The sequence below is a fragment of the Limanda limanda genome, chromosome 14, assembly GCF_963576545.1.
Source record: "Limanda limanda chromosome 14, fLimLim1.1, whole genome shotgun sequence".
Taxonomy (NCBI): domain Eukaryota; kingdom Metazoa; phylum Chordata; class Actinopteri; order Pleuronectiformes; family Pleuronectidae; genus Limanda; species Limanda limanda.
This window is the reverse complement of record NC_083649.1, coordinates 6,918,028-7,059,919: the sequence shown is the minus strand read 5'-3', so window position 1 is coordinate 7,059,919 and position 141,892 is coordinate 6,918,028. Positions and strand designations below refer to the sequence as shown.

At 44.5% G+C, this 141,892-nt stretch overlaps 1 protein-coding gene across 1 annotated transcript; it reads right to left on the bottom strand.

The window, feature by feature from the left end:
• Positions 1-24,146: 24,146 nt before the first annotated feature.
• dchs1b (dachsous cadherin-related 1b) lies at positions 24,147-116,700 on the bottom strand. The gene is made up of 29 exons (XM_061086539.1): positions 116,643-116,700; positions 99,357-100,193; positions 99,044-99,241; positions 98,176-98,949; positions 45,380-45,571; positions 43,383-43,614; positions 43,050-43,286; positions 41,393-42,451; positions 41,081-41,268; positions 40,824-40,920; positions 40,552-40,709; positions 37,962-38,399; positions 37,551-37,846; positions 36,984-37,099; positions 34,747-34,986; positions 34,051-34,176; positions 33,734-33,943; positions 32,619-32,875; positions 32,310-32,516; positions 31,824-32,220; positions 31,593-31,706; positions 31,274-31,485; positions 31,024-31,175; positions 30,499-30,629; positions 30,061-30,347; positions 29,321-29,462; positions 28,742-28,913; positions 28,241-28,650; positions 24,147-28,120 (listed from the first exon to the last, which is right to left on the bottom strand). The coding sequence occupies exons 2-29, from the start codon at positions 100,173-100,175 to the stop codon at positions 26,070-26,072; spliced, it is 9,912 nt and encodes a 3,303-aa protein (XP_060942522.1). The 5' UTR covers positions 100,176-100,193; positions 116,643-116,700; the 3' UTR covers positions 24,147-26,069.
• Between the last annotated feature and the right edge of the window lie 25,192 nt (positions 116,701-141,892).

Sequence of the window (141,892 nt, the reverse complement as noted above, 5' to 3'; positions counted from 1 at the left end):
GTTTCCTGAACTTGTGTTTCGATGCTTGTGATCAGTATCGACTCTGCTTCTCCCTTTGTTACCTTGGGTTCCTGCTGTTCTGCTTTGATCACATCACCTGCACACTGGCTCCTCATCCACTCATCAACAAGCACCGAGCAGAATTAAAACCTCAGATGTTCACTCATGTTACACTACGCTACGGCCAAGACCTGTGTCCTGCCTCAGCCAGCTCCTCGTCTGAGATCCAGTTCCCAGCCGGCCTTCGGTCCAACCTTGTGTTTCCTCCGTACCTGCTCTGCTTTGTCCACACATCGCTCCAGGAACGTCGGCCGAGTCCTGGCCGAGGTCCCTGCTCCGCTGCCCCCCCCACCCTGCTCTCCAGGAACCGCAGCCTCAGCCCGAAGCCTCTCTCTTTAAACTCAGATTTCATTACGTTGCTCATCTGTCGCTGACTCAGAATCAACAACTGAGTTCAAACACAAGATTTGTGCAATGTAAGAGCTTGTCATCATACGCAGAATTTAATCTGATGATTCACAGGCGGCCGGGAACTGTTTAAAGACGAATTACAGCGGATAGCAAAAGATACTGAGGGGGAAAAAGGGAGAATAAGGGCAACGCTGACTTTTTCTCATTGATTATGGTTTAAGTTAAGATTAAGATTAAGATACATTTATTTATTTGTCCTAAACACATGCACAGACATGCACAAGCACACTCATGCAAGGAGGGAAATTTAACCTCTGCTTTTAACCCATCTGGTGCAGGACACACAGAGCAGTGGGCAGCCATGTACGGCGCCCGGGGAGCAGATGTTAGGGGAGTAAGGTGCCTTGCTCAGGGGCACTAGAAGATACGCTTTTATTAATCCCACACACATGCACAAACATGCAAAGACACACTCATGCATTGGGGAAATTAGTCCTCTGCATTTCACCCATCTGGTGCAGGACACACTGCAGAGCAGAGCAGTGGGCTGCCAGGTACGGCGCCCGGGGAGCAGATGTTGGGGGAGTAAGGTGCCTTGCTCAGGGGCACTAGACAGGGTAGGGAGAAGAGTCTTTTTGAACTTTGGACAGGTCCAGGTTCGTTCCAGGCAAGTTTCCGCCGAAACTCTGAGGAGACGAACCGTGGAGTAGGAACAGGGTAGGGAGAATCCTCTTGGATTTTTGGACAGATCAATCCAGGTTCGTCTTTTTGTTGTTTCTCCGTGGAGTCGAACCAGAGACGAACCACAGACCTTTTCTGCCCATAGTCCAAGTTTCTGCCACTAGTCCACCGCCTCTCACGTTAATGTGGATTATTCATTTATTTGATTCACAAAGAGCTGCTCATTTGTTTATTCAAAGCTCGATGAACCCTGGAGCTAGAGAATCCGTTGTTGTTGTGTTGATCAGTCCCAGCCGGCGCTGCTACACAGAGCCTGGGCCGACTGTTTATCCACAGTTTATTAATTCTTAACATATTGCGTCACCGAACTCAACACTGCCCTTCCAATACTCATGCAAAGTGTGACGCCGATGAGATAAACAGTTTTCGAGACGTTCCACATACTGACAGACAAACATCTATCCAACTCTCCAGTCACTCATCAGGTCCTAATGGTCTTTCTGCTCCGAGGAGACAGCTCATGTGATCGGAAACGTCAGGTGTGCGACGCCTGCTCCGGTGTTTGGTTTAAAAAACAAGGAAGATATGCGTGGCAGTATTTCTTCTTCTCAGTCAAGCTGTTTTCGTAACTTCAAGGCGATTGATGCCCCTTTTTCTCTTTTTTTCACTCTTCACATTTCTACTTGAATTAGTTCCAAGGGGGCATTGGGTTTCTGCTTTAGTTTGTTTTCTTTTCTCTCGTGGTCAATCACTCTGGAAACCTCTCTCACCCCTCTTAAGCGCTTTGGATTGTGACCTTCGACCTCTCTATCCACATCACCCAGATCCTGAGCTCCGGGGATTTAGCCAGGACCCAGACAGAAATGTCAGAAACACAGGAATGAACTGTTCAATGGAACAAGTGGAACCAAAAAGGAGCCAAACAAATCTGTCATGTTTGTACTTTGCTGTTAATCATTGATTCATTTTAACCATTGCCCGCCCAAGGAGGTTATGTTGTTACCAGCATCCAAGGGAGTAGGTTTGATTTGGACATTGGTGGGGTCCGTGGGATATGAAAGTGCTTCCTAAAGTTGATAGGTTTTTTTTGTATTCGCAATGATAATTGAAAAAAAAATCAATAAATCGGCTTAATTAACATGTTTATAATGCATATCTGAATATCAAAAGAGAATATGCATTCTGTAATGTTATAGGTTAAAGCAACTAATGAAAGAAAATGAGTCAACTTAGAAGAGTTTTCAACTTTACTCTGGTGCAACTGTAAACAACATCAACAACATTGTAAATAAATATTTTTGAAATAATACAACAACAGGTGTATCACTAAATGTACAGGTCAGTATAATTTCCTGCTGGGCATTTCTTCCTCCAGTGCCCATGAGCCAGCTGCAGGGTCATCAGCCAGGAATCGCTAATACTAACATATACACAGATTAGTGTCCATTGTGCTCTTCCTATTTGAAAGAACCAAACACATGCCTACGTCTTTCTGTAACAGAAATGAACTGCTGATAGATTTCTTTAAGGTCAATGTTGTCCAGTGTCTCCTGATGGACATGGCACACTGCAAGATTGTTCAATCTGACTTGAGTCATGGTGGTTCTCAGCCATGTTTTAAGCCTCCTGAGAGCACTGAAACTTCTTTCAGCCTCAGCTGATGCAACTGGTATGACTAAAAGCAGCCTGATAAGGGACTCAACCTGATCAAACAGACCTCTCACTTCAACTGTCAATCCTCTCATTATTTCTGCCACTTCAACACTAGATTTGACAGTGTATTTGGACCTAAACATGGCTAGTTGGACCTTTAGTATGTCCCTGTTCAGCTATGGGTACTGATCTACAATGTCATTCACTTATATTCAGTATTGTTATGGCTCTAAAATATATAACCTTTTAATTAACTTACACGTTGACTTCTAAAGAAGTCTCTTATGTCCAGTTTTCGTTTCTTCGACATCCTACACACACACACACACACGCACACTTGCACGCACAGCGCGCGCACGCACAAGCATAAAACACACACAAATATAAGTGTTACTGCAAATGACATCACTGATATTAAAATCCGTCTCGCTGACGTGACCGAAGGCAGAACTTACACTCGCAGATGCAGATATTAGCTATGCACCGAGGCGTCCTGTTGCTCCTCCTGTCTGGGACTAGCAAGTTGCCGGTAGCTTTTTTTTTTTTTAACAAGCAGATGGAGTGACAGCGGGGACGGCCAATCAAAGCGCGATAGTTGTTTAGAGGCGGGACTTCTAGCAGAGACTGATTTTTAACCCTTTGTGTACTATAATTATTGCCTAAACAATACGGACAGCGGGTGTATTATTGGTAGGGACTACACAGTAGAGGCTGGATTTTGGTAGGGTCGGGACCCTACCGTCCCTATATAATCCTACGCCCTTGCCAGCATCCATTTGTTAGGTTTAGCAAGATTTCTTAAAACTACAGATTTCTATGAAACATGGAGGAATGATGGGGAATGAGTCATTTACTTTCACTATCTTTGACATTTCTACCAATTTCCCAGGGAATAATTCATGAATCTTGATGAAAGACTTATTTGGAGGACTGATATATATAGGATCTACTCAGTGCCATTCTAGTTTGTCACTTCATTCATACGTGTCTCTGTGTTTCGGCTTATCTTTTTGATTCCGACTCATCTTGGCCACATCTAGACTCACTGAAGCCAACTGAGAACCCCTCAGAGAAATCCTCCTCCCTCACGCCGGGCAAACACACAAACAAGCCAATCAATAGATGAATAAATTGCCCTCTTCACCACAAGAGACAAGAGGACCCCAAGGACGAATAGAGGGAATAGAGGAGAAAGGGCGAGAGTGCATCTCTGGCTAGAGAGACTCTCCTGAAGCAAAGAGGCTCCGGCTATTCTTTTTCACCTTTAATGAAGAAAAGATCTCGAGCTGAATTTAAAAAGCAAGTGGCAAAGTGGGAAGACAGGGGAACGGTAACGAGGAAGAGGATCGACTCAGACAAAAAGATGTCATGACTTATTCATGCGGCCTGTGTGCGCTGGTTGGAGTCCCACGGGAGGATTTAGAGACGGGAGGCGGTGAATCCAGTCTGTCGATTCCTCCACCAGGACGGTGAGGTCATCTGTGACCCAGCATGTGGGTAGAAGCTCTCTGAAGGCAGTCTGCCCTCCACTGACCTGTGATACCAACCCCGAGACAGCCTGTTCGACTCCACATCAGTAAACACAATTACATCCCCATAAATAAACAGTCAGCGTCTCTTCTGGGACTCGCGGTCGGCCACAGCCTCGTCGTCATCCCTTTGTTCAGCAGACGCCGCTCTCGCTCTGCGTGGGGACTTAAAGAGCGCCTTCGTTCATTTTATGGATTCTTCTTGTGGACGAGGGAGTCTTTGTTGGGTGCCCGAAGATTCCAGAACCCTCCCTGTGGTGTACGTTTGAAACTCAAACAAACCGAACATCAAAAAAAAAACGAGCGGTGTTTGTTTAGACAAACACAAACATGGCCTCCGTCGGCTCCGGGCTGCAGCGCATGGCGGCCCGGCAGTGATTGCATTGGCTGCAGAGTGTGACAATCCAAACCGGGTCCCGGAGAGGGAGCGGCGAGGGAAGGGCGGCACGCTGGGATGACGTCAGCAGATGAACACACTTGAGCGTGCAGCAGCTGCCTCGGTCCGGGTTGAACACACAGACACTTAAACATGGATCCAAGCGGCTCTTGGTCGACGTCCAGCTGCAACTATAGAGCTGCAGTGTGTGTGTTGTTTCTTTTATATCTCAGCGAGAGTTTAATGGGACTCAAAAGTTCAATCAATCAATCAATCAAATTTTATTTGTATAGCCCACATTCACAAATAACAATTGGTCTCATAGGGCGTTAACATTGTGTGACATCCTCTGTCCTTAACCCTCAACAAGAGTAAGGAAAAACTACTAAAAACCCTTTTAACAGGTAAAAATACGTAGAAACCTCAGAGAGCCACATGTGAGGATCCGTCTCCCAAGACGGACAGAAGTGCAATAGATGTCAAGTGTAGGAAAACATCATCGGGATTAAAATTTTTTAGCAGCATCGATGAGGGTAAACATTTTTGAAGGATAACTTCAATACTATATGTCAAGCAGTCCTGCTGCAATCATAGTCTCTGGTCAACAGCCAGCAAGATCACGATCCAGCATCAAGTTGTGGTGTTGACTCAAGCCGAATTGCATGGGATTCCTGCTGCAGCCATTCATTATGGCAGGACCCTGTACACTCAACTATTCTGTCTGATGGATTGATTTGAATATTTAATGCTGCTGTGTTACACCGGGTTTGTTTGCGCTGCTGGGAAGAGCGAACACGTGTTGAACAGACAATTATCTCTATAACAACCTCCGAATCCGGGAAGAGGATGAAATCAAACAATGCTCTTAAAGAAGGCACTTAAAGAAGGGAGTTAAAAAGTATTTTGTCATGGAAAATATATTTGCTTTGTTTCCATTTGACTCAGATATCAAAAACAAAAAGGACAAAGCAGTTGTGCTTTTGGCATCTGTCTGTTACTGGATCTCTTTATTGCTCCCTTTCTTCCTCCTTGTCCCATTAATCAACTACATGCACACAGTAGATCTCATGTCAAGGCCCAATAGTAAATTCAATCAAGCTGCAGCAAGTTGCACATGACTCACAGATAGCAGTCTTCTAAATGTGCCCAATAACTGTTTGCGTAATCTTGCTTAGAAACAAACAAACATTCATACAAACGGACAGTGGTGAAAACATAACCTCCTTTTTCTGCTATTTCCAATCCATCAATAATTGTTTTGTGGGAAGAGACAAGTTGCCAAGATGTAAACTGAACACAGATTTATGCAGTTTTGATAAATGACTTTGATAAATGTTGCCTGCGACTAATTATAAACTTGTTTTCACAGTGAGATCTGCAACAATCAAGTTCTGTTTAATTGGGAAAGGATGAATAAAGAAAAGGAGAAACAGACGCTGGTCATCAGAAATCTTCCCATAACAGCAAAAAGGCAAAGACAACATTTGAGATGAGACCGAGGTAACAATCCTCCTGGTGCACACGTTAAAAACAAACCCAAGTGTTGCACATGAGGAGGATCAGAGCCGGCCTTTACTGGGGGGGGACACTTTAACTCGTAACACCACGGGACCGTTTTCATTTCTCACATTCAAGTCGACTCTCTCAAGCCGAAGCAAAGCGAGACTAAAGAAAAATCTTTTCCTGGGATGTTGAAACAGTGAAAAGAGCAGGATGGGAACGAAGGATGGATGGAGAGAGAAGTGCAATAAAAGTGTTCAGGAGGGATCTTTATTTAGTTTAGGACTCAGACTCTAAAGTGAAAGCAGATGGGACTTCCAGTCTGGAATAGTTTCCACTTGAAGTTTTCTCCGCTGGCCGTTCCCTGAGCCCGGTCCAGTTTTCTTCAACCTGTGTTTCTGGGCCTTCGACAGGAGGTTTCTCTAACCACACACAGGAACAGACACTCAAATCCTGCTTATGAATGTGGACATGCACACTTGCACACGGAGCACAACGCCTTCGTGAGCACGGCGACTGCGTGAGGTCAGCAGAGCGGTGTGTGAGAGAGAGAGAGAGAGGGCGCCGTGACAGGGCGAGCGTGAGAGAAACGCCAGCAGCACCGAACACAATAAGACAGATCTGGCTGAGCGCTGCGGCGGAACAATGCTGTGTGAGGTTCATTAGAGGTCAGTTGACAGTTGCTGATGTAGCACACAATAACTTACACTTACAGCTCACAATGGTGATGCATATGCCCCCCCCCCACCTCCTCCTCCTCCTCCTCATCCGGTAGATGACAAGAATGATGTTTGCAGCACAAACATCTGAAATGTGACCCTGAGAAAAAGAAAAAGTCAAGCAAATAACCGGCCATCGGATTTATCTTCGTGTAGATGCACGATGTGTTTTGGGGTCGCGGTGCAGAAAGTGCACGAGCAGATCATCACGTGCACGATCTCTGCTCGATGTCGTCCATCTGACAGGAAACCACAGCCTGAGAGTGGAGAGTGGACCTCGATATACAGTTATTGGAGACAAGCCACTGCATAGAAGTCAAACACAGGTTACAAAGTTCATTGTGTTGAGGACATTTTAATCTGTTGGGGGCAAATCGGGCAATTTTTTAAACACAAAATACTGTTTTTAATTTCTAGCAGTGGTGGAGGAAGTACTAAAACATTTTATGGAAGTAAAAGTATGGATAAATAGACAAAAAATCCACTCAAGTAAAAGTACCTCATTAACTATTCTACTTCATTAAAATAAGTAAGTACTTGCTATTCCCTGATGCAACAATCTACTTCATCTACAACTGTCCCTACTGTATATTCTGTTTACTACAACTATAATACAGATACAGGTATAATCAATCTGCAGATGATGCCAATACACACATTTGCAGTTTCAGCATTGGCCTCTTCCAAATCTATTTTAGGTAACGCATAGTAAAAACAGAAAGTAAAGATATTTGCTGACATATTTAGTGGAGAAAAAGTGAAGAAATATACATGAAAAATGTACTTGAGTACTACCGGATATACAGTTATTGGAGACAAGCCACTGCATGGAATAAACTTTTTTTTATTTCACAGATTCTTCACGGATTCTTCTCATTTCAAAAAGAAATTCAACGGACCTTTTTCAAACACAGGTTATAAGGTTCATTGTCTTCTTGAGTAAATTCGTATCTGTTGGAGGCAAATCTGGAAAATTGTTAGAGACTTAGCAGTGGTGGAGGAAGTACTTAAACGTTTTATTGAAGTATGAATAAATAGACATAATTGCACTCTGATTAATAATAATTCAATATACTTTCAGGATCAAAAGTAAAAGTACTTGACAAGCATATTCCCTGATGCAACGATCTACTACATCTACAACTGTCCCTACTGTATATTGTGTTTACTACAATGATAATAACCAGTCATAATAAATCAGCAGATAATGCTACGACAAACATTTTCAGTTTCAGAGTTGGCCTCTTCCAAATCTATTTTAGGTAACGCATAGCAAAAACAGAAAGTAAAGATATTTGCTGACATATTTAGTGGAGAAAAAGTGAAGAAATATACATGAAAAATGTACTTGAGTACAGCAATGGAGTAAAGTACTTTCCTACGTCCCACCACTGATTTCTCACCTGTGTAAAACTGCACATGACAAATCTTAGTCTAACAATATGATGCACAGTTGCACACTAGTGGGAATCATTGCATTTTTCTCACTTGTATATATTTCACTGTGCTATGAGAGGTTTGGGAGATCCTGACTGTAAAAGATCTTAATATGTATTTACAGCCAACTGTAAATTAAGATGCAATCAGCGCCTCTTGGCTTCTCCAAACATCATAAGTTATAGTGCTGCAGTTTGGCTCACATTTACATTTATTGTAAAGCCATATGCACACACACAGGCAGACACACACACACACACACACACACACACACACACACACACACACACACACACACACACACACACACACACACACACACACAGTATTGAGTTGTTTCAAACCTCTCTAGCTGTGCTCTCCAGAGAGTCTCTGTGTTGGTCACCTTCTCCATCACTTAAAGCTGCACGTGAGATTTATTTTTAGCCGGCGACTCGCGGCAGCAGAAACTCTTCTGTGAGCATTCTGCTGCAGCTTCATTATCCAGAGGAAAAACAAAAGCACAAAGATGAACTGATGCAGCGGCTCAGTGTCACACGTCATACATCTCACAAGGTCGATGGACCACAGGGAAGAATCTGGACCTTTATATCAGATACATTTCAGATCACCTGTCTGTCCACCTCCAGCTCACCTCGTCTTTGGGAGGAAGCTGGGATTCCATTCAGGAACCATCTTGCTATGAGGTGCTAACCACTGCACCACTGCGCCCTAACCTAAATACAAAAATCTGAAAACTGTATAAAAACTAAGTCCTAATACTACATTTGAACTATTCTTAGATTTTTGCTGCCGTACATGATTTGTTTTGTGCGATTTAGATAAAGAGGTAGAGATTTAAGGGTTAATTAAATCCGTGGACCTGTGTATGACATTTCTGATACAGTACATGAACACGAAGTTTATGGAAATCCAATGTATTTTTAGAACAATGGACCCACTGTACTGTACATCATAACTTAACCCTGCCATAACTTATCTGTTGGCCCGTTGGTGGAGTTGAAACAAGCTGTGAAACTCAGACTGACCCTTGACTGTTATCAGTGATATAGGGAACAGAACAAATGGTTCCCTATTAACACAATCAGCATTAAAGAGAAATATTGTAAACGTATATATGAAGAATAAAAGTAAATATGATTATAATTACATTTAACAGCTGATGGACACCTTCAGGTTTACAGTAAATCTTAAAAGTGAAATCACTTGTGCAAAAACGAAATATATAAAAACCTGGTTCACCCTGACTGGCTTCTGTAATGAAATGGAATTCTCACCTCATCCGTCTTATTCCCACACACAATCTCCAGGGTTAAATATCCCCGCCCCCCCTCTCACTGTTCCTCCGAGTGTCATGCCACGCTGCCAGGAATTCCGTTCATCTGAGCTATGCACGACCACAAAGCGTATCCCTTACAACCTGGTGGACTGGCTCAGCGGGGGCCATGGGAAACGAGTGGAGGAGGCAGATGGAGGAAAAAAAAAAACCTGAGGAGAAACTTGCCTCCTGTCAAAAAATCAGCTCCCTCCTGTAGTTCTCCTGAAATGTGAGGGGATACGGTGTTTTGTGTTTCGTAATATACCTACAAATGGCAACCGCATGTGAGTGCTGGTATTCAGCCTGCTACTTTAAAGAGGGAGCTGGAAAGAATATATAACAAAAGCTGCTGGAGGAACCTGAACGTTCCTGGGAACTCCACATGCTACAGAAGACTAATGCTGCCCCGGCTCTGGTGAGACAGTTAATCTTCACGATGGTGGTGCGACTTCACTCGGCTGCGGATTAAAGGGCAGGTCGCCGCCGAGGTGTCGGTCAAACCCAATCTTGTAGTTCACAGGGAGAATCCAAACTTTGACCTCACAACTCAGCAGCAGATCCGGTTCTGTTCATAATCGCCTCCTTTCCCGTCAGATGCTGTTTCTCACAAATTCGTCTGGACAATCCCGACCATGAGCCAAGACGTTCCCCAAACGGAAATCAGACAATTTCAATCTGTCAATTTGTAATCTGTCTTTTTTTATTGTCTGTCGGGTGTTTAAGGAGACACATGGTACGTTTCAGCCCTTCCTTCCTCTAGTGCAGAGGTCTTCAAAATGGGGTCCGCGGAGGTACGTCACGGGGGTCGCCAAATGTTTGGTTGATTAGACTTTTTTTATTTATTTTTTTATAATTTATTTTCCAACCAATTTTTTTCCCACAAATTTAAATGTCTTTCAATACACATTAACATGCATCCAACATATTGTGAGGCTGATTTAACCCTCTGCCTGACAACCTCCATCCGTCCAAGATTAGACAAGTTGTGTGCTACCCATCAGGGTCCAACATCTCACTAATGTGGGAGAAAGTGTGCCTTCCACAGATAGCTTGAGGATTCACTGTCTCTTCTACATGTTTAAAATAAAAACATGAATCTGTGAATTACTTAAATAGCTCAGTGTTGTATGTAAGATGTATGTTTATAAATGTCAGTGGCATGGCCTCCCTGTACCTTGCACATGTTTAAATTACAAACATGAATATATGAACCCGTTTAATATTTGAATAACTTAGTATTGAATGCACAATAACAGGGTAGCTATGTTTATACATGGCACTAGGCCCAGTTTAATATAAAACACAATTTTATACAATATATATAGTAGGGGGTCCCTGCTCCATCTCTCCACAGGTTTGGGGGTCCTTGGCCTGAAAAACGTTGAAGACCCCTGCTCTAGTGTGTTGTATATGTGTTTTGTCCTGCACCCTAAGAGGAAAGTGGTGATTTCTCAACATTAGGGCGTGTTATCTTTTTAAAGTTATAACAACAATGTAATTATGAACCTGAATATAAGCAGAAAAATGTCCTCTTTAATTATTTTTAAATCGTGACAACAGGGATTAACCTTTGAATTAAAAAACGAGATGGGAACTTCGAGGAAAATGGCTTTGGATTGTTTTTCTCCTGCAGGTCAGGGTGAAGTTGTCACAGTGTAAACGTTGATATCCTTCCAGCTTTCCCTCCGTGTCAGCACGACCTACACAATGTTCTAATTGAGTGTAAAACAGATTGATCTACTCCATGCTTTGTGTATCTGCTCCTTTTGGCACTGTCACCTTTATGCTTTACTGTTAATGACTTCGCCAACAGAGCCCACATCCAAAATCTCCCTCTGTCTTTCCAGGAGCAAGAGTAACTGTGCGGCCATCTTTCATCCTGACATCACTGGAACACAAACCCGTGAAGCCTTGAGCCGGCACCATGCATCATCCAGGAGACGACTGACAATATAAAATACGGGTGAGAAGAAGCAAAGCCATGATAACGGCTTCACTGACAAGTGACTTGCATAAACAGCATCGCGTTTATCGTCACATTCTTTCCAGACTCGGCCGGCGCTTGTTTTCGTTCGAGCTTGTGTTTTTCCACAGCAGATATAATTCATGGAGACGAAGCAGGCGTGAGTATGATGGAAAGGATCTTTGAAGAGGTGCAGTGCACTGATGCATCCATCTAAATCTCTGGTCGGGTTTGGGGGAGAGAGGAGAGGTGAAGGGAGTTAGCGGGAGAGGAGGAGCTCGGTGCAGGAGGTGACGCTGATGAACGTGAATTCTGGAGTCTGCATCCTGGACGTGACAGGAAATGAGGGAGCCGTGGTCAGAGATATCCACGGCGCCCCCATAAACCTTCGTCACTCACACCTCCCCGCCTGATATCTTTGTTATGTGGTCCTCCGCTGTCATCGGTTAAGAAGCCAAAGCGATATTTCTAGAGTCCAGTCATTCATTATGAGAGGAAAATAAAAAACCCACCTCACTGAAACACGACTCGGGACAATCTGTTCAGAACCTCTGACCTCTCAGTGACAGAAATGGCTCCGTGCAAAGATCAACACTGTTATAAATCACTGAAAGGTTTTTTTATCGGCCTGAAAAAACGACATTTTCTGGAAGCGGCAACATTCCAGATCCTGTTAATTTAAATGATTTCGTGTCCCTGCAGTGACGCGATCCCGCCCTCGCTCGCTCCCTTCCGTGCAAGCCAGAAGAAATGTGGTTTCATTAGTCATGCCGGCCAAAACAGATTGTCGTTTTTTTCCCCCCCTCTTGTTTTCTCCACAGAAAAACCGCCTGTGAGAGACACTGTGGGAGACGTGGAGCCCGGAGACACTCGCTTCTAATCAAACACAGGAGCCACAGTGTCCTGACTCAGCTGCTCTCACTACGACTACTGGCAGCTGCAGTGACTCAGTCGTTTCAAAGGAACTCCGAGCTGTCATTTACAGTAATGATTTACCGTGTAATGAGCCAGAACCAACATTTCCCTGATGACTTTACGAGAGGCGGTGCCACATTTCAGGTCTGTAGTCGTACCTGCAACAACACCACGATGACATCAAAACTGTGTGTTCAACAACTGTGTAATTTGAGAGTATTAAAAACCTTGTCTGGATTGTGTCCAGTGACTAAACCTATTTACTGGATTGTGGACCAGCCTTTGGTGGCATGGTGGTGCAGCGGTTAGCACTGTTAACTGGCCCCATACCATGAAGGTTGAGGGTTTGAGTCCGTCTGTCTCTTTGTGTGTAATTTGCGTGTTCTCCCTCTTCCCTGGGAACTCCAGCTTCCTCCCACAGTCTAAAAACATGTAGCCTTGGTTAACTGGTGATTCTAAATTGTACAAGGGTTTTAAGGCCGATATATGCTTCTCCGTTTTGACTGACACGGACAGAAACGGACAGACAAACACCCACTCCGAGCGCCTCGGAGAGCTTTTCGTGCACCTCTGATTTTCCAAATTTTCCGTGGGCATTTCTGAGAGCCTAGGGACAGTCCTTGGCTGTGATTGGTTCGCTAACGACAGCATTTCGGAATGACATCATTTCCGGACCTCAAACTTCCTGTTTCATTCCCTATTTCACAATAAACCCAAACACAACTATGATTCTACGATTAATGTGACAAGTGTGTTAAGCCAGCGGAGTGGTCCGGCTGACGGTGGCTGGTTAGAGCACTGAAGGCATGTGTGCACGGTCACATACGGTTATAACGAAATTTCATAACGGCGCTAGCGTGCTAGCCACCATGCTAACTGCGGTGGTAACAGCGCAAAAAAACCCTGCTGTCACGACATTAATTCCACGGCTATCATGCCACTTTTTCTCAAACACCATCATGTTAGAAGCAAACACTTAGTAGTAGTTAGTATCGGGAGTCCCTGCTGACTGTGTTTGGAAGCTGGAGGGAAGCCAGCTGCCTCTGTGTAGCTTCAAGCCGTGGAATTAGCACCAACGTTCGGAAACAAGACCTGGGAACCGTCCATCCGTCCGTAACGAATTAACAGGTAGCATACTGGAGCCTTAAGAGTGAATGTGAATGGTTGTTTGTCTTTGTACGTTGGCCCCTGCAATACGCTGGTGACTCCGCCCCTCACCCAGTGTTGGCTGGGATTGGCTCCAGCCGCCCTGTGACCCTCAAAAGACTTTGGACCATCCTTCCAATTGGCAGAAATGGCTAATCGGACAATCAGTACCTCCACTGAATGTCTCAGAAAATCGTCTGTATGTAAGAATGAAAATGTCAAAGTCAGTTGCTCTGGAACTTTTCATTCGAGGCCCTAACTTAAAATGTCTGGAAATTGACCAACTGAGCTCAAGTGAGATAATAGTAGGAAAATGACTGGAAAATGGACAGTTAGCGGGCTGGGGTCTTGATGATATTTCAAAAATGTGACACACTGGAGACTGAAAAAAACAAAGAGAATACAAACATCTCCGGATGAACAAGAGGTGCCAAACACACAGAAGACCACATGGTTTAATGCTCATTTGTAGGTGCTGTTAAAAAAATCAAACCAGATTTCTACAGTGGAAATTACACGTTATGTTCTGGCGCTGTCTGACACCTGCTACTTGGAAAATTGAATTCAAACATTTTTCCGTTCAGGTCTGAAAACGGCTGATGTCTATGATTGGTTAAACAAAGATCAATCAACTGGGGAGCAATTAATGACAGTAAATCATAATACCAAATGTTACTGATAGGAATCACATGAGTATTTCCATTTGCTTTTGTGCTGTATGTCGTGTTTTCGAAATATATATTACGTAGATATGCCGTTGCTGCAATTATAACTGATGTAGGTTTGAAAAGAGTAGAATCCTCCCAAAAACCAAATAGATATTAATGTAATCTTTGACCCACAGGAAAGAAATTAAAACTTTCCTTGCTGGATCATAATTTAAATGTATGGTGCCAGTCGTCTCACAGTCGTCAGCTCAGTGCCAGTCCCTCAGTCGCTCTGCGGAGGAGCACGATGCTCGAACGAGCGTCTGTCACAGGAATCACCAGAAGACGAGTGAATTTATGAAAATGAGAATAGCGTGGATGTAAGCCTACACTACTTAGCAATACTTTTTCCTTCCAACTTAATCTAAACAGAGTGTTGAGCAAAAAACTTCAGTGCCCAGAGTACTTAAGCAGTCCAACGCTTTAAGCTGAAACGACAAGCAGTTGGCTTGTTTCAATGATAAGCCTGATCCACGTCTCCTCCCGGCCAAAAAGCGCTGCACACAACCGATCTCCCTCTTACTGTAAATACTCCCTAATTCCCTGTTCTACCTCTCCACTCCGGGCAGCCGCATCTGGAGCAGAGACTCGTCTGTCTGCACCGACGACAGAACGATTGTTAGGATCACGGAGCTCTGAAGAAACGCAGAGTGAAAGTTTGGAGACACATATTTTGATCTGAGTCAAAATACTCGTTTCTCACTGATGTGGGAGAGAAAGATGTTGAATTTCCACATGTTTCAAACAATAGGAGGTAAACTACATAACCAGCTATTGAAAATGTGTGTTCAGGACGTATGATCTCTTTAAATACATTTGATGGGACTTTGTTTTATTTACTGCTAAAGTCAGAATCAAGTAATGTAGGTTATCACACTGTATAAATGAAAACCTTTCCAGAGAATATACAGTCACTGGTGAGCAGTGACACTAATTCTTCATATGTAGAACTCAAAGTGCCATTCTGGGTTTTTATATTCATCAAAGATAAAAGTTCAGAACAAAAGACAGATTAGTTGATTGTAAATATTCAATAATCTAGTGCAGTGAGTTGCCTTGAAATCGTTTTCTTTCCCAGTGTCTTGCATGTGATTACAGTACGTCCGCTCTACTTCTAACATCCAGTTTTAATGCAGCCATGAATAACTGCTGTAGAGTAGCTGCACATACGAGTTCAGTGATTCAGGAAACATGTTTTTGAGAAACATGTTTGAGAAAACATCAGTTCTGATGACCGGAACCAACCAAGCTTGAATTTTACAGTTAAATCCAAATGCAAATCACTGTAAACAAGCAATAGTTTCAAATATAAGATGCATGTTGTTTGATTTCTGTGATGCAGTCATTGGTCTGTTTGTGAAGGATTGAAACATCCAAGTTAATAAAAGCAATGAACAACACATTGCACATTGCTCCACAGCTGTATTAAGACAGCAGCCGGCTATACCCACTATGGTCTGTTATCAGGGAATACTTATGACTCTTGTGAATTATGATGATTACAGTGTGAACTGCTGGCTGAGTCTCGAGCGTTTAACTGCTTCTGTATCTCAGCACTTTGCACTTTTGTTAGAAACCATAAAGCAGCTGCACTGCTCACGACCTCCTGGACAGACAGGGGGAGAGGCGGTGGACTAGTGGCAGAAACTTGGACTACTGGCAGAAAAAGGTCTCTGGTTCGATGCTGGTTCTACTCCACGGTTCGACTCCACAGAGTTTCAACAAAAAAAACTTACCTGGATAGAATAACAACATAAAGACGAACCTGGATCTGTCCAAAAGATCAAAAGACTATTCTCCCTACCCTATCCAGTGCCCCTGAGCAAGGCACCTTACTCCAACATCTGCTCCCCGGCCGCCGTACATTACTGCCCACTGCTCTGTGTGTCTGTCCAAAGATCACACCAGATGGGATAAATGCATAGGACTAATTTCCCCATTGCATGAGTGTGTCTCTGCATGATTGTGCATGTGTGTGGGATAAATAAAGTGTATCTTCTTCTTCTCCTGCCTTCAGCCTGACGGGCAGAGAATTTAAATAGAGACAGAAGCTGTTTGAGAAAATCCCAGTGAACAAGACCAGTTCAATAAGAGAAGGATCATAACAGACGTGAGCTGACAAAAGTTTCCATCAAACCATTCTGCGAGCTGGTTCACCGTCCGGAAACAAATTATTCACGGCCCGACTTTTTCTCTGAATAAATTCTTGTCAGATAACATGAGAGATGAGAATAAAGTGGGAAAACAGAACTCTGCCACTTTGAAATACAGCTCTTCTCCAGCACTGTTTTCAGTGCGTATCGGCAGAATGCAGAAACAATAAGTGGACGCTCTGAGATCGGATGTCTCCGCTGATTTGTTCTGCTCTTATTGAATCCATTACGCAGGTTTACATGCGTGAGATTCTGCTCAGGAGCGAGCAGCAGACAAATAATCCGGCTGGAATGCCACTCGCAGCCCCACCGGTAAAGCTCACAGTTATTGTTTTTATTTGAAAAATCTGCAGCGGATGAGGCCGAACGTTTCCTTGACAGTGGAGGGGTCAGCGACCTGCACCTGGGACACACCGGGGGGGAACACGTCCACACAGGATCCGCTGAGGAGCCACGGGAAACAAACGGGCAACTGTGGGGTTTTAAAAGGCTGAAAATGCTTGGCTGCCGCGTTGTAGATCTAATTTTTCCATTTGAGGGGAACGGCTTGACTCACAGTCTATCAATCTATCAATCATAAATCAGCATAATGGCTCGTAATAAGAAACATATTCCACGTCCACCACAGTCCCAATCTTTCCCTTTTAAAGGCTCGACGCAGCCCAGTTGGGAGAAGTGGTTTTTGTTGTCCTGTTGCTTTTGCCTTCATTGCCCGTGGTGTTGGTTTAACCTTCCTGACTGAGGGCCTGCAGTGTTTTCTTAAGTTCGGTATCTGTGTCGGAGCTTTGGCTCCCATCGTGGGCACAGAGAGCAGAAGAGGGAGAGAACAAGAGAAGAGGGGGATGGTTGTTGTGACAGTGGGGCGGATGGAGAAATGGTGAGGTTTCATAATTGAAGACAAAAATGAGATTGGAAAAAGACAAAAATGTGAACTTAGACTAAGCTGTGGTTCTGAGAATCCTCACCGACTAAAGCAGTTTACAAACATGAACCTTGGATAATGACCTGAAACTCTGGTCTGTCAGATATGAAGAAGGCAGCAGGAGACTGTCCAGGTCAGATACATGACAGGAAGATCTCCAGAGCCTTCAGGTGAGGGCCGGTGCCTGTAGAGCAGCAGGAGGCCGGATGTGACAATCCCCGGGGGAAATTGTGTGTTTTTGTTTGCGGCACATCGACACCAGTGTCGGCCCTTATCATCATAATCTCTCGAAATATCGTATTTCCAAGTTAACACCTTCTTCTCTATCTTCCTCATGTATCACTCCTCTTTTTCATCCTGCTGTATTTGTGTTCTTCTTTGCTTTTTTTCAGTTTGGCATCTTACACGTGTTAGAAATGTCCTTTAAATACCCATTCGCTCACAGTGAATGTTCCGTACAATATCCTGCTTTGTTCTCACAGTGCGTGTGTGAAGCAGCTGATCAGGCACAAGGTCCAGCGACAGGATCTCGCTGCAGTTGCTTTTCCTACTGTGTGTAAGTGCACTGGGAGAGAGAGAGAGAGAAACAGAAGAGAGTGAAGGAAGTGAAGACGTCAGAGAGAGAAAGGTTTGGAGTCCATTAGGATTTCTGCAGAACAGGGAAGATTGAATAACCTTGGCACGAACTAACTCAGCATCCCTCCCTTTCCCTCTGTACCTTCCAGCCTGGGTGCCATCCACGTGACCTTTGAACCCCCGTCTCAGTTACTGTGGCCTGTAACTTCATGCAAATAATGAATTAATAACTCGTGAGGCACCCCACCCAGAATTGTGTTGGCCGGCGGCACCACAACCTGCGCTGGGCTGAATGGTCCATTCAGGCTCGGAGCATGAGATCATGAATAAACGAGTCTCAGCTTCATTCTTCACAATCAGTGAAGGTGGCTGGCGGCGACTGGACAGAATTATGATGTCAAATGTTTAATCTGGTCGGAGTTCTGCTGTCTGACGTCACACATCGAGTGGAAAACCTGTTGGAATCTGCTAATTCAATATTTATTAGATTCAGCGGTAAATAAATACACTTTTGTCAACAAACAACAAGCACAAGACATTTCATTTAAATTGCTACAGATAAAGTAAACTACTACAAATCAGATTATTATCTTATTAGTTTACATTTGATAGAGATGGTGCTTTTTGATAAACCACCAGAGTCATTTTAGACTCCTCCATTAACATAACTCCATGACTTTGGACTGATGGGGGAAGCCGGAGTGAGAAAACATGCAAACTCCACCAAGGAGAACAGAACCCAGGCAACAGTAACATCATATAAAAGTAAATAATGATCACAACAACTAATGAGGCCGTGTTAAACAGTGATGTCACAGCTCCAGATGCTGAACACGGCTCCACAGTTTTTTGTGCAGAGCTCTTGGAGCAGTTGGTAAAAAACCTTGTACTTCATGTTTTGCCCGAGGAGCTCTGGAGCTTCTCAAAGCAACAGATGGATTGACTGACCGTCCACTGAGATGTTTGGTTCCTCACAAGGACATTGCGTTTTTAATTCATTTTACACTTTTGTTTGCTGACTTATTGCTCTGCACTGCCATCCAGAGAACAATTTATTGTTCTAGCAATTAAAAACCTGATTAATGGCTCTGTTTTCAAACAATAAACAGCTTTAAACACAGTTTGGAAGGATTCCCTTCAATTCTTTTTTCATTTCATTCAATTAACACTGAAACACTGACCTGTGATTTTTCATAACTCTGAGTGTGATTTCAATTTTTCACTCTACTTCAGCTGTAAGTAAGCTACAGTTTGTTTTTCCTGACATTATCCTCCCTCCTCCTCCCTCCTCCCTCCTCCCTCCTCCCTCCTCCCTCCTCCCTCCTCCCTCCTCCCTCCTCCCTTCTCTTCCCTCCTGCAGCCTGAAGTGTGAGTGACACTAGTGAAGGAGTCCTGTAACACAAGGTCAGCACAAATGAGAACCAGGCCCACACTGACTCAGCTGCCTTCTCTCTCTCCTGTCATTTTTATTTTTTTTTCTCAGCTTGATGCCGCAGAAAAAAAACAGAAGAAGTGAAAACTCCCTATAAATAGCAATTGAAAGGCCACAAGCCTGAGGAGCCCCAGTTTCTCCTCCACGAATCCTGTGAGTCACGCACAATGTCACAGCCCTAAATGAATTACCTCTGGTTTACTTTTGATTTTGGTTAATTTACAGTTTGTGAGTGAATTCTGCAACATCTCAACAACTCTCTTGGAAAATCTGTTGGATCGAGGTGATGAAATGCAGAAAAGCTGATATTTGGAACTGAACTGCTTGACAGTTAACATCTCACTGCCTCAGCACACAGTTCTACAACAAACCCCAAAATGGAAAAACAGCGAGAAGCTTTTCCTTTGCCAGCAGAGATAACGACTGATAAACAGAACTGGATGTTGGCACCGGTGTCGGGCTTGTACTGTATATGTTCACGATATCGTGATTGTTTCCTGATGGTTGGGGATACCAGAGAGCGGGTGGGGTGGGGGGGGCAGATTCACTGCAGCACGGCTGACCTTGAAACAGAAGTCGCTGCAGCCAACTTCCACAGGTCTTGTTTGTGGTTCTGGGAATCTGCTCAAAAGAGATTTGAAGGTGAATCGCGGACGCAGTGAATTGAGATATTCTGAATCTTATATTACAGAACCCCTGTTGTTGACTCGAGGAAATTGAGACCAAATTGCACACTCTCATAAGTATCAGTCCCCTAAAATTATTCTCTGAGATATCAATGAAAATGTTACAGGAATTGTAACAAAAAAACATCACATCCCTGGACCAAGTCTGGTGGTGAATCCATCCAGTAGTTTTTGCGAATTCCTGCAAAATAACAAACATGGACATTGCATAGCCAATAAATAAATACGTGTTCCTACTGGTTATGTCCTTATGCAAGTCAAATCTATTCAACTTTTACTTTTATAGGATGTTGCATTTGTACTCTGGCTTCTTCCTTCAGTCCAAAGACTTATTGGAGACTAAAATTGTTCGTATTAACATCTGCAGATGTGACCTGTCCTGGATGGACCCAACTCAACTCCAGCTCTCTGGCGTCCCTCAAATGATAAGCAGTATAAATAATGGATGAATTTATGGTTTATACTTATGACTTAATATTAATAATCTTCACGTATAAGAAAGCAGACACACATCCTGTGATCATTGCACTTCACCATCATCCTAATTAACTTCTCTCATCTTTTCCCGATAGAAATACTTCAAGCTTTAACAAACTTGACCAGTCGTCCTCGATAAGTTCGAGTCGCCTTCAAAGGAAATCAGACTCCAATTTAAAGTTGAGTTTCATCGCTATTTCATCAGAATTAATTAAACCCAAGCATTACATTTTCATCTTCCTCTGAAATGTGCAGGTTTTTTTAAACAACAACAAATAGCACTTGAAACACACACTTTACATTTGCGTCTTGTTTCGACAACTTTTTCTTTTATTAAGGATTTGATTCCTCCGACAAACATTTGAAGAAAATCTCTGCAGCACCTCAGCCTCAATTAAAAGTTTAAACAAGAGTTTTATTACTTCCAGTGCATCTCCTGTTTTACTCTCTCTCTCTCTCTCTGTGCACTGACCTACATTCAACGAACGCTGCAACCGGTGCACTGCAGCATCATTTCCCTCTACTACACAGCACCTCGCACAATACTTCATACTCCACAGCTGCGTGCGTATTTTAAAGAAGCTGTGCGTTTCTGTGTGTGTAACGATTCATCATTAAGAGCTCGTGGAACTGATCAAAGTCAGAGCGGAGCAGCACCTGGATGCTAACCACAGCGTGAGGCCGCTTTAATGTGATGTTTACAGGCTTGATTCCCAGAGAGCGTGCAGGGGCGGATCAGCTCAGACCCACAGGAAAGAAAACACATCGTCCCTAACGCTGACGTTTCCGCAGAATAAGATCAAAGTGTTTAACCGTGTTTCTCCAGCGGCTTCACTTCTCTTCCAAACTCTGGAGATCCTGGCAGTGGGAATTAAACAAATTCCAAGAGCTGTCAGTGAAAGTGAGGATTTCTCCACAATTTCAACTTATATAAATCTTCATTTGTATTTCACTGACAAAGTGAAACTAAAAGTGAGCTGTTGCCAGAGCAAAGCTATTTGTGCAATGAACCCTCCCTAAGATTGATGATATCGTTTTTTAGTTTTACTTTCATGTGTTGAATCTCATGTCATGTGAAGTTAAATGAGGAGGAATTGCCTGTACGTGCCAAATAAAACTACATCTGAATGTATCTAGCTCTGAATTCAGATATTTCAAAGTGAACTCAGTTATCAACAGGCTCGTAAAAGAAGAAGATGAGTAGAGTTCATCCACAACTTGGTTTTAAGTCATAAGCATTTCTCACAGACTGTATATACACATGGACATACATGATGGCTTCCCAAAATTTAAGCCAAATCATCTCCAATACCCCCTGGTGGCTGGCTGAAGGATAGGACATAAACCCTGCCTCCTCCATGTTAGTACATTGGAAATGGATCAGATCAAAAAGTAACATTTCTTCAAAATGCAGTCAAAAGCCATATCCAGGATCTTAAGCTTAATTTCTTTTTAAACAGAAAAAAGAAACTGGAGACTCGTCATCTATCTTTGTAAACTCTGTTTTTAAAAAGTGCTATATAAATACAGCTTATTATTATTTTTATACAAAATCACAAATACAATAATGGTAAAGTTTTGTGGTCTGTTAGCGCCTCATCACTCAGAGTTAGGGAATATTTGGAAAATAAATTTCCCAGGGTTTTTAAGGATTTTAAAAAGCAAATAATCTAGAAGAGTCAGGCAGAGGTTGAAGTGAACATACTGGGTCAATATTTGTCTCGATAACCTAATCCATAATCCATTTATAACATTATGGTATGTCACAACACCAAACACACACACAAATATCACAGTTCCAAATTTTATATTTGGCTTCCATCTAGTCGAAGTCTTCAAGGGACTTCAGACCAATAACTTTCTCCTAGATTTGCAACTTTAAAAAAAAAACCTGGTGAATATTGTGTGTGCCTGCAGGAGCTGGATCTGGGCCAGAATCAGCTGGGGAGTTTGTTGTGGGCCATGTGTGTCACTGTGTAGCCTCATTTAGGTGTGTGTGTGTGCGTGTGTGTGTGTGTGTGTGTGTGTGTGATTATTTGTGTGGGGTTCGTGAAAGAGCAAATTGTAAACACAGCTGTGTTGAGGTGCTCGTGTAAATGAAGCAATCAGGTTATTTTTTTCTCTTGCCCCCTGCAGGCAGCACTATAGGATAGTTAACATGTGCTGCAGTCACACAGACTGAATGTATGTCCGTGCTGTAACTTGTACACTTGCACCTGAGCTGTCTACGAATGCAGGAACTTTCACTATATAAATTACACAATCATTTGAAAACGGGCAATTCATCATTACCCCTCTTTCCACGAGAACTCATGCACGTCTCAGCTGGACCACGACGGCTTCTGTCTCTGGCTCTTTCTCTTGCACCTCGTCAGAACCGGCGTTCGGCTCCTTCTGTACAAAACAATAACAGAGAAACACTGAGCCGGCCTGTGTGTGATGACCAAATGAGGCAGAAATCCGCCGGCAGCTACGCAAACATGCCTGTGCTCCATATGAAATAAACATTTTGTAATTATTCAGCTACATCAACATCATATGCCTTCATGTGAGCAGGAGGAACGAAATCCACCGTTGAATGGATCTTGGCTCGATCTCAGGTTTCTGGTTTCTGCGATGTACGACTCAAATCCGACCTTCACCGTGTATCCTAATGGAAAAATACTTCTCTCAGAATCAGAATTCAGAATTCATTGGTTTATTAGTTAATCTGTGACATAGTGCACTGATAATCTCAAGTCTCTTGGTGTTTATCTGTTATGTACAACTCTTTTTGGCCTTTCTACTTCTTCTTATTCTAATCAAAAATATCAGAATTAATGTGCGGATCAAGACGGGCAGGTTTGTATTTGCTGCCATAGTCTGTTTGTGTATGCGCATGGTTTGTTTTTCATAACAGCACGAGACAAATCTTTGAGAAAATTGGTGCATGGTCATTTACCTAAAAGTATTAATACTTAAAACATGAAAAGTGTATCATGGGGTTTTCCACAGGCCGATGTTGTTGTTGTTGTTGTTGTTCATCATAATCCTGCAACATGTGATTCCAGTAATTACCAACGCAGACAAAATGTGAATCCGCAAAAATACATTTCCCCATATTAAAGTACAAAAAAGGAAATACTTTACACTGACCCAGGTCATATTTCAATATATTAATATATATATATACATGTTATAAAAGGGACAGAACTGAAACGAAATCAAAAGAACCAATATGAAAACAAAAGTAGGGCACTACATAGCTCTAGCTTCATAAGGGGACTGTTGGGTCTTTTGGGGAGTTGTTTGTTTGTTCTAATATTTTGAATATAACCAATTTTACTGTACACAACAATGTGCGACTGTTCAGTTATACCTCCACTGGACATACGTCTCTGTCTCGTTAAAGTCAAAGTCTTCTCATGAATGTCTAGAATAAACCACAGAGCTTCAAAGTTCCCCCTCACAGCACAGACAACCATTTTTAAACTTTAATAACTTCTCTACTCTTCCCTTAAAATTCTTGATTTGAATTATGTAAAAAAGACAAAGTCAAACTCCAGTTTGTCAAAAGAGATCAGTAGGAATTTTTATTATTTGCCTCAAACACATGTACAGCTCTTTTTTTTTCTGCCATTGCTCCACTGATCAGTCGCTGGCGTTCATCTCAAGCTGAGCTCCAAATGGACGTCCTCCAAAACAGAAATGTGTCCGTCACAGCGTGACTAGGAGTCGAGGACATGTTGTGCTAGAGTCAGGCTCGCGGCATGTGCAGCTCTTGGATGAACCAGTGTCAGTTTGCACGAGACAATTTGTCGGGTTACATGTTGAACAAAGAACAGAGTAGAAGCCATCTTTTTTTGAAAAATGAGAAGACGTCCAATCTGCAGAGATTAAAAACAGGCGAGAATGAAAGATACACATGGAAGAATGAAAAAGAACATTCACGGAGTCTTTTGCCTCGAGCAGCGAAGGCAGGCGGCTAAAACTCGATCTGAACGCAGAGAGCAAAGAGAGAAGGTGCGGCTGATGAGTCGAACACATGGCGGGTGAAAACACCTCATCATCTCATTGACAATCTTGATGTGTGACTAACGGAAATGAAATGTACAGAACAGAGGGTTAGCATGGAAATAAATACTGCACTGGTTGCAAAACCCTTGTACATTCATCAGGGTTCATGGATTCAGGCTCCTGCTTCCCATTCGTTCGGCTCGTGTGCTACATGTTGTCCAGGTTGTGTCACTTCTCCGCTGCATGTTACTGCTGCCGTGCTAAGATGAACAACTTCACAGTAAAATGTATTTACGACTGATGTTTTTGACTGTAGGAAGCACTTTCATTTTTCAAAGACACAGAGGTGATCAGTACATGAAGCCGTCCCTGGAGAAACAGAGTTTGTGTGTGTGTGGCATTTCTGGAGAAGCAGGCATTTAGATTGATTTGCATCAAGCTGCAGTTTTGGATGTGGAGAGATCTACAATCTGACAAAAAAAAAGGAAGAACCCTTCAGAGCACAGCAGAGTGTGAAGCTGTTCAGGTTCCTGCTGTTGAAATGGAGCGACAAAGTCTTTTCATATAAATAATGATAAAAACACAACAGTCTCCCGCTCACTCACAACAGAAATGTCACAAGAGTCTCTAAAAAACCTAGGAGACACATACAGTACATAATGTAGTCCGCATACAAATATACATATATGCAATTACACACAAATCAATAACCCCCTCCGTGTGGAATAATGGCATTTCTGGAAATCTGAAATCATAATTTCATATAAAAATATATAAAAATCAAAAAAAATCAAAATCAAAAGACATGTCATCCGTCTCCATTGGTCAATCTCCTGTGTGATGCATTGGCGAGTCAGTGAATCGGCGTCCTGGTCGACGCAACCGTTTTTTTGTCCGTCGGATTCACAAACATGTGCAGCAGCCATTTTGAAAGCAGCCACTCGATGAGTTTAATACTGGAGAGTAAAAATTGTCCGTGGACACAAAGAGAGGAACAAGGCCCTTCACTCTCTGGCCAGCCAGCGAGGTAACACGAAAACTACACATTTATCTATCTACACACTAAGGGATCTCTGACTGCAGGGCGTGGTGAGAGAGAGAGGTCCGTGAACCTCCTCAGCCCGATCAGTTCATGGAGACCTGCGTCACTGTGGAAGGGGGGGGCTGGTCCTGTCAACCCAGGCACATGTTCCACTTCCGTGTGTTCCTGTAACACTGTCGACCGAGGGAAGGACTTCAAGACAAATATTCTAACAGAGGAAGGTTACGTATGCTTTTTTGTGGGTGTGTTTATTGTCCAGAGCTGAAAACTGGACATCTGTGGAACCCTCATTCAAAACAAAGGTTTCCGAGCACAACAGTACAACTGACACCCAAGTTCGAAGAGCAACAGCCAGAGGGATGCTCTGTCATGCTTTGCTCCATTTGTCTGTATTGAAAGTTCTTCCTTAAATAGTTTTCTAATTTTTACATCATATTCTCATCTCTCGATCTGGACTCTGGTCCAGCGAGGGCTCTCTGGTGCTGATCATGGACGCTGAGGGCCCCTGGTTGACTCCAAAGGGAGAAACAGCTGGGGACCGAGCGGCCAGAGGGGACAGAGAGGGGGAGAAGCTGGGGGACATCGCTGCAGATGAGATGGAGCCCTCGTGACTGATGGGGGACCTGCGGAGTGAGGCCAGATGGGGGAATGTCCGTCCAATCACGGGAACCTTGGGTGGGACTGACATGGCCCCTGGGTGGGCCACTGATGTGATGAGGGGTGGAGGATCAATTCGAGGTTTGGGGTCCATTTTGGGCTTGGGCTGGAAAGGTTGGCGGGGGTTCTGGCTCTGCTGGGCGGTTTCGTCCTTCAACCTGGCAATCTCTGTGAAGACATTAGCAAGAGGCTGGAACTGCGGGCACCAGTTAAGCAGGTAATCCCAGTTATAGCTTCCACGGAGCTCCTCGTCACTGGCAACGATGGCTGTGAGGGAACCATCCACTGAAGGTTTACCGTCCTCAGGGAAGGGATAATCCTTGGGTAAAGAGATGTTGAGGCCACGGCCTACTCCCAGGTACCCACCTCCCTCATCCCTGTACACTGGGAGCTGGCCAGACAGCATAGTCCCACTGAGACTGCCTCCCAGTTTCTTTCCTTTGAACCAAGTGCTACCCTCCAAAGCTGCAGGTTCACAGGAGATGTCTGAGAGCTGGTCAGCGTCCTGCTGAATCCCAGAGTCTGGTCCCCGGGCCGAGATGTGCTCCTGCATGGACGAGGTGATGGAGGCAACACGGGGATACTCGTTTATCATCCTGATTTCATCATCGTCCGCCGCTTCAGCCGATCCTCTTCCACTCGAGTGAGAGGGATCGAGAGAGCCCCCCCGGGTGTAGGGACCACCACCGGCTCCACCCTGATCTCCAGCATAGCCTGGCAGGGCCTGGTGGTAGATTCTCTCAGCTCCAGATCCCGAGTTGCACTCATCCAGTTTCTGCAGAGCAGTTCCTGAGGCTGCAGTTCTGATTCCTGTATCCTGTGCTTTCTTTTTCCTTCGCGACTTGACCAGGAACACCACCACGGCCATGACCACAAGCAAGATGATGAAACCAAGGGACACAGCAACGATGCTAATCAGCAGAATGTTCACGTCAGTAGCCAGGCCAAAGTTAGTGTTTGTGACGTCGATGGAGACCTGGGAACTCGTGGTGCGAGATGTATCCAGGGGACTGTGAGCTCTCACGTCTAGAGTCATCAGCCTGGTGTCCCTCTTGGACCGGCCCGAGCCACTGCTGCTGCTGCTACTGCCTGAACTGTCCAGCTTGAGGAAAATTGCCCCGGTGGTTTTGTTTACGTCAAAGTATGGAGAGCTGGTGGGGAGAGAATAGAGAACAATACCATCCACACCTCCATCCTCATCATTTGCTTGGACCTGGCCGATGCTCTGGCCTTTCTTGGCTCCCTCTGGGACTTCAAAAGTGAAATCAGAAGACGTGAAGGCAGGGTCATACTCATCCTCGCCCGAGACAAACACCTGAACAGTCACAGTGGCTGTGTGGTTTCCTGAATCCACAGCGACTGCTACAAAGTTGAAGGCGTTGACCTTCTCGAAGTCAAAGGAAATTTTGCTTCTGATTTCTCCTGAGTTTTGGTCCACACTGAAACTGTCTTTTCCCGTCCTGGACCGTTCCACCATGTAGTACTTCAACTGTCCGAAAACCCCGGTGTCATGGTCGATAGCGTGGAGAACAGTCACTGCTGAGTTGGCTGGTTGGTTTTCTCTGATACTCGCTGTCAGGACTTCCACGGGGAAGAATGGATGATTATCATTGATGTCTTTGACGTCGACAACCACTGGAGCCAGCGTGAAGTGTCCCTGTCCGTCTGTGGCCTGGATGATGACGACATGCGTGGACTGGTGCTCACGATCCAGTGCCTGCTGAAGCCGCAGAGCTCCGGTCCACTGGTCCACGGAAAATAGGTTCACCTCATTACCAGAGCTGATGGTGTACTGGACCTCAGCATTTGGAGTTGAGTCAGGGTCTGGAAAAAAAACAGACAAGAAAACAGAGTACAATTAGCTAACTGAGCCATAAAGTAAGGAAGGAACAATGACACAGGAAGAGAAAATGAGATACCCAGAAAATAAAGACTATCCCTCACCTGTAGCAGTGAGTCGAATGATCTCTGTCCCGGCAGCAGCTCCCTCACTCAGGGACACGGTGTATTCGGCACTGCTGAACACTGGAGGGTTATCATTCACATCACCGATGGTAATCACTGCAGCCACACTCGAGCTCCTCTGGGGGACGCCACGGTCCGATACCACCACTGTGAGGTTGTACAGTGGCTTGGTTTCGAAGTCCAGCCCCTCGGCCAACAGCAGAGTCCCAACAGTTTGAAAGCCCCGCCCCTCCAGGAAGCGCACGCTGCTTTCAATCTGGAACGCGTTTCCCTCATTCCCGCTGGCGATGGCGAAGTCGAACCCACAGTTTTCTCTCGAGAGGTCGCTGTCGAAGGCCTCGAAGGTCAAGACTGTCGACCCTGGAATGGTGTCCTCTGCAACTGTAGCCCTGCAAACAGAGGAATGTTACATATGTAAGAACAGCTAATGAGTTTACAGCATAAATCATCCAGCTCCTAATGTAATGAATGCAGACTGACCTGTAATCAGATTGATGGAACACAGGAGCGTTGTCATTGACGTCAGAGATCTGAACCTGGACCGTGGTCAGGGACGAGAGCGACGGCGAGCCGCCATCACGAGCTTCAATGACGACACTGACTGACGGACGCTCAGGGTCGAACTCGGCTCTGTGACTAATGAACAGCGTGCCTGGATACAGAGAGCAACACGAGTGAGTCAGACAATGTGCTTTCACTTAACTTTCAAAGCTTAATGAATTTCATATAACTGAACTTTCGATTAAAATTCTTTGAAACCATTTTGACATGAACCCTGGATAATTTCCAAATAACTTGGTCTGGACATTTTTTGGAATTTGACTTTGGAAAAATCACAGCGGGAGATTGATTGGGTCACATACGTTCACAACCTTATGAAAAGTCGAAGAGTTGAGGCTCGAAACTCGTATTTCCTCTAGTGAACAACACCTCTTTTTCACGAGGAGATATTTGTATTTGTATAGATTTGAGTCTGGTCTTCAGTGCATCTCTCGTCTGAAAGCAGCTTTAGTGAGATAAAAGAATATCAGGACAGAAACTTAAAGGTTGTTTGTTCACCATTGTTGGGGTCAACGTAGAATCCCTCCTGGGTTGACGACGTCACGCTGTAGGTGATCTTCCCGTTGTCGCCAGAGTCCCTGTCAGTTGCCGTTACCGTGACAACCGCACTTCCCGGCGGCGTGTGCTCCGGCAGAGTTACCTGGGGCGCAGAAAGATCACAAACAAAAGCTGAGCATCTGTGTGAAAAATAAAAAATAACAGCTCCCATAAACACTGCAGTAAACTTCCCTCACCTCATGGGAAGGAGGTCAACAAGCACTAAACTGAGCATTTTATACTGTAGTTCCTGTTTTTCCTGAACTCACGCTCACGTTGAGGTCATTTCCTGCAAACCAGTAGTAAATATTATACAGGCTCATCTCTGCAGCCTTTCCCCAGTGAATATTAGGTAGTTAACTTTTATCACCCACACTGTGTGCACGTTGGGAATGTACTGTTTTTTTACAGTGTGCATACATGCCTACATATGCAGTTTTCCCCTCGTCGATGAAGTAGCTTGTTTCTGAAGTGAATTAAATTCCCTATCAAACTTTATTAGCCGAGAAGACATGGGAAACTTGAATCAAATTCCTTTCTACGCCGTATTTATGATGTGCATTAAACCTAAGTACAGCGTCAAAACAATTCCTAAGGATAAACATGAATGTTCAGCATTTTTTATGTGCACGTATGAATTTGCGGGAAACAGATTTGCACAGCACACGCAGAACATGAGCTTGATTAATAAGTCGTCCTACCTGGTAGAGATCGTGGGTGAACACGGGTGCATTGTCGTTAACATCCTCCACCAGTATTGTGATGTTAGCCTCCGCCTGGTGCTGGCTGTCTGTGGCCCGGACAGTGACGGTGTACCACGTCTTCTCCTCAAAGTCAAGAGGGGCGGTGAGCGACACGCCGCCGCTGTAACGGTGAATCCCAAACTTGCCGGACGCCGTTGGATCCAGCTGCAAAGTGTAGGAGAGGGCGGGACTGGAGTCCACGTCATTGCCCGTCACAAGAGTGATCTCTGTGCCGATCAACATGTCTGACGGAGGGTGAAAGAAATCAAACAAAAAGGGTTTAATTGAATTTACATACATCCAGCGTATGACCTGTACAGAGTTTGCATTGTGACAAAATTTGTTTGGTACTTGCACCATCATACAATACAGAATCAAAAAGCATAAAATACTTACTCTCTGGGATGCGGACTTCTTTTGGTAACGGAATAGTGGGACTGTTGTCGTTCTGATCAATGATGATCACTGTCAACGTGGCTGAACCAGCCAATCTTGGACTTCCTCTATCGGTGGCTGTAACCACGAGTCTGTGGGTCGGCAAAGAAAAAGTCTCTGTTATTACATTTAGATCTTACAAATTAAATTTGAATGATAATCAACTTGATTTCACATTTTTACCTTCAGCTACACAGTCTTATATTTTTCTAAAACACACACACACACACACACACACGCACATCTGGCTTGCAGATATCTGTGTGTAATGGTGCTTCTGTCTTCACCGGACTATGTCAGCTTCCTCACTGGCTATCGAAACACAAACTAGCTGAGTGAGTATGATTCATGATGTGCTGTGTCTAATTTCTTCCTTCTCCTGTCCACCACCATGAAGTTATCACAGGTAAAACATATATCCTTCCTCAAAATGTGCTCATTGAGAAGATCTGGCTGAGGTTTATTTAACCGAAGGTCTGTTCTCACTTGGTCTGGGTAAAGATTTCACGGTCCATGATGGCGGCTGTGGTGATGCTTCCTGTCATCGGGTCAATCTTGAACAGGCCGCTCATACCCGATGACTGAATGGAGTAGGTCACCTGACCGTTCTGGCCCTGGTCCACATCCTCGGCAACCACCTGGGAAAAAGGTGGAGGAGGATGAAGTAGGAAGAAGTCCAGCAGACCAATAACCAGTAATACAACGTCTTATTTCTTTGTTTTACATGTATTAGTACCTGTATGATCGGCATTTCATATCCCTGTGCTTCTCTCATGTAAGCTACATAGTTCTGCAGTTGAAAGCGCGGAAGGTTGTCGTTGACATCCTGCAGGATCAGGTTGATGGCCATGAAAGAGGTGGAGGAAATGGTTTCAGCCTTCACGACGAGCCGGAGTTTGGGGGCGTTCTCAAAGTCCAGGCCCCTGGATTTCTCCACCCAGATTTCACCTGGAGAAAGAAATTCGAAAAAATTGGTGTCAGGAGGTCATTTGGCTTGAACATCCTATTTGCAATCTGTAGTCTGTTACTTGAAATACTTTTATTGGGAGTTTTACCTGATGAGGAGCTGATGCTGAATGCATGCATCTTGTTCCCACTGAAGAGGCTGTAGCTGATACCCTTCCGTGTGCCGTCCGGGTGTTGGGCCTGAGCCTGAGCCACGGTTGTGCCTACATTTAGGAAAAAGAACAGAGAAATGATTCCTTAACCGTGACAGCAGGGAGATCATTACATGGTATAACAGCACAAATGAATGGATGCCTGATAAGAATGTATTGTCTTCAAACCATTTGCGGTGTTCTCCTGTATGCTGACGTCTCTGGCATTCCTGGAGAAGCGAATGCCACTGTACTGCACCTCCTTCACGTAGATCACCACCACACCCTGTGCGGACTGAGCGGGGGTGCCCTGGTCCATGGCCTCCACGATCAACGTCCTCTGAGCCTGAGTCAGATCTCCCAACGGCTGAGTGGCCTGGATCTCCCCAGTCAGGGAGTTGATGCTGAAACCCTGCACCGGCATCGCGAAACGGTAGAACACAGAACCGTTGGCCCCGAAGTCCTTGTCCTCTGCCTTCATCGTGGCGAGAACCCGCTGAGAGTGTCGGCTGGACACTTCAATGACAAGTGGATCCTGGATGAAGAAGGGGGTGTTGTCGTTGACGTCCAGGATGGTGACTGTCACCTAGAGGGAGGAGTTCACAAAGTGCAAATTTAACAAAAAAATACTCAAAAAGGCAACTGAACACCTCCTCAACATCGGACCTCCTTTACCTGAGCAGACGTGTTCCTGGGTGCAGCAGGTGAAAGGTCAACGGCGAACACCTGGAAGCTGTACGATGCCAGTTTCTCCCGGTCCAGAGGTGCAGCCGTGGTGATGCGACCGGTGTTCTCGTCCACAGTAAACGCTCCGTGCGTCTCCCGGCTCAGGAAGTACAGAACATTCCCATTCAGCTCCTCATCAGCGTCTGTGGCCGTCACCTGGAAATACACAAATAAACGTGTGTGTTGTAGTTTACTGTTGGTAGGGAGGCCTGCAAGTTTTCTGATCCTCTTATCATCTTCATTTTCATCTCTGCCCACCTCCAGAACATGTGTGCCCTCTGCAGCATCCTCGGACACTTCCACAGAGTAGCTGTTTCTGTCGAAGACCGGGCTGTTGTCATTGACGTCCATCACTTTGACCTCCACCGTGGCGGTCGTGCTGAGGGCGGGGCTTCCTCGGTCCGTGGCCACCACCTCAAGATTATATACCGCCTTGGTCTCCCGGTCTAGGCCTCGGGACGTAGACAAGGCTCCGGTGCTGACGTGGAGTTGGAAATCTCCTTGAGGGTCTCCGGCTGAAGAAAGTCATGTGACAGATGAAGAATCTTTAATACAGGGTTTCTGCTGGTTTCAACAAGTTCAAGACATTTCAAAACCATAATGAATGGAATATAGGACCAGATATGACATTATAGTCTCAGATTTATACACTTCAACAAACTATAGAGACAGCAGTAGGTATCTATAATCTTTCCTACAGCCAAGTATCCATTCCATGTTGTTCTTGTTTATAGTTTTATTACAGCTAGTAATATCTGTACAGTTGAGAAAGAACTACAACATGTGGAGACAATACAAACTTTGCAAGTCGCTAAACCATTTCTCTTTCAAATCCTTAACTTTTAAAGCATGAAGGAAGTTAACATTAACATAAATAAGACCTAATAATAATGTATTTAAGACTTTCAGTGCCCTAAAATTCAGGTTATTGAATTTTAGACTCTTTAAGACCCTGCAAGAACACCGATTGAGAGGTTTCTATAGATCGGTCGGGCAAGGCTCTGCCAACTTTGCACTTAAGTCAAAGTTTGAATGTGATCCAGACAGATATATGGGATGCACCATCGTTGAAATATGAATAATAACAGGGGTGAGGCGAGGTAAACTGTATGAAGATCTGATCTTTCATAAGGAAGGAATAGCCCAGTCACCTCAGTCCAAATGCTGCATGCATCCCATCCTTACAAGTCCTACACACATTTCCAGTTCAACAAAATGGTCCAAGTAAGAGTCAACTTGATAATATGATAAATATGATGAAGACAAAACATTCAGTTTTTCATCAAATGTTATTATATTCTCAACAATCACATCTTGAAGCTGCAATTAAGATAATTGTGGTAAAGTGAGTAAAGACAGACTCTGCTCCTCACCGGTGATCCTGTACACCAGCTGTCCACCGGGACCTGAGTCCGGGTCTGTAGCTTTGAGGAAGCAGAGCTCCACCGGGGCCTGGTTCTCTGGCACCTCCACCTGGTACCACGGCTTGGAGAACACCGGAGCGTTGTCGTTCACGTCCTGCACCTCCACGCGGACCACGGCCTTGGCGAAGTTGGGAGGCAGCCCCCCGTCCCTGGCATACACTGATAGAAAACATGGAGATTGTTAAGCTAATGAGATGCTGGATCCCAAACAACGGCTTTAAACCAGGAGGTGCTCTGTGGACATAGATGAGTTGTAGCTGTTGTACCAGTGAGAGTGAAGTGATCCTGTAGCTCCGCGTCCAGCTCCTTTGTGGTGGTGATGACCCCCGTCACAGGGTTGATGACGAAGCCTTCCTCCGTCACACCTCCGTATGTCACTTGGCCATTGGACCCTGCGTTCAAACACAAGAAAGTAAAAAATAACTCACACACTGGGCGCTGTTGCAAACAAGCCATAAAGAAAATGGGCTACGTTTAATGTAATAAGTTAATGATTTGATGACTCCAGAGCTGCCCAGCGCCTGGAGGAAATCCTAATGAAAGCTCCAGCAGCACCAGGCTCTGGACAATGACTGCGACCACACATTTTCATTAGCAGGAGCTTGTGGTTTGTTTTATAATCATGTGGGTTTTTTATGTCTCCCTCTTGTTTAGTTCTCCAGCCTTATTCCTACTGGAGGCGTCAGCCGAGACTTTCTTAAGTCATTCTTTCCGCACGGAATTTGTGAGCCATATACTACACAGCTCCATCTTTGAAAATGTAAAAAGAAACAATGTGTTCCTGTAATTTCAGACTTATATTCTATACATATTATACTTTATGGAATTATAAAGTCGAAAAATCTGATTCCAGTTTGTTTTTCCTGAGTTAAAATGTCCTTGTTTGATAAAATAAGACGTGTTTGTATCTCCACGTATTCTCATGTGGTGCGTTTGTCCGTCATTTTACAATTTGAACAAACCTTGATCCCTGTCAGTGGCAGTTACTGTCAACACCGTTGTCCCTGGTCCTTGGTTTTCCATCACCTGGGTCTCGAACTCGGCTCGCTGGAACACCGGAGCCTCGTCGTTCACGTCGATCACCTGCACGCACAGCACCTGGGACGTGGAGAGCTGAGGGATCCCATGATCCTCAGCGACAATGGTCAGATTGAAGTCTTCCTGTTCTTCCCGGTCCAAGGCTTTCAGGATGGAGAGGGAGCCTGCAAAAGATGGAAAGAATATTAAGGAAACAGTGAAGAAGTTTCCTTTGTTTGTTTGTGAACATATGATTTTCTGTACCTGTGAGGGACAGTATATTTAAACCTTGAGGAGCATTAAAAGAACTTTACAGCTTTGCTTTATGGGCAGTTTCCACACTACCCAAATCACCACAGTGACTTTGTGCCAGATATTCACTTCTGGCTTTTTGAACAGGCATTCATGTCTTCGCTCTATCAGTTCACTTGTGTGATTTTTGCAAAGTACAAAACCTGGAACTACATATTTTCCAACTCAAATCAACCTTTGACCTTCCCCTTGTTATTTTCCATTTCTCTGACGACATTACCACACGTCAGCCTTTAAGTTTCTAAGACATTACTTTGTGTGTATTTTGGGTAAATTACGTTGAGATAGAGACTGAATTAGACATCTACTGTTTAGACTGTGGGTTCAGTTACTCTCCCAACTTTGTGTGTGTCTGTACCCCACACACCTGTCATCACCCCGGCTATGACAAGAGGGTCAGCCAAACGCGAAGGGAAATATGAAACGTGTGTGTGTGTGTCTGTGTGTAGTTCAGAGCAGTGTAAAAGTGTAGCTGGCATGCCGCGTCTGAGAATGTGTGTAATGTGTTAATGTCCCACTGTGTCAGACGCACACAGCACATGGTGAGTTCTGTGAGGTTATAACTCGAATGTTTCTGTGAAGTTCTGTTTCCTCCCGTGTTTAACCCACAAAACTGAGACGGGTCCAAAACACGGACGGCATTATTTCATCCTCTCTGTTCTCTGTACTTTTACTTTTACTTTTTTAAGATCTTAAAGTTTCCAAAAATACAAAATATCTCAAACTGGATCTCAGCTTAATATGGATTTAATCAGGTCTGCATCTCTAACTAGGAGGAAGCTTGGAGAGTGAGTAACTCCACCAAGACTTTCATTTATCCAAGTTTCTTTCCTGGGTCCTGTCGCATCCCTCCTCAAAATATCATGAAAGTGGGTTCAGACGGTTTTTTTCCATCGCTGAAGTTATGATTTTGTATAGAAATTTAGTGTTTCACCTTTATAAGTCTGACAAGAGCTTTAACGAAACCAAGACGATATAGAAGCCTGAATCAAATATGAGGCGACTAGAAAGAGACGTACAGAAAACAATATCTTTCAAGTGGTCCGTAACACCACCAGGACAGCAGCTGGTATGTGAGACAACAGAAATCTAATATTGCCCGAGCAGACATGTCATTTATAAGCAGTAATCAGGCTAATGATACCCCCCCGCATCAGCCAGGCAGTTTGGTGAATGTCTCCGCAGTGCAAAGCTAATCTGCTATTACAGCTACTCTCAACCATGAGCTTAAGCCATAACCACACAGTCTGAGACACAGAGCAGGAGTGAAATCCACCCCTGCTAACGCACCAGACACTTGACAGTAATGAAGTAAAGACTTTCTTCCATCTGGAAGCTCCATTAAACGTCCGCCTCCTGGTTCCTAATCCCATCCCCCCCCCCGCCCGAGTGGAGCACACCCACACCGCCCAGCACAGGCGATGAGGAGATTACACATACACGTATATATAGGATATCAAAGGCCGTCCACGTCCGCAGACCAAATAAAGATCCGTTCCCATGAAGGAAGCCGTCAAGAAAAGAGCACCAGAGCATTATTCAACGGAAATATTGCACTGTGCGGCAGTGAAAGATCATCTAGTAAAGCGGGTTATGGGTGTTATGAGTGTTTCAGCAGTCGAGACCCTGTGCACGCAGAAGTTCACTGGATAATTATGATGTTCTGGAAACTTCTGTTCATTCCGGGGGCGTCCAGGGGTTGGATGATGATTATCTATCAATCACAGTCCTGCAGTGCTAAATCATTCAGAAACAGGATTGACTTTTTCTCCCATCATCCCTTGATGGAGTGTGAACTGGATACTCATAGGAAACTCCCAGTCTCCTGTTATTTTTAGATGATGTGTCCTCAGCATTAAAATAATCGTACCGGTGTTGGGGTTCAGACTGAAGCGACCAGCGCTGTTTCCCGTCTGGATCCTGTAGGACACGCGGCCATTTTCTCCCTCATCGTCATCTCGAGCCATCACGTACAAAATCACAAACCTGCAAGTGAAGATACAGAGGAACTGTCACATGATGGCAAACATGAACATCTGCTGGTTTCTAAGCTTTCAGCCATAACAGTTACAGAAGAGTATTAGGCCCATATGAAGAAAAAGAAAATGAAATTCTGAGATTTAGAGAATAATGTCCTGATATAATGGGAATAAAGTTATAATGTAATGTTAATAAATTAATAATAATATTACAAGTCTTAAGCCGTAATTTAACATGAAAAATATTAACGAGTTAACGAGAAATTACTCTTCCAACTCTTAATTAAAACGCATCTTAATATGAGCCTATTATTTAAGAAATCTAAAAGAATTAAACCTATAAAAGTAAAATATTGTTTCAAAGGCGTCTTTCACATTCTTCCTTTGTAGTGAGATGAGTGAAGACAGTCAAAGTTAGACGTGCATGTAGGCTACAGGCTGTTCATTCCGCCCCTCACCCCACAGGCTGGTCCTCCATGATGCTGACCGCAGACGGAGAGCTGAAGACCGGAGCGTTGTCGTTCTCGTCCGTCACGAAGACCCGAGCGGTGACCGAGCCCCAGCGCCTCTGAGACGGATCCGACGCCTGGTCCGTGGCCCGCACCACGAGGAAGAGGGAGGGCGTGGCCTCACGGTCCAGCTGCTGCCCAAAGGTCAGGACTCCGCTGAAGGGGTCGACGGTCAGGAAGTCAGGCGTGTCCGGCCAGTAGTGCTCGATGGAGTAACGTAGCTCACTGTTGGGTCCACTGCCGTCCTGTGAGAACACACGAACGCACAAGTGGAAGGAGAAATTAAAACTCTGAGATTTGCAAATAGTTTATTTCTGTGCATGACATTTGCTTTCCGTGTGATTCATTTCCGTTTCCCACCTGATCCACGGCCTGGAAGGTGTATATCGACGCCCCTGGCTCCATGTTCTCTGGGATCACGATGGTCACCGGGTCCTCGGTGAACTTGGGGGCGTGGTCGTTGCTGTCCTGCACGTGGATATCCAGCTGCACCAGGTGGCTGCTGGGAAACGCCTGAGAGAAGTCGGACACCTCCACTTGCAGCATGTACTTGGAGCCCTTCTCGTAGTCCAGCTCGCGCACCAGGTACACGTCGCCCTTCAAGCGGTCCACCATGAAGGTGCCGTCGCGGTCTGTCCCCCCCACCACGAGGTAGGTGACCTGGCCCTCCAGCATGGAGTCGGGCTTGTCGTGCGGGCGGAGGGAGCCGACGACGGAGCCCGGGGGGACGCCTTCCACGATGTTCAGGGTCATGGAGAGCATGTTGGGCTTGGGGTTGGACCTGGTGGAGCTGAGAACCTGTAAGACAAACAAGTAGAATAAAGTGAAATCTATACTAAATGCAATTTTAGAATAGAGCAGTTTGAGACCCTCCCCACACATGGCCTTGGGCTGCAGTCTGTGTCTGTTTCGTTGTTATTTCCATAATAACCCTCACAGGCATTTCTCATTTTAAACGAAGACATTATGTTTCGATTCTTCCAGGAAATTTCTTGACACTGCGGCATCTTGGCTTCGAGATGAGAGTTCACAGGATTTGTGATCTGTGACAATATAATGACGGGGGTGCGTATGTGGAGGGAAAAAATGTAAATATGCCGCGGCTCCATATGCAGCAGTCTGGTCAGATGGGGAACAAATACATGCCAGGGGCCTTTCACTGCTCCGAGCAACGGTTTCAGGGTTTTGATTTTGTTCTGAGGCCGATGAAAGAATTCTGAAGACAGCAAACATAAGCAGATTTTTACAAGCTCTGGTTACAACATGAAAAAGATCCACACACACACAATCTTCACTTGCTTCACCAAAGTCTATTGCAATGAATTGAAGCCTTTTGGTTTCTTTATTGGGTCATAAATACATGTGGGTAATGTGCATAATTCAACCGCATGTGCTGACTAAGAAAAAACAATCTATGTGCAGACATTTGCAGTCAACCATCTATCGATCTAAGAAAGGAAATAGAACAAGGTTATACCTTCTTTCATACGTGTTTCACTGTAGTGATGCAGGAAACCTGTCACAGTCCATGAGAAAACACAGGACATTGATTTTGAAATTGAAATGTATCTGTATGTGCCTCGCATATTCCCATAACTGTTGTTTAGGGTCCAAGGAAGTGTAGTTTAAATAAACAGGAGACTTGTGCTTTGTAGAAGCGTTGGTTGGGACTCAACGTTCTGGGTTCTATGTAATAAACCGAGTCTCACTGAACTTTGAATAAACAGGTGAACGGCTCTTTGTGCAGCAGCGGGGGTGCAGCACAAGGGTTCAGGGTTCTGTGGACTGATTTCCTTCAGCTGGTCTTTACCTGCTGCTGCTCAGTTCCTGCAGGTCGCTTTTACAGTTTAAGATAGAAAAGGAGAAACCAGCATCACCACAGGCCAAACTAACAGCCCATTACAAACAGGCAGGATCTCACCAGTCACTGCACTATTCTTTATAAATACAGATAATTTACCATTTAAATGCATCACTGTTTTTCAGTTATCTCTAATGTGATGCTTTAGCCGGAAACGGTCCTGTACGGTTCTGGTCTCTATCTCCACTGCCTTCTCCTACACAAGCTACTTAGCATGGGCCCTCTAGTATTTGTGGTGTACGACAACATCCTTGTGTCTGTTTTCACCCACAGCTATTTGAAATGTTATCTCAAAATCGTTACATGGAAACGTTACCTCATGAGAGCGCTTGAATGTGCCGTGTGCACGTACGTCTGCCTGCTACCGTACGGTGGTGTATTCCCTTTCTCTTCTTTGTGCCATTCGATGCAGCTGGCTCTCATCAGATCTCATCTGGGACCATTTGATTCCAAGGTGCCTGTTTCCCCTCAGTCTAATCAAAGTGTCGCACAAGCAGGCAAAATCTAAGGCGAGCCCTCGTGCTGTAATTAACATCCCTTTCCTTTCTGAAATCACATCACACAGAAAACACACAGAGCTCTAAAGCTCCACAGTCAAAGCAGAACCTCCTCCACCCTCCCCTGGCTACATGCCTCCGTGGCAGACCCCCTTCTTTCCTGCTGCTGAACTCCTGATAGTGTGTGTTGATACGCAGGATTGACCCTCCTGCAGAAAGTTCAGAACAATAACTCAGTCGGGTCCGGCTCCCTCCTGCAGCACGGGGTTTCTCACCTTGGGTTTTGATTACCCTCCGAACCCTCGGAGCAGGAAACGCACGCTAGATTGGATAGATGATTTTGTTTGTATGGGCCCGGGCTCAGTTTCTCTCCTTCTCATATTTACCTCCTTTTCCAATTCCTTTGACAGTTGTACTGTTCTTTCTGTGCACAGTTTGAGGAAATTACTCTCAGCAAGGAATGCAGAAGGGCTGAGGTAATGTGGAGATATGAGCTGGTGTTTGGCCCGGTCGCCAGATTGGCCCTTTGTTTCAAAATCGTCCAGAGCCTCAGAAAGTTTTGAGAAGGAACAAATGCACAGATTAGGTTTACCTGTATCCGTATCTGGCAGGTGGAGCTCAGGCCCGGTGTTCCGTGGTCAGCAGCCGTCACATCGAAGGTGTACTCGGCTCGCTCCGCCCACCTCAGAGGGGCGGAGGTCCTCAGCTCGCCGCTGGTCGGGTTGAGGGAGAAGCGCTCGGCTCTGGAGCCTTTGGAGGATACGACAGATGTTATAGAGCAGCTCAAAGTAAAACTATTGATGAGGAAATATTGTGATTTAAGTGAATAAAGTGTGGAAATATAAACGTGTTTACAACACTGACCTGATAAAGAGTAGTACACAGTCCCATTCTCGCCCTCATCTGAGTCTTTAGCTGTCAGGGTCCCTAAGACTGTCCCAGATGGAAGACCCTCCATCACCTGCAATCCAGAAGGATCTTTGTTAATGAATTCACATTCATGACTTTCTCCAACATTCCATGTATTGTCAACACTGTTTGCATTTTGCTGCAGTCACATGAAATCCTCACTGGGATAGCATTTCCAGGCAACTGATCCGATCTATCAAACTCATGCTCACCTGAAGGAGCAGCTCCCTGTCCGGCCTGGCATGAGTGAAACTGGGGGCGTGGTCGTTTTCATCCAGCACAGTGATGTGAGCGGTGCCGGTGGCGCTGCGGGGGGGCGTCCCGCCGTCCTGGACGACCACAACCAGCTGGTAACTGGACTGCTGCTCTCGGTCCAGGGCGAGGCGGGTGCTGATCTCACCTGGAGAAAAAGAGGATGATGAAATTAACTTACAAATCATTCATTCTTCATGGAGTATTTTTAACGACATTAATTTCATTTAACACATTAAGTGAAAAAGCAAAGTCATGGTCATAATCTTCACCTGTTTGTGAGTTGATCTGAAAGTGTCGGTCAGCATGCAGGAGCCTGTAGGTGAGTCGAGCGTTTAGTCCTGCATCCCTGTCCGTAGCAGACACTCGTCCAAAGCCGCTCCCGGCCAGCAGGTTCTCTCTCACAGCCAGGAACACCCTCTCCTGGCTCAGTCTGGGGGAGTTGTCGTTCTCGTCAGTCACCGACACCCTGACTGTGGCACTTCCAGTTCTGCCCGTCCCTCCTGGGCCTAAAGAGGCCAGGACGGTCAACAGGTACATGTCTTTGACCTCTCGGTCCAGAGAGCTACGGACAAAGAGCCAGCCACTGTCGGGCATGATGCCAAAACCAGCAGCGTCACCATCAGGCCGGAGGCGGTAGGAAATAGAGGAGGAAGAAGATGAGGAGGAGCTTCCACCATTCCCAGAAGCCTCTCTGTTGAGTGCTCGGACCTGGAGGAAACGCGTGTTGAGCGGCGTGTTTTCCCGTAACTCCACACGGTAGGTCAGGGTGTCAAAGTTGGGGCCTTGAGCATCTTCTGCCTGGATGTGGACCACGAGGGTGAAGGTGGAGCTAAGCTGAGGCGCTCCGCCATCCTTGGCAACCACCTGAAGGTCATAGCGTGGGACAGTGTCATAAGACAGACCCCCAATCAGACGCACCTCCCCACTCCCCCGGTCAACACCAAACGTCCTCTGGCCGGTGCTGCCTGCAGCTCCGGCAGAGACCAGGTCGAAGCTGAGCTGACCGTTATGACCCGAGTCCTTGTCAGTGGCCTGAATGCGGTAGATAACAGTCCCCATTTTGGTGACCTCGGGTAAGAGGAGGGACTCGGAGGAGGAGGGCAGGAAGGTGGGGGCGTTGTCGTTCACATCAGAGATGGTTATTCGTACCCGGCTGGTTCCGTACGCGGGAGGAGAGCCGGAGCGCGCCTGGATTTCCAGGTCAAGACTGGAGCAGGTCTCATGGTCCAGAGGAAGAGCTGAACGGATGGTACCAGAAGCACTGTCCACCTTGAAGTAACCCTCAGGGTCTCCGGAAGAGATGGAGTAGAAGATGTCCTTAGAGGCAGCTGGAGGACAAAAAAAGAAACATATCTCAACATCTGAACCAGCAAATAGTTTGAGTTTGAGAAGCAAAGGTCATTACGTTACACCACTAAAAAAGGACTGAAAGACTTCATGAAGGACTGGGTTCACTCAGAGAGGAAGCACGTTCACTGAGAGCCTTGTACAGATCAGGGCAGATGTGAGTATGCTCCTCTGTGAACTCCACAACCGAGAACACTTCATTCTGACTCCCACTCAGAATTATAAACCCATTCAAATCCATTCCTCCATCATTAATAGAGAGAGAACATAAAAATTCTAGATGTAAAGTAAGAATTCCCATGTAAAGTGTGTGCTGTGTGATGGATGTGATCTCTTAATGGAGTCTCTGCTCTCGTTGCATATTTGTTCAACTGCTGCAGAGTAAGAGCTCCGGCCCATTAGTGCATTTCTGTGCTGCTACTTGTCAGGAAGATGGAAACAGGTGAGTCACGTAAAGCTGGCTGCTGCTGCTGAGGTATGTGAAGAGATTAGATAAAAGAAATCCTGAAAGGACTAAAGCTCGAGGAGTGAAGGGAAACGATATAAATCTAAAGGTCATGATTGAGCCGGTGACCTCACCTGTCTTGGCAGCGGCCCGGACCACTCCCACCGCCGTCCCCCTGAGGACGTCCTCGGACACGGTGAAGAAGTACTGCGCCTGCTCAAACGTGGGCGACGCCACCGAGCCGCCGACCACGCTCACGTTCACCCGAGCGTTGACTGGAGCCGTCAGACCACCGCCGTCATCGGCCGATATCACGATGGAGATAACTGTGTTGGCTTTGCCGTGGAGCGAGCGGGAGAGAGAGATGACCCCTGCAGGGAAAGAAGGATAAATATAACACAACGCTCATTGATTTTGTCCAAAGTGCACCCTGCGTTACAAAGAAACACACACACACACAGACATACCTGTGTCCTTGTTGAGGGTAAAGAATGTGGAGCCCCCTCCAGGCACTGTGCGGTAGGTCACCCTGCCGTTCTCCCCAGCATCGGGGTCATTGGCTGTTACCTTGACGACAGAAGTCCCCGGGGCGCTGTGGGCGCTGAGGCTGACCGTGTAGACCACCGGGTAGAAGGTGGGCCGGTTGTCGTTGATGTCCGCCACTGAAACCTGCACACGGGCCACTGAGCTCAGACCTCCCTGGGAAACAAAAAGTAAGTTGTTTCAATTAGGTTTTTATTAAAAAATATTTTCTTAACTCTATTGAATCACAGGATATACAGTTAAATACCGTCCTCCCTCCCTTGCGGCAGATAATATCCCCAAAGACAACACTGGATTAGTTTTCCGTCCCTCGGTGAAAGTGACGGTGACAGCTCGGGGGTTTATTAAAAAACTTTATGAAACTGCGACAGTAGATTTACGTCACGCTGTAAAGATGAAGCAGCTGTGAATGAAGACAGATGAGCTCCCTGTGGAAGATCCCTGACATATGGACTCAACCATCCGCTGCAGAGATTGTCAGCAAGAAGAAGAAAAGTTTGAACTCATTACACTGTGACTCCTGGCTTTAGTTTTACAAGAACATTAACAAAGACATTCGAGAAACCAACTGGTTCAAACTGGGAATGTGCTGGGGTTGCGCGGAATAATTAGAATCGTTAATTACCTGAGCAGGGGTAGAAAAAATACGCACGATAAGAATAATACTACGATGCATTGCAATGGCTGTGTATCTATTTCTTTATATAACCCAACTCTACACGTAGGAGAACATGTTTTATTGCATCTCATGTAGTCCCAGTGTTGTTAAAGTGCACCCATTGTGATTAATTGATGCTTTAAATGTGCACGGGTCTACTGGCACGATCCCAGAGCAACAACAGTGTGTGGTCAGGTAGAGCAGTTTCACTGAGATGGCATCATTCTCTGGTAAAAGGTCATTTAAATTGGGTTTGTTCTCGTACTTTTTTCCTACTCCTGTTTTCCTATGATTGCTTTGCCATGCTGCTGCGGTTCCCTTGATTATTTTTTTTTTGTGACGACACTGGGTCCCGTCCTCTTCAAACATATCTTCAATGCATCTTTGATCAGATGTTTTTTTACCAGCAGCTGTACACAACTTTAGTTTGCTGTCCGCCTGAAGCTTTGATCGGATGAGACACTGCAGTACTATGTGGGCGACGAGTTCATGAAGCAACTCAAAGAACGAATCCTTTGACTTCGGTCTAGTTCAGGGGTGGGAAAACTTTTTGACTCGCGGGCCACAATGGGTTCTAAAATTTGACAGAGGGGCCGGGCCAGGAACAGATTGATGGAGTGTTTTTGTGAACTAATATAAATGACATGGAAAAATCATTACATGAAAGGATTTGGCCTTTACCAAGTAGCAAAGCACTTATTTGCAAGGCCATTTAACAAAAACTCGCCTTCAGAGAAAGGCTTGCTAGCCTTTGCTATTTCGAATGCCCCCAAAAAAACATGCCATGGTAGATGACTCTTCAATCGCAGTTTGTCTGTGAAAAAAAATGTTGCTGAGTCTGTAAATTAGTCGCCAACCTCTGAGCTGCAGCCACCCGTTCTTGCGTTGACTGCTTGCTAGCGTAGTTAGCATGCTTCGTTGCAAAGTGACGGCTGATGTTGTACTCCATGAAAACTGCGACAGTTTCTCGGCATATCAGGCATACAGCCTTCGATTGGACTTCAGTGAAAAAGTATTTTGTTGTCGACTCCGTGTTAAACACTCGGCACTCATTGTCCACTTTTCGTGTCCTTGATCCTCTCATTTTACAGAAGGGCTCACTGGGCAAAGGGAAAAAGTGAAGGGAGATCATGCGCCTTATCGAGCCCTATACATCACACTCCCGGTGTCTGGTCTAGTTTAAACTCATTTCTGATAATTCTTTTAGTGTGGGAAAAAGGAGAAGTAACACAGCTTAGAACTTATGATTATAACTTTTCTTACTCCATCCGTTGCAGTAACAGTCAAGTCAAACTTGTCCAGCCCCTCATCCCGGTCCAGAGCCGTGCTGGTGCACAACTGGCCCGTCTCCTTGTCCAGGGTGAACTGCGTCGGTACCAGGCCGCCCGCCGAGCCCGAGCCCAGCCGGTAGGAGATGGCGCCGAAGGAACCGCGATCTTCATCTGTGGCCGACACCTGAGGGGAAACACACGTGAGGTAAAAGGGTGAGTCACGGACGGTCCAGAGGCGTCAAACGGCCCGTGAGGCATGAGGATCACATAAACTCACAGAGCAGGTCCCAGAACCTGCGTGAAAGCAAACCTACATGTGTCATAATTATTATATACGAGCAAAGGGCCTTTCTGTTATCACAATAATACCCCATAACACCAGCCCATACATCTGCACTTGTCCAAACATCACACACCATAGCACCATTTGTTATGATTTCCAGAGTGCTCCAGAGCATCTGTCGGAGTAATTCATTTTTTTAAAGATCATTTATAAGAACCCGATCTCCCCAGTGGTGTGTTTGAAAACCAGGCCAGGGAACACGTGATGCGGTGTAACCATGGTTACAGAGGGAGGGAGCTGACAGGTAACCTTTAGCAGAGGAGAGGAGAGTGTTGAGAGTTTGGGGTCAGAGGTCAACGGAGGCACTAACTGGTTTTCAACTGTCGGTAAAATAAGATGCAGACGGACCGGACGACACCTTGATCCCTGAGCTGTTTCATCTCATCTAACATCCTTCGTCCTACTACACACACACCCACACACACACACACACACACACACACACACACACACAAACACACACACACAAATATACACTGAACGCTCCACTAAACCACAAAAACAATCCCCTAATACAACAAAGATTTCCTTGCAAAGAAAAAACGAAAGGGAAATATCCCCTGCATGCGCTCCGGGGTCCTGTCTCTGGCCGGAGTTTTACACGGGTCTATAACATTGTTTGGTGGCGTTTATGGAGCCGGTTGAAAGTAGCACTCTGCCTCAGATCTCGCAGCCTTGAAGGCGAGCCAAGATCCAGGAGGAGGCCTCGTGATATCGGCCCTCCTCTGGATTACAGTCTCTTCTCATTCAGCCGCAGTGAGATATCTGACGGGTTTGATTTTAGTGGATTTAACGTTTTGGGACTAAGGAAGGATGTTGTTCTGCGACTGAAAGAAATCATGTGATTAGCCTGAGAGACAGCACAAGGTGTAATGTTCAAATATCCGTTTAATTTGAAAGATGGATAAAGAAACAAAGATAAAGTTGGAAGTTAATGGAATTATATCAATATTCATACACTTTTCTTTTCATACATCTAATTTCATCGACATCTAATTTCATAGACTGTATGTACGAGATGAGATCCCGAAAAGTGAAACCAAGGCATCTTGATCAGCCCCTGGTGATAAAACTCACCTCCTCCGCGTTAGCAGATGGGACCAAACTAAAAAGTAAATGTACATGTCAAATATATTTTTCTCAAAGATGGCTTCTGTCATGTAAGGTAGTTTGCTAACCTCCAAGCGCTAATTCCCATTCTCTGGCCCCAAAATAATGTCTTCAGTGTTTGTATCCGATAGTTTGGCTTCACTTCTGGATAGTGGGGGGGGGGGGGGGGGGGGGAGTAGAGACACGTCTTCTCTCTTTATATACAGTCTATGTCCAATTTACACACTAAAGACACAGGGTCCGGTGCCTTGACCCAGGACACTTTGCCCATGTGACACGGAGGAGCAAGGGATCCCCGCCCCCCCTCCTCCCCCCCGATGTTCCAATTAGTGGACGACCTTCGGAGCCACAGCTGCGAGTGTGTGTCATGCCATGAAAATAAAGTGGCTTTATTTCAGGAATCAAGCAGTAGAATAAAAAATGAAACAAGTCTTTATGGATAATATGGAATATATTTCTTAGGACTTTTTAAGTGTGAGATTTTTCGTAATAGGATTATTTAAACTAGTCTCCTCTCTTTTTAACAGCAGTCTCAGTTTAAAGTGTTTATTCTTCTATAGATGCTCATCCCCTGGAGTTGTCAAATGTGTTCCACCCTAATTAAGTTCTCAAAGAAAAAGGTTCAATTTGAAACAGACATAAGAGACAGCTTTCTGACGTCTGCGCTTTGGGCGTAATGATTTCATCATACGCCTGAAACCTATTTTCTGAACCCGCCCTGGCCCTGAACCCTGCAGAGCACGGGACCACCGCGGCAGCAGACATCCGGCAGCGACCTTCCTTCTGTCCCCCCCGACACCTGTCTTCGTCATTACACTTAACTCTACTGGCTACAGACGGAAAGACAGACACACACACGGGACAGGACTAATACCAGCTTCCCTCCCACTGCTGCTCCTATAGGAGATTTAAACGTGGAAATATTAGAACAGAACCTTCTGGGTTTCAGTCATAGTGTAACCGTGGCGGCTCGGTTGTGGTTTCTGTGCGGCTCGGTCCGAACCTCGTCCTTTGGTCGGCCTTTGCCGCCGGGGGGGGGGGTTCATATCATTACTGAGACTTCCTATAGAGTACAGTGTTGAGACTGGCGCTATCTTTAGGATCTAGGATCATGTCTGGGTGTTCCTAGTGTCTTTGTGGCTGTCTGTGATGGATTAGCCACCTGTGGTGATGAGAACTCATTGAACACACACACACACACACACACACACACACACACACACACACACACACACACACACACACACACACACAGACACACACACACATGTATGATGACCCCATCCTTTCCACTAATCTAATTAAAGAGGTTTTAACATCCATGACTGCCCACCTGGTCATAGGGTGACCTCATGGACACAAATGTCCGTCCCAAACAAAGACAAGTCAAAGGTTGTCATGGATACGAGGGAGACAAGGCTGCATTTGCTGTTTCTTTAGGTTTATATAAAATACAGGCAGGATTAAAGTGCACGTGAATACACGTGAAGAGCAGGACATTGATTCTCCGCACAGTTAAATTTAAAAACCAGTATGGTATGGATTCTTCATGCTGGAGGGGGGGGGGAAGTGCAACGCAAAAAAACACAAGGACGTAGTAGAGCAAGAAAAGGTCTATTTAAGCACGCTTTCATGGAAACCTTGGGAGCTATAAAATAAAAGATGTAAGGATCTGGGGGTTTTCTCTGCAGCAACACACACAGAACCGCGGTTATGTGGTTCCAGAGCTGAAAGGCTGAGTTAAAACATGGGATAAAAATGGACAGGGACAGAACAGGGACAAGACTTCAAGACAGAAATAAACGATTGGTTTTGTCCAAGCACAAAAAGTTTGAGAAGAAAGAGATGGAGAGGAGCTTCTTAGAATCGGATTTCATCGTTTCGCTTCCCTCCTGTAAATCCGTCTGACAGCAGCGGCAGGTTGGGTCAAACTGCCGGATTGATTGACTCTCAGTTTGTTTCCTAATTCTGCATTTTTAGTGCCTGATGTTTCGAAGCCAACAAGATAAACTAGTAAACACGTAGACTCAACATGACTTCTTAAATCAAGAGGTCTGCTCGGCCAGACCAGGGTGTTTGTTTGCCAGGGAGGAATTTCTCCCACGCCTGATCCTGATCTGTCATCCACGACCTCAACACAAGTATTCCTCGTCCTATCCCTCTGTGACGAACACACAACTACACAGAAACGCAAACGTAAGCAGCAACTCGTACTTCAAGATCTAAATCTCTCTGGCGGTCACAATGCAATGCGGACCTTCCAGAGTCACAGTGACTTTTGGATGAAGGAGTTCTGTTGGAAGTGAGGTGAACCGGGTTCAGACAAAAGAAAGAAAGACTTTAGGGTTAAATCCCGTTTGCAGGGCACTATTTTTTATGCTACATTTGCCGGTAATCGGGGGAAAGATCAGTCTCGGGTCGGGTCGGGTTCAGACACACAAAACGAAGATTTGGGTTCAGTTTTCGGTCTCCAGTTGGCAGATTTGTTCTTTGGCTGAAAGTTCAAAAGTTGCTCTAGAGCGGCTGTGGATGATCCAGGGTTTACATTTACCACCAGACGACCGAAAGGTTTTATCATTTGTGGTCAAACATTAAATTAAAGACTATAATTGTGGTTTTGTTAGTTGATTTCCATTTATCATTGGAATGACCTGAGACTAATGGCTGCCTGGAAGGTGGCAAACGCCTGGAGTAAGGTTTACTTTGGAAAAGGAGTTCTGCAGTAATTAATAAGTGTTCACAATTTATAGTTAATGGGGTAAAACTTTTCCAAAAAAACCCTCTAGTGTGGTTCTCTTCTCTGTGGGAGAGCTTGATATCTCACCTGGCGCCAGTAAATTTAAAAGTGTGTGGAAAAAAAAAACATTTGGCAAACGTGACGCGGAGCCGAGCCGGGGAAACAAAGAGATTAAGGTCAGTAAAAAGTTTAATTCTCCCGAGTACGATCAAGTGAGGTCATAATAAGTAATGTAGGCGGTGACGTTGTAAGTTGCAGTAAAAGAACATCAACATCATCCACTGCATCTGCCAGACATCTGAACTGACAGTACCACGATCCCTGATTTGCACACAGCAGCGTATTGACCAACTTCTATAAATACAATCTCACACAGCACACGTCAGGCCGTTAAGACTTTGTGAGAAACAGTCAGGAAGAGCGTGCCGAGTATCGGATTCAGCCAGGACTCGGGCCTGGAGGCTTTTCTCTTTTCTTTTGTCCACAGAGAGTCATTCATCCCTGGCTGCGGCAGAAGAGGAGCAATCACTCACTGGAGCATTAGCAGAGATCCAGACGCCATCACTCAGCTGCCTGAAACGACACCCTCTCTTTCTGTCTCTCTCTGTCTCTTTGTCTTTCTACCTTTCCACTTAACTCCTCTCTGTTCCCACTGTCGCTCTCAGATAGAGCCGCTGTCCCTCCGAGGGTTTTCACTCAGATTGCAGACACTCACGTTACCCTTCCTATCCACAACTCAACGTCCACGCCCATCTGTCGGTGGAAGTGAACGCTGCAAGGAAGGAGCGGCCTCCTGCCTGTGATGCAAAGCAGATTAACAGCTATTGTCTAATGATACCAGCAGGCCAGCGGTTATCGCACAGCAAACATCTGGCACACCTGCAACTCTTGAGCTGGTCAGCTTCTATTCCTTTTCATACTAAACATGTTTTCTTGTTTGTCCCATTTCTACTCTTCTCTTTTCACCATATTCATGGTTCTATGCTCCTCTGTGCTCTTTTATTGTATTACACCTCCGCTATTTATTCCTCTCATCTACGCTTGTCCTCTCCAGATGTGGGCGCTGGTCCAGATGGACCCTGCTCCTCTCTGCAGTTTGTCTCTGTAAAACATCAGTTAGTGTCAGAGGGGGTTTGCGTTCGGTTTCCCGAGAGGCGGCCGCCGCTCTGCTGCAGTTCAGGACTTTTATGGCCTCTCATGAAAGAGAGGGAGGGAGATTTTCTATAGGCTTTCACAGTGAAAACCTGTAAAACACAGAGAGTTATACCGACCTAATCCACTTCTTCCTTCTGACTGTTGCCAGGCCCGAATGTTTATGAAGCAATCATCATCTCTGAGGTCGACCGGGCCAAGAATAAGCTTATATCACTGCAAATATAGCTCCACCACAGGTTTACAACCTTCTTTTGTCAATTTTGCAATAACTTCTATTAGTTATGACACCGTGCTCACCAAAGACATTTTGGAAGTAGGGCTATATATATTGTTTTTAAAAATAGCATTAAAGGCTTAATCTGAATTAGTCTTGAGCCATTTTAAGACATGAAAGAATTCAGTAGGAGATTGTCAAGGTCCGGGGAGATTTTAAGAAATTTACAGCACATCGGAGGAAACAAAAGATCTCGAATCCTGTTGCCTACTGATTTCAACATCGTCTGCAGAGTCTTCATGTTTGGCACCTTTTATAATTGTGAGATATTTTTATTGTTTTGTTTTTTCTCTTTTTTGTTACCTCCACCGTCACGGAGGTTATCTTTTCACCTCGGTCTGTTTCTTTGTTGTTTGTCTGCACAATTACGCAAAAACTACAGAACAGGTTTCAACAAAATTGGTGGAAAGATGGAACATGGACAAAGGAGATGGAAACAGAAAATACAAATTACAAAAAATCTGGCATATTTTCACGCAGCCGATCTGTTTGAGTTTGTGTTATTTGGTGCAGCTTGATTGAATTTAAGAGGAATTAAACGTCATTCTAGTTTATCTGTTTTTTCCCTTTCTCCTTTTTTAGTTGGAAATTTTGGCAAATCTGTTTGAATAAACACTGTTGAGGATTGTTTTTATGACTGCTTGTGTTTCTTTCGGACTTATTTTTAGGGATGTCACTGCAATCCCGCATCTCAGAAATCAACTAGATGAGCACAATTCTTCTTATTACTGCATGAATAATGGCAGAAACTACGAAAACTAGGAGATTTTCAGAAGTTTACAGCACATTGGAGGAAACAAAAAATCTAGAATCCCGTTGTCTACTGATGTCGACATAGTCTGCAGAGTCTTCATGTTTGGCACCTTTTTTTATCCTGAGATATTTGTATTGTTTTGTATTTTTCTCTTTTTGTTACATGCACCATCACAGAGGTTATTTTTTCACCTCGGTCTGTTTCTTTGTTGTTTGTCTGCACAATTACACAAAAACAACAGAACAGGTTTCAACAAAATTGGTGGACAGTTAAGGAGCCGATCTGTTTGAGTTTGTGTAATTTGGTGCAGCTTGATTGAATTTAAGAGGAATTAAACGTCATTCTAGTTTATCTGTTTTTTCCCCTTCTCCTTCTTTTTTATTTGGAAATTTGACTGCTTGTGTTTCTCTCTGACTTATTTTTAGGGATGTCACTGCAATCCCATATCTCGGAAATCAACTAGATGAGCACAATTCTTCTCATGACCGATGTGAATAATGGCAGAAACTCTGAAAACTAGATCCAAACGCTGATAAACGTGAATGATCCTTCAAAGCAGCAGCAGTGACCATAAAAGAGCAGGAGAGACCTGCAGCTCGTGAAGCCAATGCATCATCGTTGGGATAATTGCACACATGCTGACGTTATTTACAAGAAACTGAAATTGGAGAAGTGATAACTATTGTTGGTCTGTTGTGTGGAGCTCAAACATCCACTTTATTTCCCTGCGTTTTTTCCACTGACACATTCCTCCACCCTCCATTCCTCATATCAGACATTCTCTAGCTCCCAAATCAATTTGTGCCTCACCGTTGCAGATGAGTTGAGGCACTACTTGCACAATGAAGATGTATGGCAGGAAGGGGGAGACGGGGGGGAGGGAGGTAAGAGAGGGAATGAATTTGGTTGGAGAAGGAACAAAAGGCCGAGCTAATGATAACACAAGATCATGAAATGAGGAGGAACATCTCGCTTTCCATTCGATCTCCATTCCTCCCTTGACCTCCGCTTTCTCTCCTATAGCGTCTCCCCTCTTTCCTAAATCCTCTCCCTCCTCGCTCGGTCCTTCCTCACCCTATTATGGCAAGTGGTTGTTGTCTTTCATGTGGAGTTCACGGCTGGAAATGATTATGAACATCAAACCACAGAGGGGAAGAGAAGGAGAGGGAGGTGAAGGACACGGAGCGGGAGAGACTGACTTCTATATTTGGAAGAAAGAATGCTAATATTATTAATGAACATAATAAAGGATGATGGCCTCTAGAACTTTCTCTTTCTCTTACCGAATAGTTTCTGACACACACATACAAACACACACACACACACACACACTGAGACAAACACACACACATAGGGCAGGTTTCTGCACACTGAAATCTAAACAGTCCTTTACACCGTAGAGTAACTGCTGTAGCCCGTGGGGTTTGTAGCATGAAGACATGTGGTGTGTGTTAGGACGTTTATCTCTGGGCTGCATCACATGGTAAAGACAACAGCAGACACAGTTTACCCACGTTGGCTCAACAACATGTTGTCACCCCCCCGTGCCTGCTTCTACTCCAGGCAACAAACAAAAGATGGAGCTCGGCAGCAACGGGACACTTTGATCGCACACGACTGCAGGTTGGATTGCTGAAATGAAACCCAATTAAGAATGGGACCAATCAAAAAAGGAAAATGTATGATTCAGAGATGATAAATGTGTTATTTGAAACTTGTAAACGGAATTATAAGACTGATTGTCTTAGAATGAAACACATTTAATATCACATTTGTTACCAAAACTATGAATGAACATGAACATGGCTCATAACCTAGTGTTTAAAACCGTCTTGCAGGACTGATGCTTACGTAGAGTGTCTCTACATCAAAAAATGTCTCACTACATATATAAGAGCTGTAACAGGCTCAAGTCAACGGTGGGAATTTGGAAAACTGCACTGGTTTCAAATATATGCTAAAACTAAACCCCTAATCTACCACATTGGGACGTCCCTCATCCTCTAGGGCTCCAAAAGGTCCTCAGACATGACTGCTTCAGCTCCAACTTGTCATATGAACAAGACGCCAAGACCAGGACCGCCTGTACCAGTGGTTCAAATGGTTCAGGACATCAAGAAACTCCAGAAATGAGAAGCCTCTACTTCATATGACAAGTGTGTTTGCTGCTACTGGAGTTGTCGCTCATAGATCGTAATGAAATGAAATGTAAAAACAATCTAGATAACTCAACTTTAATCAGCTAATTGGTTTGTCTTACGTGCAGACACGCACGTGTTACTGGAAAAGGAAACCATTAGAGATGAAGAAGTTTCCGGCACCACACCCATAGCTGTTCGTACCGAGGTGGTCGCCAATTCACGCCCAGTCGTCTCCCAGTCGAATAACAAGTAGAGAAAGAGAGGAGATGGAGGAGTGAGAGGTCGGAGGGAGATGAAGAGATCTTCACCTTCCTGGACTCAGAGGAGTGACACAGGATTTAGATTCGAGCGATCCTATCTTCTAGCCGTGCAATATGGCAGCTCTTAACCCCGGTGTGTGTGTGTGTGTGTGTGTGTGTGTGTGTGTGTGTGTGTGTGTGTGTGTCTGTGTGTGTGTGTGTGTCTGTGTGTGTGCCTCCCTGCCCCCTCCCCCACTTCATAGATTCCTTTCAAAGGGAATCCTGTGGGCTCTGACTGACAGCTGGTCTAATCAGGTTGGAAGTCAGCCCTATTTTTTACTTATTGTTAAATATTTATAGCCATTTAAACCCTCTCTCTCTCTCTCTCTCTCTCTCTCTCTCTCTCTCTCTCTCTCTCTCTCTCTCTCTCTCTCTCTCTATCTGCGAGCAGCGGATCTGCATATCTGTGAAATGCCAGAGATTTTTTTTACTGCCGCTATCTCGCCACCAGCAAAGCTAATGAGGAGCTCGGGGTGAAGTGTCAGAGCTAAAGGGTAAGTGTGCACGTTCACCCCCCCCCCCCCACGGAGAGAGTCAATCTATACTCACAGTTGTGATATCGTGGCCTCAGGCGCAGCAACGTGCTTCACAATCTTCCACAATCAGCTCAGGGACCGGGTTGTTTTCTTTCAGCATAATTAGGTGAATTAACATTGGAAGTGATCCTCGGTCAGTAATCAAACTCAGATACTTGTGAGCTTAATGAGGCTCAACGCCGCTCCACTGGTGATCAAGAGCAGCGGAACTGTTCTGCTTCGTGTGTTTGAAGGTAGAAATACAGAGTTTGGAAGCAGGAATTCCTTTGTTAGCCTCACATGAATATTATTGTCAGGTAGCATAACTTTCACTTTGCTTCATAAAGGCTTTTTCCCTCTTTTCATTGCAAGAAGTTACGTTTACTCAACAGGAATACATGTGTATAAGCTACTGGATGATCTAAATTTCCCTCGGGATTAATAAAGTATCTATCTATCTATCTATCTATCTATCTATCTATCTATCTCTCTATCTATCTATCTATCTATCTATCTATCTATCTATCTATCTATCTATCTATCTATCTATCTATCTATCTATCTATCTATCTATCTATCCATCCATCCATCCATCCATCCATCCATCCATCCATCCTTCCATCCATCCATCCATCCATCCATCCATCATTCTATCTATCTATCTATCTATCTATCTATCTATCTATCTATCTATCTATCTATCTATCTATCTATCTATCTATCTATCTATCTATCTATCTATCTATCTATCTATCTATCTATCTATCCATCCATCCATCCATCCATCCATCCATCCATCCATCCATCCATCCTTCCATCCATCCATCCATCCATCCATCATTCTATCTATCTATCTATCTATCTATCTATCTATCTATCTATCTATCTATCTATCTATCTATCTATCTATCTATCTATCTATCTATCTATCTATCTATCTATCTATCTATCTATCTATCTATCTATCTATCTATCTATCCATCCATCCATCCATCCATCCATCCATCCATCCATCCATCCATCCTTCCATCCATCCATCCATCCATCCATCATTCTATCTATCTATCTATCTATCTATCTATCTATCTATCTATCTATCTATCTATCTATCTATCTATCTATCTATCTATCTATCTATCTATCTATCTATCTATCTATCTATCTATCTATCTATCTATCTATCTATCTATCTATCTATCTATCTATCTATCTATCTATCTACCCACCCATCCATCCATCCATCCATCCATCCATCCATCCATCCATCCATCCATCCATCCATCCATCCATCCATCCATCCATCCATCCATCCATCCATCCATCCATCATCTATATCACTGATCCTACGAGAGGAAAGCTGAAGTTCGGAGTTCACTGGGTGAGAGGGGGGGCGGGAGTACAACCATTCATCCTGCTTGTCTCTGAAATGTGGGAGGAATCAATAAATCAATCAATTCAATTTTATTTCTAAAGCCCATTTCCGCAAAAAGGCTTAACAAGGTGCAACTTCTCCTGCAGTGATTGTAACTGTTAGCTGACTTAACCATAGTATTTATTGAATCGTCAAAAATGATTGTTTATGACCTTTTCCCTTGTATTACTGTATATATATATATATATATATATATATATATATATATATATATATGCATATTTATTGAATTCTTATTTATTCTATTTTTTTTCTTTCAATGAACTAACTCTTCATTGTACCCTCGGCACCATTGTAAATGAGGGTCTTATTCCTCAATGTGTTTACCGAGGCTTGAATAAATAATCAATCAATCAACCGAGCTTAACCCTCGGCAAGAGTGAGGAAATTTACTAACCTAACCCTTTTGACAGGGAAGAATATTGTAGAAACTTCAGAGAGGAAGGGACCCCTGTCAGTGGGGGGATACAAAAGCTGCTACAAAAGAGAGAGAGAGCAAACATGAGTGCATGAGAGAGAAGTTCTCCCTAAGCTCTCATCTCTGCTCTACACCGTGAGGTCTGTAATGTAGAGCGCGATGATTACCACTCATTGTCTTCCAGCTGTAATTTAGCGTCGGAGATGAAGAGAAAACAGTAATTAAGGAGTGAGAGGCAGCACAGAGGAGGACTGGAGCTGGACCTCAGACTGGGGGGGTGGGGGGGACGGCGGTCTGGGACTGTCTGAGGCTGGCGTTGGGTTTTTGGGATGAACAAGGAAGAATGATTGAGAGCCAGTGGTCCACGGTTGCCGCTCTGGGTAATTTTGAAATCCTCTAACTGTCTGAACCATCAGTGTGTGCTCGGCAGGATCTCTCTCAAATGGGAGCAGACATGTGTGTGTGTATAAATATAAATTTGGGGCATTTTAGTGGTTTATCCAATAAAAACATGACAAAGAGATGGAGCGAGTGCAGTGGATTCTGTTTTGTTGTTGTGTCTTTCTTCCTCCTCCGGGTCACCGCATGATTTTTATTTCCTCTCTGATGAGTGTGTCGGATTTTTTTTGAGCATTTCATTGGGAGTGGGCACTTGGAATTTGAGGTTTAGCGTCTTGTTTACAGTTATTGTTTTCAATTTGTATTTTTTAATGTTGAACGCATGTGTGCATGGAGAAATTTGAGGAAGAGAGAATATGGGAAAGTAGGAAATGTTGTTTTTTCGATGCCTGATATGTCTGTCTGTTGTTTGTGTGTGTGTGTGTGTGTGTGTGTGTGTGTGTGTGTGTGTGTGTGTGTGTGTGTGTGTGTATCTGTGTGTGTGTGTTGTGAAGAGAAACCAGTAGCAGCTCTGATTATGGATATCGATTAGTCCAACTGTAGAAAACTGGAGATCAACAGGTTTGAATCCAACAATCTATCATGGAGACAGCAGCTCAGAGCTAAACTATTCTAAATAATCACATCACATCATCAGTAGGAATTCATTTCTTATCAGAAGCGAGGATGAAATGTCCGTTTTAATCTCTGAACTGCTTTCAAATCAGATGAGCGCTGCTGAGAAAGCGTCTGTTATCTGTATGTTTACATTCTGCGGACGAGTTTTTCCTGATAACGCTGATGTTTTACAGTTTTAAAGTAAACACTATTACCACCGTCTCTATATTATGTCTGAACTGTTTAGACAAGCCTCTTTAATCTGAGGCCAAAGGGTGGGGGGGGGGGAACTCCTGCCCTCCCAATAATATGGTTCAAGCTGATACACAAATAGAGACACACGTATATTCTAAACATGTTACTCAGAGGTTTCGGGCTTATCCCCTTTTGATTGCATAGCTTCGTTCCCTCTGAACCAAAATAGTGTCTGTAAGCCTTTGGAGCCCCCCCGCCCGCTTGGCTCTGCTTCCTGGACGGGACCCCCGAGGCCGTGGAGCGGTTTCATCACGGCCTCCTGCGTCACTGAGTCAACACGGAGCTCTGACACCCAAAGAAATGAGGGCAAATTAATTAACACCAGACTCCAGGCCAAATAAAGCACATCTGTGGTTATGACTGGGGTTGTTTCTCCACCGGTCACAATGGAGGGTCACTAAAAACAACTAAAAGGATAATAAGTGATATCTCATTGTGTTGATATGTTCTTATTGTTTTATGTCTGTTGAGAAGTCAGTTTCATTAAAAGCCTATGAGAAAATGTCTCTACTTCTCACTTGATTCACTTGGTCAGTAAACATTTTCTATCTCTAGTTTCTTCAGTACAGTATGGTGTTCATTTTATAAATCATGATCCCATTTAGAGTCAAATGGTTGATAAAGCACAGAATGCATTGGGGCGTGGACACTGTCTGATTGACAGCTGGCAGTGTCCTCGAGCTCCGCCCACCATTTTTCCATATATAGCTACTTCTGGTTTCAAAAAACTAGAATGTTTGCAAAATGCCAAATTCGAGGCTTTTAAAATAAGCCGTAATAAAGAATTAAATTAAATTAGCTACAGGAGCTTTGGATTTAGTCTTAAACATCGAAAGAGTTTTGTTTGATCTGCAAAATAAAAAGATTTCCCACAGTACTCCTCAGCCCTTGAAACTAAACCCTTTTAAAAAATGCAAGTGTTTGATAAAACGTCAAAGCAGCTTGGGATTTCTTTGTGTATCAATCGACTGCGGCCACTTAAAACGAAATTCTCTTATTTTCCATGATGTGTTTATTTCTCAATCTCTAGTTTCCAGTCTTCTTCAATACAGCATGATGTTCATTTCATAAACCATGGTCCCATTTAGAGTCAAATGGTTGATAAAGCACAGAATGCATTGGGGCATGGATACTTCCTGATTGACAGCTAGCATTGTCCTCAAGCTCCGCCCGCCATTTTTCCATATATGGCTACTTCTGGTTTAAAAAATCTAGAATAGTTGCAGAGCTCAAGGCTTCAACTCAACGATTAAAACAATCCGGAATAAAGAATACAATTAAATTAGCTACTGGAGCTTTTGATTTAGTCTTACACATCGAAAGAGTTTTGTTTCATCTGCAAAAGAGAAAGATTTCCCACCGTACTCGTCAGCCCTTGAAACTAAACCCTTTTCAATAATGCAAGTGTTTGATAAAACGTCAAAGCAGCTTGGGATTTCTTTGTGTATCAATCGACTGCGGCCACTTAAAACGAAATTCTCTTATTTTCCATGATGTGCAAACTGGTTTGAAGGGAGAACCCAATCTGACTCATTGAAAAAACCCACAGTTTTTCCACAGATTAAAAAAAAATGTCAGAACTCAAAGGAGCGCAGAGGTAAAAAGTCATCAGTCACTGCCACAGTGATTCCTTCTATCTGACGCCCACGGCCTCGGTCCGGGCATTGTGGTGCGATGCCAGATGGAAGCCTTTAACTCAAAGACTTATTACATTATTTATCTATTATTATCTATGCCCAGGGGCTGAGAATATAATAAATCTAGCCAAACTTGAGTTAAAGGATTACGCCCTGACATGTTTCCAATTCAAACTAAATCAAGGGTTTACAAAGTGAATCTGATTGAAACCACGACCCGCTCCACGTGGTTTCTTTGAGTTGCTCTCAGGCTTCCACACCAGCTGACTTTCTCCAGATAAACATTTATGTTTCAGTGTCATTCTATTTCCTAATTTGTAAACCAACACACCGCGGCTCAGTGGGAGGTTCGCACCAATCAAGCAGAGTGTGTTTATGGTTCTGAGGGAACTCGGCTCTACTGGGGACAGACTAAACCTCCGGCTGCCGTCGAGAAGTGGACGCACAAAGAGCCAATAGTCGTCTGACAATATTAGTTCCTGAGATACAAACTGTGCGTCTGTGTGTGGTATGTGTATGACCTAATCATTGAGTTAAAGAGGTCAAAGGTGAACCAAACATCCAGCTGTGACCCCCTTCCTGACCCCCAACGATACAGAATCTATTATACGTTTATCTATATTTTGGGAGAAATGGCAGATCAGCACACACGACACATTTAACCAGCTGTGTGTGTTGTGTGTCCTCATGTCTGTCCCTACTTTCTCCGTGTTGCTCTCCCTTTCCCCCGACTCCTCTTAGGGTCGGGTCAGCCCACGACCTCCACCTCGGGGGGGTGATAATACTCAAAGATAGCAGGAGCGACCCCTGAGCCACGAGCTTACATCTGGTGTTGGGTTACTCTGAGAGATGTTGACCTCAGCAGAGAGGTGCGGTCAACACCCACCGATCCACACCATCAAATCCCTGTGTGTGTCTGTGTGTGTGTGTGTGTGTGTGTGTGCTTGAGACTTCACACTTGGAAAAGGAGAGTATAACAGTGTGAGTCTGAAGAGCTGTTAAGCATTGCTCTGTGTGGATATACACTGTTATTTTATGTATTGTTTTTTATTGTTTTTCTTATGTTTGTTGTATTTATTGTGTTTTTATGTTGTTATGTTCATTGTATGCACCTATAACCTGAGCAAATTCCAGGTGAACCTACTTGGCAATAAATAATTTCTGTTTCTGATTTCTGATTCTGATTCTGAGCCCGACCGATTAAAACACAATACATTACTGTACATGTCCTTAACTCTGCAGTCATGCTTGGGATAAGGGTCAAACTACAACGGCTGCTATTATTAGATCGAAGACTGACAATGGAGCTAAGTTGATTGTGCAGTTAGGAGAAGCCATGATAACTGAATTACCCTCTGACTGACCCGGGTCCGACCCTCAGCCTGAGTCAGGCCCGGGTCACCCAGTGCACGGACACATAGAGAGGTCCTTTTGTGTGTGTTTGCCTTAATGTTCATTATAGCTCCAGGGTCAACGGCAAGATTAAACCTAACACAATTAGCGAGTTTAATGTTGAGAAGGTTAAACTATTTGGGTCCCGCTCGAGACGCCGCGGGTCACGAACCAGCGGCTGCAGGATGAGCGTGGACGAGTTAAAGAGCGACAGGTACAGTTAGGACACGTTACCCTCATTAGAGCAAACTGTAGGCTCCTCCCAGTGTCACACAAAGTGCTGAGTGGTCCGCTCCAAGCCAAAGCTATTACATCTTAATGAACACTATTGATTAACCTGTTTCTGCTGAAGATACAGGAGCCGAACCCTCGTCTTCTCCACCCACACACACACACACACACGCACACACACTTAATTGACCCATGGAGACACAAGAAGCCTCAATAGGCATGTGTGTGTGTGTGTGTGTGTGTGTGTGTGTGTGTGTGTGTGTGTGGAGGGATATTAGACAGTGCGATTCCATATTCGCACACAGCCTGAGGGGGTGAAAAACTAGCTTATCCTTGTTAAATGAATTTCCTGAGTCTGCACATGTGAGTACAAGGAAGCGGTGAAGAAACACGTCTCTGATTCCCGAAGCACCTGTGAAGTAAAAGTTCACGCAGGACCAAAGATGATCCCCAGAAAAAAAAATTCTCGCCGACCGACCACGCTCAGAAGAGGAAGCCAAGTTATTCTCAGGATAAACTGTTCTGTCTGAAGCTAAACACGGCTGCTTTAAATCATCTTCGTCTTTACCTCTACTCGCTCCTCGTGCTTTTCATGTGCTCTCATCGGTTTCTCTGGAGAGGATCAGTGGTGGAGGAAGTACTGAAGTTTAGTACTTAAGTAAAAGTACAAGTACCCAGGAAAATATATACTTAAGTAAAAGTGCGTATGTGTGTGTGTCACCCAGATGCGGAGCTGACGAGTGGGCACCCTCCGTCGGCCCGGCGCTAAACAGAGTAGCTGATGGTTAGATAGTGATCAACTACGAACTTTAACAGGAAGAGTGGAAATGTTTGTTGGCGTGTGTGTGGCTGCGTGTGCGTGTGTGTGACTGTGTGTGCTTGTGTGTGACTGTGTGTGCGTGTGTGTGGCTGCGTGTGCGTGTGTGTGACTGTGTGTGCTTGTGTGTGACTGTGTGTGCTTGTGTGTGACTGTGTGTGCGTGTGTGTGACTGTGTGTGTGTGTGTGGAGCGCTGGCGGAGCCGCTCTGTCACAGCAACATTTTGGCAAAACTGTGTTCATAAAATGTAACGAGTAACGACACATATTGTAGAAATGTAACGGCGTAAAAGTATAGATAATAGCTGCAAAATGTAACGGAGTAAAAGTAAAAAGTATGCACTATTATTTTTACTTAAGTAAAGTACAGATACGTAAAAATGTACTTAAGTACAGTAACGAAGTAAAAATACTTTGTTACATTCCACCACCAGTTCCAGTCCCTTTGGGGTTCTTCTTCTTCTGGGCTCATTTGTTTCCCTGTCCCTCGGAGGCCTCATAACAAACCCAAACCCACTTGATCAACCGGGTTGTCAGTGATGAAGTGCATCCATCGAAGACACGTCCATGTGTGCAGAGGTATACAAGCATGTGCACCCTCTACCCGCCCCCCCGCACTATCATCCCATCCTCCACGGTTAGCTCAGCCAGATGGAATTTCCAAGAAAAACAGGTTGGCTATGCATGATGCAGCCCCCGGGGTCAGAGAGGAGGGCCAAACTCCTGCAGGGAGCGAATCAGGCAGGGAGGAAGAGAAGGGGGGGTGGGGGAAAGAGAGAGGGAGAGAGAGGGAGTGGGAGGGGTTGGCATTGCACACCTACAGGAGTGTTGAGAGAAGTCTTAAATCAGCCGCACGTCCGCACTTCATCAGTCAGTTCAGCGGGAAATGACTTCTTCACACAGAGACTCACTGGGAGCCTGGTGCAGCACAGTAGTGTGTGTGTGTGTGTGTGTGTGTGTGTGTGTGTGTGTGTGTGTGTGTGTGTGTGTGTGTGTGTGTGTGTGTGTGTGTGTCTGTGTGTGTGTGTTAGTGACTTCAAACACTAACACTGCAGCAAGAAACCGGGCAGATGGGACACGAGACATAGATTACTTCATTGTCTCCTGTAGAAAAAATAACTTCTGCCGCTTTTCTAAAAAAAAAATGATGAATACTTCGACAGTCGCTTTATCTGGACGTCGGGAAACCGAAAATCTTAATTGCTCGAACAGAGGCGAAGATAAACGGGAGGAAGATTCAGCTGAATAGTCTCAAAGAGTCTTCGGCTTCAAAAGAAAGAATTAATGAGAATGTGACTGATTAATTGAGGGTTTTTTCTATCTTCATTACTCCATCTTTGCCGCTATCGCTTCTTCGTATCTCCGCTGCTTCCATTCACTTTGCTGAGTCATTACCACGGCGACGCTGAAGTGATTACAAACAAGCGCGTCGCTGATTATCTCACGTCTCATGCAGAAAGTTTGGGCTAATTTATGTTTTGCAGGGAAATAGAAAAGATGTCGTCAGGCTCCAGGAGAATGCAGCAACTCGACTGGTTTTTAACCTAAATTCTCTCACAATACTCCTCTCCTCCGCTCCCTTCACTGGCTACCAGTGGCCGCCAGGATCCGCTTCAAAACATTACATTACATGTCATTTAGCTGACGCTTTTGTCCAAAGCGACTTACATTTTTAGTACACTCAACATTTATGAGGGGCCATTTAGGGGTTCATCATCTTGCCAAGGACACTTCGGCACACAGATGGGGAAGAGTGGGGATTGAACCGGCCAAACATTGGTACTTGCGTACCGTGCTGTGAAAGGATCCGGTCCAGTCTACATCCAGGACATGGTCAAACTTTACACCCCAGCCCGTTCACTCTGCTCTGCTTCGGCCAATCGGCTCGTTGCTCCTTCACTGCTAAACACTCATCAAAATCACGACTGTTGGCTGTTCTGGCTCCTAAACGGTGGAATAACCTCCCAATCGACATCCGGACATCAGAAAGTTTACACATCTTCCGCCGCAAACTAAAAACACACCTCTTCAGACTATACCTTGAATTAAAAAAAATTACTAACAATTTTTGAAACTAACAATTTAGTAGCACTTAAATGGCACTTACTTATAGCATTTTGTAGTTGCTTTATTTTTGAAGAAATTGTACTTTCTTGATTCTTGTTGTTCTTGGTTTGTACCCTCGGGGTTGATGCACTTATTGTAAGTCGCTTTGGAAAAAAGCGTCATCAGCTAAATGAAATGTACTGTAATGTAATGTAATGTAATGAGAGAAGTGGAGACTGGTGAAAGTTGACTTTACGATGTCTTTGGAGGAAAACTCGTGCAACGGAGACGCGGCTCCGAGTCCACGTCTCCACGGACTCTATCATCTGCTGCGTCGATCCCGATGCACCTGTCCTCTCCATCCCACGGAGCGAGGAGGAAGGAGGTGTGAACAGAAGTCAGGAGTTAAGGGGGATGAGAGAGAGAGATTACACTAATGGGTCTGATACTGAGGGATGGGCTGGTGATGAGCAGTGAGAGAGTGTCGGGAAGGAGTGGAAAGTGTGAAGGATCAGAGGTGTGCATGAGGGAAGGTGCTTATAAGGGAGGGAGAGAGGGAGCTGAACTAATGTGGTGTTTGGGACAAGTGGAAAAAGAGCGAGAGGGGGGGGGGCGGATAGACGGATATAACCGAAGGGAAAAGAGGGGAACTAACGCTTCACCCAATAGAGACGTTGACAGAACAGCAGGTGATTTACTTTCTTCTTTTAATGTCAGTTTCCTATTTTGGCAGCGTATTCCTCTCAGAACCAAGGGAGAGACAGGCCGTAAGGGTGGGGGGGTTTAGCGGGGGGGGATTAGCAGGAAGTCACGGGGTAAACAGACCTCCAGGATCGAGGTAGGGGGGGCGCTTAGCGAGTAATGGGAAACGATCGGGTCCCAGCGATCACATGGCCGGTCACACCGCGGCCGGGGCGGGGGGGGGGGGGTGGCGTAGATTAATTCCCAGATCAAAGCTGCGTTTGAGTGGATTTGGGTTTCAGGAACAGGGGGTGGGGGGGGTGGGGGGGGAGGGCATGAAGGGAGGGAGGTTGCAGATCTAAAGACACGGATACTAAAGTTCAGACGTCTTAAAGAAGTCGTTCTTCTGTAACTACACAACTAAACACACACAGGTCTCTCCGTTTGCTTTCATCACGCACCTGCTGTGACAGATTTGCATCCCCCCCCTCCATCTCCTCTTTCCCCCCCAACCCCCACTTCAGTGCACGACTGCCAAAATCAGCTCCTGCCCCCCCCATGCATCCTGTCTGTTTGCTTTACCCTCTAATGCAGTTACTTGACCTCCAGGAGGCGTCCACTCCACTCCGCCATGTTTTTCTCATCCCAATAAACTACACCGCCCCCCCCAATCACTGGGGTCACATTCAGCTCAGCTCAGCACTCACAGGATGAGGAGAATAACAGAGGGACAACTGATACACCTGCAAGATGCAAGAGAGGGAGAAACAGAGAGAGAGGGATGGGATGAAACGACTTGGGAGGAGGGAGAGGAAAAGGAAGGTCCCTTGTTGTCTTTTACTTCCAGTTGGTTTTCTCTTCCATTGCGGAAACTGACCAACACACACACACACACACACACACACACACACACACACACACACACACACACACACACACACACAACAAAACCGATCCACACTGAAACATGCAGGAGGGTACAGCTACATCTGTACTTTAGTGTCTTTTACACAGATGTTATGATACTAACAGCAGCAACGGAAAAGCTTCAAATACTGCAGGAAACACCAGGTGATATCTATGAGCTGATCCAATGCCACCACTTAAGGACGAATTATAGTTCTGACCACGCAGCTGCATCGACAGACTCGTTTTGGTTTATGCTTCTTTAACGTGTTGCGCGTGTTGCAAAGCAATTCCCCTCCAGAACACTAGGCGGAGTAATGTTTTTTGTCGAAGTCGGCTCTTCTTCGTGTGTGGCACGAAGAAGAGCCGTTTATTTACATCGCCACGGCGGCTCCTCAGAGCCTTTTTCTGGCGGACAAAGCCGCCGGTCAGTGACGGGTTATACTCGTGGTCATAGTTTCGGATCTCTTCTGCCAAGTGCTCTTCTATTTGGTCCATATTCGTTCTTCTAAATCTTCCGTGGTTTCCGCCGGTTCCGGGCATGAAACCGGAAATGCGACTCCGGAAATGATGTAGTTAGCCGACCAATCACAAGCCTTGCGGGCTGCGTGAGGCTCGTGTCGCTTTGTCGTATAGTTAGAAAAATTGGCGGACGCACGCAATCCGCAAGAGGGGCGTGTTGCGAGTCTTGCGTGCTTGCGTAAAATCCGACTATAAATCGGCCTTTGGATGAATCTGCAATTTACTCTTCTGGAAATCCCTTCTTATTTGTTGCTTTAAAAATAAGCAGTTGCATTGTTCTGCCGCTTGCAAATACTGTTCATAGAGAAGTGAAAGCGAGAAGTCTTTTACAGCTGTGCAGCTAAAACTGATCCATAACTTGCACTGGTGTGTCCCACGAGTAAAAAGACGACGTGCACCAAAAGCAAGACTTCAGTTTCGAAGGGCAGACCTGGTGTTGCCAATTACAACAGTATAGCAATCTCATAAAGCATTTGAAGAACAATCAAAGAAAGGTCAAAAAGCAAAGGACAAACTTACTTACTGACATATTATGCCCATTTTACCACAGTCGATATGGTTCAGTGGGATCTTAATGAAATATCTGAAACATATTTTGGTAAAAATACCACAAGGATCATTTAAAACAGCCCCCCTTTTTACCCTGTCTAAAGCAGCCCTCCTCAGATTTACCTGTTTTGAGTGGGGGGTCACCGTTGAGATGATGGTCACCGGCTCCGGTGAGATGATGGCGATGGCGGTCCAAGGCCATGTAGCGAGACTCCCTACATGGGTATATTGTGACTATGACGTATTTACGGCTCGTAATCCCATTCGACACCATCTAGCGTATCGTTTCTGACAGAGAGGAACCACAACAAATCGCGGGAGTTGTTTTTTTCCAGAGTTTTTGGGGCGGTAGACACGCCAGATACCCACATTTAAGTGAGAGAGACCTCTTTCAACTGGAATCAGAGCAGTGCTTCTTATTTGCAGTTACACAAACACCAGGTATCAGAATCAATATCTAAAGGAAACATGTCATCAGATCATCGCTTTTCTTTAATCTCTAGAGGCAAAACACAACAGGAAGTAGCTCCTGGTTCCAGCAGCAGAACATGGATATACAAACCCAAAGCTCCAGTCTGCAGGGGTTTGCCTCCCCGAGACAAAAGGGTCAACATGGTTCTTGTGTCTCTTGCGAGTGAAGCTTGAATTGGGGGGGGGGGGGGGCGGCTGCAGCAAAGCAAATGCTGCTGAATATACGAGGTGGAAACAACATGCGCCTGTAAATTTCTATCTTAAACACATTGCTCCCCACGGGACCAGTGAAAACACCCCCGTCAAACCTCGTTAGCCGGCCGCTACGGACGCACAATGGAGCCCTGTGTGTGGAGGGCCAACCTAAATACCCCCCCCCCTTCCCTTCCCCCTGTTGGCCCATCGCTGCAGTGATGTATTTCCCGTAAGACCTACTTCCTTTTTAGATTTTCTAGTTCCCTGGTACCACTTCCTCCTCCTTTCCACTTTGTGTTGCTTTTTAAAGTCATTTCAATCTCGTCCTTGTCACACGACACCACTGGTGTGAGTCTTTTCTTTGTTGAAAGCAAAATCAGGAGAAAATGCACTTATTCTTTTATTTATTTAATTTTAACACACTTGCAATTATTTTACTTCTTTTTATCCCTTTTCCCATCTCCATCTCTGTACATGCTTCTGCACTGTGGGTGTGTAAACGTGTTGTTTTCAGTGTTGGTCACAGTTTACTGTCCGATGCAGGGTGTGTCGCCTTCATTTCAGGATGTGTCCACTCCAGTCCACTCTCATTTTGGTTTTGACCAAGGGAAACCAAAAATATTTGAGGTCGATTTTTTTTGGGGTATTTTCACTTCAGCCATTTCAGGGTGAACTGTGTTGTCCTCGATGTTCATTCATCCAGCAGCGGAGAGTAAACAGAAACCGGACTTTAGAGAAATCCCCTTCAGAGACATTGTCCTGAAACCGATGCAAGAATCTAGAATAATCTCTAACTCTGAATGAATCTTTTTCTTAATTTAAACATTTACAAATATGGCATGTCATGTTCTGACCCGGGTTCTGACCACGTCCCTTTGCTCAGGTCTGCCCTTGTTCTCTTGGACTTTCCTGTCCGTTGTCCAATCAATAAAAAAAAGGTGAAAAAGAAAAGGCCCATAAAATATATTTAGAAAACATTTAAATATGTTATGTTCCTGCAGCAGCTCTGAGAGTGGAGTTGGTGATGTGGCTGCAAATGGACCACAAACTAAAACTGACTCCAACCCTGCTGTTCCAAATAGAGACAACACACACACACACACACACACACACACACACACACACACACACACACACTGTAAACAAATGTATTTCAGTGATGAGAAGATGGAAATGTTCAATTTTCCTCAGGACTTTGTCCACAAATCCCAACGTTATTTTCTCTTCTTCACAAACTGCTGGTTCGATTCTGCAGAAGTTTCCTTCTTACAACTAAAGACCTCTTTCCTTTTTAAGACAACTGGCCTTAAATCCAGATATTTAGTTTCATATTTCATTCTAAAAAGTCTTGGGTTTATGTCAAGCAAACACAGGAGCAGCTAATGCCGAACTTGATATTAAAAATTGGAAACGAATGAACAAAATAACTGTTAGAGAAACCTTAAAGACACCAGGAAAACCCATTTTAATCCTCTATTCCTTTCACTCTCCTTCCCCTCCGTGTCTTTTTATCCCCCAGGGTTTTTAATCTCTGTTTTTCCTCCACTTGTGCTTCCCACTCTCCCTCCCTCTCGTTCTCTCCGTTCTCCGGTCGGTGCCAGCCTCCGCTCCCTTTTGTTCTCCGCTAGGTGTGGCCGATGACAGAAGGCTAGGGGGCAGTAAACTCAGACATTTGCTGTAAAGCTGCTTCACAGATTCACTGCTGCTCCGGTGGCGTCGCTAATCTCCAGCGCTGGCACGTAGTCGCACAGAGCTACACACACACACACACACACACACACACACACACACACTCACACACACACACACACAGGCCTGTGCATGTACAGTACAACTGCTATGAACAAAGGATAGAAACCAATTCAGGCTACAGTATGTACACTGAGAGTAAACACACACACAAACAGAGACATCTGCGATCTGCTGGTAAAACCCAACGAAGCAAACTCTGATCTTTTCCATCATCGTGCTTCATATTCAGAACTCATATCCAGGTTAACGACATCAGAACAGCAGCTGCAGTTCACCTTCCTCCCAAGAACTGGCTCCGTCTGTGGATTCTGTTTCCTTCGCTCTGGGTTTCGCCAGAGCAGCAAACTGAGCAGTGTCGGGTTCGGAAAACAAGGAATGATGAAATGGCTGAGTGGAGTCTCTCTCTCACACACACACACACACACACACACACACACACACACACACACACACACACACACACACACACACACACACACAGATGCAGTTGATTACTTTGCTTAAAGTTACTCTTCATCATCATTATTTCTGATTGGACGGCACATTTATCCCGAGCTAGAGAGAAATATACAGTATACATGAGACGTCTACTCGAAGATGAGATATCCAGCATTTGCAAACACTTAGAAACTGGCAAATGAAAATAGAACTAATATTATTGTGGATAATGGGACAAATGCACCAAAAACATAAAGTGACGACACTGGTTTTACTGGAATACCAGGGAATATTTCCACAGCTGGAAGTAAGATTCATTTTTCAGAAACAGAAACCGTGGACACACGAGGAAGAGAGTCACCTGATGACTTCTTTGATTCAAGCTTCCATGGTCGGAATTTCTCTTTTTGGTGTAGATATTAATAATCAGTGCAACAGCAGAATGTGAATTGTGTATTCTGATTTTTAAGAAAGTAGAATCAAGGAAGCCATAAAGAAGATATATGACAGATACAGCTTCAGACAGAGGCTGAAAAGTACAAGGAAGGGATGTTTTTCTGAACATTAGAGCGAGTACACTTATAATATAACACTTATCAAATTCTGAACCAGAATATGATCAGAATACGTCTCCTCTTTGCTCAATGAACTGTTCTTTTGTAAAAGTGAAACAGATAACTTTAGATCCTTCAACCTCGATGAGCCACTTTGGTCTCCGGCCCTTTGCTTGATTCCGATGAGCATGTGCTCGATCAAGCCAAATGCTCCAAAAAGCAATTAAGTGATTCTAAGTTTACATTATGCCAAACTTTGTGATTACATATGATGGAATGTACAAAATCAGCCAGGAGACGACACGCAATCAGAGCATCACTGCCTCATGTACGTGACACTTCTGTTTTCTCATCAGACTGGTCCCCCGGCAAGATGAAATGAAATGTATGACAAAAATAAAGATTGCAGCGAGCAGCACAATGATTCCAGCTCGGGTTTGATTTAAAAGTCTGTGTCATTGCCCCTGGGGTCAGTTCCTTCCATACGCCTGGCACCGGAGAGAGCGCTGGATGAGGAGCAGGAACAGATTAACTTGTCAGCGTTGTGTTGGTTAACGTTAGGCCTGTCCTCTTCTGGCCTGCCTGCTTCATCGTGTCTGCGAGTACACAGCTCGTCTTCATCCCGCTCTGGAGCTGCTGTAAACAAGGCTCCGGGCCAGGTGTATCAGGCCACAAGCCTACGAGAAGATTCAGCCTTACTGGCATGACTTAATTCAAACAATGATGAAACACGCGGCTGAGCGGAGAGCCGTGGTTTTGTCATTCTTGAGTTCTGCGCCTGCCTCTGGAATAAAAAAGCAGGAATGAGGGAAAGAGAGAAGCAAGTTGTTGGACTTGAAGCCCGGGCGCGATCTCCCGGACGGACGAGACCACCCGAGCTGTGGCCTTTGTTCCACAACATGACGATATAGATAATCCCTGTGAAAACCCCTCTTCAGATCCCTCCTCTGCACACACACACACACACACACACACACACACACACACACACACACACACACACACACACACACACACACATACTATATATACCGAGTGGTCAAAGCACACGTCAGAGAAACCTATCTGGTCATTTCAACCCCAGGATTAACTCTTAAAGGACAGAGGAGACAGAATATGTGAGAATATTACATCAGTCACTCTTGTGTGTGTAAATGTATGTGTCTAGATATTTACACATATGTTTACAGCTTGCAGGGGCTTGTATAATAACCACAATCTGAATTTGAGTTATTACTTTACTGTAATCTTACAAATATTGACATCCTGGGAGGTTACACATCACATATGATACAACAGTACCTGTGATAAATCTGGGGTTAAAAAAGAAAATATCCTATTCATCTGTTTTTCACTATTAGCTGAACTATATCGATCGATTCAACACAATTGGACTCAGCTACAGGGCACAAAAATGTGAGACACACGGGGAAAGTGTTGCAGAATAAGTGTAACATTTGAATTTGACGGCGAGCTCACAGTCTGAAGATGACCCGATAAGTTGAGGGCAGAAGACGAATGGGAACAAGGACATGAGTTCATGTTTTCCTACAGTTTATTGAGGAAATAGAACAAATGATTTGCGGTGCACGGAATCATTAATTTAATTTTTTTAAATCAAATTATCTTGTTCTCTGATCCTTAAACTTTTCCCCTGTCCCTGATTAGATGAATGGGTCGAGGTGGATTTCCAGTCTCCTGGTCCAGACGCTGCGAGACGGCGATACTGAACCAAGACAGGAAGTGATGCGATAAACCAGGAAGCTGCCACTATTGTTGGGACCCAGAAACGGAAGTTCTGCTCAGGGGCGATATGTTCAGGAACTCAAATAAGAAACGCGTACACACACACACACACACACACACTCACACACACACGCCTTCACACGCTTTCTCAACATTAAGATAAGTTGTATTTCCTCTTAAATATACGTCTACCGAGTCTGAAGCTGCTTTTAGACGATAAATATCTGACTGATGAGGAAATAAAACACCTACAACAGAGCTTTGATTGACTTTCCTCATCAGAGTGGAAACACTGATGTCATAACTTAACACGCAACCAATAAACAATGCCAACAATGAGTTTGTCACCATAGTAACACAGTTTGAAGCACAAAGACATATTAATCACATAAAAAGTAGAAAAAAATTCCACAAATATATATAAGAGGCCGACTGATTTGGATTTCAATACAATTATTAAATGTTTTTATTGAGATATATGTTGTTTTAAAAAGACAATGACTCCTGAGATGTTGTTTCTTATGACAAAGAAAAGTAACTGATGCTTGATATTTTACAGTTTTTACCTTAAACTAAATAATAAATAACTATAAATACAAAGAACAAAACACAAATTCTACCAGATATTTAAAACCTGAATCAAGAAAACAAATGTAAAAGCTAAAAATAAATGCAATAAATTGTTTTATTATGCAGAATAAAATAAACGTCTGTGGAAGGCTCATATTGGCAGCATTTTATAGGCTAACTGATACATGCATGTATACTAGTATATATAAAAGTATAAATAGGTTTATATTTTAAAAGGAGAGAGGCCTGTGATTTCTTGTTACACACTGGAATCACACGTTTATCTGAGGCAGAGCTAATAGAAATGATCTGCTCTCACAAAGAAGGATGAGCAGCTGATGACTGACACACTGGATTCATCCTTTTCTGGCACCACAGTATAATTCTGTGATCTACACACACACACAAATGATGAGTTCTTTGTTTGCTCTTATTGAAAACCTTCCAGATACCGGAGGACAACCTGGACGTTTATCCTGCACCGACTGAACCGTCGCTGCAGTTTGCTGACACGCATTTCACAGCTCGTCTCGACAGAATCAATTCTTCCAGCGTCGCCCCAGGAGAAACACCTACATCCCCCTGACTCTGCTTTTCAGCGCACCCCCCATCGTCCTCTCCTCCTCCTCCCGCTACACACAGAAATGGATTGGTGACAGAAGTGTTTTCTCTCTCACAGCCAAGTCTTTACACATCTACGCTTTTTGCTTTAACTCCTTATCAGCAGCCGGAATGCTTTCACACAGACAGAGAGGCAGACGTGTGGAAGACAGAACCGATCGCACACGTCGTGTCTCCTTCACTTTGCTTCGAGCGACTCGATCTCCAGCTGCGTCGGGAAGCTCTCCTGCAGGTTCTGCGATTTCTATTCAGCAGGCAAACCTCATTAGGAGCAAGGACAAAAGGGGGATGCCTGTCAATCAAACCATGATTACATGGGATTTTTTGCATGTAGCCACCAGCGACTGACAACTAACGAATGCATTTCAGCGACAGCTAGACCGTATAGGAGACGTCAGGGATTACGAACCAAAACCAATCTCGAACCAGGCGTGACCGAAGCCCTGTGAAATAATAAAAGGAGCAAAGCTTAGCCGACGAAATGGGGCCTTTTCATTGGTTCGTTACGGGAGACGAGCCACCGGAGAACACATCTGGATTACTCGTTCGGCCTTAATCAAACAGCTGGCTGCGACCGGTTTCAGAAGGAGACCACGAGGTTAATGTGTGTCAGCGCCAGTGATCGCATGTGTGTTCAGACTGGAGCGTGTGACCGTGTGAGAACAAATGTCTGTTCCAGTCAGGCTGAGAGGCGACTTAAAGATGGGAGAAAGAAGAGAGAGAGAGAGAAGACCGTGTCCTTGTTGGTTACTATGGCAACAAAGCGAAAGCATCCCAATCATAAAAGTCATCGGAGAGAACTGGGTCAGATACTATTAGCAAATGTATTTCAATAAATGAGCATTTATATATATTTTCTCGAATATGAATGTATTTCCTTGGGCTGTTTGTTTCACATCACTCGTATCCCAGGGATTTAAAAAATTTATGGGAAATTTGGGTGTTTGATTAATTCAAGGACAGTTTTGATGCAATTCGAATCATTTTAATGAGATAACTCGGTAATTATGTATTTCAGGATTATGATTAACAGATAAAGGCTCCATGTGAGATCCACTCCACGCTGTGTGAACTATTCTTTCTCCCTCTTGATCAATGCTGGTGTTTCCTTCCTTCTTTTCTTTATTCTCTCTCTTGCTCTTGTTATCCAGGGAAACCGCAGAGGCATTCGATAACAAGCCAACCCCCCCCCCGTCTCTCTGAGCTCCACATCCCAAAGGGAAGAAAGGATTTCAGTTTTGTGTTGATAATGCACAACACAATATACAACAGATTCCACAAAATACATTACATGTGGCATCGTTGGACTCCTCTGTCATTTATATGAGGACATGATCCTGCACAGTTTGGAAAGTAACAAATCAAAGAGCTTTAGAAAGCAGGGGGGGGCGAAATTGAGACATTTGGACTTTGTAGCATGATTTTGAATTTTGGAAGGAATAATCCCGCTCAGGAATCTGGGCCATAAATCTCTCAGGGGCAGAACAAGGAAGCTTAACTTCCCAAAGTCCGAGCTCCGACCAAAGACATATATAAAGACTAGATGACTCGTCTGCGTTACCGGCCAACGGAGATGAACGTCACCACATGGCGGCCATCTTGCCAGAGGTTGCTCGCTCACCCATAACATTGTGTTGGTAGTGGTAAATAACCATAACTTGCTAAATTTTTAAACCAATTTTTAAACGGTTTGGTTTGTTATAAACGTCAGAGATGTAGATCTGACACTGCATACTTATGAATAATTGTGTTATTTTCTAAAAAATTCAATAATTTATGCAGTGTCATAACTACATCTCTGACGTTTATAACAAACCAGACCGTTTAAAAAGCAGTTGAAAATTTAGCAAGTTATGGTTATTTAAAAACTAAGTACCACTACAACACAATGTTATGGGGGAGCGAGCAATCTCTAGCAAGATGGCCGCCATGTGCGGACGTCCGGCTCCGTCGAACGAGACATCTAGTCTTTATACATATCTATGGCTCCGACAGTCTTCCTCTTCCGATCGGCGCAGGAAACACACGCATGCGGAGCCGGGGCAGAACTTTAACAGGTTGACTTGTCATCACACTCTCGCAGCACAGTGAAATCTCTGAAGCAAAAGTGTGTGGGGGGGGGGGGGGGGGGGGGGGCAGCTCCAGATAATGATTTCCAGAGTGGCCGACTTCTGAGGGACGGGAGGAATAATCCCGGTACTTCACCGCCAAGGTCAGAGCCGACGCACTGTGATGTATCTGCACTTTGAATCACCCAGACAGACGCCGCGGCACGAGGAGACGCAGCATAAACATCCAGGGGTCCGGGAGGGTGGTCCCGCCGAACCCCCCCCCCCCCCCCCACCTCTTCAGGCACATGATCAATAGGCCTGTAAATGTTTTAGGGCGCCGGCGCTACAAGGGGCATAAAATATTGAAGCAACAGAGTGAAACACAACCTCGCGGGTAGCGGCGGAGGGGAGTGTGTGTGTGTGTGTGTGTGTGTGTGTGTGTGTGTGTGTGGTGGGGGGGGGTGACACTAGAGAGCCAGTCAGCATTATAAACCGCCCCATCGGTCACTCTACACCACTGTTTGTATGAAGACAGAGAGGGAGAGAGGAGAGAGAGAGAGACTGTAAACGTCGGAGCCATTTGGACTGAAATTTGTTTTCCGACCACTTCACATTGATCTTCAGGTCGGGGGGGGGGGGTCGGTGCAGCGATAAGAAGATATTTCATCTTCAGCATTTCATCAATGACACTCCACGTTGACAACCACATGATTATACACACAAAGATACACCGGGATAGTGTGTAACTTGTTTACGTATAAACCATTACACAGCTCGGGCGCCGGCCTCCCGTGAGAGATCACCTTCACCCCCACCCCCCCACGCACAGACCCTCCACTCAGCTCCGGCTCCAAATGATTTACTTCCATCCACTGTATGTAGACTATACACCAAATAAACCCAAACAGGCCTCTGCTCTGCACTGCACACACACACACATAGCTGCACGCCGACTCTAAATGTGACCAAGTGTGCGGAAGCAGATTTGACCTCAGGTCACCGCGCGTGTTGAATGTCAAGTGTGGACGAGCGGCTCGGAGTCGGGATCTGGACGTGAGGCCGGACCTTCAGGACAGAAGCAACACGATCACTTGTGTTTACGACGAAGGGAAACTGATATCCAGCGTCTCTGCAGGAGGCTGAGCACAGGGAGATGAGGAGATTAGAAATGCTCCGGTGGGTCCGAGGATGATGATGGTTTATTTCAACTTGGGTTTTATATTTTGGAATCTCAATTTTTATTGGGTTGCGATAATATTTCACTCAGCGCAGAGCTTTGCAAGAGACGGTGACGTGAAACACGAGCAGTCAGACGGGTTAGGAAGAATCAGCCGGGTGTCATAAAGTTCTATATAAAATAAAACCAAATTATAGATGAACCACAATTTACTGTAACCTGGAGACTCTCAGGGGACGTGAGTGTTTCCCGATCGGAGAACATGGCTGCGACCCTCTTGACCTGCGTGACCCTGTGACGACCTCCAGCAGGGACACACAACAACACACACGCACATGTTCGTCCTCTCGGAGCATGTGAGACACTTCATCACACACGTCAACAGATCTGTTCTCGTCGTGAACTTTCTTTACTTTCTCAAATTTTTACAGTCACGGCCGAGTTGTTTTTTACCACCAGGGATAAGTTTTTATTTTCACTTTCTTCAACTTTGTGAGATGCTGCAGTTTTTCAACCTTTTCCCAGGAAATGACTCGTGGATCTTGATGAAAAAGATCAGACAGGTTGAGGGAACAGTTATCTTTGACTGTGAGAAATTCGGTTCAGCTCCATTGAATCTAAGGGGCCGGGTCGGACACATGAGCTCCACCGAGTGCCACTGTGGATTTCCCTCTGGTTTCATCTCCCGGGAGCAGCCGCTGGTTCACTGCACGTTCCTTCCAACACGGATAAACATTTTGCCGATGCCAATACATGGCGTCCTGAACAAAAAGAGTTTACACAGGAATTATGGCCATGAAATGTAATCAGCTCATAAATGACCGTTTAATGTTCCAATCCGAGAAAAGACCAAACTTCTTTCCCTGTGAATGGAAGCGTTCTGTAACGTGAGCTCTGTCCCGAGGTTCCAGTCGCCCTCACTTTCCTTTTTCCCTCTGTGTGTACGTTACGTGACGGAAACGGGTCTGACAGATGGTTTGGGGTCGCAACTCACCACTTCACCGGAGGAGCAGTCTCTGCCCGGGACCCAGGCCTTAACCAAATCAGAGATGTCGATATTTACATACATCTGCTAAATCTGTCCCTGAGGGGAAGGAGAGCTGAGTGGACGAGACAGGAAGACAAACAAACGACCAGAAGGGGCTGAGGAAAGAGCAAAGAGAATGGAGGAGGAGTTTCTGGTGCGAGTTTCCAAACATCCCTGAACCCGATCCAAGTCCTCTATGTCTCCTTGTCCTTGTCCTCTGGTCTGTCCTGCGGGTCGCTGCAGCAGTCAGACCAATAATTAGACTAATTTCCTCACAGCTGACTCGCCCCCGGAGGCGCTCAGTATTAAACTGTGCTCCAGATGGAGAACATACAGAGCTATAGGGCTGAGATCACTGCTGATAATTCACTTTTTCCCAGTGTTCAATGCACGAACGGTACCACAGAGCGATGGAACATGTGGGGGGGGTGTTGAAGTGGCGCCGTGTGATTGTTTCCAAGAGTGTGAGTGAAAACGTGAAAAAGGGAAAATTGGGGCAGAGGTGGAGCGAATATTCAGCTACTTAAGACAAATTAGTTTTTGACTTAAAGGGAATTTAAGACAAGGAACAAATGACTTATTGAAATCATGAAGAGTGGAAATACGGATCTCAATTACTGGTTAAATACCAGTATTGCAAAACCAGTACTAGTGGAGATATGCAGCCCCCTTAATGTCTAACTGTCCAGATCCTTCAATCCCAGAAAAACACACAAGTCGTTGCTAGTTCAGATATTTCATTCATCTTTTCACACATGCCAGATTTTGTTTTGTTGGCCCTGGAGGCAAAAACCCAACATTACCATGACCATAGTGGTCTGAAGAGGTGGGAGTGAGCAGGGTGGGGTAGTGGGGGGGTAGTGGGGATGCACCTCGTGTGATCACAGTCGCTGTAATGGATCAGGACATGGGGTGAGGTCGAGGGTGGGCGCTGGAGTCATAACACAGGGAGTGGTGGTTACATGAGATTCTGACCCTGACTCCAGAGACCCTGCAGGAAAGCACTACACACAAACCCATGTGTTAACACAGAGACTTTACATTAAAACACACAACACACCACATGTATGTATGTGTATATGTGATGATTTCAGTAGCCTGCTGCTCTCAGGCATGTGTGTGTCTGTCTCTATGAGCAGGTACGACAATACAAAACGAGGGAGAGGAGCAGACGTGGACAAAGAAAGTGAAGCACTTCAGACGTGTCCTTAATAAATCACAGTAGTTCTCTGTTTAAACAAAAAGAAAAAGTCCCATAAGAGAGAGAGGAGCAGCAGAGCGACGCCACTGGCTCCGTTTAATAGTCCAGATTAAATCTCTATAGCTGGACTATAAACGGACGTCTCCTTGTTTCCATAGGTCTGCTCTCGTCTGCATCTCACGTTACCTCCATCCTGGATCGGAGGTCTGCAGGCTAACCAGACCTGACTCTTTACTCCTGTGTCTCATCAAGGTAGCATGAAGCCCACATCAGTGCTTCCAAAAGCAGGGTCCAGGCACCATAAAGGGAGCTGGGGGGGCCACAAAGGGGTCCATAACAAGATGAGGAATACTTTATCATATATATATAACAGTCCCTGGTCAGAACCGTGACCCAATATATGAGAAATCTCCAGAAAGGAGTCACAATCTTCAAAGGTTGCTGTCCAGTAACTGCCGCAGTGGGAATCGCAGGCACTTGTGCACTGAACACTGGTTTCCAAATATAATTATTAAAAAAAATATTGCTGCAAAACAATAGAAAGAAAACAGATAAGGAGGCTTGAATCAAAATATTGTGAAAAATAAGAAAATTGCTGTTTGCGCCGTCAAAATTTGAGAGATTAAAGTTCCACAAAATCAAATCAAACCAAATCAAATCAAAGTTTATTGTCACATGCACCAATGACAGCGTCAGTGGAGCAGTGAAATTCTTGGGACATGGCAGGTAGCATCTACACAGTAGACAAGCTTTACAAAAATTAAAAAAATTGACATACCATATAACATATAACGTACAACATATTAAAATGAAGCAGCAGTTTACTGGGTGAAGGAGTGGGGAATATTAAATTAAACTAAATGCAAAATAGCAGGCTTCCTGTTGTGTTTTTCCAATGCACCTAAAGACTTTTTTGTTTGTCTGGTCATGATACACCTGTATATCGATTTTTGTGAAGACCGGTCAATGTGAACACGTACCAGGGGTCTCGGGGGGCACCGTTGAGCCATTTTAGCGACGCCCATTGAAAATTCCTTCAGAATACGTACATTTTCACCACTTTCTAACTTTCTGCAAATTTTGGTAAGAATTTGAGCATGGTTAAGCCCTCAAAAAGCCAATTTCTTTGCCTGAATAATAATAATAATAATCCTTACAATTTCAATAGGGTCTCACCTGACCTATGATGTCAGTGCTCGGGCCCTAATAATATGAATATATGTGAAGTAAGTACCTATTAAGTGTGACCTGGGATCTTGTGACCTGGCAGGCAACATCTACTTAGTACAAAAGCAGCAGTTTACAGGGTGAAGGAGTGGGGAATATTAAATAAAAAAAATGGGACCTGTGATCTTGTGACCTGGCAGGCAAGGGCTTTACAAAATAAAAATAAAATAACATACCATATAACATATAACCTCTAACAAATAACATATAACATATAAAACAGTACAGTATAAAAGGATTGTGCTGTTTGTACAGTAGAGAGTGGATCAGCAGTAATATAACTGCAGTGAGCCTGTGCCATGGGCCCAAAGGTGCAAAATCCTGCTGAGCAACTGTGTTTGTGTTTGTGCGCAGAAACCACTTCCACTGAAAACGTCCACGAGGGCCAAGAGAACAAAGAAGCTAAATGGAAACACAAACCAGTCCCGCTTGTGTTTAATCCAGATAATTGACGACAAGTTGTTATCAGAGCAACATGAGTGAATCCTTTATCTCCTCCTCTGGATCTCCTGCACCTCTCTGGCTGGCTGGAGCTGCCGTGCTTTGTATCGGAGTTTGTCTTGAAAAATGTGAGTTGATTTGGGTTGACATCAAACCTGTGTCATTCAAAACTTTCCTCTCCATTCTTGCGCCCCCCCTTTCGTCTCACATGCCCTGGAGTATATCCGACCCCCGTTTGTTCAGCATGAATATGAATTTGTGGCCGAGCCGTGAGGACGGAGCTGTCGGCTGTGATCCTGTCAAACGAGCCGGGACGTAAATGCACCTTTGTCCCTCGCACCTGAGAAGCCCCAGTGCATCTGACACACTCATCCTGTTTTGCCCGGCTGAGCCCAAACCCCCCCGGCTCAGTGCAGGACACCAGTCTATACGTTCTGGTTTCCAAGAGTGGGAGAGACGTGATGGCTGAAGCAGGCAGCGTGTTGACGCCCCTGCAGATCCAGGTCTCTGATAGTCCTCTATCCCTCTATCCCTCTATCCCGCTATCCCTCTATCCCTCTATCCCTCTATCCCTCTATCCCTCTATCCCTCTATCCCTCTATCCCTCTATCCCTCTATCCCTCCGTCCCTCCATCCAACAGAGGAATCCAAACGGAGCCTGTCTCCGCCTGGGGATGCTCCAGAAACGTCCGAGGAGTCGGAGCTGTGGCGTTTTTCAATACCACAAATAAGTCACTTCCTAAGGCAGCTGTCACACATGAAATAATGCATGTGTGTGTGTGTGTGTGTGTGTGTGTGTGTGTGTGTGTGTGTGTGTGTGTGTGTGCACTCCAGCCAAGGTGACCTCTCAAAAGAACATTACTATCCAAGCCTACGTGAGCCTGCTGCGTATGTGTGTCACCTCTATCTTGGCTGGAGATCTCTCTTTGTGTGTGTCTCTGTGTGTGTGTGTGTGTGTGTGTGTCTGTGTTTGACTAATGGAACACACAGCGCGCTAACACTAACTCCACGCAGACCACCAGCATCGTGTTAACAATGAACACAAAGATATTGACGCGAAAGAGCATGAAATGTGTGACTGAATATGAGCCTGTTTGTCAGTTGACCTGCACGCCTGTCCATCTCACTCTCGTCCTTCAATCCTTCTCTCTTTCTTTCTGTTATTTTCTTTTTCCTCCTGATTGACTGTTTAAAATCCTCAGAGTTAGATTTTCTACATGGAAATCCTGCGTCTTCTTTTAACGCTCGCCCCGAAGAGACTCAGGTCTTTATCCTCTTTTTCCGCGGCGATTCTGTGCGTCTCATTTAGGATTTCAGCCAAATATCCTCTGGTGTATGTCGAGCCTCACTGATGTAACTTGAAAGAAGAAAGAGAGAGAGAGAGAGAAAGGGAGAAAATCTCACCCAGACCCAGAGAGCAGCGCCAGAAGAAATCTAATTCATCAAGCCGAACCTTGTGAGAACGAGGACCTGACTCCACTCCTCTAAATCACCAGGATGAAACGGCGGAATGGGGATAAGACGCCACATCACTTTATTACCCAGCGCAGCGGCTTTAAAGAACTGGAGCCAGAAATGGCGGTTGGGGAAAATAAAAAGCTTTTCTCCAATAAAAACAGGAGGGTTTTTAGAATCAATGTAAATTGAAGGAAATGGCTCGAACTCAGTTGCTCATTGACAAACTCGGCCTTTGCCAGATTCTATGATTGATTTTTCCTTTTTAACTCCTAATGGTTCCACTAGAGAGGCCGACAGCTGCCTCAGAGAACGAGCCGCTGATTGGACCTCGAGCCAAAGTTCAAGTCCTCGCTCTTTCTTTTCAGTCTTAAACCAATAAAGACGTCTCTGAGTTTCGGAGCCGTAGTTATGAGTCTTCGGGGCCGAGCGGCAGGAGGACATTCATTAAGCTAAATGATCCGTCCTCTGTGTGCAGCATCTCAATGGAGTTCATCGAGCAACAAGCAGGAGGGTTACCCCCCCCCCAGCGTTAGATGGAGGTGGGCATTGTGAGGAGCTGTGGGCCGCCCGGACCTGAAGAGAGGGAGAGGCAGCTGGAGGGAAGGCCAGACTAATGGGTAGAAAGGGAGGATGTGTGATTGGAGCAGGACGTCCAATAAATATAAAAGAATAACCCCCCTGTGGGAAGAGAAGAAAGAAGGTGCCCAGTTTATTACATGTTGCAGTTTTTCCATGTTTGGAGGCAGCTCTCCTCTTTCTCTTCATATTTCACACACAGCTCCACGATGGATGGGGGGGTTCCAGAGGCACTCGGGGAAATAGAAACACACAAGTACACACACACAGGGACGCACATGCTTGTCCTGACTTCTATGTGCTCACGAGTACTACACACACACACACACACACACACACACGCACACGAGCAGGAGAGTGAGGCAGCCTGTGAGGTGATTGTTACCAGATGGGGGGGGTCGTCCATCCAGCCTCACTCTGTGACAGACAAAAGATTGCACCGACTTTCCTTCATCCTCTCCTCATTGTGCGCCCGCGTGTGTGTGTGTGTGTGTGTTTTAAACGCATGCTCAATTAGATTTTCTTTGAGGAAGGGGGCTTGTGTCTCTAACCCCCCCCACCACCACCACCACCACCACCACCACCACCATTTACTTTCTCCACTGGGTGAACCAGCAGCTGGCGTACGTGCGTCCCATTCAAGCCGAGTGACATGTTTAATTTGACAATTAAGAAAACAAAGAACTCCATTTAGATCCACAGTCGGGGGCTGTGTACACTGTGTGAGTGTGTGAGTGTGTGAGTGTGTGAGTGTGTGAGTGTGTGAGTGTGCGAGTGTGCGAGTGTGTGAGTGTGTGAGTGTGCGTGTTCGTCACGAGTCTCCGCTGAACCGGGAGAGACAGAAGAGGAAGTGTTGTGCCTGAAGAGCTGGAGCAAACCTGCAGCGTCAGTTTAGATAAGCCCGGGAGGAAAAGAAGGAATGAGTGAAAACAGGCGAGAGAAACAGAACAAACTTAAACGGGAATTTACTTTTCCTGCTAATTCAAACCACTGGGCCCGAACCCGCCGCTGTGCCAGTCGCTCTGAGCGGCGCTGGGAAAGCCAGTTTCAACATTACCTCAGTTTACCTCACAGCAGCGGCGCACCGCAGGGATTTAAAGGTGATGCAAATAAAACCTGCACATGGTGATTCTGTGGAGCCGGCGGAGGATCGTTAACCTCACGTTCAGTCGCACTTCGGTCGGTGAAAGAAAGAGTTTGTGCAGTAACACGCACGTACACACACGTTGTCTGCGCGTGAAATCGCACCACAAAAGCAAATCGCACACATGTGTGCACGGAGCAGAGCAGAGTGTTCAGCATGAGAAGAGTTTTCTTTGGCCTGGAGATCACATTTCGATAGAACACTTTGAAGGAGCAGGAGGAACGGTCGAATAGGCGTTTGAGAAAGAGCTGCATGAACACTTTTTTAATGCAATTTTACACTCATCCTCCAATTTCTCTCATTCAGATCCTTTAAAAGTCTCATTCATTACAATTTAATTTGCTTTAAATCTTACTTTGATTTGTCACATGGCCAAAAGAAAGTATGCTGCCCTCCATTTTGGATCAGCGGGGCCCAGATTTTCATTATCGCTTATCATACGACACAGACCCCGACCGCGCTCCCCCATAATTCCCTCTGTCTCCCCCTCCTCCTCCTCCTCCTCCTCCTCCTCCTCCTCCTCCTCTCTTTTCCCCTCCCTGTGGTCCTGAGAGTCCTGTTACCATGGTTACCGCTGAACGATGGCTCCAACCCTTCAGAAAACCCATCACGCCAACCCCTCCCGCCCCCCTCTCCACCACATGCATACACACATGCATGCACATGCTATCTGTATGAAGTAATGGCCGTCATCCTTCATGTGGCTGAGTGTTCATGTGAAGACTTGTCTGCCGGCTCCTCGCCGTGCCCAGTGAGAATAACATGACCCTTCTCTCCCCCGGACAGCAATACAACATATCTTTGAAACAAAGATTCCTGCCTTTTTACACACACACACACACACAGACACACAAAGTCGAATCTGCACTCATTGTGTTGCTCTAATTTGCAGAAACAGTTCCCTCTTTGACGCCTCTATCGTCTGATCAGTGGCTGGTCTCTCGTGCAGCCTCGTGGAATTCTCTGATACCGCTCGCTCTGCAGGTTCGAGGAGATAAAGCCGTGAAAACAATGTGGACGATGACGATGATGTGATGCTTGAAGACAAAGACAGTTGTCTTCTTTTACTCCATCTCTCTCTCTCTCTCTCTCTCTCTCTCTTTTCCCCTCTCTCGCTGCACAGCTGGTCTCCCGGCTACCAATCTGTTTCCCATCCAAGTCTCCACTGCCCTGCTCCACTTCTTTATAAATAAATGTGTGTGTTATCTGGGAGTGCTGGAGAGGAATCGCCTGATTCAAGGGTGCAGTCGGACAGGTAGAGGTGGAATCCTGCACGCAAACACACACAGTCGCACACACCAGAGGAGAGGGGTGATGAATCGGTTCGGCCCCACCTCCCCCGTCCTCCATCTACGTCTCTCATTGCCATGGTAACCATCAGCACCTCCGATGCATCCTGCTTTCACACCACAAGCCGCCACCCGCCTCACCACTCCTATCTCCTCCCATGTGCTGAGTCCTCGTCTTTTCACAGCTCTTCTCTTTCTTCAGGATGAATCATCCACACATCCCTCAGTTCTTCAGCGTGAAATATTAAGGTGTAAAAGCAAGATCATTAAACACATTTCCCCTTTCCACAATGTCTCATGTGATTATTCAATATGAACATAATGAAGGTGTTTCACTTAATGATCAGGAACATCAGCTTCTGTAGCACTGATCTCTACCTAGGTGTGACTTCAATGTGAGCTGTTGCTCCTCTTACTCCCTAATTAATCACATCACACTGCAAATGACTCAACGTAATCAGGCAATTACTCCCCCAATGGTGAGCTACAACTATATATAGCAATGTAATGTGCTGAATATATAGAATTAAGCATTGTGATTGGATTGCTGTGCCTAAGAGAGAGAGTGATAAGTGCAGAAGTTACAAGAAATGTTCAAAAAGAAGAACTCTGGGTCAAAGAATGAGAAAATGGAAGTTTGGATTTTGGAAAAACGTTCAAACTTACAATGTATGCAACAAAAAACTAGTAATTGTACACAAACTGCATGTTTACCACTCACTAATCTAAATGTGTTGATCATCACCTGCACATTAGATGCAATTACAATCCAACTTCCATATTGTAAAGCAGGAAACAGCCGTGTGATGGTCAATCGAGACCAGACTGTTACAATTCATTACCATCCCTGCACGCTTCATTACAACATATAGCGCAGAGCTGAAATATCCCGAGTAAGCAGAATCATATGTTCCTCATTCGCTGTGATCTCACGTTCGCCATCTGCATGACTTGAAAGAAACGTTAGATAAGAAACAAAGGGGTCGAGGGGAGAAAATATCCCTCCATGGATCCACATTAGCTCTCGTATCCGGTATTTGAGAAGCAGATCCGGCGCTCCGAGATTTGTGCAATCAAGCAGCTCCTCTATAATCATCCCCTGGAGCACAGGCAGCTAGTGCTCCACAGCCCGTCAGTACAGGGAAGCATGTAGACTGTGCATGAATGTTTATGTGTGTGTGTGTGTGTGTGTGTGTGTGTGTGTGTGTGTGTGTGTGTGTGTGTGTGTGTGTGTGTGTGTGTGTGTGTGTGTGTGTGTGTGTGTGTGTGAGGGTGTGAGGACACTGTATATATGTGTAGAAAGCAATTTAGAAAGCACTTCCAGTTTCTAATTCCATCTTCCTAATAAGTTTCTTGGAAAATGTTGTACTTTTTGAACAATCCTGCTGACAAACAAATAAACCAATAAACACACAGACCATCATACAGGGGCAAAGCATAAACCTTTTTGGCAGAGGTCACTACTTCTTATTCAGACGCTCAAAATAAATCATTAAAAGGTTTATTAAAGCTTTATTCACAATTGTGGAATGTTTATATATGGAAACTACTTATCCTGTTCTTTGTTGAGGTTCAATTTCACAGGATTCATCTGTTTTATTGGTTTCGTTTCAGCTGCATCAACAGTAATTGACCCTAAACGTGTGGTTAAATTCCTACTAATATCTACTCAGACGTGTGGTTTTACCAAGTGTTGAGAGGAGCGACTCCAGCAAATCCCATCCTCACACTACTTCCTGTATAACATCATGTCCTCCTCGCTATTGGAAAATGAACGAGTGCATATATAAGATTAAATATAAATCTTCCTTCTTCATTTTCCGACCATCCGACTGCTGAGCTGCTCCCTGATGAGTGACAGCAGCCGGGACACCAGATGTTGACATTTAACGATGGCTTGTGCGACTCGCTTCTACTTTCCCTGTTAGTTCTTCTGATCCCATTGAACAGCGTGTGGAGATCTTGATTGTAGTGACATCTCTCTGTCACGAGTCTGATCCCAGTGTCGTTTTGTTTACATCAGAGTCCACCTGCTTTTCTCCCCCTCTCGCCTTAGCGCTCCAGTAGCACTTTTACCGCTAAATTCTGTAAGTTATTTCAAAACCAATGGATTTATTCCAAGTAGTATAAAGAACTTCCTCCACTGCACACCAGGGCGTGTTGGGCCGCAGGAAACCTGATCCAAAACCACAGAGCTGAATCTGGGCCACGCGCACCAGAAATGTTCCTTCTCCTGAATTGACTCTGAATCGGACTCATTTTTACGCGAAAAAGAAAAATCACTTACACCAGCGAGCCATGTTCAAATGTGATGATTTACCTAAACCTCAGCCAACACCGATCACCCAGTGCCGGTGAATAAACTCAGTGTGAGGTTAAAGTACTGACTACTGTTTCCAGTCAGAGAGATTCATCTTTCCTACACAAACATATTAAATGTAATCTGAATGTAAGACATGTCCCAAAAACAACTGGGAATGAGCTGAATTTATATTGTAGCAATCTAATGGACCACATAAAGCTCTGTGAAGTACAATACACTCAAACAGGGCTTTACTACACAGGGATGTGTCTATTACACACCAGTGCTACACAACCTTTACAGCCATCGGGGGAAATTTAGGGTTCAGTGTCTTGCCCGAGGACTGAAGGAGCCGCCGAGCCTCTGGTTAGTGGACGACCTGCTCTAAACCTGGTGAGGCCCTATACATGTATTATAGAAAATTGATAAATACAGCAGGAGATTGTGCAGCTCAGACACATTCACGACAATGTGTAGAGCACTCAGGCGAGGGCTGGTGTCTGCAGAACCCATAAATTGTTATTTACAGCACGTCAACACCAGCGCCGGCCCTTATCGCCTCATTGTCTTTCCAAGTTGACATTTATCAATGATGTATTTGTCCAGTTTCGTGTCCGTCACGCATCACATGGCGTCAAAATGTCGCACTCGCTGTCTGACAGGAATTTTCTGCTGCATTCTCGCATGGGCTGAATTAACTGGGGGGTTGGAAAGCAGCAGTAAAAATGTATGTTAGAGATGTACTTTAACGATAGTGATATGTTTGAAAGTTCTTATATATGCATTAATCTTCTACAAGTGTATTCATTTTTATAGTATGGTGTAAATGATAAAACAAATATAGCTCCTGTAGGAAGTTTCCCGGTCCTGCTCCCTCGATGTCAACATGAGATGTTTGACTCTGACCGGAGCAGTGAGAGAAGCTGCAGCTCCACAGCAGCCAAATGGAGGTTCTAATAAAATGAAAAATCCAATAAATTAATAAAAAAAAGTATACATTACGTGGGCTCCGTCCAAATTGCAGGGTGGAAATATTGTAATACGGCACAGGAGACATGAAGAATCCCGTTCCCCTTAATAACAAGTTAGTGTATGATTGGTCAGAGGAGGACGGACCACCCTGAAGCTGCTGACAGGGGCTCGGCGCAGCATTCTGAAAAGACCAGAGTATGAAACCAGTACACGGGCTGTCAAGACTGTTTAAAGTCACCAGCTTAGAGAAATAATCAAAGCTATTATTGATGAACGGCAAACTGTGTTTATAGCCGTGTTATTAGTGTTAATGTCAGTGGAGTGCTCATTCAAAGGGATATAAAAGCTGAATATGATTGATAAATTAGACCTCGGCCCAGTGGCTATAAATTTGGGCAAATCATGTCCGAGGCTGCAATAAACACAGATCCAAGCTTTTTAGAAACTCCGACACACAATGAGCTGCTTGTGAGTTTAAAGGTTGGGAGGGGGAAGGGGGGGGGAGACACTGAGGTTTATTCCACATCTCAAGGCTGCTTTATTAAATTAATATTCTGCTCGTCCTGCGTGTACAGGGTTCACCGGGTCCGACAGGAATCGTTCGGAGGATGAAACCGAGACAGGAGCTTTACGACGGAGATAAAGTTAATAATCAAGCCCCATGAATCAATTTAGCTCTCGTGTCAATTGTGTTTCTGTTCCCCAACATTTTTCTAATCCCCCAACCTCTCCGTGCGTTGTCATCACTCTTTCATTCCCCCCCGACCCCCTCCAACCCCCTTCCCCCCCGGTCCTGTCACGCTCGCGGTTCCAAGATTTGTACAGCTTCACCGAAACACATCACAGCAGTTTGCCCGTGCAAACACTGAAGTTATTTCCACTCGCGTCGTCCTTCCAGCCGAGTCTGACAGGCCGCGGCCAGCCACCGCAAACACACACGTGCACGCTCACATGCACAGAGGCCCGAGAGTCAAAATACGTCCCCCCACTTCTCTGTGGTTCTCATCACCGAGTCGGGCTCCACGGTTTGATCCGGAGCTTCTCTTCTCCCCGTGTGCATGCATGTATTTGGAAATCCAATATCTACCGTACAATTAGTGTCGTCTGATAATAAATGTGCATGAGACAGAATCATTATTTTACAGCATGATGCCCATGTACAAATAGTGCTGGGTAGAGTTTGACTTTTTTCTCTGATACCGATGCTAAATCAACGGTTCCGGTGCCTGAAAGGAGCCAGAATCTAAAGGAAATGATGGTTGACGATAAGAACAGCTCTTTTATTGCTGAGGCAAATTGAAAGTGGAAATTAACTGTTAACAGTTTAAAGTACACTTAACTTGGATGAGTGTAAATCTCACTAAATAACAGTTTCAAGGCTTAATCCAGCAAAATACTCCTGCTCCACTATCCTCAGCCCTGGGTTCCAAGGCCGGCTGGTTTGCTTATCATGCATTTGCACAACCATTCAAACCGAAAAAATCTGTCTGCTTTCAAATGTATGATGGTTATGTTTACTTTAATCAGTACAGAGCTCGGGCATTGAAATCTGTGTAGTGATTCAGTCAAGTTGGTGCTGGACGTGTAGAATCAGGCACAGGATCTCGGTACCAGGACAGTGAATGAAAAAGAGGCAGAAAAGAAGGGAAGCAGAGGTCTGAGTGAGCAGGTGGGAGGTAGCCGGGGGGATTCTCTCGTAAAAGATTCCACTATAGTGGAGTGGAAACTTTCTCTCACTCGTTCTGATGTTGCTTTAACCTTTAATGGACATCTCATGGTGAGAACCATCCTTATAAAAGCTGGAGTCCAAAGACAAGACAAGACGAGGAGCACGCATGAGCAAAATGCATCTGGGAGACGTAAAGAAAGTGAGACGCGTGATGTGGACCACATTGAACATAAAATGCTTTCTTTCTGTGATCTCCCATGGACCAGGCCAGATCAGCAGTGTTGTTTAATCCTGTGTCTCTTGGCACGATGAACGCAACACTAGATCTGGAAGAGTTCTGCCTCTCAGCATCTCTCTCCACGTTTGAGCTCCTGAGGTGAGACCGGATGATTAAATGGATGATTCATTTGAGAAAACAAATATCTGTAGCTGCACTGTCTTCGACCCCTCCGACATAGTGAAAATAAATAGTGTGGAGTGAGCTGGGACGCAGACACAACAGCGGAGGAGCAGAGTCGGGCCAGATAACAGCTCTGAGGCTACTGCTGCAACACACACACACACACACGCACAAATGACGCATGGAAGCCCTCGAGCACTGAGAAGATCCCAACACAGAAAAACTAATTAAATCCCTCAAATCTTTTGTATCTTTATCTCGGTGAGTTTACGTCTTGGTCACATCCAACTGTGACTTCAAACCCTACACCCACCTCTGCTCAAAGCCAAAATGATGAACATCTGATACGCTGGGAAACCGGCTTTGTACCAACCCCTCGCCATGAACTTATTGACCACCTGCTGCTCCCAGAATACAGAACCCCTCCCAAAGCAAACATAATCCAGAGAAACACAGGAAGCGTACTAATTTACACCAACTTAAATCAGCGTGTGTCCTGGAATTAGATTAGGAGTTGACCTAATGAACTGCGGAGAGCCGGGGATCACCGGCCGCTCGTGTGTTGTGCGTACTTTCTACATATGTGACTGTGTGTGTGTGTGTGTGTGTGTGTGTGTTTGTGAGTTTGTTTCCTTTCACTCCCAAAGTGACTGGAGCAATAAGACGTGAGACATGTGACAGAGCGGAGGCTCTGGGTTCAGATTCTCAATTTTATATTAAGATGGTTAATATAGCAGCTCCATAAAAGTGAAGCCAAGGTGTCTAGATCACCCCCTGGTGGATGGCTGCAGATAAGCTCCCTGAAGTCCTCCATGGACGGGACAGTGGCCAAACTAAAAAGTCAAAATACATCTCAAATAAGTCGTCCATCTTTCTTGGGCTCTAATGAACCAGATGCTACATGAAGACAGTTAGTCGCAAAAATAATCTGCAACAATTTGATGATGATTGATAATTCATTCGATGAAAAAGATATGAATCATTGATGTCAAAGGATTTGCTGCTATACTGTTTTATCCGATTGTAAATTCTGTATATCTGGACTTTCCACTGCTAATCCTAAAAAAATAAGTAATTTGAAGACGTCACCTTGGGGCTGATCCCTATTCTTTTTATAGGTCTAAATACTTTAAATAATAAACCACTGACCAATAATGAAAATAATCAGTTGCGGCTCGACTATTTAGTATTTCCATAATTAGTAAAAGTGGATCGGACACCACAACTATATAAACAGAACCTAATACCAGTAGATTCCTTGATTCTCCACGTCCACACATACTGGTGGAATTAGACTGAAGAGATTATCATAAGGTTTCGTGTTACCCTCCATCGTTCCCTCAGCTGAACTCCAGGACTTCTCCTTCTTTGATTAATGTTTTTTCTCTCACAGCAGCCAAACTGATATTTCAATACAGAGACACTGGAGGAGGAAACGCCCGACTCATCAGAAAGAATCAAACAGTGAGACTCACTCTGCTATAGAAATATACACCAAGTTAGTGGTCGACCCAATAATCCACTGTTATTTATAGACTGTGGTCATATTAGAGAGAATGTCAGTGTGTTTTCTTTTAAGCTTCTTACTTAGCTTCTTTTCAGTTCAGAAATAAAGTGAATCGATCACTTTTTTAGGTAATTTATTCATGTTTCATAATCAAACCTCATAACTTAAATAAGATGAATATCCTGCTACCTCCTATTTTTATTGTGTGCTTTTAACTTGAGTGAATAGTTTTTGCTTATGGCTCTATAAATAAAATGTATCATCATTATTGTCGTCATTGTTAAAGCTATACTTTGGTGTCTGTAGATCTCTGGTGCTTAGAACTGAGAAACAACAAAACGTGACCGCACAAAGAAAGAAAAGATTTTTCCATTCACGATATAGTCTCACTCACTGATGGTAGATTGATTCCTTGGCAGAGATTAACTTGCTATGACCAGCAGCGCAGCCGTCAGGGTAAAAGCCGATGACACGTGAGGTCGAAACAAACAATAGAAAGAATGGAGCGAGCGATACTCGCTAACAGATGAGATGAAGAAATGGAAAAGAGAGCAGTCACACAGGAGAGAAACTGAAAGAGTGAGAGAAGAAAACCCCTCGCTGCCATATGGTACAGAGTATTGGGCTTAATGAGGCGTGAGGCCATCCTCTCCACAGAGGCATCAGCCAGTCACATCACACATGACTGAACACTCTGATAAGTATAAAACGCAGCATATGCCAACAGCTATTGATATGGAACCAAAGTGCTGCTTCTGAGGGGGAAGAGAGGAGGAAGAAAAAAAAACTGAATGATTTAACAAAAGTCGACCTAAGAGCTGAAAAATCCACCAGCAAAGAGAAATGCGTCCGATAAGAGTTTTGAGGCTTTGAAGCACTTTGATTGCTCCTGAAAATCATCCAGCAGAAGGAGATAGCATCGCACTTGTTGAAACTTTCCGCTCAAATCTCAGGAACAGTTAACGTCATGGTGGAGCTGAGGGAAAAGTCAGAGGATCTCCACACTCTGACTGTAGACTGGACGGAAACCAAGGGGTTCGTCCACCTTATGATTCCAGAAGTCTCTCTCTGCCTGTATGTGGCTTGCGTATCTCCAGAGCTGTCCATCCTATTGGCTTTAAACTTGAAGTGTGTCTTTCTGAGATTCCAAGGAAGTGCAATGTGGAATTTGGTGTGATTTGGACACAGGACACGTTCAAAACCAGCGGCTTGGACTCATCAACATAAGAGCGATTATCGACAATGGCAACAGCTTCTCCAGTTCATGTTTTGCGTAACGAGTTGCGCGTCACTGGACCTTAAATAAACAGGTGAAAAGCTCTTTGTGCACCACTGGTGCTGCAGCTTCATGGTTCTGCAGCAGGTCTTTCTTTGCCGTGGCTCAATTACTGCTGCTCACTACACAGGTCACAGGTTTCAGAAATAAAACTGCAACCAACATCACCACAGGCCAAACAAACGAAAGAATTACTAGACTATGATTGCAGCAGGACTACTTGACATATAGTATTGAAGTTATCCTTCAAAAATGTTTACCCTCATCGATGCTGCTAAAAAACTTTAATCCCGATGATGTTAATCTACACTTGACATCTATTGCACTTCTGTCCGTCCTGGGAGAGGGATCCTCACATGTGTCTCTCTGAGGTTTCTACATATTTTTACCCTAAAAAGGTTTTTAGTAGTTTTTCCTTACTCTTGTTGAGGGCTAAGGACAGAGGATGTCACACCATGTTAAAGCCCTATGAGACGAATTGTTATTTGTGTGTGGGCTATACAAATAAAATTGGATTGATTGATTGATTGATTGAATTAAACCGTTCATATCTCTAAAAACATCCCCAGGAGACGTTACCACCACAACGTTATCAAATCCGGTGTCATAATCAATAAACTCCTGGGCTTTGAGCGTGAAACCAAGACGGATATCGTTGGTGGCACCGGAGCCTCCAGTGGCCAACAGGTGACAAATTCACAGAGGGCGCTGATGGATGTTATGAGAATAGTTTACATAGTGAACACACACATCTCCATCCCTCGTCTCACACATTCTGTCAACAAGGCTGGCAGCTGAGGGATGTGTGAGTCGGGGAGAGGAAGCTGGAGGAGGAGACAGAAGCACACAGCGAACTGGGGACCAGCTGTTAACAGCACCAAACCATTCTCTAAACTGGTTTGTTTGTGAAGTTTGTTGCCGATCGGCTGTTGGATGCAGCCGAGCAGCCGCGTCGACAGCTCACCCTCCGACCTGCAGCCTCTCTTCACCCAGCTACTGATCCCAGAGCAAATTAAACACACTGACAGAATAATTAAAGTCTCAACAGAGTGCCGCCGTATTTGAAGCGCAGCTGCCACTGTGAGAGGAGGGAGGACATCAAGCGCACAATAAATTTCATCTAACCCCACATTTCAAGCTTAATAAAGACTGGAGTGTGTGTGTGTGTGTGTGTGTTGTGAGTCTGGCCCAAGAGGCAAGCGTGCCGGCTCCAAGTGGAAGCTGTGGTTTGGTCTGGCTCGGCTTTCCGGGGGGGTTGGATTCAGCACAACACCAGCAGGGGACTGGAGTTACAGGAAGCTCGAACCCAACACCTTCGTGGTGTCGGTGCGTCACCATATGTCTCCGGCTCTATTGGTTTATCAAATGTGATTAGTCTCACTGCATGCTTGAGTGGGTTTTAAATATGATCAGTCTTTCCTCACAGAGAACACGGGGTCCCAAACTTTGGACTTCAACCCAAAAGGGGCTGATTGCTCTGACAGACAGACGAGCTGTGTTTGTCTAAGTCCACCTGTGAAAAGAAACCTGTCACCTTCTCACCACACTCACTTTTTCATGTGTGACCTTCTCCTCCTTTATTGTTTTAAAGATATTTTTGGACTTGTTGGTTTTTATTGATAAGACAGATTTAGATGAGCTACATCCACATATGCATTTTCGTTTTAAAACTAAAACGATCTCTGTCCACACGAGCGTTTATTTGCTGTTGGTCAGAATTTCCTCTTGACCATCAGTTTAGAGCAAGGCCAAGCTTCCAAACCCCAAATTTCCATGAAATTGGAAGAGTCATGTTCTCTGAATGGGCCGTTCCAATTTGATGGTCAGAGTTCTGCAGCCTTTACTGAGCAAATCCACGCTCAGCTTTACTTCTCTCCTTCTGCTGGAATATTCTCAGATGAACTCTTGAACTTAAATCGTATCCCCAACTACTGCAAGGATGTATAAATAGCATTTTTCTGTTTCTGTAATGAACTCTGCAGCCTCTACCTCACATGGGCCCCTAGCTTGTAGGTTTTACTCATGTTTCAACTGATTTATTTTTCATAATCAAAGTTTTTGATCTTTACAACACTGAACCAAACTGTAGTCTTTCTAGCAGACCTTGCATTACCGTTATACTGTTGTACTGAAATGCCGGCATGCCATTCTTTGTATATCTCCCAGCTGAGCACATCTGCGTGTCTGTCGAGATGATTGAGAGTTGTTTAACAGGCCTGACCAGGAAACCACATGGTGAACATCGCAGGGGAGACGCATCACCTGCTCAAAGTGATTTCTTGGCCTCCACCATGTACACAAGTCCACATACACAGATGTACCGCAAACATGCACATGTCCATGTACCGGGACGCACACGTGCAAATGTTTGCTTTGTCCCGCTGCTCTGACGTCATCTCATCTCATTTCCCCTTTTCTCCAGAGTCCCTCTATTTTATTCAAGTCTATTGAAACTGTTTTTTTCCTGGCTTGCAGCTCATCTGCTGGTTTGAGAAACTGGCAGGAGCGCGGGTGTCACTGCTCGTGAGATCAGCAGTGGTATCGGTCAGGTCATGCTGGGAGTGCATGTCATTGGATTTGACAGCAGCTCTGCAGGGCACCACCCACACAGAAAAAGGGAAAAGACGCTTATAGACGCTGAGGAACACAGATAATACCCAAGGAAAGGAGCGAGAGATCTGAAACTAATTATATGAACTCACTGGCATTAGCTCTCACTCACAGAGGCCCCACGCTGATCAGAAGGTTTCAGCAACCTCTACATGCTAATATGGGTTCTGAGCCACGTTAATAAGCTTGTCACTTTTCGTCACCAGGCGCGATTCACGCTGTTCTCATGACCTCGTCTTTCTCAGGATATGAACCTGAGTCAGATGAATGTGCAAACACACACACACACACACACACACACACACACAAAAAGGAGGAAACACAACCTCTCCTGCCTGGGAAATACTTTAAGGAAACAGGGGAAGAGGAAAAGAGGGAAACCAAGAAATAAATAACTCCTTTGTATCCCAGGCTACGTAAACAGTGCAGCACATTACAGATTACTATAACGTACAAACTGATAAGAGGCTTCCTACACACTGTGACTGCACAGCATGTGTGTGTCTGTACTGTGTGTGTGTGTGAGGAGAGAAGGTACGAAAACTGAGAAGCAGAAATGGAAGGAAAATAGACAAAGAGAGTGTGAGCGGAAGAGAAGGAGACTATGAATAGAATAATATATGGAGCTAAAGTAAGTTTTGGCAGAAAAGAGAGGATAACTAATCCTGACCTTATGTGCATATATGTTTTATTCTTCTGATAAGACATTTTCTTGTTTTGATATTAAACATTTGATTCTTTTGTCCTCTGTCCTCAAACTCCCAACCAGTCCGCCAGGCCACTGCAGTAATTCCAAAACCCGAATGCGATTCTTATCTCTTATAAATATTAGCACAATTCTGAGAATATTCCTCGTCTCGACTCTGTATAACATAACACAAAAATGTGAAAGTGGAGCTTACTGCATCGGCTGAGCCAATTCTTCACTTTGGTCGTTATCTTGACAAAACAAAATACGAAATGCTCCGTAATCTTGACAGTCGGTTGGCAGGTAAACAGAGAGAATGCAGAGAAAATACAGAAGGGCATCCATTAGGCTGTGATGTCAGGTCTAACATAATACCAATGTGTGTGTATGTCTCTGTGTGTGTGTGTGTGTGTGTGTGTGTGTGTGTGTGTGTGTGTGTGTGTGTGTGTGTGTGTGTGTGTGTGTGTGTGTGTGTGAAATCTGCAGGGGCCACAAATGCCAGTGACCCAGAAAAAAAGTTTACTACCAACAGCCTGCAAATCCCAAATCCCCCAGTGGGGAGACTCTTGCCTTGACAAGTCTTAAAGAACGTGCCGGAATGAGCAGATCGAGCCTTATTCACTCACTCTGGCATGTCGGAAAACCACCCGTGATGTCTGGCATGGGATTACGCCGGCACCTAGTGCCAGAATAACTGCCGGCTATAGGATAACAAAAAAAAAAGACTAACTATTTGATTACAACTGTTGCAACAACTGGACTCGAGGTCCGGGGGGGTATTTTGTTGGTCGAGGGGTGTAATAATTCAACAGAGCAGCCACATTAGGGGCAAATTACAGGGTTCAATTATTCCACAATGGACAGGCTGTATGTAGAAAGGAAACTGTAAATCAGGTTAAGGTCTCGCTTGCTTCTTTTCTGCTTCCCGTGCTCAGTCAAACTCTCTTCTGCCGTTTTTTATTTCATGTGCATCTCATACTCTTCGTGTAATTCCCTTGCTTCTGCTCTTCCCTGAGGAGCAGAGAAGCCCATATGCCAGTTTCCACAGAACACCGACCAGCCGTTGCTTCCAAATTCATGGTAAATGAACCTGCAAGAATGTGAAATTCAACTATTTATCTATTTCCATTACAGTTGCCATATATTAGCAAGACCAGAGGCTTTTCATTGCAGGAAGTTTGCAGCTTTAAGTTTAGGACAGCACACTTTCTTTGGTCCTAACCTACGGACTTTTCATATTAGTCCGAACCTGTATAACAGGTGTGAATGGTTCCTCAGACCACGGTCTGGAACAAGGGACCAAAAGAGGTGGTTTCGGATTGACTCTGGTGTCACATGCACACAGGACGAACATATGTCGCACAAAAGTCACATGATATTAGTTAGGACCATGGTTTGTCCACTTCAGAGCACAGGTGTAAGAACCAACCTGTGAAAACCCTGATTCTACACTGAGCCTGATTTGGCAGACAAACAGCCAGTGACCCTTTTCTTTCTATTTCTCAGGAGATGTCCTGCTTAATATATAAGAGCCGCAGGAGCCGAGATAAAAGCGAGACAGCCCGGCTGCCGCGCTGACACCGAGGGCTCACCCTACGCTACTGGCTGGGTTACCATGACAACCCCGCGAGGTGAGAGAGAGGACATATCTCAGCGCAGAGTAAATCTCCTCACAGTAGCTTCAGGAATGCAGGTGAAGTGAAGTCTCACTCCCTGCCTTTCTCCCACTTTGTGTTTTTTCTCATACCTCCATACATCGTGTCCCGTCTTAAGAGGATCACTCTGAACGGCTGCTTTTCTCCTCCTATAGAACTGTTTGCATGAATCACATCAAACGCCAGCACTCCCGAGTGCACCATCCTTCCTTTTCACTTCAGAAACACGTTTGATTACCAGACTCATTTATACTGATTTACAAATCAGGCTTTTGCCAGAGAAGTAATCAGAGGGAGCTTAAGAGGAGGGTGTGAAAGAAAAGAGAGAGTGAATGAAGAGATGAGAGAACAGGGGAGACAGTGGATTCTTGGTTTTGGCTGCATAAGTAGGACAGCAGTGCTGAGGCCAATACACAGCGAGACTGAGCACCGTGAGAATTGAAAAGGCAGTTTCCTATACAAAGTAAAGACGAGTACAAAGGAACCAGCAAGAAACAGAAGAAGATGAATCAGAGCGAAAGAGGGAAAGAAGGGAGAGAACATTTGTTTGGTTTCTCTTACCTCTAAGAAGCAGGTCCCAGCTGGAGTGTTCTCCTTTATGGAGGCATTGTAGATGCTGCTGGAGAACACAGGTGGGTTATCGTTAACATCCTGCAGCACAATGTCCACCTTCGCAGTGGAGGACAGGGGCGGCCGGCCGTTATCAGTCGCAATCACAGTCACGCTGGGCGCCGGCTCTGATTCGAAATCCAGAACGGCTGCGGTGGTTATTATCCCCGTGACCGGGTCAATTGAAAACCAATCAGAGTGAGAGGTTTTGCCCTTGAGGAGGGTATATTTGATGTCCCCATTGGGTCCTTGGTCCTTGTCCCTAGCGGTAACTTGCAAAACAAAGGATCCAGGATACACAACCTCAGGGATAGTTTGTCTGTAGGCCTGCTGGTCAAACAGAGGGGGGTTGTCATTGACGTCGGTCACCTGGATGGTGAAAGACGACTCCGCCCTGAGGGGAGGCGTGCCGGAGTCCGTGGCCATCACCCGGAGGTCGTACGAATCGCGTTCCTCTCTATCCAAGACTTGGTCCACGTATATGAGGTAAATGATGCTGTCCTTGGTCGTAAGAGCAAACTTCCCATCGCCGCCCTCGAGGGAAACATTTACGTTGGCGTACTCTCCGTAGTCTGGGTCGGTGACAGATATCCGGGCCACATACTGTCCTGGTTGGGCTCCTTCTGAGATTCTCGGAGAGCCGTCCTCGCTGAGGAAGATGATGGTCATGGTTGGCTGGTTGTCGTTGTAGTCACGGACATGGATAGTCACAAAGGCGTTGGTCACCTGGGAAAAGATAATAGGTCAAACTTCATGTTACATTCTGCTCAAATCAAGGAAGACTATGATTTATATGTTTCTGTTTCTTTGTTAAAATTACTTCAGGGTGGCTGGCGTTATCCCTGGCCTGGACCACCAGTTCATGGACCCTCTTTAGCTCATAGTCCAGGGGCCTATTCAGGGTGATGACCCCTGACTTTACGTCCATGACGAAGTAGCGGTCAGGGTCACTCTGACGCCGGTTGATTTCATAAAGCACCAGACCATTATCACTCTCATCCTCGTCTGTTGCAAACACCTACAGAGAGAAGGAAATCAGACACAGAAGTAAAATATGAGTACCCTGGATTTATTGGAAGGACTATTACTGAATAGATGAGAAACTACACAAATACTTATAACAGTATACAAACCTGTAGGATGCTACTTCCTTGTGGGAGACTTTCAGAGATGATGGCGTGGTATCTGCTCTGATTGAACAGTGGCGCATGATCGTTGATGTCCGTCACTGTCACTTCCAGGCTCATGGATCCCATCTTTTTGGGCGAGCCACCATCAAACGCCTCCAGTACAAGACTGTAGGACGAGCGTTTCTCCCTGTCCAGTGGCCCATTGACCACCAGGTCCAGATACAGCACCTTGTTAGTGGCTCTCTTGGTCTCCAGTCTGAATGCCTGGCCTACATTGCCCTCTTTTATCGCATAGCCTTGGATAGTCAGCTGGTCCTTGTCTGCATCAGTCGCAGGTTCCAGGGAAAACCTTGTCCCCACTGCTGTGTGCTCAGGAATCTTGAGAACTGCTTTCTCTTTAGGGAACACGGGCACATGGTCGTTGATGTCGTTGACAGTGACTGACACCTCGATGGTGACTCCTGTCATTGTCACGGCGATGAAGCTGTAGTGGTCCCTCTGCTCGCGGTCCAGGCGGCGAGCGGTGGTGATGATGCCCGTGGTTTCGTCAATGTAAAGATCATTTCCAACACCTTTGCCTTCATGGTCTGAGATGAAGTAAAGACTTGCGGTTTCACCAGGTGGTAACCCGGCACTGATATCCCCGACAATGGTCCCAGCAGGCTGCTCTTCATCCAGCTGGAGCTCCAACGCTCCATGGGCGGTGGTAAACTGAACAACAACAAGGACAATGCAGAGATAGAGCGGCTTCCAGCGCCAGAGAGGCACACAGGGGCCGCTGACCCAAGCCCGCCGTCTTGACCCTTTACTTGTTATTGGCATGGTTGGGTTCTGCTACACCTGGGATCAGATAAAAGAGAAAGAGTCTATGTTAGATGTGAATTGAATAACTGAAACCCTTTCTTCATTCTAACACGGAAAACATCTTACAAATTCAGTTGCTGGGTTTGCAAGTGGAGCCTGTTTCTTAAATCTCTGCATGACAATGTGCGAACACTTTCACAATCCAGAACCAATGTTAAAAACACAACTTCAGCTTTTGCCCCATAAAAGGGGTAAATACATAACATTTTTGGAAAGAACTCATCAGCTGGATCATGAAGATCTGACAAAGTGTGGAAATGTAAATGTAAGTCTTTCCAGGATCCACACTGGCTTGAACCGTACTGAGGACAGAATCATAAACTATATTTATCTGAAGGATAACACATTTTATTCACTGGGTGAGAACATTTCAAAGTGTCCCTGAAATCCCACGAGAAAAAGCTTAAAAGTCATTAAAATGAGCATCAAAAATATTTTTATGTCCAACACAGATCACGATAGCAAAATGCCTACACATACATTCAGACACATGTCGGAATGCATGGGAAAGTACGTCTATAGCTCCTTCATAGGAAAAAGCAGACATTTAAGACTGTAAGCTTAGCTTCCATGTTCCCCAAACTCTAAATCATGCACAAATCCATAAAGATAATATTCCTCTCATGCTAATGTTAAATCAATCTTATCAGCCATAAACTAGGCCTAATCACAAACAGATACTCTCACTGTAACTGTCCACGAAGTCGTGCGTCAGTACGGGTTCAAACACAAACTGTTGATGTCTGATTTCATGTGGATATCATTCATCGGATGGCACACTCCAAGAAAGGTAATCACAAGAGTTTAAAAGGCAATCTCGAACTCACGTGACACTATGTGAGTTATCCTGCAGCTAAGCCACCATCTGGTGCTTCCAGCAAGTTAAGACAAACACCAGTAATTATTTGCAAATGGTACTTGACCCACGTTTGACACACATACTTCGGCGCAGGACCATAAAATTCTGGAAATAGGCTCTTAACTGCGCTGGCGAGGTTGACCTGTCCGGATGCACTAAACTCTCACGAGATCAAGTAAACGCATGTTGTTACCGTCGATGACTTCAACAAATATTTCGATTATGTTCTTAATTTGTCCAGCATATCTAAAAGCATGTTCTACTAATTATAATGGAAGATTTATTGGGAGAATAACTCGTGAAAACATCCTGCAATGAGGAGAGCCAACCAACCCTGACACCACTCATTCATCACACTTTGAGAGCAGGGGGATGCTGCGTTTCAACAATCTCCTCCATTAATCTGAGCATTAATACCTAAACTCTGTGGAATGTGAACAAGTTCTGCCTCGATTAGCTAAATGATCGAAAAAAGTATGGATGTGTATTACGGGCCAGGAGCAGAGAGGGGGCTAGTTATCAGTGGAGGGTGTTGGCCCTTTGCTGGCCAGCTATATTCACCCAGACAATCACTCCCACGGTGCATGTATAATCTGGACAGTTAAGTTTAGGAATGTCTGCCACCTCTCGAGAGAACGCCGCTATGCTGCCGGCTGCAGAATCTGCACATACATCGAACTGAAGAATTCACCCTCACACATAAATACGCTTGCACACTGGGTTTCATGCAGACTGATGGTAAGACTACTATCCTCTATACAAAATAATATAAACACAACCTTTCGAATTGATAATGTTTGTTCACGTACATTAATTTTAATGAGCAAATGCCATTCTGAAAGACTTTCATTTCAATTCAAAACAACTTTATTTGTCCCAGGAGGGCAATTCAAATTATTACAGATAGTACAAATCAAACTAAAAATGACACTGAGTAGAGAACAAGGCCCAACAGTCCCCTTTGATTATGACAAGCCTATAACTAAGGCCACATTATGTTTGTATGTTTGTCATTGGTGGTAATTATTGGCTTCCAGCCCTATGTGTAACCTTACAGTGGCTAAACAAAGCTTGTACCAGTATAAAACCACATTTAAGCACTCATTAATACCTACAGCAACTACAAAAATGTGAAAGACTGATCTGTTTCCTGACCAGGATGTGAAATAAAGTTTACTGGCTTCTTCCCTGACCCATACCACATCCTTCCACCAAGTTCTGCGGTAACACTTCCAGTATCTTATGCGTAATCCTGTTTACTAACAGACAAACAAACGCAGACGAAACCATAACCTCCTTGGCACAGGTTATAATTAAAATAAATCTAATGGATCCTACTGCAACCTTTCTGATGACCCCGGCCGCCTGCAGTCGTCTCTGAGGCCCCTGAGGAGCGGAGATTAATAAAGTCTATAGCTCCACTGGGACAGGGAGAGGGACATGAATCCTGGGCCCTGTGGTACAGCACTGACCTCTACATCTGGTCCAGACGGCTGCTCTGGACAGTTGCTGTACTCCCACACAATGAGGAAAGCTAAGTCTGAGCCCATGCAGGCTGCGTACACACCCTTCTTTTGTTGTGTGGCAAAGTGGTGGGTGTTTGTCTGTCTTCAATGGACTTGGAGGAAATAGAAAAAAGGAGAGTGGCTATAAGAGAGGTCTGGTGGAGATAATTAGGGGCGTGATGATGAAGAGAAGGCCTCCTACTGCTGAGAGGGAAATTCAGACTCACAGCTCGGCCCTTGTGAGGCGCTGAGTGCAGAACCATAATGCAGCCGGTGAGAACGCCAAGGTAAGAAAAGAACAAAGAAGAGAAATGGAAAGATTAGCTTCAGGACACAAAGCTACATACTGGGGAGTGATTACAGTTTGATTCCTCTTTCGGGACCTCTGAGCCGATCAGGTGAACCTTGAGATTGAAAAATAAAACTGTACGCCAAAGTGTGACAGTGTTTTATTTTTCCGTCTCACGTCCTCGCTCCCTCTTTGCCTCAGCTGAGTGTCAGTGAGAGGTTATATTGATGAACAGATCTCACGGCCGCAATTTGTCATTGTCAGCGGGCGGTCGGTCCATGACATCATCGCCCCCCCCCCCCCCCCCCCCTTCGACATGCACTGCAATACACTGGTGTTTGTCCTGGAGAACACAAGCTGGAGAGGGATGGGGAGAGCAGGTCGCTAAAGTATAGCTCATGTTGACAGGATACCTGCTTTAACAGATGGTCAGTGGAGTGAGAGACGCCCAAGTGATTCTCTCCCCCTAGTGGCGCTCCGTGTAACATTCACCAACAATTATATTTCTACTAGTTCAAATATAAGCTCTAAAACGCAAGAAATAAAGCAACTTTCAACCTGTCTGGTAAAACGGGTTTGTACATGTGTGTTGCTCTGAATGGCTGCTCAACACATGTGCATGCAGACGCCGGTGACATCATCTGTGCGCGACCACACTGACAGGCAGGACGGACCCAGTGGGCTCCAAGCAGTCTCAGCCACATTCTATCTGGCATTGCACCCCCATAATCTGCCTCTTCTGTGCACAAGCCTCAAAGCCTCAAATACATGGGCCTCCGCTCTTAAGTGCTGTTACCATATAATAGAAAACCAGGGTGTTTTCTATAGGATGTGACCATTTAAAGTGGTGGACTGTGTGTGTGTGAGTGTGTGTTTGTGTTGTCGTATCTTGATTGTGAGGGATGGCTTTTCCTCGTGCAGTGCCAATTCTTAGCGGGCCCCTCTCTATCTCCCTGTATCCCTCCCGTGGCCCCTCCTCCCACCTTCCCTCAGTCCATCCCCTTTAATGGATTCAGCAGATCTAGTTGGGCACGCCATAGCTACCCGGGGCCAAGCTAAACAGGACCCAAAGTCACGCAGTTCCAAGTAATAAACGGCCACTGAGTACTGCCTGTATCTGAGCTGTATGGTCGACAGTGAAGTTACACTGAGCAGAGTTATAAAGAATAAAGGGGAAGGCTGTCAAAAGGAAATACACAACATCAGAAGTATGCCTACAACAATTGCAGGTACAACAATCTGATTTCTGAAAGAACTTTCTTTCCCCCCCGACTCCATGTCACACATGTGCTCTGAAGACACTATAGGTTGATTTAGTTTCGGTGCCACTTCAGGGCATAAAAGATTATTGTGACTGCTCTCAGCAAGTGTTCAGTTACACGGTGGCTGGAGCGACACCAAATCTTTAAATGACCGAGACTGAAAGGTTAGGCTAGGTTGTGGTGAAAAAAAAAAGAAAGGCTTCAGCAGTCTGCAGTGGTAAAAAAGCTTTGTGAGAAGAGGGAGGGAAGGGGTGAGAGTCTTGGGGGGGGGGGCTTAGAGGATGGAGGAATGCTTTGCATCTCAGTTTTCATGTCGTTTGGGTTATGTGTGTTTAGGGGGCCGACAACTATGACCCCCGTCTCCCCTAGAATTGCCTTTCCCCAGATCCCTGGATATAGACGTCCCATTTCTAACCCCAGCTGTCACCAGCACGGTGCGTGTATAAATATATGTGTGTGTGTGTGTGTGTGTGTGTGTGTGTGTGTGTGTGTGTGTGTGTGTGTGTGTGTGTGTTTGAATGTGTGCACTCGTATAGTTCTGTTTCCTCAGTTCCTTTTTAACTGTTTCACCTGTTTAAGAGTCTACGCTCAAGGTGGATATCAGTTTCAATTTGTTTAAAAAGCTGATTAAATTAAAGCAAATTCAACCTGCATCATGACGACTCTCAACAAAAGAAAAGTAAATGTAGAATTTTGCGCTTTTCAAGAAAATGAGAACTTACTTTTTTTTGTACTTTTTAAAAGATAAGGTAGTGTGCAATGTTTGCAGGGACAAATTCAAAGCGATGGGCTGCAAGGATAAAGTAAAATTGTTCATTCAACTTTTAGAAAATGTGTGAATGGGATCACTACTCAGCTTCACTACAGACCGACTGACCCACACCTGGAAAACAAGCTGCAAGCATCATCATCATCATCACTACCATCTGACATCAGACACCTCGCCGGTGAGAAGCAGGTCCGGTTGTTTGCTTAGTGTGATGCATGTGTTCAATAATTAAGTACGGCTCTCGAAGGATGTCATAAAAATTGAAATGGCCCTTGATAGGAAAAAGGATCCCCCCCCCCCTCCCCTGTTCTTAAGTATCACAGCACCAGCCGCCTCAGACGGCCAAACGACCACTGGTGTCTGGACTGTTACACACACACACACTGAAATATACATGCACGTGCTGCACTGAGGCGCAATCAATATTTATACAACTACACATAAGAGAGAGAGTTCACGACAGCATCACCCGGAGGAATCCTGGAGTCGTAGAAGCTCTCACAACACGTGAAACCCAACCTATCTGGTTTGTGGTGACGGCGACTGTAGAGGACGTGAGTCTGAATTAATCATGATGAAGTGAGGCCCGGTTGCTTGGCTGCTCGTCACTGTGGCTCAAACGGCTGCTCTGACACATTGTGACAACCCAACCAGCCACAAATACATAATGCAAAAGGAGCGGGTGAAGAAGAAGTCAGGAAAATTGACCTGAAGTTCAGCTTTCCTCCAGCTGATTAGTCATCGAGTAACCTATTAGGGTTGTGTATGGAAATGTAGATCCTACATGGCCGATTACTAAGAATAACAACGTTGATATCAGTACCTGAGCTCTGTGCTGAAGTAATTTCACCGCTTCCAGGCAACATAAACGTGCACGTGCCTGGTGAACATTGACACAACAACAACATGCCTGAAGCTAAACGGTTAAAAGTGTGTCTGTATTTCACGTAAAAAGAATTCTGACACCTGGACGTGAAGCAAATGCTTGAAAACAATTCCCGGGAAACTGAGGAACTCGGCAAACTTAATGAATCACCAGGCCACACACGGAATACACTGGAAAGCAGAGAGATGCTCCATTGTCTTTATAAAGCGCTGAAACTGTTATTTAATGTCAAACTATTATAGTTAGGTTAGGTTTTACATATGGTGTACTTTTTGTAGGTAAATTTTGTCAAGGTTTAGCAGTTAAAAGTAAGAATTATTTAAACTGGTACCCGTTAACATAAATTTCCACTTCAAATTTGCCTTTGCCTGTAGTTTTGGGCTTCTTTCAAACAAAAGTGTAATTCCTGGCACTGTTTAACCACTGGAACCGAGTATTGATTTAGTACCAGTATCGTAATACATGGTTTTTCCAATCCGATCATTACCAGAATCTTTTATTCTCTTCCTCTGTTCCTTGCTTTGTATAATTCAGATTTAAGCCGATAATTCTGGGAGAGGAAAAAAGCTGTAACATTTTCCCCAGTTTACCTTAACAATGGGAAAAAGCTTTTGTTTTAAACTCGGCCCATGTAATGCTGCTCTGGAGATTCATTTTATGACCTAAATTTCCTCCATAAGCGACCATGTCGGTGACATCAGTGAGGCTGCAGAGGATGGGGGGGTGGGGGGGAGCGGGGGGGACCACGTCATCAGACTCGTCAGTTCACAGTGAGAGCGAGCCTCGGTGCCAGGAGCCGACTAAGATCAAAAGTCTGAGGCTCAAGTCCACACTGAGTTTTCATGTTGAGGTATTTGCACCAGTCTGCTGAGGAGAAGTGAAGAGGAGACACTGGCCTCCTTCTCCAATCACGGAACTTAATGCTGATTGCATGTGAACATTTTCTGTTTTCTGTTCCAATCCAAAGGTATTTGGAAAGTGATTTTCTAGTTTTTTTTCACGGTTTGGCTCCACACTCTCATTTGGATGTGAAACCAAGCGATGAAAATGAGGTTAAAGCGCTGACTTGTTGTTTAACTTTTGTTTTATTCTCAGCCATAAAAGGCCGGTCCTGGTTGTAAGTTACGTGTCCTCGTCTTGAGGTCTGTCTCTGCTATTTAAGATATTTTCCAATAAAATACGTTTAATTGTGTGCCGCTTCCCAGTCTTTGCACGCGAGGAAACTCTCATCAGGTCCTGAGTGCTCGTTACAGTCGTTTGTACGGTGGCCCTGAGAGATCAACACTAAGGTTTAAGAAAACACATTCAAAAATACACAACATATGCAAATGGGGAAATATCTTGATCAGTTTGAGAACACATGAACGCCAAATAGAAAACACTAACAAGGCAAATTCACAATAAAACCAAATACTCACAACACAACCAAATAATCGAAATACAACCAAATACTGACAACACAACAACAACAAGTGTTTCCAGGGGACACTAAGAAGTGAACACACAGGGGGAAATTTAAATAATCGGATAAAATACACTTAAATAACTGAGAAACAGGCTGACGATTTGTTAGCTAGCTACATAACATGCTAACGCTGTTTTTTTCCTGATCAACATATCTGGTGTAGCTGAACTTAATAAAAAAAAGTTAGCATGACGTTTTCGACCCTCGCTCTTTTCTGTCGTTACCTCTTTGAAGCGCACTGAATCATGGGATATGTCGGACCCACCCAGTGGAGCCTCTGCTGCTCGGAGCCGCTGGGACACAATCGTTTTACAGATGCAGTCGATGAAGGATGAAACCTCCAAATTGAGACTCAGCTCTGGACTGGATTTGACTCATTCAATCTGTAGTGCATGAGCATGAGGTCACGATTTCTTGAAATTATCAGCACAACTATAAGATGGCTACACCAACATCTCTCCACCAACATTCATACTCCGTCCATGGGGTATAAGTTTGGAAAAAAACACCACATAAGTCAGTGAAGCACCAGCAGCATGACGACTCAGAGCTGGTGTGATGACTCAGATTTGTTTATTTACCCGCACAGTGGCTGAAAGCTGGAAAACAGTCGCACACACACCAGGTCCCGTGTGACACAACGTCCCAGATTTCACTGCACCGCAGGCCAGGAGGAGAACGAGAACAATACAGGGAGTGTGCGGAGGAAGAACAGTTTGATTATGTAAAAAACAAAAAAAACAATGATATAATGATAAGATACAGAAAGGCAAAGAAGTTAAACTTAGTCTGAGCGAGTGCTGAAGTGCAGATATAAATAATGTATCTACGAGCAAGTGAAAACACAGGCAGGGAGATTCACTGTCCTCTTAACTTTCAAGGCCACGCTACAGGAACCAGTGGGTTTGTTTGTGTCTGCAGATTTGTTTTTAAGAGAGAAAGCAGGTAGGAAATAAAAGAGAGTGACGCAGCGATGACTGACACAACGACTTCAAAACAGAACGTAGATGGCAAGAGTTGAAAGAAGAATTTAAAAAAAGATGTGTGTTGGGAGATGTCCCTGAAGGTGAAGCTGCAGCTGCCATCGCCCATCAGTCAACGCCCCCCCCCCCCCCCCCCCCCCCCATCAGAGCGGGTTTAATATCCCACAAGGGCAAGTTGTTGAGCTGTGTCCGTGCCTGTCCGTCAAACATTATTACCTCACTGGTGAAACGCAGACAAATGTCCTCGGCGACGCAAACAAACCATTTCCCCATTAATGAGTGGATTTTTGTCTAAGAACAATCCTCTGAGGTGAAAAACCAGCTGAGCATTATCTGGAAGCAATTAACCACCAGAAAACCCCTGTCAGTTTTGAATGAGTAAGACATTAAAATGTACAAACAAGCACTTAATGGATTCATTTTGGCTCCATATTGTAATAAAATAAGCTGCACACATAACCGCTATGGTTCCCTACTGGTGAGTATTTAGGTCTTATCACTGTACTCCGATGTTAATGTGATGTAAATCCAAGGAGAACAAACGCTGACCCCTCAGAGTTGATTATACTGCAATTATAATCAAATTATTAATAAAAATCTGCATCGCATGTAATTCCCCAATGACTTCTGGTTTCTGTGCGTGAGTTTGCAGCACGATACACTTGTAAGGACGATGTATTGACTTACATTAATTCTCTGGAGGATTATTCTGACCTTGAATGCCTGACTTCAACCTTAACCCCAACCTGAACCCTGTCACAACTCCTTAAGCTTAAAACTTTTAAAACAAACGTTGAACTTTTGCGAGGACGGTATTTTTGTTCCAAGTTCAAAGATGGAAAAATAAACCCTCAGCTAATAGCCAAAACAGGGTCAGGAGAAAGATAAGAGAAGCCAAAGATCCCTCTTTAACTTTAAAACACACACACACACACACAGTCGAATACACACTTCACTCTCTTTGCTTTCCACCCATTCACATCATCACCAACGTGGCCCGACAGCCAACCACACACCAAGTCATACCGGGTCATGTTATTGTTACGGAAAACACATGTATATCAATATGAGTAATTATACAGTGTATCTCCAGTCTGCAAGTGAACAGCTATTATTTTAGGGTGAAAAAGGAAAAGAGAGACAGTATCTTCCTTCCTTGATTTTCTCCATTTCTGGCGGTTTTTCAATTAAAATCTGTAATTACTCATCTCCAGCTCAGAATAGAGAAACAGCAACTTGGCTTATTAGTTATTAAATTCTCCATCAACTCCCGGGTCAGTGGCGCGCCAGCAGCTGCTGCTCCAGGAGAATGCCTTTGTATCGCGTTACGCCATTATATTTCTTGTGGTAAGCCTGCGAATTAAGTCCGTCTGTCTTTGTTTTTAATTTATTCCACAGGGTTAAACAGACGTCAATTCTCCTCAGTTATTGATGATTAAGTGATAAAAGGGCCCAGACGTGAGCTGTGATGGGTTTGAGTCTCACTCCTGAGCTGATGAGTCGTGGTTTGATTCCCTGACTTGAAAGAATCAATGGGAAACATCACAGAATTACCTTTCTTGTTGTGAATAAAGGTCACATGTTTCAGGGTCTAAGTTATCGAGAGGAGAAAGCTTCATCTCCTTTGGTCTCACACCTTAACTTGCATCACACGTCGCTCTACCTGAGCCGCGGTGCCCTACATGCAGCTCTCGGCTCCGTGCGAGTGTTTGAAGTTGCACCAGAAGCTCAGATCATCTCGCCGACTTCATTAAAAACACATGTGACGCTACGCAGACTCTCTCTCTTCCTCCCGCTCCCTCTCCTCTGCCTGCTCGCCTTTCGCACTCAGACACGTCTCATCCATCAAGCGGAGCAGATGGGCAGCAGTTACCACGCTTCATTCATCTTTTCCTCAGAGGAATCCGCCTATTTATCCCTTCCAACAACTATAAGGAAATGAATATATCAGTTTATTCAGATACGTGAGCGTGTAAGACGCACGGGCCTGAGCAGCGTCATCTCGGAGAGAGGTCTGAAGAGATGACAGGCTCTGCTGGCTGGAACAATCATGACTGGATTGACGGAAACTTTATGAACGCTTTGAACTCTACAATAGAAAAGGCTCTTCCAATTGTAGAGTCTTCAAATGCTTAACAACTCTAAACTCTGTACAATCTGAGCTAAAAGGTTCCGTGAGTCAATAAAACTGCTGCAATGATCTCATCCCGAGAGAAGAATGTGACGAAGCAGAAGACAAAGGCCTTAAGACCATTCCTTCAGAGCTACGTGGATGTTGAGAGGTGCACACAAACACAAACTATGAATTCACCTTCAGCTTCCTGGGTTTAAAAGAATGGATGTTCTAGCTGTTATGGTTTCTATATATTTTCAATTTACCCGTGAGACATCTGTTTACACAGGGTTGACAACCTTCTGCTTCAAATTGTGCAAATGTGAAGATGTACAATGTTTTATATAAATATACGCGTGAAAGTGTTTATCCCTGAATTTAGACATTTTATAGCCTCGTCCATTAATCGCTGTTGGGAATCGTCCTTATTTGCAGACATGTTGACATATCTCTATCCACCACACAGGTAAACTCTGAGGCCACACATCTGCTTCCCTGCCGTGCACACAGGGAAACACACACGCTTCTCCCATCCATCTACTGCCATAACGAGAAAGCCAGAGTTCCAGCGCTCTTTGGCACCCGGGAGCCAGTGTCACAGCTCCAACCCACAGCGGGGGGGAAAGCACAGGACGGGGAAACTGGAGACGACACCAGGACTTTAGAGGACTTCCATCTGCAGCTTCCTCCAGGAGCACAACGACCCACATCCAGCCAGCCAGCGTTATACCAGATCTCAATCCCAAGCCAGCGAAAGGCCTGGTTTTCGCTACATTGTCCAGTTAGAATTTGAATTAGCTGTGAAATTTTAATCTTAAACACGAGCAACTCGAGTCATATGAAACTTTTTGAAGGTCGGTGGAACTGCTCCAAAAACCATTGCAGGCTGCACCTATCGCTTTTAACTGTTAAGAATATCTTTCGGTCAGATTCTGTAGTGTTTCCCATTCCGCCGACCTGATCATTAACCTAACAGGATCCCAACTGCCATGAATAACGACGAAGCCAGTTCCTTCACATCTGGGCCTCAGAACAAACAAAAAGGTTTGGGCGAGTCCGTCCTACAGTAATATCTTCTCCAGAGGAGCAGTCAGGCGGCTGTTCAGACTGTTTGAGGACGTGAGGGTCTGTATACGCTCAAGGGAACGAGTAAAGTAAACTGTCAGGAAAGCAGCTTCAGTTCAAGCTTGGGCTGGAAGATATGGTCAGAAAAATAATCAAGATATATCGATAATTATCACGATTCTTGTCACATTTGTTCAAACATGAAATCTGGAAATTGTCCACACAGTGTCTGGATTTTAAGATTTGCAGGAGATTCTTCGACTGGGTCTTCTACGTGGATGGAACCTCTTTTCCATCTTTGAATATTTATATTATTTTATTTTGTGTTAGAATCATCATCAACACTCACTCGCGGTTAATCCTCCTGCTGTGTTCTCACGTGAACTCACTCTGACATTCTCTGATTTTACTTGGGGGCCGGTAGGATAAAACTCCAGAGAATGTCCTCAGCACCTGACTGGGACATTTGTGTTCTCACATCCAGCCCCTCAGGATATACTCATGAGATCATTGTATCACCCAGCCCTAGTTTGAGGTAAAAGATGAGGTTAAACTTTAGATGTGAGGTCTCATACCTCAAAATTCAAACATCATCTCCTAGGTTCCAGAAGGAATAAAGAAAAAAGCAAATAAGGTTGGTTACTGCTCTTAAAATAGGAATTCCTGTTGTTATAGGCGGCCAAAAATGACCAAAACCAACCTAACAAAGCTGTGTTTAAACTCCAGTGTGATATTTGGTGCTGCTTTTCATTTCCCCATGTCGCCACACACACACAGCTCAAATTGTACAACCACATAATTAAATTTCATGATTATAATCACAGCGAGTTTGATGATTGTAGCTGTCATGGCAACCAAAAACCCCTCAGGCTCAACGCTAATGAAATGTGAAGCAATCAGCGAACGGGGGATTCCTTATCAATGGGAATCTTATTTTCTGAGTCTACAACTGATGCTATTAATAAAGCGCCCGGCCTTCCTGTGAACGAATGATGCAAACGGAGGCGGCCTTCCAGGAAACCGAAGCGCACGCTCCCTCGTGCATCGCCGCACGGCAGCAACCGGTTACACTTTATACACCGACTGTACTAGAATCAATTTAAATCCTCTCAGTATTGAGTGTGGGTTTTATGCTTTGTCTAACATTGTGGCCTGAGAGGTAAATAAAAACACCAACACAAGATCCTAAGCATGACGGAGTGAGGGTAAATATTTCCACTGGCTACTTGTGGAGCCTGGACAGAGGAAAGCAGTTGTATTTAGTTGGAAGAGTGGCGAGTGTGTGCATTGTCTTTCTATACTTGTAAGGACAAAGCAGCTGGCGTTAAAGAGTTGGGGTAATGAGAGGTAAGGAAACTCATATGTAGGAGTGTGTGTTGTTTGTATGCTTCACGTGTGTGTGTGCATGACTGACAGACGGAGGGAGAAAGCGGACGAGGAAGTCTCTGAGTCACTTTCCGATATTTGTGCTCAGATCCTGATTTCTCACGCACAAAAAAACAAAAACCCAGGAAAAAACAGTTCAGGGATACAATTAGAGACGTGTTTTGTTTTTTTTTGGGTGGGAAGATGCTTTCTGTTCTTTTCTCGGTTGGCAGCCGTCCGTGATATGTGTTGATGAGCTGAAGCGGATACGACACAAACGCCTCCTCTCTGTATTTTACTTGTGGGGCCTTTGTGTTGAAAGTGAACAATTCAGCGTCAGACACGTGACTGTGGGAGAGGAAAGTTAGGGGATAAAGTCACGTTCTTAATACAACTTGACTGAGAAATACAAATTTGTCCTCTTATGTGGGATTTGAGGGCGCCACATAGAGGACAGGGGTGTATACAGTGCATGTAGGATTGCAGTGTCGATGTGGGTGGCGAACGTGCAGTTTGATTACACTGTGTATCCGCGGAGTTTAAAGTAAACTCCCCAGATTGCTTGAGATTTGCAAAAGGAATAAAGCACATTGTCTATTGTGAGTCAATATAAACAAGAAAAACTCCTGGGAAAATGTGGATGGTGGAGTTCAATTTCAGCTGGATGGAGAAAAAGAAACACACACACACACACACACACACGCACACGCACACAAAGCTGGTGGAAGGTTAATGCAGAGATTTGAGGTTAATTGCTTTTCTGCCTGACTCAGCTGAATGAGAAGCAGTGACCAAGTCAGAGGTGATGCCTTGTGGCTGCCAGCATTAATTTAACCTGAATCTCAAATCACGCTTCTGGCCTCCGACGATTACACAAACAGGATCGACGGCGATATCGAGATGTTCGTGCTTCACTTTTGGGAAGTTGACAAGAGAAACAGCAGCGAGCGGAACGGCCTATTTGTTTTTAATTAACCTGAACTTGAGGTAAAAATTGATGTATATTTTACTTCTAGACGATGCACTTACCTCAGGTTCCCTACTGAACCTTATTTGAGGTCATGTATTGATAAGATATGCTAATCACAGTCTGTATATAAAGATGGACGACGTGTCTCCACTACCTCCCACTATTCAGATATGAAGCTGAAACATCCAACACACAAGTCGCTCTGCGTTTTCATGCAAACAACAACTATTAAAACCAAACTGACACCAATTACACCAGTGTGATAGGAACTTCCTAAAATGGAAGACACCATTTATGAGAAAATGTTATCTGACGTGTACTTTGACATTTTAGATCCATGTCCCATTCATTAACAGGGAGGAGGTGGGGTTTATAACTGTATTGAGTATCCAGCCATCAGGTGGGAATCAAGAAGATTTGGCTTCACTTAGGAGGATTCGTCATGTCTTTCAAAATTTGAAACTAAAAGCAGTTCTCTGTGGTTTTCATATTTAATGGAACATTTTGTTACCGTTTTATTGATATTTTGCAGTTTTGTTTTGATGCAATAAAAACACTGTGTCCCTTAAATAACAATCATGGTGCTGATTTTCGGCCACAATCCTGCAGCCCTGTGCCAACTTTCACCCACATGAACCAATATGAGAATCAGGAAAAAGGATTAGTATACAAAGAAGTGATGTAGCAGATGCTGTTGAGTGTGTTTTCCGGCCCCTGACCCTGGTGGAGTCAGTGCCATCAGCTGCACAGGAACACATGAAGTACAAGGTTATCAGTTCCCTGTTTACTTTGTGGATAAGCTCGACAAAGAGACTCGACACTGAGCTGCACGGCCAGACCTCTTTGCCTTGACAATAGTGAAATAAATACAAATAGAAATAGCAACATTTATCATCTCAACCGTTATTGACAAGTAAATTAAGATGAATAAGAGCCTCTTTGACTGGGAGGTCAGGGGTCAAGGGGGGTCACCTCAGCTGCCGCACTCCCGCCCGTGAGCCACAGCTACATCACACAAAGCTCAGGTCTCTGCTCAGTTTCCACTTTCATCCTCTACAAATAACAATATGACTTCACTAATCAAACAAAAATCAGATTAAATATATAAATATGGCAAATTGCCTTTATTGCCAATGCGGTTCTGTCCCTGTAAAGGACAATCTGTTCCTATGAGCAGCTGATTGTGAGCAATCACGACTTGTTTGTGCAAATATAAACTCTACTCCGTTGCAGGCGCTCCGATAGATATCCATATGGTTCCTGTTAGAAGACGTCTTGCTGCACGCTTCGTCACTCCGCTAGAAACCAAACTATAACTGGTTGTAATCAGACCGAACGCTGAGGCCGAGGCCGACGTATTCTGCGGAACATGGAGCGCACGGGACCATGTAAGTGGATAGTGTAATAATAATAATGCAAAGATCTGTATCCCTCCCTCCTCACAGTGGAGGGCCAGGAGCCGAGGACGCCAGCGGACACCAGATATGACGAGAATAACTATTGTGGTGAGGTGCTTAAATATGCCTCTGGAGTCCCATTTTTAGATGTTGGCCATGTAAACACAGAGAGAGAGAGATCTGGCTGCTATAAATACACATCTTGTTAGGAAAAAATGCCATAGTTGTGTCAGAATCGATTTTCTTGACATTAAAAATCCCCCTACAATCTTATTGGACTCATTATTCTGGTATGTTAAAGGTGGTTTATCACAGAGTCTGATCATGATGTAGCTCAGCCCATGCACGATTCCCGAAACAATTAACCCAATAGATATTAATTGAGCCCAAAAATTCCGCTATGTGCACGTTTCCTGTGGTGCTGAAAACCAACTGAGGCTGCTGCTAATCTGTCGTCATCACCTCGGGGGTCACGTGGAGACAATGAGAATCAGAAGGCTGAGGATTTATTCGGTTTTCAAATTTAACAAAGCAAGAAGGTTCCCAGTTAAACCCTGTTTGGTTCCATGTGGAGTTTCCATGTTCTCCACGTCTCCCTGTGGGTTTTCTCCCAACATGCAGATTAGGGTTTGGTTAATTGAAGACTGTTAATTGACCTTAGATTTGAATGTGAGTGTGAATGGTTGTTTCTGCATTTTGGCCATTTGATATACATCTGCCATCCTCAAAAAGATAAGCAGTAGAGATAATATTATGTTTTCAATTTCCGGAAATCCTCACACAACCTCCTCCTGTCTCTCGACCCCTTGCTGCCCTGTAGATAAAGTGCCTTGCTCAAAGGCTGCCATCTGTACTCCACATTCTCACTCTCTAACTCATCTCCACAGTGATGCCTTGCACTCATCCTAAAGCCCTCTCCAGGAAACAGTTAAAGAAAAAGTGCTGGCCCCTCTCACGCACTTCATGGTGTTTCCCATTAAGTGGTTTCTGTCCTGCATCCAAAACAAAGTGTACTCGCTGTAAGTTGCCAGCCCTGGGGAGGAAATCACTGACTGGCTGATATTAAATAGTTCCATATTAAGCCTCTGTGCCGGTCTATGAGACATTAAATATCTCTTTCATGTTTGGCATATGATTTTAAATGGGAAGCCACTGGTGCTGGGGTCTTTTGTCTCTTTCTACCAACCTGGCAGATTCGCTGGCTGGGCTGTGTGAATGGTAATCAATAATCAATACGAGGCTACACGCTGCACCACCATGATTTATTGATCTTATTATACTATTGTAGCCCTTCTGGTAGCCTGTGTGGTCACAGTAGCTGCCTGACCAGCCCACAGGCTCCTCCATGCAAGGTGCAGATGCAGGGTGCACCCCCCTTCTATGCGTAAAAAAAAGAACCAGACGCTTCCACCCCATTTTTCCCTGCACGTTTTCTCCTCCGATGGTGTGATGCACCAGCAGAGAACAGAGGATGAGAATAAAGGAGGTGTCACTTACATGCATCCGAGCCGGTCCTGTGCTCTGTGGATGTGTGCTCCCGGTTTCCCCCTCCTCCGAAAACCCGATTAGTATTCTAACGGTTTTTCCCAAATCCAAGCAGGAGAACAAATGTTGAATTGGAGCCCTGCTGGTCAGCTGGTTTTTCCTTTTTCCTTTCTGGATTTTTTTGTTTTTAAATAATATCCACACACTCAGACACACATTAAAAAAAAAAAAAAAAAAACAGCTGTAGCAATCCCACAGATGTTCTAATCCAGCAGATTGTCCCTCTCCTCCTTTCTGCGTCCTGGTCAGGTGAGCGCGTCTGGATGAATCCGGCGGAGAGGAGGCGTCTGCAGCCCGGCACAGATCCACCTCAGTGTCCGCTGATCTTCAACTCCTCTCCTTCCTTCCCTCAGCATCCAGTCCACTCAGACCCGGTGTGTGTGTGTGTGTGTGTCTGTGTGTGTGTGTGTCTGTGTGTGTGTGAACCGCTTCATGGCACCGTGCGCCTCACCGACTGAAAGCCGACTCCTCCGGCACAAGGCCCAGCCCCCCTGCTCCATACCCTCCTCTTCTTCTTCTTCTTCTTCCTCAGCCTCCTCCTCCTCCTCCCTTACACAGACTTGGTAATTTATTCGGGTAGCTCTCTACACAAAAGGGGGAGACAGAGGAGAGAGGCAGACTGGGGAATACGGTAGGCAGAGAGAGAGAGAGAGGAGGCTGGAGAGAAGCCTCTGGTGCCCCCCAGCTCCTCTCAGTGGAAGTAGAGCTGGAGACAAAGGAGCGATCAAAGCACCTCAGCTCAGCATGAAACATTATATATGGATGTGACTCATTAGCAAAAATCATTTCTCTCCTCCTCCTTCTTAATATCTTAATAATATTCTGTAATACAGAAGGACACCAGACAAAACCCAAGAACTCCCATATGGACGTTTAGGAGATTTAGTATTGTATCTATTTTCTGGAAAGATAGGAAATAAGATGACCACATAATTTGGAGGTGAGGGTTCAATTCAATTCAATTCTGAAAATAAAATGTGATTTTACTAATTAGGGATTTTATTTAAGTACGTGGCTTAACAAAGTGCTATGGTGGCCCTGAGGTGCAAATGGAAAATAAAAAACCACAACGGTAAATAAGAAAGCAAAATGGGAAAGAAGAAGCATTACAATGACAAATATTTACCATTTTGTTTTCTTATTTTCTGTTGTGTGAGTAGCACTAATACATTCAAGTTGCTGTGTGTGTGTGTGTGTGGTACTGAAACCCAAGCACAATACAATTCTGTCACATGAAGTTAGATTTTAAATATCTGGATATAAAAGCTTGAGACTATAGGAAGCAGCTGAGGCGGCTGAGCCGAGGTTCAGGCACACGCAGACAAAAACACACACACACCCTTTGGATTGCTAGCATCAGCAAAACGGGAGTCATGCATCACCCAAGATTTTAGGTCAAGCAACCACCTGCAAAGGAGGAGATGTGGAGGAGGAAGAGGAGGAGGAGGAGATGGATGAGGGAGGTGTGAAAAGGGGTGGAGGTGAAGAAGGACATAAATCAATTTTTTAGCTTTGGGAGACAACATTGTTTACATTACTTTGCAATCAGTCATTGATAGGAAATAGTACATTTACACTATCACCTCTTATCGTCGGCTACATTAACACAATAGACAAAAATGTACGCAGACAACAAAGATCTATGAAATAACAAAACAAATGGCAGCATCAGTAAACTACTTGTGAAAATTACCAAAGGATGAAATTAAATCCCACCCGAGCAACAAGCAACATAAAGAGGATTGAAAGCCAGTAACTGAAAAGGGTCAACATCCAATAGCTAATAATCATTCCTGTAACTAAGTAGATGTTTTTGTGCAGCTTGTTCTCAACTTAACAACCAATATGGATTTTTGTGGGCCGACGCTGATATCAATATTAAGGAGTAAAATGTGCATACATTGACCAGGTCATATATGTGAAAAAGGCAATGAATCCAAAGATGTCGATATCCAACCCTTATGACAAATTGATATTTTACAGTTTAACTACAAACTTTATTTTGAATAGCTATAAATAAAAATAAAACATTAATACATTTATATCATTCGATTCAACAAAATAAAATGTAAACATCGATCTATTCTGCATTTATACTAAAAAATAAAAGTTCCTATAAGCGCAGACAATCCATCTATTATCTATATCAATTATCCTTTGAGGGTCATGGGGGATCTGGAGCCACTCCCAGCTGATACTTGGAAAGGGGCAGGATACATCCTGAACAGATCACCAGCGTATCGCAGGGTCAACACACAGAGATAAACATCCACATTTACACTGAGGCAATAGACGATGCCACCGGGGTCTCACCACTCGCTTTTTAAACAACCATACACTCACAGTTCTCTCAACTCAAAGTGGCTGGCTTATTGACAGTGGGAAGATCAGCATCTTCCCACAGTCAATAACATGCAGTCTGGTTTATTTGGAGTAACCAGAGAAAACCAACACAGACCAGGAGCCTTCTTGTTGCCGTGCCGCCCGTATAAGTGCATATCGGCAACCATCAACCTCGATATCATCTGTGAAAGGATCATATCGACCGATAAAACCAGCACAACGGGTCGAGTTAAAATACTTTTCATTACTGAGGACGTGATTTGTCATAGATCACAAAACTATGCTAGTTAATCACATTAGCAATTGTATATTAAATTGATATAATGATATAATGTCGTCCCTTCGGCTATTTAAGAGCCACAAGTACAACAAGTCATCGGTTTTGTTTTCATTTTCTATGAAGTATTTTCCTTCAACGAGCCAAAAACAGCAACTTTCAATAACATATTTATTACATTACTGTTATTTAATGTTATCATAGCAAGTCTAACTTATTTTAGTTTGAATGAATGCATATAAAAAAACAGTCTCTTATTCCCACCCTCTGATTCCCCACCTCCTGAACCCAAGGCCCCAGATACGCCTGTGTTTCTCAGATATACGCACTTAAGGGTTAACATGAAAAGATGCAATTTATAGCTGAGATATAGAACCTGATCTACGGTTTGATTGTGCCTTGCTCCTGCTGCCCGTGAGTTACGAGGACGATACAGCACAAGGCTTTGGAGATATTTTCAAAAAGGTCGGTCGGCCGGAAAGAACCTGACACCTCGAAAATGAACGCAACTCCTTGAAGGTTTGGAAAATAAATTTGTCACGAGGAAATGTTTAAATGAAAAAAATAGACAAGGAAACCAATGAATAAATTGTCTCCTGCCCCACGAGGCCATGCGCGGCTTCAGCTCAAAATTTTATCTGTGTTCTTGTCCTGTGTGTGTGTGTGTGTATGTGTGTGTGCATGTGCATGTGTTTGTGTTTGGGAGGGAATTTATTCGGCATCGAACTTGCCGTGTAAAACTGGCCACAGAGTTGCAATTACACGGCTTTAAGCAGCAGCAGATGGCTGAGCAGTGACACTTGAGGTGCGGCTCCCCACGGCGCAGGAGACCAGAGCAAGATTTATATCGACGGTCAAATACAAACTCTTGTGTGTACACGTACACGCTCCGTCACATGTACAAACTTGTACCAAAAACATGCAGTAAGATTTAATTACCTCCCGTTCGTCATTTTTCTTCCTCCAGCCTCAAAATCCACAGCCTGACCACGATAACCCTGGTCCACATTTCAAACCACCAGCACGACTCCATGAATTAGACTCTATCAGGTCACAGATAAGCCTGATATATGTTCAAACCCCATGTATTCATAAGAAAGGAGATTAAATAGCACTCAGAATAGAGTGCATACCTTCGCCAGGGCTCAACAAGGCCCGATACGCTCCAAATTGAACAAACACATAAATATCTGTTCCCTGTGTACATAGTTCTGATTGAATGGGTCCTCTCTCACCTTGTGTCTCATCCTTCCACCTTCCTGCCAGCCCCCTGGCCTGAAGAAGATGTCCCCTTGGAAAGACAACAAGATTTGAGAGCTGATCGTGATAAGAGCCAACGCTGGTGTCAATATGCTATAAACAAAAAGATGAGATTTCTGCAGCTAGAACTGGAATTCATATCTGAAAACAGCTCAAGTTTGGTGAAAATCCACTTTGTGGTCGTTATAGAATCTTTCCGACAAACAAACAAACAATTCAGTGGACAGGGGATGAACCATTACCTCTTTTTCAGCACTAAATCTCCAAATTACCTGCAAAAAATCATGTAATCTGGGTTTTTTACATCCTTCTCACTGATTTGAATAATCTTGGATCGTGACTCTGCTTGTGGTCATCATGAAACCAGCAGAGAAATAAGCGTGACACAGTGGTTAACCAGTGACGAGTGGCTGGGAGGTCATTTAGAAATGCATCGTTAGGAGCTAATGGAGGGGCCTGTCTATATTGGCTGTAGGATTGGACTTGTTGGCAGAGCTTCCCCCTCTATCCTATACAAACACACACACACACACACACACACACACACACACACACACACACACACACACACACACACACAAAACACACACACGACGATGTGATGCCTCTGGTGCGAATCAAAGCAGTAAATTGCCAAAACTGACATGTTCGCATACGCAGTGGCCTGAAACTAATTATTTTAGATTCCATCACTTAAAGAAATTCGCCGGTGAACACTGTAACATAACAAATATTCCTCCTCTGAGAAATATCCTCTGGAAACTGCGTCTGAAGCTGCTCCTTCACGGGCAGGCAACACGATATCCTGGTTCCGCCAAAAAGAGCTCAACGTGTCTGTTTCCACAGCGTCTTATTTCATTCGACTGTTATCACTTCATCTCTTTGGATTCAGTCCCTTTCCTGACACACGGGTTCATATTGAACATACATACGTTGACTCTCTTGTATTTTCTTGTCGCTGAACTCTCAGTTTCTCTCTCTCAGCCGTACACACATGGTTTGACCATGGGTCCACGCAGGTGTCGGCCCGGCTATCTGATCCACCTTTCCTGTGCGACAGGATGGGATGAGGTCACAGCTCCGCTTCGCCGACTCTGCCAAGAAAGGAAAGAGCGGTGGCTTGATCGGTCCTTCCTTTCCCATAGACTAAATATCACTCTGTGTCATCAACGGGAGTTTATTCCACAAATTGTTTACTTGGAGTCCCAGTCGAGTGTTTTCATGAAAAGTCTGGATTAAAAAAAAATTATAATCTAAACAAAAGGTGTTCCTCACGTAGCATAGACCCCAGAAACAGTTGATCAGAGGGACACGTACAATCACTTTGAATAGAGTTAAATCAACTGGAACATTGTATTTACACATCATTTTTTAAACATTGGCACTTTCAGTCGGAATAAATGGCCTCAGGCTGAGGGCCAGAGGCAGGAAGGGGAATTCAGAAATTATTTACAGATACAGAAGAACAATGTTAATTTTGGTTTTTATAACCTGTAGAGTCATATTTAGAGTTTTAGTGCGTCCAGACAAACCTTCACGTCTTTGTTACATTGCTTAGATTTGATAGGTTTGATTTAGGGAGCGCCCTGAAGACTGAAGACGTTTGTATGACATAGGTACGTCCTGATGTCATAACCTAAGTGGGCTGCGTCTAACTGTACTTGATATTGATTGGTTTGTAGATGAGCATGCGTCTCAGGTCCGCGTGTTGTTAACTTGTTTACTGCTGTCTCAACTTTCTGCAGTCCGTCCAATAGTGGCTTGTTGGTCGGACTAAACTTTGGTCCGTCGGTCCCGGGCTCCGTTCACACCCGACATTTTGGTTCAAACTAAACTGAAAAACCAGAAGGTCACATTTTTTAAATCCCAGACCTGTGTAAGTTTACTCACCTCCACTTAACACCACTTTCACTTGGCTTGTCCCGTGCTTCCCTTTGCCACTGGAAACAAATACAGTCGTGCTTGTCTTCATCTGCTCCTGCAGGATATTCTTAGGGAGACCACTATAGCTTATTTTACTCCCAGTCTTCCCACCATGCAACCATATTCTGGCTCAACCACTTTGGCTGTTCTGTCAAAGGTTTTCAAACATTTCTGCAGATGTAACTTAAAAGAGACCAACATTTAAATATGTAGGAATAGTATTGAATAGGAATCGTGACTTTTGTTCTGCCAACGGAGGAAAAAAAACAAAGTTTTGTTTTTGTCGGGTGTTGGCATCATATTTCCTGCAGGTTATGTGCGGTTTCCTCCAGACCTTTTTAGCCACTTCACTGATTTTCACATTGTTAGTGCCAGTTGTCTGTGTGGACATGTGCAGCTTCTGGACTATTTTGGGGAGCGACTCTGAGGATAAATAGAGCGAGGGATGACAGAGCAGGAAGAGGGCATTGTTCACAGCCATAGTGCTTCTCCCAGAGCAAAACGTAATCACACAAAACGATCCACATCCAAACGGACATCTGGAATCTAATGTTTAAAGTCGTGATGTCATCATGGAAGCCACTCACCCCCTAACACACCGTTATATACAGTTCAGTAAATTCCGACATTCATCTTTAATCCTTTTAGATTACCGCTAATTTTCAGCTTCATTTTTCAGCCTTATCTTGAATTGTGTCATCTCCGTAATGTGCTTACAGTTGAAAGCAACGTGAAAAAAACGTGTGTTTCTCTGACTGATATATCACCGCAGCTCCTCTGCATCAGAGGCTGGCCGGAGTCCACTTGGCAGCGCTCTGCTGCATGAGAAGAGGTCTCCCAGCTTCCCTGCAGAGCTTTGCTGAGAAACTTATCTCATATGTTCATGCATGAAGGTCGTAACTTTTATTTGTCTTATCCAACGATGATCTTGGGGTGAAGAGTGAAAACAGGAAATCGGCAGAAGGGGGGGGGGGGGTTCAGCTGCAGTTGTCCGGCCCCTGACTCTCTCTGCATCTTTACACGCTGATATCAGAGAAGGAGATTAAATAGTTCCTCTGACGAGCTTCCAGGTTTTGTACAATGGAGGAAACTTGTGGGTCACAATACATCCGAGGTCCTGTCACGCTGTTGGAAATATCAATTCACTCGCTTATCGCATATCTCACTTCGGAATATTGCTTACAAAGTGTTATCCTGGTTTCTGTTTCTTGCTGACAACACATCCTTGAATCCTTAAATTATTAAGGCGACACAATGCGAGATTCGCTCTCCTCAATATACTTTGGCTCCCCCTACAGGTGGGATGCATAACTCACTGTAGAAAATACGAGTTGCGGTATGAGCCAAGGAAGAGATTTGAAACAAATATGATGGGATTGTTTGGCTAGGCTGCTAAACTTCTATCAAAATGGGTTTATCAAATTTCTGGTGTTAAACTAAGGAGTCAACAGCAATCTGCCTGCTTTGAAAATAGTGTCATGTGAACACGATTTCACTCTGTCACTTTCTCTTCTCCTCTTCTTTGTTTCCTCCGACATTGGCCTTTTCGGTTTCTTTGGTGGTTTCTTGTGAGGTAGTTGTCTCTTACAGCTAGTTGCTAGCTCTGGCTCTGGTTCTGGTTCCGTAAAGCAGGAATTAGGTTCCAGCATTGCGCACCAGAGTAAGATAAGTTGTGTCTTTTATGGACTGGTCTACCCGGCCCACAAAGACCAACAGCACAGGCAGAACCGAGATGAGAAGGCCTGGTGTACAAAGGATTCTCTTATAGCAGTTGCCTAGCATCAGAGCTGAAGTTGGATGAGACTAGAACTTTTTAATGCCCCTTTTCTTCTTACCAATTATAATCACGAACACCTCCATCACCTCTTTGAAAACCGATTCGTCATAGAAGTGCAATGAATTCTGGGATATGTTGGGATGGGAACATTTAAATGCAACATAAAATGCAACCCTGCGCTGTGGCAATGAAAGTGAAGCCATTCTCTCCACTATAAGTTCATCAAAATGATTAAGAAGCTGTTATTGTAAGGTATAAAAACCACTTAGTGTTGCTTTAATTTTGCAACTGAGAGTTTTCACCATTGCATCATTTCCGAAGCTGTGACAGGTGGTTTAAATATCAGCGTGTGTAACGTATGATCTATAAGGTGTTTGGCTGCTATCACTTCACTTCCCCTCGCGTGGGACTCTTTGTTAATGATGACATCTTTTTACAAATATCTCAGTTGCCTCCCCTTCCTCTGCTCTCATCACCATGCCGATCCCTCTCTCTGTGCACGACACATTACATCAACACGCTACCTGCAGACTGCATCCTCCTCCATCTCATCCTCATCCTCCTCCTCCTCCTCATTCTCATCCTCCTCCTCCTCCATGCGCCTTTCACATGACTCCACTCCTCTCTCATCCATCTCTCCGTGACAGCACACTTCCTCCTTCTCCCTCCCTTTCATCCGAAGGTTTTACCGTCACAGAGCGAATGCACCAAGCTGGGAGAGACGCACTAAATCAAGATGGCCTCAGTCTAACGAGCGAGACTGTTGACGCTGTGAGAAAACTATTTAGCTGCTGGCAAACTGACACGCACACAAAACAATGGCGACAATGAAACACGAGCTTCTCAGATTGATAAGAATGGAGTTTTTGCCAGAAATTTGTTCTAGTTTTTAAATGCAAAACAGCTTTTGTGCTGTTTTTTACGTTCAAGTGATGAAAATATAAAACCTCTTGCAAGTATGATGACAATAATAACCCTGCAGTGTTGTGTGGTTGTAGCCGATAATGTTTTCCGTGTTGATCAGTGTATAAAGCAGGAAAAAAAGAAAATCCATTACTACAAATCTGTAAAACTGGAGCATCAGCTGCAGCAGCTATAGACCAGTACTCGTATACTGGTTCATTACACTTTTTTTTTTAACAATACATTTATTGAGTTTTACATATAAGAAACATACATTCAAACATTTATAAACATACAAACGTTTATGAACACCCCCCAACCCACAATCAACCACTCAGGGTAAAGAAAAAGAGGCAGAAATCAAATATCTTAAAATAAGATAAAATAAAATAATAATAAAAAAATATATAAAAAAATACATATATAAAATATAAGAATAAATGGAAGTAAATAAAGACATAGTTATACAAATAAATAAAATAAAATTCCACTGGTTCATTACACTTGGTGAAAAGCTGCTGAAAGGTTTCTCTCCCTCACAATGTGCTTCTAATACAAGCGTCTAGCAAACAGGAAGTAGCCAAAGCTGAGAACTTCCTGTATAAGCCCATCGACAGGCCGGCTTCTGCACTACGGGCACAGGAGTTTCCTCAGTGTGGCCTTAGTGTGTGTGTGTGTGTGTGTGTGTGTGTGTGTGTGTGTGTGTGTGTGTGTGTGTGTGTGTGTGTGCCATTCAACATTCCGCCCTGGCTGCTTCCTTCCCTGCCCTTGCAAAGCATCGTGGGAAAGAGTGCGTGTCACCTCTGGACGCCGCGCTCGCTCACTCACCGCTCACATAAAGCAGCCGAGGCCGGGACAGATTTAGTGGATGTTGTGCGCCAGATGTGAGGCCGTGTTGCACTGGTGTGACTCGGTGCCACTAATGTGCCACACAGATTGACATAGAGTCCGTATTTAGAGTCAATGGCAGATTAATAACAAGTCTGGGTGAGCTTGTGTGTATGTGTGTGTATTTGTGTGTGTGTGTGTGTGTGTGTGTGTGTGTGTGTGTGTGTGTGTGTGTGTGTGTGTGTGTGTGTGTGTGTGTGTGTGTGTGTGTGTGTGTGTGCATGGAGAGGGAGTGGCGTTTTGCTTTTTTGCATTGCACATTTCTAACTGATCTGATCTTTCTTTGCATGCCAAAAGTTCAATGTTCTGAATGCACGCAATCACACACTCCCTTACATTCTGACCCCCAAATAAAAATCTACAACTTTACATGACAGCAGTTCCTCCTTTGTTTATGTATGTAAGTGTGTGCTGCGTGTGTTACGAGGCGTCTTGGGCTTGGCTCGGCCTGTGAAACGTGTCTTTAGGGGAAGAGGAAGAAGAGGAGGTCAAGTGCACGCTGGGAGATAAGTCCTGTTCCTCTGGATCAGCTGCTTCCTGTTTGTTGTTGCTCCGGAGTGTTGTCCTGTGAAGATAAGGCGGCTCTGACTTCTGACTCTGGCGGAACAGGAGCACTTCCTGCGGAAGCCATATTGTTCGGTGCGTCGTCACAGACTCGTCGCACAACCGGCCTGACCTGCCCTCAGCCAGCGTGCACGTCATTGTGGATCATAGTGCAGCGCTGTGATTGAATGGCTTCAGTGTAAAATATGAGTTTGCTTTGACGTTATTATTTTTACCCAAGAGTAATTACCTCCTCCCTGGAGGATGTGTTTCTGTCTGTTTGGTTGTGAGTTTGCTGGATAACGGATTTCCATTAGATTGGGGATAGATCCGAGGAAGAACCCATTCCACGTTGGTGCCAATGCAGGAATCTCAGGGAATAATTCTTGCATCTTGATGATTAAAAAAAATAGAGTGTCTGTACGATTATAATGATCTAAGCTCTAGAAAAAAGGTTTATGTTTCGCTGGACACAAAGTTTTTCTTAAAAGTAGCAGAACCAAATTCTGGCCCAACACATAAAACATTGAAGTATATTCTGGGTAGCTGAGAGGTCTTTGTGTTGTTGTAGAAGTTGATGGTGAAGGAAAGGAACGCGGACCCAGTACTTACAAGTATAATAATGTTTATTACACAGAAGTTTCACAGGTCAGGACGAGCTCTAGAACTCAGAGAAATCACCCAGGCCAAATAGTGAGATCTGACCAGCTGTGGTCTCACACACATTATATAGAGAGGTTAGTTCCGCCCCTGACTTCGGGTAACATGTCATCCCACCTATAGGGCCTTCTAAGGACCTGTTTTGTACATGAAGATGAAAATACAATGGTCAAGGATCTTCCCTTCACCTCCATCCATTTGCTGGTCAGAGGTTATTCCCTAGGTCAAAGGTCCTTCCAAAGAGGGACAGACCTACTACTAGGGAATGTCTGAGAGTCACGAAAATAAGCATCATAAATATAAAACTGTCATTATATGTAAACACATGCTAAAATCATAAACTCTAGTGAATAAACGACAACATCCTCAGACATTTAGAAATTAATGAGCACAGCTTATTTGAATTTGTGCAGTTTGCTTGTCTCATCCCAACAAATCCGTCTACGATGTACAAAACTCAGCAGGATCTGGTTTTAACATACAGAGCACGAAACGATCCGTTAAGCACATTCTTGTTATTTCTTCATCGAAACTGAGGGTGTACGTTTACATCGGGACAGAAGGAGTTGATAGATTATATTCGAGGTTTTATGACACGGTGTTCTGCAAACTTAAAGGACTTATCTTCTTGGAATCAGAGAGTGGAAACTTAAAGCCACTCTGAGTCTGGAAATTGGTCAAGAAAAACTCCAGAAATGGTCTTTGTTACTCCTGCAGCTGTCTGTGGCTGGAGCCAGGGCAGGAGCTGGAGACGCTTCTCCGTCCGATTCACGACTCTGATTTATGTCGAGTCTTCTCCTGCTGCTTCTAACCCGGTTCGATTGTTTGTTTTCTGGAGGAGTTTTAGATTTCTGTTTTGGTTTGGGGTTATTTTTAATAAATTGCCGGCTGCAGAAGGACAATAATCAAGATACGGCGACTCTGGTTCCTAACCAGTGCCACACACGGCCCAGGTCACCGTGTGTTTATATTATGAGAGCGCTGTGTGAGCTTTCAGAGGGATTAGGGCCAGGCGATGGAAAGTCTCCAACAAAGCTCATATTTGTTCACGAGGATGTTTGGACTTGTTTGGCAAATTGACAAAAACATACAGAGACCTGGAGAAGAATGGGGAGCAGCAGAGAAGTGAAGTTGGGGCCACAGCTCAGGTTCTGTGCGAGCGTTTTGTAAGTTTCCATGAGACCTGATCAACTGGATGCCAGTTCAAAAGAATATTTTATCTCTCTTGGACTGGAAGCGGTGCTGCAGCCTTTAACGGGGTTTGCGTGAGGAGACGAGGGCAGAAGGACAAAGTGAAAGCCACAATAAACTGATCCAAAAGTCTAAATAACAAGCTGAGAGTGATTTACTTCTTGGTTCTGAAGCCTCCCCTGCACCGTGTCTCTATTAGATCTCCTCGGGTGCGTTCAACTCGTGCAGACCACTACACAGGGAGTTATTCATCCCATTGAGCCACATGAATCTCTGCCGATGAAGAGATGTGACCCTCGCTCATCCCTGGACATGTGACCCGGGCCGTGGAGCCGACATTATCCACAGTCTCCTCTGACTAAATGCTCCATGAACGACTCGCACACACACACACACATATTTTTGTAAACACATTTAGACAGTCCTGGGCAGATAGTAAACATATTAAATAAGGTTAAGTCTAGACTCCACACTGATAAGAGCTGGAGCCGGACGGGAGTCGCCGATGATGCGCTGTGTGTGTGTGTGTGGGGGGGGGGTGTTTCCCAGCTGTTCCCAAAGCGAACCCATTACACTCAATTTCAAGCTAATCATATTTCCTGTTACATACATATATGTATAAACATGGGAAGGGTTTAAAACATGAAAACAGGTAACTTGTTTTAATGGCCGCTCGTTGTACGATGATCAGGTTTAACTCTCTTGTCCCCGGGCGGTCGACAAGACCCAAATATTTACAGTGTGCTTGTCTGCCATCAAAACACCCTCTCTATAGGACATATTTATTCAATTAGGCTTCACTTCACAGAAAGGAGCGCTGCCGGCCTCGGCCAAGTTGTGAGCATTTTTCCACCGACAACTGTATCGTCCCAGCGGCTTTGATTCGAAACAGACCGGGAGAAACTCAGGAGGTATGTCTGACATTTGTTAAATACTCTCCGTAAACCATCCCGACTGGTGAGGAAATCATAAACGCCACTCCTGCACGATGCCTGGGCCAGGTAGGCTGAGGTGTTTTCTGGAAGGAAGCCTTTGGCGTTACAAAGCCCGACTGTGTAAGAGCTACCAGTGATTACCTGCCACAAGGGAGGTGTTCTCCAATTTACAGCCGTATTTATCTTTTATTCTATCGTGCATATACCTCCACAGGTTTATGAATAGGCAGGGCACCAAAGGAGTGTGCTGTCCAACTTCAAACAAAAAAAAGAAAGAAACTGCTCCGATAATATTTCTTTACAACCGTCAACTGAGAGAAAATCAGCGCCTGCATATTGTTTTTATGATATTTCATTTAAATAACAGTAAATGAGTGAGATCACTATGAATGTGCGAAGAGGCCAAGACTGGCAGCTAATTTTTCATTTGTGTCCCAGCACGCCTGCTTCCATACGAGTCTGGAACCTAATACACGTGGTTACATGGTTCAGTTAAAGTAAAATACGGCTTGAAGCGATCAGGCCGACGTCCTGTCAGGGAAACGCTTTCATCACGCTTGAGTCGTAAAACAAGAGCGGTTTGAGTTCCACCTCCGTGTGTTCATTATCTGTTTATGTCCCTGCAGTGCGAGCTAACATGCACAGAAACACTGGATATGAGTTCAAGGTAACATTGCACAGTGAAGCACAATGGGATGAGGCTTGCAGCTGTGGTGCTGGCACACAACACAAACACACAAAGTTTTGCAAAATATGCAATCCTCTCACATTGTGTTTGTCTTTGTGAGAAAACACCAGTTTTGCTTATTGGTTTGTGTGTTTTTCCTTATTCTTCCCTCTCGTTTAACTGAATCAACCAGTCTCCATTCCCCTGCTCCCTGCAGGAACACTGATCATCACTTGGACAGCGAGTTGCCAGGCGCCATTTAGCACGTCGCTGACATCATCATGACTTCATTTCGCCTGATCTCTGGTTTTTAAAAGTCAGAGAAATCTTTTCTGGAAGTTAATGATATTTGTTATTCAACCCACATGGCCTCAGATTGCACCCCCTCTCCCTTTTTTCATAAATTTGACTCTCAGCGTCTCTATTCCTTCATTCTTAAACTATTTGATGCTTTTCCCTACGTGTTTCCCTCAGAGGCCACCGTCACTTTACCTTTTGCAGAGGAAGTGTGTTTAGCTGCTTTGCACTCGACAACTCCAGGGATCCTCTGGAGGAGCTGAGGTCTACGACAATGTGTGAGAGCCTCAGGACTTCTTCTGGAGTTTCTCCGGCTGACTGTAGGAGCCGATGTGACAAAATGGCAGGAGATCGTCTACAGAGGATTTACTGCGAGCGAGCGGGAAGGTTGATGATGTTTCTAACACGTGAATGAAATGAACCAAAAAGAAAACATATCACCTGAATCCTCCAGAGAAAGTTTCTCTGCAATCGTGAAGGCATCTCAAAAAAGTCTGGACCCAATTCTGCAGAACAACCTTTTCAGAGTTCTTGTCTGAAGCAGCTTTAATGCACATCAGGTGATGGTTAGGGTTTGTGTTAGTTCATCTCTCTTCCAGGCAACCACTGTCTTGTTACTAAACTTTCCACGCAACATTGTGTAATACCAATGCACAGCATCGTACCCTATGCCACAGAGTCAGCAGTGAGCCAGGCTGACCGGAGGACGGAGCGGCCGCTGTGTTTCCCATCATCCACAGCACACACAGATAGCGCTAAATGGAAAAGCAAGGTGGTGTGTGTGTGTGTGTGTGTGTGTGACCAGAAAATCTGCTGCACCGCTCAGGATACCCACCGGCCGTCCACATCACAGTGACCACTGATTTCTAAGCTCTGTAATCACGCCACACGGGACTATTTCGGTGCTTTGGGACTATGAATTAGGAAGCAAATTGCCAGGGATGGTGCGCGTCTCCATGGAGAGCGTGGACGTTGCTTGTGAGGAATAATAAACAGAGGTGGATTGAGATTAGACGCGACAGTGTGAGAGCGGTGGCAACTGGAGAAGTGTGTGTTTGGTATAAAAAACACAAGGCAAACAAGTCGTTTTTTATCGGAGACAGATTCAAACGAAGCAAAGCGAAACTAAAACTTGTCTTCTCTATTCATCCTCGCACTTAATCGCCTCCATTTGCGGATGACTCACCGATGACTTCTTCCTCATTGGCTATTAATCAGCCGGGTGTAATGACAAGCTGACACAGCCATAAAACGTTTGGACCCAGACTCACACGTATGTGTTGGAGACCCACAAGCCCTCCCAGCGCTGAAGTCATTACAGAGCTCGTGGTGGAAACTGTCATGAAAGTCGGCACAACCCAACAACAAGCTGCTTTAATGAATTTGAAAATGAGAGCTGTCACAATCCCTCCAGCCTGCGTCGTGTATTTATTACATGTGACTCCCATCATCTGGAAGACTGCTGAGAGACTGGTGAACACACACAGACACACACAGACACACACAGGGAATCTGAAAAATAAACGATGCAAACATGCTGACACAGACAAATGTAGAAAAATGGAACGACGTGGCGATGATGTGAAATGGAAACGTCAAACATGTATTCTCCACTTGATATTTGCCACATCATCTCCGAGCTGTTCCTCCACCGCAGCAACACAATGCAACCGCGTCCTCGGCAGAACACTTCAACAACAACTGGAGCGAGACAAACATCTTTTTCTGCTTTCGCGAAGGAATGTTATCTTAAGTTGCGGTGAAGTTTTACTACACGGTGGATAAAATAGATTTGCCATTTTTTCCCTTTTGACTTCATATCACGAGATGTCAGAGCTCATCTCTGAGACATAAAGGTTCCAGAGCGCTGGTGAACTACTGCAGATGAGAGAGCAGGAGTACAACCTGGTTCTATAGTGGTTTGTGTTACTGATGGAGTCGCACAACCCATGAAATGAATCGTCCCAGTTGTTGAAAGCGTCGTAAGATAAAGTTGATCCCTCAAGGTCACGAACAGTTTGGGTGTTTGTTATTTTTAACTCATCTTCTTCCAGAAAACAAATCTAATACCAGGAGTCGCGAAAGCAACTGTCTGTCTGTTTTTTATTATTAAATCAAACTCACAGTTCTGTTCCAACTCCAAAATCTGCCTTCTCACAGTTTGCTAAGAGTCGGATTCAAAGCTGGACGTTAATAATCTTCGAGCTGTTGCCTCAGACTATCGCTGATTGTTATTATTACTTTAAACACACACACACACACACAAACACAATCTATGATCTTAAAAAACAAGAAGCTTTTATTCCACACATTTTTATCGAGGTCTTGTTTAATAATCGAAGGGCATAAAGTACTTTTGCAAATTTGTTTTAAATTCCAAGAGGGAACCTCCGTCGCCTGCAGCAGATCTGTCTGTCGTGAGGGGACTTTCACACGCAAAGGTTTTCTTGGGTTTATTAAAATCGATCCTTCACCGTCGTTTTTTTTTAAAGTTTAAATTAAACATCATGTTTGACAATAACTAAAAATAATAATAATCCTGTATTTACTATAGGCCACTGTGGATCAGGAAGTATAGCGCAGGTCATCTTCTAATTGGTTTGACTCCCGGTTCCTTACGGCCGAGTCCTTGGGCAAAACTCTGACTGGAGGTGTAAAGCTCTTCAAGTGGTGGTTGAGACTGGAAAAGCTCTACATACATCAAGTCCACTTATAGAACTCTATAAGAGTCATACTATAAAACTACAACTAATGTAGTGTTGCACTCTACTGGCACAAGAAAAAACAAAAATGCAAAACCATTACAGTTCAGCGCTGACTACTGGTCTATGCAGTGTTTCTTAGCAGCTATTAAAGCAAGTTGTTAACACAGTAGTAGCTTCTATTGTACAAGAGTATAATCCATTTTCAAAACCCCTAATCCCATCTCCTACCCACCACAGGAGTATTGATGATTGATCCTCTAGGTAAAAGCAGACAGGATTTCACAAAAGACGCTGCCCTACTGAACCCTTTACAGTCACTGGTACTGGGAACCAATAACTCTTTTCCACCAAGCCAGTTTAGGGGCTGATTCGGAGCAAGTGTCTGATCTCCAACCAGTTATCAAATGGGTCTCAACCAGAAAACTGGTGCGACTCTGGAAACCAACACTTCACTGGTCTAGAAGAAAGAACTTGTTAAATCAGGCAGGATTGTCATGACCAACAAGACCAGTCAAAACATTGGGGACCACCATTTTATTAAAAAGAACAGCAAGGAGACAAACAAAGCCATGAGCATGAACACTTACTGTATATACTGTTGTTATTACTGTATATATTGTTGTTTTGTTTTTATGTACAGTGGCAATTTCAAATATTGCCAATAAATGCAACTGTTCAGTTTACTAAGAGGTTAACTTAGTTTAACCTCAGTTGACAAGTCACCAGAGTTACTTTTACACACAACAACACACACACACAGCTGTTTTCTTTGTTAATGAATATTAACGGTCACCGCCTACTCCACAAAATCTCTGCACCTTAGCACTGTACCTGCCCATAACTCTCTCACTGTATATATTGTTTTGTTTTATATTGTTTTATATATATATATATATTGTTGTTTAATGTCTTATTGTTATTTATGTGCACCAACCACACCAAGGCAATTTCCTGTATGTGCAAATATACTTGGCAATTAAAAGAATTCTGATTCTGATTCTGGTGTCTGTAGCCCGTGAAAAAGCAAAGTGGTTCTGTGAAACTACAAAGATGGACTGACTGCGAACCAGCTCCAGCTCCAGGTTCACTTTATTCGAAGAAGCACAACACGAGTGGTTTCCAATCTTCACTTTCAGCTCAGCCTCTTAAGCATCAGACCTCCGTCCTTGGAAGCCCACGGCAGACTTCAATTTCCTGAACATCAGAGAGGAGCCGGGGCGGGGTCTGACAACAAAGAGACAACAAAAAGAGTCTGAGAAACGAAGGGCTTTGATACTCGGGAGCTCATTGTGCTACCAGCTCTCTTCTCTTCTCGGGGAATGTGGGTGCCAGGTGGAGCTGGAGGTGTCGGAGGAAACCTAACAGGCCGACTCGTTTGTACAACATTTGATCTCCTGCTGTAGGTCGACGCTGAAACGGCTTTTAATGACCGTGAGGGCCACGCTGGCCGAGCTGCAGGTGGGACCGTAAAAGAACTGAGGACAGGAGTTCGTGTTCCTACGATTAGAAAAACTCAAAAACATTTCACTGGCTGTTACTCCAGCGGCCTCAGATGATAGGAAAACGCTTTCCCCTGGAGATTTACCTCTTGCTTCAGCCATGTGTGATGATCGAGGTCCAAACAAGAAGGAGGGGGGGTGGTGTGTGTGTGTGTGTGTGGGGGGGGAGTTGGGGGGTTTGTGATGGCTTGTGGGCTCCTCTTGTTCTTTCTTTTCATTCTGTCCATCTGTCACAGGGCCGAGCGTGCCAGCATTGTTCAGTCGCGGCTCTAATGCTAAAGGTCTGTCCTCCTGTGATGTGGTGGAGCTTCTCCGAGGGGGGGGGGCAGATTGTACTTGATAGGGTGGGGGGGGGGGCAAGTGAATAATGAGTCCAGAAAACCCGGAGGGACATTATCAGACACGTACACAAACAACCAAGAAAACAGTGTAGTGTGTGTGTGTGTGTGTGTGTGTGTGTGTGTGTGTGCGTGTGTGTGTGTGTGTGTGTGTGCATGTGTGTGTCTTTCTGTGTGTGTGTGTGTGTGTGTGTGTGTGTGTGTATGTGCATGTGTGTGTGTTTCTGTGTGTATGTGTGTGTGCATGTGTGTGTCTTTCTGTGTGTGTGTCTGTGCGTGTGTGACTCTGTCTGTGTGTGTGTGTGTGTGTGTGTGTGTGTGCATGTGTGCATGTGTGTGTGTGTGTGTGTGTGTGTGTGTGTGCATGTGAATGGTAGTTTCTGCTGGTGAGAGAAAGTGAAACATCCCCCCCCCACACACACACACACACACAGACACACACACAAGCACACACACACACACACTGAGGACACCGTGATCCACACACACTACAGGGAAGATTCCATTGCTTCAGTAACTTTCAGGTGGTTTTCATTTCAGTGACGGTATCGTATCGTCTTCGGATTCTCGTCCTCGTCAGCTGTCTGCCCGCCCCCCCCCCGTTCCCTTCTTTCTACGTTACCTAACCCTGGTGTCCCCACTTACCCTCTGGAAACTCCTGTTTTTCACCACTTCTTCTCTTTTTCCTCCTTCTCGTCCTCGGTCTCCGAAGCTGCTCTGAGAAAAGAGGACACGTTCGTGAGTCGTTTCGAAACTGAAAAAAACATTCGAGAGCTTTGTGAAACTATTTGAACATCATTAAAATCAATAGGACTTCATCTGGTTCAGTCTCAGATCCAAGTCAGTCACAGGGCTTCGCTCTCCCACAGCAACAGTTTCTCACATTGGCAGATGGGAAGATTTTTTTTTACAAGACCCTCAGAAAACATCTCAATGTTTATCCAGTGCGTTTATCTTCTTAACTTAAGCAAAGACGAAACCTGTCAACAAGAAGGAATAATGCTGCGCTTTGTGAGAGGAAGCAGTTTGTGGAAAATGTGGTCATCATTTAAAGAAACACTCTTGTGGCACACGAGCTGCAAACAATCCACCGTGGCCTCATTTTCTACACAATGAATTTACACAAAGAGAAATAACAGAGAGGATCAAGTTGACGATTTTGTGTTTAAAGGAGACATTTGAGTGAGTTTTCATCAGCAATTGATTGTGAGCAGGATTGGGCAATGTGGGCGCAGCTCGATGACCTGGACTTTGCAGATGACTTGGCCCTTCTCTCTCATACCCAGCAGCAGATGCAGGAAAAGACCAGCACCATCGCAACCGATCTCTGCTCGCCTCGGTCTCAACATCCACAGAGGGAAGAGCAAAGTCATGAGAGTCAACTCTGCCAACACTGCACCCATCATGCTGGAAGGCGAAGCTCTGGAGGAGATTGAGGAGTTCACCTACCTTGGCAGCATTGTCAACAAGCAGGGTGGAACAGATGCAGATGTGAGAGTCAGGATTGGCAAGGCCAGAGTTGCGTACCTCCAACTAAAAAACATCTGGAGCGCAAAAGACCTGGCCATCACAACAAAGATCAAGATCTTTAACAGCAATGTGAAGTCAGTCCTACTCTACGGTGCTGAGACATGGAGGACTACGGTGAATACAACAAATAAAATCCAGTCATTCATCAATACCTGTCTGCGACGAATCCTCCAGATCCACTGGCCTAACACCATCAGCAACAAAGAACTGTGGGAACGTACCAGCCAAAAGCCAGCGGACGAAGAGATCCTCCAACGACATTGGAGATGGATAGGCCATACTCTGCGTAAACCAGCCACAAACACCACAAGACAGTCCCTCAAGTGGAATCCCCAAGGGAAAAGAAAGAGAGGTCGGCCGCGAAACACCTGGCGTAGAGACCTGGAGGCAGACGCCAAGAAAATGGGCTCCACCTGGGGACAGCTTGAGATGTTGGCCCAGGACCGGGATGCATGGAGAACTCTTGTTTGCGGCCTAAGCCCCAGAAGGGGTAGTAGGCGATGATGATGAGGATTGGGCAAAAAGTACAGATCCGATTTCTTTGAACTTTTGTGGAATGAGGAAGAGGCAATTCCATTTTTAAGCAGTTCCGTGATTTTCTAACCTACTGAGATACAGCGTTAGCCTTAGCAGAGGTTTGCGATCTCTGAGCACCCTTCTTATTTGTGTGTGTACATTTTTTGCAAAGTTACAAAACCCAAAGTCCTCACTAAAAGGAGCTTGTGAGTAGTCGGACCAATACTCCCGGATGATCGTTATGTCATTTGACTTAACACTGGCCTACATTTGCATTATGTTTCAGTCAGAGGCTGCAAAGAGGAGCAGCAGCAGTGGACAGTGTGAGGGAAGTTGTGTGTTTTCTGAACATTAGAGCATGAATATGGATTCGTCTTCCTTTAACCAGAAGAGATTGAGCCGTTCTTCAGTGTGGAAGCAGTTTGTGGAAAATGTGGCCAGAATTTAAAGAAACACTCTTGTGGCACACGAGCTGCAAACAATCCACCGTGGCCCCATTTTCTACACAATGAATTTACACAAAGAGAAATCACAGAGAGAATCAAGTTGACGATGAGGAGTTTGTGTTTAAAGGAGACATTTGAGTGTGTTTTCATCAGCAATTGTTTGTGAGCAGGATTGGGCAAAACGTACAGATCCACGGAATTTTGTGGAATGGGGGCATGACCCAAAGAAGAGGCAAATACATTTTTAAGCAGTTCCTAGATTTTTCTAACATGCTGAGATACAGCGTTAGCCTTAGCAGAGGTTTGCGATTTCTAAGCAACCTTCTTATTTGTGTGTGTACATTTTCTGCAAAGTTAAAAAACCCAAAGTCCTCAGTAAAAGGAGCTTGTGAGTAGTCGGACCAATACTCTCGGATGACTGTTATGTCATTTGACTTTACAATGGCCTAAATTTGCATAATGTTTCAGTCAGAGGCTGCAAAGAGGAGCAGCAGCAGTGGAGAGTGGGAGGGAAGTTGTGTGTTTTCTGAACATTAGAGCATGAATATGGATTTGTCTTCCTTTAACCAGAAGAGATTGAGCCGTTCTTCACAGTGAGGAAGCAGTATGTGGAAAATGTGGCCAGAATTTAAAGAAACACTCTTGTGGCACACGAGCTGCAAACAATCCACCGTGGCCCCATTTTCTACACAATGAATTTACACAAAAGAATTCACAGAGAGAATAAAGTTGAAGATGAGGAGTTTGTGTTTAAAGGAGACATTTGAGTGTGTTTTCATCAGCAATTGTTTGTGAGCAGGATTGGGCAAAACGTACAGATCCACGGAATTTTGTGGAATGGGGGCATGACCCAAAGAAGAGGCAAATACATTTTTAAGCAGTTCCTAGATTTTTCTAACATGCTGAGATACAGCGTTAGCCTTGGCAGAGGTTAGATCTCTGAGCACCCTTCTTATTTGTGTGTGTACATTTTCTGCATGTTATGTGACTTTACAATGTCCTACATTTGCATTATGTTTCAGTCAGAGGCTGCAAAGAGGAGCAGCAGCAGTGGAGAGTGGGAGGGAAGTTGTGTGTTTTCTGAACATTAGAGCATGAATATGGATTTGTCTTCCTTTAACCAGAAGAGATTGAGCCGTTCTTCACGGTGAGGAAGCAGTTTGTGGAAAATGTGGCCAGAATTTAGAGAAACACTTGCAGTGAAAGGTCACTGTTGTGTTCCCTTTCATTATGATATTTTGATTTCCCGAATGATTTAGTATTTGATTTCAGAAGCTGTTGCAGCCCAGACCCAAAACACAGACAAATCTTCCAGAAGCTTCTCATCCTCAGATATTGATAAAACGGACTTGAGCTTGCCGGGATAAATCAAAAAACCTTTTTCCATATTTGTAAAACCTAATCATGTTTTGGTATTTTAAACCTAGTTTCAGTTGCATGTTGACGGACTCACCCTCTCTTAATATTTCTCCTTCATCTAATGTTATTCATTTCCTCATTTCATGGTGTCTGGAAAGGCTCAGCCTCTGCAACTAACGTCCTTGACTGTTTTCATTGGCAGTACCTTCAATGTACTTATATCACAGATATGTACAACATAATTAAATAAATATGATCACAGAGAACACAAGGTTTTGGTTTTTCTGTTTCCAACATATTAGACTAATGAAGCCAGGTTTGTCTGTCCGAGGATCAAGGATCGTATTATCTCAGAAAACGCTCGGCTGAGTTTTTAAAACCAGGTATCAAGGCAACGATTACGCATTTAGCTTTCACTCATTTAACTTTTCCATCTGACCTGATTGGATCCATCTTATCTTTGTTGAAAACAGCCGCAGGAGCCTTGAGGAAATCTGACATTTAATAACATGGCACTCTTTGCTCATTTGTTTGTCATTAGGTTCCAACTTTTTCCTTAAACTCTAACTTAATAGAGGAAATTCCACTCAGGAGACATCTGTGAGCTGCAGCGTTTGTGTTACACGATCAAAGTGTCACTTAGCTTCTCCAGCTGTGTCCCTCACACCTTTAACACCATTTTCATCCCTGTAGGGACATCAACAGGACGTCCTAGAGCAACACTGTTGACCTCAGTGGACCTCAGGCCACTCTGCTCAAATGCATGGGCCATATGTGTGTGTGTGTGTGTGTGTGTAGGCATGCTGGTCTGCTTTCCATTGAACAGCATCAGAGAAAGTGTTGGCTTTTTAAAGAGCTCTATGTGCAGGCTGTAATTTGCAAAATCTGTGTTTGGGTTGTGTGCTGGGAGCCGGTTGGCTGCGTGTGCATGTGGTGGCTGGCTGCTTGGCACATGCTTCTTTTTTTTTCTTAAAATACAGAGGGCAGTAGCAGACCTCATCAAAGCTGGACTACTGTTTCAAACTCTAAACTGCCTGCGAGACTTACTGGAGAATTTCTAAGGTCACGTCCATTCACAAAACCTCCTTTTTAAACATGTAAAAGTCGTTCATGTGCACAAAGCAAAGTAGGGGAGATGGAAATATATATCGAAAGAGATATGAAATGCATTATAAATTCTCATCAGAACCACTCTGGAAAAAACCTGCGTTTTCTAAGATATCTCCGTCCAGTCAAGAACACAAAAGGCTCAAACAAGCAAGCCGGGTCAGTAGGTGGCGATAAACTCGACAGCAATGATCGGTCAAATTCCAGAGAAGAACGATATGTTTAAAGCTGCAAACATGTAATCCGACTATTGTTTTGTTTTTTGTTTTTGTACATAATTGTTATTGTTTCTGGCACATTCTCATTAAACAAAGCAACAGTGGGCGTGAGTGAGGTCAGCGGTGACATCGTCATTTTCCACACGCTCCATTTAACATTTAGGGTTTTTGAAAATCTACACTTTAAAAGACATTTTCTCCATTTTAGTCACTTAAAAAGTTTGCTGGTGCACGAGACGTCCAAAAGCAGAAGAGGGAGTTCGCTTTGCTAAATATCCACATATCCCGTTTTCAAGGGAATTATTTTGTGATCTTGATGGGTTTTTATTCTTTTTAAGTATATGCAATTTTACGTTTCAGAGAACAAGTGCATTGTGGTCCATCTGTAGATCTGTCTTTGTGACCAGAAGGTATTTTACTCTGAAAGTGTTATTCTTTCATATGTAGAGTTTGGCTGATTCTCTAAAAACATTATTAGAAAACTAACCATTGTGCAGCAGTCACTTGGATGGAATAAATGAATGGTATGAAGCGCTTTTCTTTTCCCAGCTATTACAACGATTACAGCTGATGTTCACAGTCTACATGGTATTTCTCTCTTTAAGATGAGCTGCATGTTTTGGTAAAATTATGTCGGCATCTGCATCCGCCTAAAGCAACAGTGCATATAAACAGATGAAGGACTAATCAATAAGGTCAAGTGACGGTCAACCAGGATCCCTGCTTAACGTCACACTCAGCACCGTGAGAGCTTTATCGCAAAAACTGCATCTGGTACCGGTAAGATAATAGAGGCCGCAGCCAGATAATTTGGGTCACATGAGTTCACTTTTTAAAATGGCAACACATGTTAACTCTAAAACTGACCAGCAGCCAAGTTTACGGCCAAAGCCTCTCAGTGCAATTTAAGGAAAAACCCAAACGATTGTTTCAAACAATAACATTTAGCCCAATAAAGGTTAGATCCTGTGCATTTATGAGGATTGTTTAACCTTTAGTTTATGGTTTTGGTCGCTCAGTTTTATCCAGAGACCTCATTTACATATCAGCGAGCACTGGTGGAAGAAAAGGGTTTGAATTCCTCCTGAAAGCATCTGGTTTCACCCCCTGGTGTGGCAGTTAGCATGTAACAGCCCAAAGCCGTGAGACCTCTTGGCAGAGTTGTTACATCTCCAGGTGCAAGGAAGTCGAAAGCAGCCTGAGCCGAGCAAGGACATGGAAGAAATACTACGTCTTCAAATATGACATTAAAGTCGATGGGAACGAGTGAAGCAGGCTGAGAAGAAGGTGCGAGTGTGAATGTGTTTGCATGCAAGCTTACATACAACAAGGCTGTGTGTACGTGCGTGTGTGTGTGTGTGTGTGTAGCCTACCTATCCAGTGCCCACCCCCCTCATTACACACCAGTGGACTGGTGAGCCAGCAGGGGGCATTTCCGAGGTCCACACTTAAATCAAGCTATAATTACCTCTCAAGTCAGATGAATGTATTTTGATTTTCTCCATGAGTGCACCTGCAGGTGTGTGAGTGTCACAGGTCAAACTCAGCACTGCCTCTGCAGGCTGGAGCAGGGAACTTAACGACTCTCTCTCATGTATTTGGTTTAAATGGGTCTCAGCCCCAAACGAGCCTTTTAAACTTCATGAGACTTTTTACCAGGCTGCACACAGAAGGAACCGGCCCCCTTAAAAAACATAAACATAAAAATACATGCACAATTATAATGTAATGTAAAAATATGCATTTCTCTTCGGGGTTTTTCTCTTTCCAAAATGACTTGGTCGAGGTATAGTCGGAAATTCCACTTCCATGGTGATGTA

Bases quoted from the DNA above. Each gene is read 5' to 3' on its own strand.
- dchs1b (XM_061086539.1), bottom strand. From the start codon at position 100,175: ATGCCAATAACAAGTAAAGGGTCAAGACGGCGGGCTTGGGTCAGCGGC. The intron at 45,572-98,175 runs GTAAGAGAAACC...GTTTCCCCTCAG, and splicing joins CTGGGACCTGCTTCTTAGAG to GTGTCGGCCACAGATGAAGA. The intron at 30,630-31,023 runs GTGAGAACAGAC...GCCGACCCACAG, and splicing joins GAAATCTTTACCCAGACCAA to ACTCGTGGTTACAGCCACCG.